This window comes from Felis catus, chromosome B4, assembly GCF_018350175.1.
Source record: "Felis catus isolate Fca126 chromosome B4, F.catus_Fca126_mat1.0, whole genome shotgun sequence".
Taxonomy (NCBI): Eukaryota; Metazoa; Chordata; class Mammalia; order Carnivora; family Felidae; genus Felis; species Felis catus.
Window position 1 is genome coordinate 28,680,800 of NC_058374.1, and position 120,116 is coordinate 28,800,915.

The following is a 120,116-nucleotide window of genomic DNA, read 5'->3' on the forward strand; positions in this document are numbered from 1 at the left end:
TTTCAGAACATTTTATAATGATCTATACATTTTTACAAGTGCCTGTAGATCTCCTTCCACTTCTTTGGGGTGTCAGAACCGCTAAGCCTCAAGCATGGCCCTCCCTAAGGGCCGGAGGCCATTGTGACTGGGGCTGTGTGAGTCTCTGATTCCCGTGTACTTTCGTGCAGACCTCTAACTTGAAGTATGCAAACTAGGTTTTCCCCTTTCGGAACCATCCCATACAATTTAGTTGAGGAGTGTGCACGTTTCACAGCAGGAGGAATAGGGGCCGTCCAAAAGGGATGGAAATCGCTCAGATGAACAACTTGCATTTACTCTCCTCCTGGGGGAAAGTCAATGAAGAAACATCTGTTGTGAAAGTTCGAGCACCATCCAACTTTCTTAGTCCTCCTCCAACTTTCTTAGTCCTTGTTTTGTATAGCAAAGCACTAACTGAAGGCAAGGTGGGGTTGTTGTTTGTTGTTGTTGCTGTTGCTGTTGTGGTTGTTTAATGAACACCCAAGAGAGTCTAATATACAAAAAAAAAAAAAAATGGCCCAGGGCATCGTTGTGGAGACAGAATATGAAAAGCAGGCCATTCAGCTTGTAGAAAGAGTCAGAGGAGGGTCCCTCTGACAGCAGACTTGGTTGGGGCTGGTCCGCAAGCTCTGCCCCCTGAGAGCTTACTCTGTAAGAACAAACAGAAAGCAATGACCAGTTCTTTAAAGAGGCAGGACACTTCCCACACTTACCCACCTCTGTCAGATATCTCTCCTTCCAAAGGTGGGAAGATCATGTGTTTCTCGAAGCTAATCAAGAAGGGGATGGTTTGAGATGCCAAGTGGAGAGTCACCTCTCTAAGGTTCAGTCTTCACCGTCTGTTTGGCAGGGGGAGCCCACATGGATATCAGATGGGAATTTCTCCCTCCCCACTGCACGGCTATTGTGGGAAGATCAGGCAAGGCCAGATCCAGAGCTCTGTATCCAATTAGGGCAGGTAGTTCATCAAATGCCAAACTACAAGTTGGTTTTCTTCTTTCCCTTCAGAGCTGCTTTTTCTAAATTCATTATGTCCCTAAGTTTGACATCAAGACCAATTAGAAGAGAATAAAGATAATTCCCTGGAGTGTGTGGGGCTAAACAGATAAAAACTGTCGCTCATAGATCACAGTAGAACTCTCTGGCCCGGGCAAGTCTCCTGCATCAGAACCACTTGGAGCTTATCTGTAGGATGCTTTGGCCTTCCAGCGCAGCTGAAAGAGTCTGCTGCAGTCTGTTTTGCAAAGGTTTCCAAAGTTTTGCACCTTGACTTGTCTCTTCTTGTCTCTTTAACCAGGTTGCTCCCAGAGTATAGTTTGGTTCCATGGGCCAAAGATGTTAGAAGCCCAGGCTGCTCAGATCTGTCACTCAGTCCTGCCTCCTTGCTTCTCAGGATGGAGGAATTCTGTACAAAGGGCTTATCTCTGCTGATCTTGGCACACTCTGATATCCTGTATGTGTGGGCCCCAGATGAGCCCCAACCGTGGCCAGCTGGATGGATGTCACCAGGGAAACTTCTCATCACAGCAGGTCATTTCCTTTCTCAGGCCACAGTCACAAGAGCTATGTCGATTGAGGCTAGGGCTTTCCTTAGGCTAAACCTGAACTGGCTAGAGAGGGAAATCATGCAGTTTATTGGAGATGTCTGTGATCCACATTGAGATAGATACCTCATATCTGTTGAGGGTGACCTTGGAATTATCTCTGCCTGTGTTCTGAAGGTCATGTACTGTGGTCCAAACCATGTGATTTACCCAAATTAGCACAGTTGAACTGTTCACATACAAATGTCTTTTCTAAAAATCAGCCTAATTCTCTCTCTCTCTCTCTCTCTCTCTCTCTCTCTCTCTCTGTAGGCTTCACACATCCAGTATGGAGCCCAATGCAGGGCATGAACTCACAACCCTGAGATCAAGACCTGGGCTGAGATCGAGAGTCAGAGGCTTAACTGACTGAGCCACCCAGACACTCTAGAATCCGCCTATTTCTATCTTGTGCCTCTAAATATTGCCTGTTATGTGTGCCCAGGGTGTGGATACAGTGAGGCCAAACTTGAGTTTCCATCTGCATGAAGAGATGTTCCTCATATGTCCCCCTATGCCAGTTTGCTGCCTGAAATCCTTGAACAGGAAACTAAATCCTTAATTCTACCATCTGAGCTAAAGACTCTATGCCAATATGACAGCAGAAGATGCTCGCTGAAAATTTCCCACTAAGATTTCAATGACTCATACAGATTCTTACATGAGGGTCAGCTTTTTAGGCCATCAGTAGAGGGGATAGAAGGATGGTTGGGAGCAAACGGTCCTTAGGACCCTGAAAAAGGAAGAGGGCATCTGGAGGTGCATGAGAAGGGACAAAGGAGAAAATGAAGCCAATCTCACTGATTCCACAGCCTGCCTGTCTGTCAGTTGAAGATTCTCCTGTCATCGGCGAGCAGGCCTGTGTGCTAGGCCTTTCCAGAGGAGGAAAGCTGCCTTTCTCTTGGATGCCAAGGCCAATAGCACATGAAGATGGGCTTTGTTCGATTCACCCTGAACTACACTGACACTCCCCAACCACCCCCCCCCACCCCCAGCAGCGTGGGAAGTGGCTGACTTGGTCTGAGGTCCAATTCTTACTCACCTGGTTGCAGCACAGGGACACAGTGCTCTGGTTTCCAAGCCTTGGCTCATGATGTGTCATCAAGGGCAGGCAGGAATCCATAGGCCCATGGCCAATGCGGGTCTCCAAATGGGGAGAACTGATATTAAAACAGACTCAAATATTTGGGCCATTCCAGCAGGTTTTACAAAAGGCTGAACTAACCTTAACACAGTCCATCCAGGAAGAGGAACTTCTCAGGAGAAGGAGCGCCACAAGAAGACCAGTCCAACCCCCTTCCTCATCCCCTTCCCCATGATATTTACTGTCCTTGCCTGACTTAACCAGGCAAGCTCTTTCACCAGTCTGTGCTTTGATGGCACCAGTGGGAAGGACACACGGAGGACCCACGTCTAACTTTTACTTATAATCATTTCTTAACCATTTTTGCCAGAAAGTCCCGGAATCACCAGTCGTATTCAAAATGTCGCATGTATTGCAGCATGGGGAATAAAGTCAATGGCCATTATAGCATGGTGCAGGTGGCAGATGGCAGCTATGTTTGTGGTGAGCGTAGCATGACGCAGAGAGATGTTCAAATCACCGCGTTGTTCCTCTGAAACTCACGCAACCGCGTGTGTCCACTCTGCTTCAATGAAAAATAAGTAATTAATTAGTTAACAAATGATTGTGCATATATACTCATATGATGAGTGCTGTCTGGTTTCACATCAGTGATTGCCTCACCGAATTGAAGCCACTTCCTCCCTTTAAAGAACTGGCAGACTTAAATCCACAATTACGATCCAAGTCCAAGAGTGTCTTCTTTTACTCTTTTATCGTTTAAGAAAAATCATACAACATATGAAAAGTAAATGGAGAGATTCCTCAATTGACTGGAATCACGTTTGAAACCATTCTGAACGTGTTTCTTAACATTTCCTGATTGATTGCCTGGGAAATAAATAACCCCAAGTGGCAGCTTTGTATTTATGCTTTGAAGTCAGCATATTTCCCTCGGTTGCTCTGTTTCTAACATAAATTCCCCAGAAAGTGCATCAAACATCAAAACAGCGTTTCCAGTATCTGCCCAACAACATTTGCATCTCAGCAAGAAAGTGTGTAACTAGTGGGTAAACTGCCTCTTTGTCAAACACAAATGTGGCAAATTCTAAGGTGGCTCCTTTTCAACTAAATTGTCTCAGCATGCAGAGCAGCGGGGAGAATGTTTGCTACAGGACACGGGCAAAAAAAAAAAAAAAAAAATTCTTAATATGATTTTTCCAGGAAGGCATTATATTAAGTTCCAGGGAGAAATGATGAGATGTTGGGGGTGAAATGGCACATTTTCTTTCAGAATCACCCACTCCATTTAAATGTGCGGGACTCTTCAGGACGTGTCCCCGACTTCCACTGAGCCCATGCAGAGTCCGTCCCCCAGCCTCCCGTCCCTGCTCTTCCTGCCGAAGGCGGCAGGATGGTAATGAATTCTGCAACACGACTCGCTGCCCCGGATTTCCACCAGGCCTGACCTCCCCTAGGCTTACCCGGACTCCGCGTACATGCTTTTCAAGAGGCACAATTTTGTCTTGTCTGGAGCGCAATGTAATTAGAAAGCAATTTGGCCCACACACGCAGCTTCCATGGTCACTTGGCACGGCCTCAACCCGCCCCTGGCGGGACTGGTTTTGCTCCGCGTTGGCTGTCCTCCGAGATGTCTAGCAGCGCGGGGATCCTGGGCCTCGTTTGCTGGGAGCCCGGCTGGCCCCAGGGAGGGTGGGGTGCCGCCTGCCCCACGTGGGCTCCGGCGTGTTCCCAGGAGGCCCGGTCGCCTGCCACCAGCTGCCCACCCACTCCTGTCCGTGGACTTGTCTGCGGAGGGCACAGACCACCCGGTGGTGCATTCAAACCCCAAGTCCCCCTCAGTAAGTAAGTGGCTCTAACTCCCAGTTGCGCCCGCTCCAAATCGGGGGCCACTTTTAATTGGGCTCTCTCCGTCTCTCCCGCCCACTGGGTAGCCGTGCCCTCTACGTCTGACCTTCTTTCTGCTCTCAGTACCCTAACTCCGGCCTCTGACCCCAAACGCTGGACCAGCCTCCCCGCGGTTCATGTCCACACTCTATTCCACTTCCTCCAATCCTGGCATCACCCCCCTGGCCAGATTACTTTTCCAAATGCACAGCTTTGGTGGTGTTGTAATGTTATCCTCCTGCTCACAGACCTTCAATGGCTCCTTGAGGCCCACGGCTTCCTTAGCTGGGCGTTCTGGCTCACTGCCTGTTTATGTAAATAAAGTTTTATTGGAACACAGCCATACCCATTTGTTTACATAGTGTTTATGGCTGTAGTTATGCTGCAAGGGCAGAGCTGAAGCACTGTGACAGACACCACATGGCTAGCCCAACCTAAAACACTACTTGGCCCTTTAGAGAAAATGTTTGCTGATCCCCCCCACCCTAAAATATGGGCCCAAATTTCTTTTCCAGTTTCATTTTCCTTGAGGTCCGGGCTTTCCTGCCTTAGTGCCCTGACTTATGCTAGTCTACTATGCTCGCGAAAATTTACCTCATCTCAAGTGGGCCCTACTTACAGACGCTTTCCTGACTTCCGTTTCAATGTGATGTGTCCCTGCTTTGCTCTCCCCATCACATTTTGTCAGGGCACTTTGCACGTCTGACTTTTATTGTAAATATTAATGTGCACATACTCTTGCTTCCCTTCCCACCCCAGCTGAGTCTCCAAGCTCCCAAGAACAGGAACCATGTCTTAGCTATCTGGGGTACTTAGCCTGACTCCCCGCACACATTCAGTACATATTTGGAAAACTTACTTGACTCAAAAACCAGGAGTTTTTCCTTCTAATGGGTTACAGAATAATAATCAACATCTCCCCCATCCCCAACTGGGGAAAGACAAGGTGGGAAAATGAGGCGGGAGCAGGTACAACCTATTCTTCCCCAGGAAGGTAAGATTTGTAGAGGAGGAGGTTTTAAGAGGTTTTTTTGTTCTGTTTGTCGGAAGTGATTGAGGAAGTACCCAGCCCCTGTAGGAAAGACTCCATAGGAAAGGGATAGAGTCAAATCAGGGGAATGCACCAAAGGAAGAGAGGCTTTGCCTCCTCACCCGTTAGGGAACCATTTCAAGGATGTCTTGGCCACTGGGCTGGCCAAAGGGCATGGGTCAGCGGGTGCATGGACTTTCACAGAGGGCCTTCAAGTCCCTGTGAGTGAAAGAATGTGGGGAAGGAGGCAAGACGAATTGGGTGGAGGGTCTTCACGAAAGGGGGTCTTGTGACCAGAATATTGGGACCAGAAGTGATGGGAATGGGGGAAGTTGGTTCTTTTAGAATGGACTTTGGGTTCCGAGGTGTAGTTATTTCCTGCGGCTATTGTAACAACTTGTCATAAACTAGGTGGCTTAACACAACACACATCTCTTCTCTCACAGCTCTGGAGGCCACAAGTCCAAAATCAGTTTCACTGGGCTCAAGCCAAGGCGTCCCTCCAGAGGCTCTATCTAGAAGAGCACTTTTCCCTGCCTCTTTCACCTTCTGGTGGCTGCTGGCATTCCTTGGCTCAAGGTAGCATCGTGCCAATATCTGCCTCTGTGGTCACCTCCCCTCTCCTCTTCTGTGTGTGTCACATCTCTCTCTCCCCTCTCTTGTCAGAACACTTAAGCCCCCCCCCGGGACAATCCAGGTTAACCTCCCATCCCGAGATCTTTAATTTAACCCCGTTGCAAAACCCTGCTTTGCCTCAGAAGGTCACACTCACAGTTCCAGGGATTAGGACCTAGATATCTCTGGGGCCAATTTTTAGCCCAGCATGGAAGGCTGCTAAAGAAAAGTAAGCGGCAGGAACTCACAGGGGGCAGGGGTGAGGGCAGGGATGCGAGTGCAGCAGGGAGGGGAAGGGGCTTCAGAAGCAGGAAGCACTGGGCTGGTTCAATACGGAATGAGGGGAGTAAGAGGAATGGAGGTTACTGAATGTTTATGTGGTGCCCAGCAATGTTCTTAGGACAGGGACCCTGACATGCCTGAGAAGCACAGAAAAGACACTGGCTTTGAATGGAGGTGAGTCACTGGGAGCAAAACATGATGTCTTGTGGGGCAGAGACACGTCCAAGTCTTGTGGGGACTGTAGCTTAGACAATCTTGAAAAGATTATTTTCTAAGAAAAAGGAATCCCAAGTTACAAATACCAAGTTTTTTAGGACAGTGAACTCTTATTCCGAATGAGAAAGCACAAGTCCACCTCGTGAAAAAGCCTGACAAATGCCACGAGCGGTCCAGGATCCGGGCGGTAACGGGTTTTTGTGAGCTCTCCGGTGCCACTCTATGACACTTCCCTCCCCTCCGCCACAAAATTTTGCGGTCTGTATACTTTTCCAACACCTCTTTATAAAACAACAGTTTTGTGACATTTTCTACAGAGAGGAGAGAAAGAGAATTCAGTGGTTTCTCCCAGCATCGTTGATCGCGATGTGGTTTTCATAATTGATAGGTTAGAAAACTTCCTTTCATCTTCTCAACCATTGCTGCTGATACAATCCCCTTTTTTTGGATTGTCATCACGCTTGGAAAAACCTCTTTCAAGTCTCTCCCACATACGAATCATTAGAAACATATTCCCTCCCTGTGTATAGCACCATGATGGTCTCCCTGTAACTACAGGGATTTTGAGCATTTCTATTTGGTGAAATTTTTGTTAAAAAGGAACAAAATGACTTGGGCTCTCATAATTGTATATGCTGCATTATCAAGTACCAATCCTAACAGAAGAGGCCTTCATGTTGGTTCGGCATTGATGAAAAGCAAAATTTCCACTTGCAATTTTACACATTTGATGTTTGAAAGAGTTTACCACAGGGGCGCCTGGGTGGCTCAGTCGGTTAAGCGTCCGGCTTCAGCTCAGGTCATGATCTCACGGTTTTGTGAGTTCGAGCCCCGCGTCGGGCTCTGTGCCGGCAGCTCGGAGCCTGGAGCCTGATTCGGATTCTGTGTCTCCCTCTCTCTCTGCCTCTCCCCGCCCCTTCAAAATTAAATAAACATTTAAAAAAAATTTTAAAAAGAATGTACCACAGACTAGTTTCTGGCTCTGTACATTTCAAACCTTTTCTCTTCTGCTAGGGAGTACAGGACCCTTTCATACGCCCTCTGGGTCATCATGTTGCTGAGTTTCCACCGTGGGGGGTAGGAATATTCCCAGAAAGATTTCCATACTGGGGTGACTAGTAGTAACTTAGCTATGTGCAAAAGAAACCACAATCAACATAAATAGAACCCTCTAAACCAATATTAAACATATCCCCAACTCAACTTCACCCTAGCCAGATCCCCAGAATGTTCATGGGCCCTCCAATGCCACCCAACACAAGGGAAGGGATGTAGAATGGAAGTCGCAGGTTTTAGTTAAAATGTCTTACTTTCACAAATTAGAAAAAATGACCATGAGGTAAGGGCCCTTCCCGGGGCCTTCCAAGGAGTTGGTGCAAGCGAGTGGTTTGGAGGCTTCGTTAGCTTTCTTAGCTTCAGGGCCAATTCACCTGTGGAGCTAAGAGTCATTCGAGGAGGAGTCCTTTAGCGAGACTGCTCAGGAGAAAGGTCTAGGGACTGGGAGACGTACCCTGTGTTAATGAGGTCTCCAGATCTACCCGGTCCTCCAACCACTCAGGCATTCCCATGACATAACACAAGCCTGCTTCTACATTTTTTTCTTTACTCCGGGTTTTAAAAAATCTTTATGGAAAGCAATTTGGCAGTTTCTCGAAAAGCGAAACATAGTTACCATGTGACCCAGACATTCCACCCCTAGGTACATACCCGAAGGAATTGAAAGGAAAAACTCAAACAGATACTTGTGCATCACAGCATTATTCGCAAGATCTCAAAGATGGAAGGAACCCAGGGTCCGTCAGCAGATGAAGGGATAAACAAAATGTGGTGTGTGCATACAGCACATGGTTATGCAGCCACAGAAAGGGGTGACATTCTGGCACTCACTGCAACACGGATAGACTCTGAAAACATTATGCTAAGTGAAATAAGCTGGACGGGAGGACAAATATCGTGCGATTCCACTTACACAATATATCTAGAATGTAGTGAGGCAGAGGACAGATTAGAGTTTACTGGGGGAAGGGGGCATGAGGAATTACTGCTTAATGCTTAATGGGGAATTAATCACTTAAATCATCCATTTGAGATGATGAAAACATTTTGGAAATAGTGATGATGGTTGCACAACATTGTGAATGTTATTAATGTCACCAAATCGCACACTTAAAAGTTATCAAAATGGTAAAGTTGTGCTATCTATAGTTTGCCACAAAATACCAAAAAATCGAAGTAATATGCGAGCATCAGAAAGGAATTCGTTCAGATCAGGTTGTCCATGCATAAAAATGGCAGAATATTTTTACATGAAAATATTTACCTAAACTGGTTGCAATCTGGACCAAGAATTCTATAGCATTCACTTCACATTAAATACATTATATTAAAAAAATCTTGCAGGTTAATGAAAAACTGATATTCACCTGGTATACAGTCACCAACCGTCACTACACTTGTCAACAATCAACTACGGATCAATTCAGGGACAGCGACCATGCAGGCTGCCAGAGGTGGTGGGGGTCCCGTTAGGACTATTGTCTTCTAAAAAAAGAAAAACGTACTTGGGGGTGACTGGCCTGGGCTAATTTCTTTCAGACCCTGAAATCCCCAAGGTCTCTTTAAGCTGCCTCTTCGGCTATCTGTATAGACACTGACAGCCGGCTAGAGGTGAGAGACAACCAGACGACCCCGGATCGTGAAAGCATTGATAAGGGGGGGATCATTAAGCGAACAGATGTATTACTAGCCGGGCGTGGTGTAAGTCACCTCTCCCAAAGCATTTACCATCCCCATCCCAGGCTCTGTTACCCACTCGGTTGTTTTAACCAGGATCTACACAGAGCCTGTATTAGGTTTGGAGTGGTTTGGTCCAGAAAGAGTTATATATTCTATTCAGGCGAAATCTGATGTGACTACTCCTACTTGGCAGGACAGGTGCCCCTCCATCTCTTGGCCCCGCCATCAACTAGCACTTTGGGGCTGTCCGCTAGATCCCGTCCGCTTGACTAGTAAATAGGGGAGGGAAATTGTGGATCAAAGCCGAGGTGGGTTTTTGTGGGCCAAGCCCGGAAGTGAGCACGTCACTTCTGCCCACACTCCATTGGCCAGAACTCAGTCCTATGGCCCCGCCTCACTGCAAAGCGGCCTGAGTTTGAGTACAGGGCACTGTGTGTGTCACAGGGACTTTAAAAGCCACGTGATCAGATGCCTCTTCCCATCACTTCTACTATGTCATCTTCATTCTACCCTAAGACAGGAATAGTCTCACCCAAGGGGAGGGAATGGAAACACAGGAACCTTGAACTGAAGGCTCCAGCCTAGAAAAAGAAGCATTGCCTCTGGTCTGCACCCAGGAGCAGGCCCTTCCACCTTCCTAGCTGGATGCATGGGTACCTTCTCTCTTGACCTGCTCTGAGCTCTGGGGAAGACTAGGACAGCCACTTCTCAGAAGGAGACCCACTTGGAACATCTGGGATCCAGATGCTGCTGGCTTCTTTAATGGCTCTGAGTGCAGCGGAAGGTTTTTGTCTCTGAGACATCTTTTCTCCCCTTTTGCACTCTGAGGGCTGAATTCAATGGAGCCAGCCTTCTTTGACAGCTAACAGGGAATTCTCAGCGGAGGACAGTTGATTTTGGAACAATTCCTGCTGTCAGTCCTGTAAAGCCCAGGTTTCCGGATCTATAGGGCATGATGACAAACCCATCTGTTCTTACTGTTCGTCATTTGAGGGGCTTAATTGTAAAAAGTTTGTCTGAAACTGAGATGGTGCCAGTAAAGGATGCATTTATTTGGCTAATCATCCTATTCCCTGCCCTCTTTCGTGTGACTTTGTGCACGGGCCCAAGCAATGCACATTGCCCTGCAACGTGTGATATCGTGTGATATCAAGACACAGTCAGCGAGGAATACTTTTTGCTGCCACTCTGTGCAGACCTCCAGCCGTTCATCTGACTTGGCGTGTTCTTTCTTATGAAACTGATAATAGAGATGAGGTTTGCCTCTACTATGTGATCTCTTAATCCATAAGGAAGGGCAATATTAAGAGTTGAGTAGATTCATAAGTGGTCAGCTCATGCTGGGTTTTGAGGGAAAATGAAAGTGCATTGGGTGCAACTTGAGCTTTCCAAGGTCAAGCTCAGGAACTACCACACCTTTGAATTTTCTTCCCAACATGTTCTTTAGTCACACAGAGCCCTGAGCTGGATGGAATATGTGCTGAACCTAGCAGGAGGGTTTTTTTTTTCTTTTTACATTTGTACAGAGCTCTATTACTAAATGTTCTTTATAAATAATTGTACATATTTGTACATATTTGTTATATTAACACAGTACATAAGAACAGTGAGGCTCAAAAATACATTTGCTTTAAGATTAGGGAATATAGCTCCCATGTGCTCAGGTGAGAGGGATAAGAAGACCTGTGTTCCATTTTTTTGTTTCACTATTTCTGAACATTTGCCTATTCAGGTTTGCTTTCTCTGTACCACAATGGAGAAGGAAGGGATGTGCTTTGGGGGGATACTTTCAGATGCAAGAATAGTATGGGTGACCAGGGTGCCTGGGTGGCTCAGTCGGTTAAGCGTCCGACTTCAGCTCAGGTCATGATCTCGCGGTCTGTGAGTTGGAGCCCTGAGTCAGGCTCTGCACTGACAGCTCAGAGCCTGGAACCTGCTTCCGATTCTGTGTCTCTGTCTCTCTCTGTCCCTCCTCCACTCATGCTCTGTCTCTCTCTCTCTGTCAAAAATAAACATTAAAAAAATGACTTAAAAGAATAGTATAGGTGACCAAAAGTGGAGTTTACTTACTCACACAGCCAGACATCCTATAGGAAGAGTGGTGCTGAGGTTAGTTAATTTGATGGCACAAGGACATCTTTTTGTTTTGCAGTCCTCAGGTGTGCCCCCTCATAGCTACAAGATGGCTGCTGCAGCTCCAGACATCACATGCTCACACAAGTATGGCCAAATGCTACAATATCTTCTTTGAAGAAAGAAAGACCTTTCTTAGAATCCCCAGCAGACTTTACTTGTATCTCATTGGCCTAAAGGGAGTCAATTCTTATGCTTAATATAATCATTGGCAAAGGAGAATGGAATTACCATAATTTATTTAGTCGAGTGGTACTCAAACTTTAGCACAAATCAGAATCTCCTGGGGGCCTGGTTAAAATACAGAGTGCTGGGGGCACCTGGGTGGCTCATTTGGTTAAGGATCTGACTTCGGCTCAGGTCATGATCTCACGGGTTTGTGAGTTTGAGCCCCACATCGGGGGGCTCTGTGCTGATAGCTCAGAACCTGGAGCCTGCTTCAGATTCTGTGTCTCCCTCTCCCTCTGCCCCTCCCCCACTTGCTCTCTCTCTCTCTCTCTCTCTCTCTCTCTCCCAAAAATAAATAAACATTAAAAAAATACAGATTGCTCTGTTCCACCCCTTGAGTTTCTGATTTAATATATTGGGGATGGAGCCTAATGAACTGCATTTCTAAGTTGTCAGTTGTTCTCCCGTTGCTTGTCTAAGGATCACATTTGAGGACTACTGGTTTAGATGGATATATTTTTTAAATTTTTTTAATGTTTATTTATTTTTGAGAGAAGTGGGGGGGGGGGCAGAGAGAGAGGGAGACACAGAATCTGAAACGGGCTCCAGGCTCTGAGCTGTCAGCACAGAGCCCAACGTGGGGCCCTAACCCACGAACTGGGAGATAATGACCTGAGCTGAAGTCGGACGCTTAACTGATTTTGGATAGATCTTAATTCACTTTCTGGGGCTGGGGAAAAGTCACCTTCTCTGAATGGAGTGGAGGTGGGGGTAAATAGGGCAAAACCTCAGGACAAAGTCCACAGGAGAAAGCGTGTTAGGTAGGCACCCAGCTCTGTCCACCTCATGTTTTCCTGTATTTACCCCTCTGTTTTCGGAGTACATACTTAGACTCTTTGGCTTTGGGGGGTGGGTATTGCAGATTGGATGACTTTATCCAAATATTTTCATTAGTTGAATTCCCATGGCAGAATTCCCCTTTGAGACTAACATAAATTCTAAGTCCATCAGTGTGAGCTGCTTACATTATGTAGAACTGACATTATTTTTTTCAGTATCTATTACCTTTTGCCCTTCCCTGTAAAACGTTATCAGTCTTCATGTTTGTTCGGTCATCCAAGTTATTAGATCCATCGTAGGTTCTTCACAACCCTTCTTAGCTCTTACCAACCTAAACACTCAAAATCATCAGCACATTTTCCACACTGCCATTCACTTCACCCTCTAGGTCATTAACAAGTATATTGAGCTAAATCACTGGAACTATTAACTTGAACTTCAGGCATTCACAGCATCCGAAATGACTACCAAGCCTTAGATCAGTACATCAGTTTGCTATGTTAGAAGAGAGAAAACCAAGGGTGCCTGGGGTGGCTCAGTTGGTTAAGTGTTACAACTTCGGCTCAGGTCACGATCTCACGGTTTGTGAGTTTGAGCCCTGCATCGGGGGGGCTCTGTGCTGACAGCTCAGAACCTGGAGCCTGGTTCAGATTCTGTGTCTCCCTCTTTCTCTGCCCCTTGCCTACTTGTGCTCACTCTCTCTCTCTCTCAGAAATAAATAAAACATTAAAAACATTTTAAAGAAAAGAAAAAACCCACATTTTATTGCATTCTTTCCTTCCTGTACAGAGTTTGCACTAGAATTCGTATATATATATATATATATGCACATATATATATTCACACACACATATATTTTTATATATGTGTATATATGTTTATATATGTAAACTTACATAACACATATAAACATATATACATATATGTGTATATAGTCTAGAGTTTTTATGTATACATGTATAAATATAAAGGATAAGCTTGAAAGTCCTGTTGAAAAGTTGGTGTACATGGCTTACCATGGAAGGATTTGGAGAAACCGAATTGAGATTTGTTTTGAGAGACACCTTTCAATCTCACGCTTAAAGAGCTAGCTATTTTGTATCAGATTCCACCATTAGAGAGCCATCCTTTGGAGTAAATAAGCATTTCTTTTAAAATGAAAATGTCTTTTGAAAAGCTAAGGGAGGGGCTCCTGTGTGGCTCAGTTGGTTAAGTGTCTGACTTTGGCTCAGATCATAATCTCACGGTTCGCGAGTTGGAGCCCCGTGTCAGGCTCTGTGCTGAGAGCTCAGAGCCTGGAACCCGCTTCGAATTCTGTGACTCCCTCTCTCTTTGTCCCTCCCCTGCTCGTGTTCTCTCTCTCTCTCTCTCTCTCTCTCTCTCTCTCTCTCAAATAAATAAATAAATAAATAAATAAGTAAACATTAAAAGAAAGAAAAAAGAAAAGTTAAGGGAGTTAGCCTTAGTCACATATACCCCCCCTGAGTGTGGATCCATTTCCAGATGCAATCTATGCACTAAAGGGATGGAAACATGGAAGAAAGGAATGGGTTAACCTGGGACTTTGGGGAAGTGAACCTCACTGGAGGAAATTTCCAGCAGGCCTTGGTCAGCTAAGGGGCTGGTAGTGGGAACTGGGTGTGGGAGTTGTAAGGGAAAAGGCTTTAGAGGGTAGCACGTCTCTCGCAGTTTGAGCCAAGACAGCCCTGTTCAGTAACACAACGTACATCTTAATAAAGATTAATAACAATTCCTGGGGTGTTCCTATTATTAGGAAGGAAGGAATGTAATACCTGAACCCCTGAACAGCCTTTTACTTTCTCACCTCCTGGTCAAAACATGTTGATGGTGCCATGTCTGTTTGTAAGGCCTCATCATCGTCCTTATCTCTACCACAGGGCAACCCCACAGGGAACGAATCCCAGAGGAAGAAACTAAGGTATGAAGAATTTCAGGTGACTCACCAAAGGTCATATGGTTAATGTAGCTAAGATTCTTTCTGTTTCTGTCATAGCATTCTGTTTCATCTATGGGATCAAGACAGCTGTGGATGGTTATGCAGAATGTGCACTGCACAAAGGCAGCTGGCTGATGGGTGATAGAGCAGCATGAGCCAAGGAGGTCTTTTTTTTAAGTAGCACAAAAGCTCTTAATGTACTAGTACAGGCCTTGCTTATTATTCATTATTATTTATTATTTTCCTACAAATGAGGTATAGACCTTAATAGACCTGAATTCTTAAGTATACATTAGAGTTATTTATATACATATTTTATATATGAAATTGGTGCCTATAGGGCTGGTTCTAGGTATAAGGAGGTTGGGATTTCTCAGCATCTTCCTGAGTGGTCTTGCTGTCTCAAGTCTTGCCTCCTCTAATCCTTGAGCTCATTACTGCGTTGCCTCAGCAAGACCTGCCCTGTTTCTCAACAGCCCTATTGAGATGTAATGAATGAACAATAGGCTCAGTGTATTTAAAGTGTTCAGTTTGATAAATGTTGAAATATGTGCACACCCATGAAGCCATCACCACAAAGTGATCACCCGCAAAGCTTTCTTTCTGTCCCTTTATAATCACTCCTTCACACCTTCTCATCTCAAGGAAACACTGATCTGCTTTCTGTCACTATAGATCAGTTTACATTTTTACATTTTCTAGAGTTTTAGGTAAATCAAATCATACAGCATGTGCAGGTTTTTGTTTGACTTCTTTCACCTGCATACTTATTTTGCACTTTATTCATGCTGTAGCATGTATCAATACATCATTCCTTTTTCATTGCTAGGTAGTATTCCACTGTATGGACATGCCACCTTTGTTTATCCATTAGCTTCATGATGAACACCTGGGTTGTTTTCAGTGTTTTTTTTTTTTTTGTTTCCTCCTTCCTGCCTTCCTGCCTTCTGCTTGCTTGCTTGCTTGCTTGCTTTCTTTCTTTCTTTCTTTCTCTTTCTTTTATTTCTCTCTCTTTCTCTTTCTCTCTTTCCTTCTCTCTCTCTCTTTATTTTTCTTTCTTTTCTTTCTTTCTGCCTTTCCTACCACCTTCCTTCTTCCTTCCTTCTTCCTTCCTTCTTCCTTCCTTCCTTCCTTCTTCCTTCCTTCCTTCCTTCCTTCCTTCCTTCCTTCCTTCCTTCTTCCTTCTTCCTTCCTTCCTTCCTTCCTTCCTTCCTTCCTTCCTTCCTTCCTTCCTTCTTTCCTTCCTTCTTTCCTTTCCCTCTCACTCTCTCTCTCACTAGTACAAATAAGGCTGCTATAAATATTTGTACACAAGTCTTTGTATAGATGTAGACATTTATTTCACCTGAGTAATTATCTAGACATGGAATGGCTGGGAAATACGGTAAGTGCATGTTTAACTATTTAACTATGAAAAGTGCTAAACTGTTTCCCAAGTAATTGTACCATTTCATATTCCCACCAGCAATGTGTCAGAGTTCCATTTCCTTAATGTCCAGACCCACACTTAATATGGTCAATCTTTTTAACTTTAGACATTCTAATAGATGCACAATAATAGCTCATTGTGGTTTTACCTGCATTTCCCTAATTAACAATGATGTTGAATATTTTTTTCATGTGTTTATTTGTTCTCTGTATATCTTCTTTGTTCAAATCTTTGCTCACTTAAAAATGTTTGTTTTCTTATTCCTGAGTTTTGGGAGTTGGTAACATATTGTGGATACCAGTTCTTTATCAGATATGTGATGCATAAACACTTTCTCCTACTCTGTGGCTTAACTTTTCTTTTTCTTACTAGTGCCATTTAAAGAGCATTTCTGAATTTTGATGCAGCCCAATTCATTTTTGTATGGTGTGTATTATTTTGGTGTTGAATGTAAGAAATCTTTGCCTAGCCTAAGGCCGCAAAGATTTTTCTCTTATGCTTTCTTCTAGAAATATCATACTTTTAGTTTTACATTTAGATTTGATTTCTGATCCATTTTGACTTACTTTTTGTCCATAGTACAAAGGTTGGACCAGAATTATTTTTTTGCATAAGGCTAGCCAACACTTCCATCGCCATTAGTTGAAAACATTAGACTTTCTTCCTTGAGTTATCTTTACATCTGTGCAAAAAGTTAATTAACTATATAGGTGTGAGGCTATCCTGGCCTGTCCTTCTTTTTTTTTTCCTATTAATTACTGAAGCTTTGTAGTAAATATCAAAGTAAAGTAATGTAAAATCTCCCTGTTTTCCAAGTTGTTTTGGTTTTCCTAGGTCCTTCAGATTTCCCTATGAATTTTACAATCAACTTGTCGTTTTCTACAAAAAAAAATCTACAAAATGGATTTGGACTGAGAATGCATTTTTTTTTCTGTTGATGAATTGAGGAGAAATTTGATATATTAGCTATATTGAGTCATCTGATTCAGGACATCGGTCATCACTCCATTTATTTTGATCTCTCAAACGTTTCTCTGCAACATTTTGTAGTTTGCTTTCTTTTTTTTTTTTCAGTTTATGTATTTATTCTGAAAGAGAGAGTGCGAGTCGGGAAGGGGCAGGGAGAGACAGAGAAAATCCCAAGCAGGCTCAATGCTGTCAATATGAAGCCTGACTCAGGGCTCAATCTCACAAACCGTGAGATTATGACCTGAGCCAAAATCAAGAGTCAGATGCTCAACCAACCGAGCCACCCAGGAGCTCCACATTTTGTAATTTTAAGTGTACAGATCTTATACATTTTTGCCAGTTGTATCCCTAAATATTTTATATTTTTTATGCTTCTGTAAAAGGATTTTTTAAGAGCTTCGATAGCTAATTGTTCATTGGTAGTGTATAGAAATAACTGATTTTTGTATATTGGTCTTAATATTCTTATTAACGTCTTCATATTTCTGGCATTCTTCCTTCATATAGCTCTCTCCTCTCCTGCTAAATCTAGCCACCTTGGCCTCCGCAGACTCTGTGTCTCTTCAACTCAGGGAGACGGCTGGATCTGCATGGCTTACCCCTCTCCGCCCACTGCTTAGAAACTCTGCTGTGGGCTGGGCGACTGTAGGGCTCACCTGGTTTATTTCTCATCTCAAGGATCTCTCTCCTTTACTGCTTGAGGTCCAGTGTCTTTCAGATGCTTGTTTCATAGAGTGTTGCTCTTTTCAGTTATTTCAGACAGGTGGGTAAATTCAGTCCTTGTTTACTCCATCTCGGCTGCCCTATTTTAAAACCTTTGTCGTGAATGAAAACTTATCAGGTTCTGGCCCGGTGAGAACTTACTAGGTTCTTATCAGAAGACCTTTAGGCACTCTGCTCTGTTTTATTTAGAAATTAGTCTAAGAATGCAGCCAGAGTTTGTGACTAAGAGTGTAAGAATTGAGTTTACACAGGCTGAAGTTTGATATTACTTCATTGTTATAGTGTCACCTTGAGCAAGTTACTTATCCCAGCCAGAGTCTCAGTTTCCTCATTTATAATTGGGAGAAATGACATTGGTGGTTAATTTTAGGTCAGCCTGGTTAGGCTGTGGTGCTCAGTTGTTTGGTCAAAATTAGCCTAGCTGTTGCTTTGAAGATATTTTGTAAATAGGATTAATATTTACAGTCAGTTGACTTTAAAGAGGGATTACCCTTGATCAATGTGGGTGGGCCTCATCCAATCAGTTGAAACAAAAACTGAGGTTTCTAAGAGAAGAAGGAGTTCTGGCTCAAGGCTCTAACATAGAAGTCCTGCCTGGGTTTCTATCCTGCCAGCCTGCCCTGTGGAGTTGGGACTTGCCAGTCTCCACAATCACATGAGCCGGTCCCTTCAATAAATCTCTCCAAGCAGGGCATTGCTATGATCAGTTCTTTTGTTCTCTTTTGGTCTCTTTCTCATACTCCCCCTACCATGCATTTATTTTAAAAATAAATGCTGCGGATAAGTTAGATGTGCGGGATTTCACTTTCTCATTTAAAGAAGGTTAACTTCCATAAAAGCTGGAGTATACCAGGCAATCTTGTGACTGAAATACATCTTCTCTTTAAGTATATTAATTTATATATTAAATAAACACACACATGCAGGCTCAGCATGGAGGCTGAGAGGGCAAGTGACAGACCCTATTTTCCTACAAACGTCAAGTTTTTATACTTACTTGCTCTACAGAGCCACCCTGAAATTCCCCTCCACGACTTCTCCCTTCACAGAAGCAGCCTCTGGGGCAAATGAAGAATCTGGGGGTCACAGCCAGGAAACTGAAGTTGGGAGAACTCCAAGCAGTGGCAGATTGAGGTGGAGGGGTAATGAAGGAGAGATCAAAGCCCAAATTTTTGTACTGAACGATCCAGGGCAATCGATATATAGCTGCCTGACTTATATTCTGCCGAGGAAGACGTAAGAGCTTCAGCTCTCCACTCTGGCACCTAGAGAACCAAGAGAGTAAAGGAGGAATCTTGTAAGCTATGAGAGCATCCTTTTGCTAAAAATATTTTAGTTTTTCTTCCGCTTACAGTATTATTTACACCTTCGGCGTACCATTAAAAACTGGTATTTCTGGCGATGTGTTTCACTAGGAAGCATCTAAGCAGAGATTATGGGGTGGGACTTCAGGCAGAAAGTCTGTGTGAATCTTCACCCTATCAACCCATTTGCTCGAGTAGATGTATGTATTAATTCAGTTATAGAAATAGCAACTTAAATAATGCATGAGCTCTAACCACTTTTTGTAGACAAAGGGATTTAAGCAACAGGAGAGAAGGCAATAGTATTCATTCTAGTAAACATGTATAATTTATAGCAAAGGGAAATAAATGGAGAATAATGATAGGAAAATATTATATTTAATATCTCCAGTGTTCTTTTTCTTTTTGCAGTGGATTTAGAAAATTGAAAAGTGTAAGCCAAAGCGGTCGAAGTTTTAAGTTCTATGGTATTCTGACATGTGGCTATTTTAGTCACATAAAAGTTGAAATTTCTGGCTTTAGAAAAAGACAAGACAATGGGAATAAGAAGAGAGATACTCTTATAAGCCAAGGATGAATTTTAAAATGGTGTTTGATGTATCCCTTTCACTGTCATGATTTGATTCATGCTATGAAACTGGCACAAACAAACACTAAATGAGCCATTTTAGAACACATTTAAGATTGAAAGCTTTGGTAGAGAGGGAACTAGACTGTATATCATTGGTAAATCTCATTTCTCTGAAACTCCTGACTTTCTTTATACTTTTATTGGCTTTTTCTTGCCAGCTTTTAGTCTCCGTAGTTGAGTCATCATGGCTGTTAGAAAGAAAGCCAACACTCATGCAAAACCATATGAGAGAAGACTAGATCAATTTTGAAATTATAAACACTCCAGGAAACAGTAAAGTTAACACACCTGGTATAAAACATACTTGGAACACTTTCATATTTAATGAAAAATATATTCCACTGAGTATTAGCACCAAACAACATTACCTAGAAATCCATTAATAGTTTTGCAGCTTATTGGAAGATTGAGATTTTACTATTCCCACTCTAGTAGAGCATTATATGAAAATGCCTTTAAATCTCAAAAACTAACCCTGAACTCATGCCAAATTACCACTCGCCCCTGATGAATGGAATATACCATTAAATGAAAATATGAAAATTTCAAAAATATGTACAGAGACATTACAAGTTACTTACTTAAATCACCTAGTATAAGATGGATCTGTGACCAGAGCATTCCCTAAAGAGGAGAAAATATTTATTGAAAGGGGTAGCGGATCATGGGACACATAGTGGTTTGTAATAGGTTCAGTAAATTGCTATGTTCTCGCTTTAGGGAGTCTGAATTCTGTTATTTCCTCTAAACTGAATCTTAGTTATTCAACAAAGATACCACACTATGCTAAGAAATAACCTACTAAATAATGATAGAGACTTCGCCCCGCCCCCGTCCTCCCTGTGAAACTTCTCTGGAATTTCCTGCTTCTTTTTGATGCAAGAGATTTCTTGCTTCTGTCCTTCTTCTAAGGCTGATTGGTTTGTATCATTTTTGAACGTGTATTTTTCTTTAAAAATATCAGTTCAAAAAATTCGCAGCCTTACATTGTCTCATAAAGATTATGCTATGATTAAACCCAGACCCAGATTGTAGATCTGCTTTCATTTTTTTCTGAAACGCAAACAAGAGAAATTTCAATGAAAACATTCCTTTTCCCACCAGAAACACTGGGCACTGGTAATCCAGGTATCACCCTATCTGCAAATATGCATCCAACATGCAGGGCCTGCATGGAAGTATTTTAAAAGCTTAACCTAAGATTTTCATATTAAGGATGGAATGTAGTATCTTTTGATTCCTTAAATCCCTGCTTTGAAGAAAGGCACCTTTTAAAAATGTTCTGGGTAATGAGCCAGGGCTGCTAACAGGTATCCTGTTAAATAAATAATGAGCTCACCTGCTTCCCTTTCTCAGTCCTTCTTAAAAGTGGGGAGATAGCACCCAAAGATGCACGAGAAAGGATGTTCACTGCAGCATTGTTTATAATAGCCACGAATTGCACACAACCCAACTGTCCATCGATAGAGGACTGATAGGGACACCTGGGTGGCTCAGTCTGTGAAGCGTCCGAGTTCGGCTCAGGTCATGATCTGGACGTTTGTGAGTTCAAGCCCCTTGTCAGGCTCTTTGCTGACAGCTCAGAGTCTGGTGCCTGCTTCGAATTCTGTGTCCTCTCTCTCTTCCTCCCTCTCCCACTGGCGTCCTGTCTCTCTCTCTCTCTCTCTCTCTCTCTCTCTCTCTCAAAAATAAACATAAAAAAAAGAGGGTGTTGATAAATAAGGTGGAGTATAGGAGGCAACACTAGAACAGAAGCCCTGAGACCAGCTGCCCGGTTATGGATTCCAGTACCACTGCTTACTAGCTCATGTGGCCTTGGCCAAACTACTTAAACATTAGTTTTCTCACCTGTAAAGTTATTCTTAAGGTTGAGTTGAAGTATGAGGTAATAGTTGCTCATATCCTTCACACCTACAACAGTGGCTGGCAAATAATAAATAAATACGTGACCCAGTAAATACGTGTTGAATAAATACAGAGGTTGCATGCAAAAGTGCCCAGCAGATAGCTGGCACTCAGATGGCAGTTATTATTATGGTATATCCATACAATAGGATATTAGGCAGTAATTTTAAAACTTTATGTATCAGTATGTAAACATAAATTTAAAAAATTTAAGTAAGAAATACATTTTTCAAAGTGTAAGTTGCTACAAGTTTTATAAGAAAATGGCTAGAATATGCAGACATGTACATATGTTCTTTCATGGCATTCATGCACATAAGACCATCTCTGGAAGCATCCAGAGATGTTGGTAGGCGTATATTCCTTTGCATACTGCTTTGTACTCTTTGAATTTTGCCCGCTCATAGCTGTGGCAGGTTGGTTTTTCTGGAAGCAGATTCTGAGCGAAGGCTAGTTCACAGGATGTTTACTACAAAGCACTCTTGCAGGCGAGGAGGAGGAAGCAGAATTGGGCAGAGGCAGAAGTTGATCTGTGATTCATCCCAACAAAGACCTCAGTCAACCCTCTGAGGAACCCTGAAGCTGGGATGGCCCCTCAGAGTCTTCCAGATGGCCTTCATACCCTCGATTGATCAGTCACTGGATGCTGGCTAACCCTGGAAGAAAGTGGACCTTCAGTGAAGTGCCTTTTTTTCAACTGAAGCAAACTCCAAAGAGGGTTGACAGGGTTTTCTAGTACATTCTCAGCAGCTGGGGAAAAAAGTCCCTCCTTCTTGAAGAAGGATCAGGTAGCACATGCCTATATCCATGACATTATTTATCCTTTCAATAAATGAATGAATAGCTATCAAGGATTTCATTTCCAGTCTCCATCATTAAACCCCTGAGCTAGCCCAACCATGAAGGGTAGGCAGTCTTGGTAGTGTGACTTGATGGGTGCTATCACACCACCCTGCCAAAAGTATGTGAAGTTTTAACACTTTGCTGAGGGATGGTTAAGCGGTGCTTCCTGGAGAAACTTATTTGTGTATGCTAACTGCCTTAACAGGTTACTCAGTAATTGTTTATTACCTATCAACAAATCAGCAGTACAGGAATTGGCCAGTAGAGAACTAGACATTGAAATTATCCAGTTTCCCTAGTTTAGGCTTTATAAATATTAGTAGGAGTTCAGGGTAAATTCTCTGGACAACCAGAGGAGCATATATATAATATAGAGCAGTGTTCTACAAAATGAGGTATGTGTATTCCAGAGGGGACAAAAGACATTCACTCGCCCTATCTTTATAGCAAGGACATTTACTATGGAAAAGAAATTTGACAGTTTTTATGCATACATGTTTTTGTCTTTATAAAAGGAAAAACAAGGAAGACTACCCAATATTTAATGAACATATGGAGATTGGGCCCTTAATCTGTGAGCCAGACTGCCTCATTTCAAGTACAGTAGAAGAGAGAACCCTAATTCAACAACACAACTGACAAGGACAAGGACACCCTCACTTCTAGCATCTTGTAACATTTTGTAGTTAACTCATTATTGGTGAACTGGAATGGAAAATAATATTATTTTGTTTTAACTAAACAGATGTTCACATAATTAGTATGTGGTACTGACTATTGACAATTTTGGTAACATGGTATCCTGGATTGTATCCTGGAACCAAAAAGGGACAATAATGAAAGAACTGGAGAAATTCTGATAAAGTCTATAGTTAATAATACTTTACTAATGCTCATTTCTTAGTGTTGATACATATGTTGTAGTTAGAAGAGGCTAACTTTAGGGGAAGCTGCATGAGCCTGTATGGGAATTCTTTGATCTATTTTAGCAATCTTTCTGTAAACCTAAAATATACTAAATATAATCTCAAATTAAAAGTATCTTTAAAAACTCTTTTTGATGTATAGCTTTTTAGACTCATTATTGTTAACAGTGAATGTTGACCTAAGTGTATAGTGTTTCTCTGCAATATTAGAAGATGATAGAACAAAATTATCATGACTAGCGAGTTATCGGAAATGAATAATCCAGAATATATACACACACACACACACACACACACACACACATGCCCATGCCTCTGGTTTCGTTTGAAGTATAAAGTTGCGTTATTCTCAATTCAGGATTTTAATTTTATTTTATCATTATTTTTGTTAACGTTCATTTATTTTTGAGAGGGAGACACAATGCGAGCAGGGGAGGGGCAGCCTCTAGGCTCAGAGCTGTCGGCACAGAGCCTGTCACAAGGCTCGAACCCACGGACTGCAAGATCATGACCTGAGCCAAAGTCGGATGCTCAACCGACTAAGCCAGCCAGGTGCCCCTCAATTCAGGATTTTAAGAACAATTTACTAAATTTTTACACATATTTAAAAGCTGCTTTTGAAATTTCTCTTACAGCAAATATACCATTGGAAAAACTGCAGGAGAGAAATAATTTACATGAGGCAATGGTGAAACATTTCAATGCTCTCTCTTGTTAGAAAACCCTTTAGAGGACAGAAAGTGTTAGTAAAAGTGAAAAACCGTGGATGGTCGCTGAATGAATTGTCACTGAAGAATCAAAGTTGAGATGCTTCGGACACGACTCTGTCAATGGGCTGCTTGATTCCATTTCAATATTGGAATACATGCAGAAATGCTTCTACAAGGTCTGCCAAAGAAAAGATGTACGAGAAGAAGACTCTTGCTCAACAATGAATGGTTTCTTTAATTAAGAAGAAATGGGGGGGGTCACCCGGGTGGCTTAGTCAATTAAGCTTCCAACTTCTGCTCAGGTCATGATCTCACAATTTCTGAGTTCAAGCCCCATGTCAGGTTCTGAGCTAATGGCGTGGAACATGCTTGAGATTCTCTCTCTCTCCTCCGCCCCCCCCCCCCCCCCCCCCCGCCTCTCTGTCCCTTCCTGGCACTCTCTCTCTCTCTCTCTTTCTCTCTCTCAAAAATAAATAAATAAACTTAAAAAACTTTTTTTAAATTAAAAGAAGAGAAAACATGGGGCTAGGGTGGTATCCCTATAAGTGTACTCCTTACAGGATGGCAGTTTGGAGAAAATTTAAAAGCAAAGAAATCGAAGAAAATGCACAGACCTGTCCCTCCTATGACATTCATTGACTGCTTCAGTCACAAGGATTCCATTGCAGCAAAAAACAGATGAACCAGAAATCCACAAAATGTTATAGGATGTCATCACTGTGATGAACTGAAAGGAAAATAGAAATGGAACCTTAATGAGATAGGGAAATGACCACAAAAATCTTTTGGGCCCTTAGAGGGTTCTAAGTTATCTCATGACAAAGTACTTAAGAATACTATTAAACTTGAAATGATCATTATTCTTTTACAAATACAAATGTTCCAAATACACTGGCTTTTGAGTGAGTAATAAAAGTAATAATTTTTGAAAGAAATTCATACCATGGAGAGAGTATTTTGAAAACGAATGTTTAGAAAATACTTCCAATTTATGTGGCTTTTATTGGCAGAAACAAATATAAAAACTATTATCTGTACAACACAAAAATCTTAGAAACAGAATTTTCTACATGCCCCCAATTTTTCCAAGTGAAGAATTTTATCCAAATGCAGAATTTTGAATATTTGTTAGAAAATATTAAGAAATGCCACACTTACCAGTTAATTTACAGCAACAACTATTGAACATTCAGAAAATTGGAAATATACTAGCCCATAACAAATCTTGGAATAAGTAGTGGATGGAATTTAAAAGATCAGTATCATAATTTAGTAAATGTAGTTTAAAAAAAGGTACTTTTTCCACTTGAATCTACATATCTTGGTGAAGCATATTTTCATTTATTATAACGAAGTAGGGGCGCCTGGGTGGCGCAGTCGGTTAAGCATCCGACTTCAGCCAGGTCACGATCTCGCGGTCCGGGAGTTCGAGTCCCGCGTCAGGCTCTGGGCTGATGGCTCAGAGCCTGGAGCCTGTTTCCGATTCTGTCTCCCTCTCTCTCTGCCCCTCCCCCGTTCATGCTCTGTCTCTCTCTGTCCCAAAAATAAATAAACGTTGAAAAAAAAATTTTATTATAACGAAGTAACAAAATGTAGTGAACTAAAAAAGCAACATCATGAATTATTTTTGACCTTGCTCTAGCACGTGTTAAACCAAGATTTCACTGATCAGATTTTTAAAAAAATTATTTCAACATTTTTCCTTTTAAAACATTCATGTTAAGTATTTTTAAATGTTTATAATATGTTAACATTAAAATACTATATAGTATATAACTAAATACAGATATGAATATTAAATATTTTTAAAGTATGTAGATATATTGGATGTACACGCTCAAAAGTTTTTTTACTGATAGGGATGCATGATATATAGTCTTGTACAGAGGAGGGCTAATCAGAAACAGCAAAGGAAATGGGTTGCTTTAGCCCTTTATAAAATCTGCCGGAGAAAACACTGTTCCCCTCAACACACGGTGTATATTGAGTGTACGTTGAACCTCTTGTGCGGAGCAAACAAAATTGGAAAGCTATTTACATAAGCGTCTTTACAATTGCTCAGCAATGTCTTCCATTTGCCTTTGGTTAAAAGTAACATGGGAGGAACACAGGTCCAGAGATTCTGATTCAACAGGAGGACAAGCGTAGGCCCATCCACAGGCACTATGGAGTGTTAAGAAGTCAGTCCTCATTTGGAAGATGAGGAAGACCGAGCGCTGGAGCGTTGAAGCGACTCGGCCAAGGGAACACAGGTAGCTCACTAACCGGGACTAGGACCTTCCCAGACTCTTTTCCCTATCCGGTGTTCCTTTGGGTATGTCCTGCTCCCAAAGTGAAAATCTGGTGCCTGCCCGGTTTGATATGAGCAGACGGGAGAAAAGCAACGGATCCAAAGTTTCAGCTCCAATCACTCTCCACTTGCAAAATATCCTTTTGAGTTTTCTGGTGAGACTAATGGCCACGTTGCTTTATAGAGCTAAAGACAAAACGTTATTGTCGGGTTTGTTAGTGTCACTGGGTTGCTAGGAGAACGTCTGCAATGGAATTTAGCACGCAACACTAGCTTTATTTCCGCAGGACAACCCCGCCATGTGCAAAGGACGCTGCCTGTGTGCGAGGGGAGTGAAGCGAGGCGTGCCAAGGCCAAGACCAAAACACCACGTGAAAGAGCCGATTTCCTCCCAGACTTGGCGGGAGAAGACTCCAAGACCAGCACAGCAGTCCCCAAATCAAAATAGGACTCTCCTAATTTTTAAAAGTAAGCATACAAGGGAGCCTGCGTAGTTCAGTAGGTTAAGCACCCAACTTTGGCTCAGGTGATCTCATGGTTCATGAGTTCCAGCCCCCCCGTTGGGCTCTGGGCTGACAGCTCAGAGCCTGGAGCCTGCTTGGGACTCTGTGTCTCCCTCTCTGCCCCTCCCTCGCTTGCACTCTGTCACTCTTTCAAAAATAAGTAAACATTAAAAAAAAAAATTTAATAAAAAAGATCGTGCTTAAAAAATAATTTAAAAAATAGACATACATTACAATTTCAAATGTTATTCTGTTTTTGATTTTATGATACCCAACCTGCTCATTTCTCCTTGACAATAGTTATACCAAACAGCTGTAAAATGGACCCAAAATATACATGGACACCTTTCTTTGGATATAGGTAGCAACCTGGCCTCAGATTTGATTTGCTGGCCTTGGGAACATCCGCAAGCAAGTGTGGGAGCGGGACGGTAGCTCAAGCACCTTGTTGATCAGATGGGTAAGTGCAGACGAGGGTAGCAGAGGTGGGTTACAGATGAACGGAACAGATGCTCGCGTGTGAGGTAGGTGACAATGTGCTAACTGTGTGTTGGAATCAAGAGCACATACCGTCTCTTCTAAGCACCAGAATTCCAAGCGCCACACACTTTCCTTACTTATTTACATCTCAGAAAATATGCCTCCAAGTGTAATGTGTGCATATATATACACATATTTTCAGAGTGAGAGAAAAACCGAAAGAATAAAGGGAGATTTGACTCACCAGCTAACATCTTTCAAATGTTTGAAAACTGCCGCTGGGAAGGCGGGATAGCTCTTGCCTAGAAAATATAACGTATTTTAATGTGAAAGTACTCCTTCACTTTTTTGAGGGGGAAGGAAACCTGTATTATAAAATCCCCCAAAGCAAACCGTGGCTGCTATTTCTGGAGTCTTCCTGCTGAGCGAAAACGTGAGGCCCTTTCCCCTGGGACCCCAGGCTAAAGGGCACAGCCAGGTGCTCCTACACCTGCTGTTGAATTCTGAGCACAGGCCACAGGAGGGGAAGGGCATTGATGTCGGTCAAGCAGACCCTATCCCCGGGTCGAAACAGAGAACAAAAAGCGGCCAGGAAGGATTGCGAGGTAGTCAGAATTAGAGGAAATCTTCCATTTCCAGTGCTGGGCGTGGGAGGTGAATGGTGGCGGCTCTCAGGACTCCGGCCCACCCTGCTCAGCGGTGGAGCACAGCCTACCGCCCTGTGCCCAACAGCCGCCCCTCCTGTGGACCGTGCTGGACTCCAGCTAACAAGCCGAGGAAGTGGGGAATATCTCCAGAACTTGGGTCCCCCCTCTTCAGAACCTACCCACAGAGGGGAGGCCAGCTCGCAGGGGCTGAGGTGATCAATTTATGAATACACCTGTCCACCCAGTTGGAACAGAGCCTGAGAAGCTTTGGTTCACACTGCAGCCCTATCTCTATTTGAGGGATGAGAGCCTTTGCCCCCCATTAAAGGGGTTGGAAGGATGTGAGAAGTTTGTGAGTGGCCCTGAAGTCATGGTGCCAGGTTGTGTGGTGTGGTGTAGGGTGCCATGTTTTTTCCTGTTTTGGAAAGCAGAGGTGGTACGAGGACTAAAGAAGAAGAAGAATATAATCCTCCGGGGGTTTGGAAATCCCTGGCAGGTGCCCCAAGTTGATGAGGGCACCCCAAGTGCCAAAGAGAGGGCTACTGGAAGAACCAATGTGTGGCCTCACCTAGATCCCAGAACTTGGGCTCATGAAGAAATGGGCTAGAAGCTCCCAGGGCAAATCCCGGGCCCCTGGTGCAGACCTGCCCACGTCTCTGCTGTGGTCCTGCAGCGCTCCCCCCTCCCCCGCCACCGCGCTGTCCCCCGCCTCCTTCCAGGGAATCATGCCACAGGGGAGGGGCAGCTGGCAAGGCGCATGAGGGGATTTGTATTCGGCAATGAGAAACCGAAAGAATATTGGTGGCCAATCCCCAGAGGAAAAACACATGGAACGTATGCTATAAGAAAGGTCTCCCGTTTTCTCCAATATTGCTTGGCGAAGAGGAAGTCATTTCCCTTGCTCGCTGTAAGTAATTGCCCCCTTAACAACAACCTATCAAATTAAGAGATTTCGTTCATGTAGCTCAGAGATTCAGGGAGCATGGTTTCCATTTATGATTGTTTTAGTAATTTCAAAGTGAGGTGTCTGCCAGACTAAAAGATACAACTCTACCTCTGTTGCCAGGGTTTTGTCAGTGTGAAGCATGCTTCGTTAGACAACCTTTCTCATCTGTGGTCTTGACGGAGTCTCCAGATAGGTGCAGCTGGTCATGACCAGTGTGTCGTAGCTGGGGACAGACAACTGAACCTGGGGAGTTTTCTGATCTGCTGCCTCAGGGGCACTTTCCTTCCAGCTCAGTTCAGATGATCATCACCATCAGGTGATTTTTCTCACCTCCTACTTTGTCCTCATCTTTTCTAATACAAACTCAATTACGTCAAGATTTCATGACCCATAGGTCCACGCCAGGGTCGGGGTGCCACTGAACAGGGATGGCCAGGAAAGATCCAGGCTCAGAAACTAGGTTAGCAGATCCTATAGCTCCTATGGGTCAGAGAGGCTGGCGGCAGGGGCCAGGGCCAGGGCTCTGGCATGGGAGAAGCAGAGCCCAGGAGAGTCGGCCTCCCGTGGGTAGTACAGGCCAGGAAAAGCAAGTCCCCCAGTCCAGCAAATCCGACAGCAGAGATACAGCTGAGCAGAAAACACAGAGCTCAGAGTCATGAATAAGGAATGCCCTGGGCTGCCCTTGGATGAATGGACGAGGCCCCTGAGCCCGTCACTCTCACACACCTCCCTCGGTGGCTAAATCGAGTCCTAACTCAGAGGCTGGGCCCCTCCAGGAGCGCGGCAGCACCCACAGTCTGGAGCAGGGAGGCAGACACAGCTGAAGCCTGCGGTGGTTCAGAGGGTGCCACGCTGTTCCCCTTTGCTTTACATGCAGAGCAGTTCTGTGGCCGTGCCCACAAGCATCCCCGTTTTCCCTTGACTATGGTGTCGCCTGCACCACAACGGGACACTCTACGTGGCCAGAGTGAAGACGGAGAAGAAGGGCTGTAGAGTGTAACTGGTGTGTGTGAGGAAGAAGTGTTCAGGTGGTAACAGGGAAGCTGGCAGTGGTGGGGAGCCATGAACTTTGGGGGAGACGGGAAACAGACCACGGGATTGAGAGCAAGAAAGTGGAGATGAGGCTTTCGGAAGGCGCTGGGATAAAGGTGGGCTTCATGGAAGGTAACCGGGGTTGGGTGTCAGCCACCACAGAAACTGGCCCGGAGGCCCTCAAGGCTGAGTTGGGGGCTGAGGGTGCCCAACATCCCCTTTCACCTGGAATTCATTCAAGGCACAGAGGTGAGGCCCAAACTGAGAAAACTGGGAAGAAAGAGACAGAAACAAAGCAGGACATGATGGCCTTTGGATCTATCCACGAAACTCCATCATGCCCCATGCTGCGTGCCAAGCATGACACCCAATCTGAGGACACCGACAGGTGTAAGCGTGGTCCCCACCCTCGAGGAGCTTTGAATGGCTGGGGGAAGAACGGAGACGGGTCACACTGGCTAGGACAGACAAGCCAGGCTCCACAGGGCGTCAATGAGAAGGCGAGTGTGCTCTTATCTTCAAGCTCCCTGCTGTGCATTTGGTAGAGATGTCCTTTCTCCGTCCTGGGGAGAACTCAGGGCGCCGGGACTTTCCTGATCACGTTTAGATGTTAAAAGTGCCCCAGTCAGATCTCCAAACACCACTCATTTCAGTAATTAATATGGCTCATCAAGTGTAATAATCAGAAGCTTCACACTTCATTTAATAGTACAATTTCTCCTGACTCCTGTCCCCCTGCCTTGACCTCAGGCCAATGTCTGCAGGAGCAAGGGACCCCTCACCCCACCCACCCCTGCTGTGGATTTGACTCTCTCAGGGTTGGGAGTCGGGGAGAGGAGGAGGACGAGGAAAGTCGGGGAGCCAGGAGGTTCTTATAGGACTAGGACTACACGTGGCTGTGGATTTGCACTCTCTTGCCCCACAAGCGTTCCAGCCACTTCTTTCTTGCGTGGTGACTCCATTGCTTTTCCAAGACCTTCCAAGTCCCCATTCCCAGTTCGGCCACGATTCTATCTCCACTGCAACCCCTTGAGGCTCTGAATGCATCTCGTCTGGCTGCTCATTTTCCACTTTTCTCAGTTCCTGGGAATCTGAAGTCACCTCCCCTCAGGGGCTCCTCCCTCTCTACGTGGCATACAACCCTTTTCACACAACCCTCTGGAAACACTGAGTCCTCGGGGCCCCGACTCTGAGCACCGGCTGATCCCAAGGCAGTCACCTCTCCTTGCTTTGCCATCAGAGCCGCAGACCAGCCAGGCTCTCCCCTCTAGACTCCAGCCTGACTCCAGCCCCCGTGCCCCACCCCCCAAGCTTCAGGGGAGGGTAGCCCTCCAAATATTCCCTCAAAGCCCCTGTACCTTGGTGGGAGGGAGGGCAGTCATCCCACTCTTCTGGGTGAGATGCGCAGCTTAGCTTCCTCTCACAAAATGCTCTGCCGTAAACCTCAATTCTTTTCTCGGCCTCTCTGTCATCTTTTATAGTCTGGAGGTGGGTGGTGGTGGAGAGTAGAAAACTGGTTTCCATAAGCACTTTCGCAACTCCTACAGCTCATTTTGGAATGTTTCATCTATTGCTTCGGGGCCTCGGTTGAAACCGAGACTAAAACAGTTCCCATTTAGCCTCCTGGGTGATTAACAGAGGATATCCCCCCCCCCCCCCCACCCCAGACACAGCGCATACGGAAGATGAGAGTATTTGTGCGGTGTGGTACTCCAGCTCCACGGATGTGCTGTTCACAGCTGGCGGGCACCAGCCAGGAGGAGCTCCAGCTGCCCTAGGCCCAACCGGGACACCCGGAGGCCTAAGCGCACAAATAGGCCCACAACCTATTGGCAACACAACACGTGCTACTAACGGGTCGGGAAGCCGCGCACTGGACGGGGCGCCAGGCCCTGAGTGGTGCAGAAGGAGCAAAATGATTCGTTCGAGCTGTAGCATGAAGCCACCAACGGGTGGTGGTGTCTCAGCTGGGGTTTGAAGAGTGAAGATGAGTTCTGTAGGCGGCCAAGTAGGGCAAGGGCATTCTGGGTGACTCGATCGTTTGGTGCAGCTGGAGAATTCAGGTGTGTGGCAGGTAGAGGTCACGAGGCCCTCCCCGGGCAGCGCTTTCTCTCACAGGTGTTCCCTACAGCAATGTTAATTTTACCTCAGCTTCATCTTGACTCCTCTCTCCTTCTTCCTCTTCCTCCTCCTCTTCCCCCTCTTCCTCCTTCCTCCTCTCCTCCTCCTCCTTTTCCTCTTCCTCTTTCTCCTTCTCTCCCCCTTCTTCCTGTTCCTCCTCTTCCTCTCCTCCTTCCCCCCCTCCTCCCTTCCTCTTCTTGTCCTCCTCTCCTCTTCCTCCTCCTCCCTTCCTCCTCCTCTCCTCCTCCTCTCCTCCTCCTCTCCTCCTCCTCCCCTCCTCCTCTCCTCCTCCTCTCCTCTTCCTCCTCCTTCCTCCTCTTCCTCCTCCTCCCTCCTCTTCCTCCTCCTCCCTTCCTCCTCCTCTCCTCCTCCTCTTCCTTCTCCTCCTTCCCTTCCTCTTCCTCCTCCCCTCCTCTTCCTCCTCCTCCCCTCCTCTCCTCCTTCCCCTCCTCCCCCCTCTCCTCCTCCCCCTCCTCACTTCACTTCTAATTATCAGGTTCTGCTGGTTTCACCTCTTAATTCTTCACATTATCTCCTCCCCCCTTCCCCACACTGCACCACAGTCATGTTCTTCGTCTTCTTTCTCCTAACATTGTAAAGGAGCGCCCCATCTGACCTCCCTTCCCCAGCTTCCCCTCTCCCAGTCCGTCTACTGCAGGCCAACCACAGTGACCTTAAAATATGCAGCCCAGCGTAACCCCCCCAACCATTTTACACCTCACTCAGTAAAACTCTCCTGCCTTGCCACAGCCCACCCTGGAGGCGCAGACTCTAGATGAGAACCCGCTGCCTGTGGGAACTTCCCTCTTCCTCTCCCCTCCGTCTTTCCCACTCTGCTCCAGCCACACAGGCCTCCTGACTTCCTCAAACAGGCCAACACTCTCCTACCCCAGGGCCTTTGCCTTTGCTCTTCCCTCTTCTTGGAAAGCTCAGTCCTCGAACATTCGCAGCTTCCTGAAGTCTCAAATATGACTTTATGAGAGACCATCTATAAGCAACAGCAACCTGCCCCCAACACTCCCTTACCCTGCTGTATCCTTCTCTAGAGCATTTACCCACCTCTTCACACGTGGCACATTTATTTGATAATTGCCCAAGTAGAATGTGCATCGGTCTGCTTTCCTGATGTGTCTCCTATGTCTGGCTGGTAGGAGGCCCTGGATGAGAGTCCTCAAATACATGGACCAATGAAGTGATGTGGGATGAGATGGGGATGTCTGACTCACTTCATACAAGGTTTCTTCACGCTGTGACAAGTCACCTCATTCGAAAACAAGTGTCAATTATTTATTGAAGATTGCACGTGTGGCTCTGTGCTACATTACGTGACATGGATTATCTCTTCTCTGCAAGAATCTGGGAGGTAGGTACTATTTTTGGCCCCTCTTTTCGTATAATGTGGGTTCGTTTTTTAAAATTTGTTTTAATTTTTTACATTTATTTATTTTTGAGAGAGAGCGAGCATGAGAGGGGGAGGGGCAGAGACAGGGAGTCACAGTATTCGAAGCAGGCTCCAGGCTCTGAGCGGTCAGCACACAGCCCGCCGCGGGGCTCGAACTCACAGACCGCGAGATCATGACCTGAGCCGAAGTCGGACGCTCAACGGATGGAGCCACCCCGGCGCCCCAATGTGGGTTCTTATAATGATACCTTAAAATATAACGAATGTATCATAATACATTAAAACATAATAATGTATACTTTAAATTGCACTTATTCCTGCAACTTGTTTCTTTCCTGACCTTTTTCTGTGTACACGTAAAGGCACACATAATGGACTAGGAATTTATGTGTGTTTTTACCTGCTTGTTTCGTTTTATCCTTTACGAAAATGAGATCCTACTATACATATATTGTTACACAGTGTGATGTGCCTCAGAGATTTTCTTTTTCATGAAAGTTAATAAAATATATCTCCTTCTTTTTCTTGGCTTCGCATATACAGGGTACACCGTGGTGTGTTTAATATGTTTCCTCCTGATTAACCGATTAACTGATTGATCTTTTTGTTTGTTTTAGTTCTACTATGTTAGAAAAAATCCTGCAATAACATCTGTGTCTTCCTGTATTGTTGATCAGGGCTTGGGTATGTTAGTGTACTGGGAGGGAGATTCCTAGATGTGAATGTGCTAGGTCAGCGATAGGCACATTTTATTTATCGGCCGTGAGCTGGTGCTCCATCTATGGTCTCCGTGACAGATGTACCTGGTGCCCCCTCTTTCCCTCCCCCTGCCATGGCCAAGCAGACGCTGCCAACTCTGTCTGGGGCTTCCTGCAGCCACCAGAGCCCGCTCTGCCTGTGAATGAGTCGCGCAATGAGGGCCCCAGAGCAGACTTGAGTCATGACCCACAGGAGTTAGCGCACTCACATCTGAGCTCCTTCACCGCTGCTGGGTTAACTCCGAGGTGCGAGTTTGACACTGGATCACACAGTGTCCCGTTGCCTGCAGTGGTGACTTGATTGACAACATGCCCTTGATTGACGTCCTTTCCTTTCCTGTCTCGCTTCCTCGATCCCCTACTCGCGTTTCCAAGGTTCACCTCCCACATGGACCCTCACACTCAAAGCCTTGTCTCTGGGACTGCTTCTAGAGAGCCAAAACTAAGACACTCTTATTTCTTTTAGGAAAAAAAAAAACATTTATTCTCTATAGGTGATACATGAACATGGTACTTTTTTAGAGCATAAGAGATAGAAAATGAAAAGTAAACACCTTCTGACCTCCAGTCTCTCTACCCAAAGGTAATGCCTGCTGACAGTTTCCTGTATTTCCTTCCAGAAAAAGATATGATTATACAAACATATATAAATATACATATCCTTTATCCTGTTAAATCTCCCTGAATGGAATAATTTTAAATACTGTGCTTGGCACCTTTTTTCTACTTAATGATCTATCCTGGAGAGCATTTATATTTGCAAAGACAGCTCTTTTACAGTCGAATGGCCTTATGTTGTGTGGCCCCACGGTAGGTTCCTAACCAGAACTCCTAACAGAGAACATTCATTGTTTCTAGTGTTTGCATTTATACCCATGCTGGGACAAACATTTTTGTACATATATTTTGGCTCGTTTTTCAAAATTTAGGTAAATTCACAACAAAACAAAACAGATGTTACGTGCATTTTAACTTATTTTTCTCTCTTCAAATAGGTTGCGCTGGTTTGTGCTTCTACCGACAGTTACAAATGCCTGTTCTCCCATGTCTTCCCTGACACGGGGGTTATCAAACATTTTAATATTTACTAATCGGCTAAATGACAAAAGTATTTCATCGTTTCATTGTGATTTCTTTGAGCATCTGTTCATATGTCTACCAGCAGTGATGGTTCTTCAATGCCTTACCTGTTCATACCCTTGGCCCATTTTGCAATTGGATTTTATATCCTCTTCCTTTTGTTTTTTGTAAGAGTGTTTAATAGAGTCTGGCTAAGAACCTGTTAGATACGTCTCTTAAGTTTTCTTTCATTCTATGATTTTCCTGGAACTTTTTATAACGAAATATTTTCTGGATGGCTCAGTCGGTTAAGCGTCTGACTTCAGCTCAGGTCATGATCTCACAGTTTCTGAGTTCGAGCCCCGCATCGGGCTCTGTGCTGACAGCTTAGAGCCCGGAGCCTGCTTCGAATTCTGTGTCCCCCTCTCTCTCTGCTCCTCCCCCACTCATGCTCTTTCTTTCTCTCTCCTTCAAGAGTGAATAAAAACATTAAAAAAACAAAAAAATATAATGAAATATTTTCTTTTTCCTTTATTAAAAATATTTATTTATTTTTGAGAGAGAGAGAGAGAGAGAGAGAGAGAGAGAACATGAGTGGGGGAGGGGCAGTGAGAGAGGAGGACAGAGGATCTGAAGTGGCTCTGTGCTGACAGCAGAGACCCCAATATGGGGCTCAAATTCATGAACCACAAGATCATGACCTGTGCTGAAGTCTAATACTTAACTGATTGAGCCACCCAGGTGCCCCATAATGAAATATTTTCTCATGCAGAGGTCTTAAATTATTAAATCAAGTCTGTTTCTTCCCCCCGCCCCCCCTCCCCCCATGGCTTCTGGATTCTATGTCATGCTTAAGAAATCTGTCTCAAGTTTATAAAAATATCCATCCATATACCTCCTAGTTCTTTAATGGTTTTATTTTTACTCTGAGATCAGTAATCCATCTGGAGGTTATTTTTTTCAATTCTCTTTTTATTTTAAATAGGCTCCATGCCCATCTTGGTCCTTGAACTCATGACCCTGAGATTAAAAATTGCATGCTCTACTGGCTGAGCCACCCAGGCGCCCCAGGGGGTTATTTCTGTGAATGATGTTTGTTGTTGGAAGAAACTATAGAGAAATGAGAGTGAAACAAGGAAGACAGGCCGAGTCCAGAATGCTTGGCTGGTGGTATTGGAAAGTGGCTATTGACCAGAACTTTCTGAGGACACTGCAGGGGGAGGGTGGTCCTCGATCCTTTCCTGGGGTTTGTGCTGGTGCTGTGCCGGAGGTAGCTTGTGTGCTGGCTCACAAGAGCCCCTTTATTATGTAAAGCCATTGTTACAAGCTAAATCCTATAACATTATAAACAAATTATATATTTTAACATACAAATGTTCAAAATTCATTGTTTCCTAATTATTTCACTATGTTTTACTATTACCCATGCTCATGAAATTATTTAGTTCTACTGAATCTATATGGTGGAAATACCACATAATGGTGATGTCATGTTGGTAGCTTGAATAAGACATTGGTGGGAGCATTTACACCATGGAAATTGGCAAATGCTACGAGTCAATTCCCTGCGCCCCTCCCCCTTCAGAATCCAGTAAAGCATCTAGCAGCAAGACACTAACTTTGCCCATCTCCAGATATGTTTATTCAGAGAAGAGGCTGACATGTTAGAGAGGAAATTCAAGAATCACTTGGGGAGTCAGACTCGAGGACATCTCAATCTCTTCCAGTCCTGGCGTATGATGATTCTGGAACACTCATAATTATTTTCGATGGCTATATTGCTAAGGGGAATTCTGCTCAGAAAAATCTGTAAGGGATCTCATTTTGGTGTAATTCAGTCCTTCAATGGCTCTTGCACAAGATTTTCCCTGTAATGTCTCAGATTTAGATTCCAATGTGGCAACTCAGGGCAATAGACAGCATTATTTATCATCATTCATCTGTTTCTCATTTGATATTAAGGGTTCCTCAAACACTGACTCTTTCTCTAAATGCTATCAAAGTAGCCGCAATTTACTGACATTTTTGCTTACTATCTTCCATGTGGCAGCTCATATTCTGTAGAAGGCAAGGGAAAGTTGGAGGACAGAGGGTCAGAAGATGAGTTTGGGATCTCACACCAACACTTGAAATCATGGAAGCATTATTTATCCAAGTTTAAAGAAGGACCTTTAGGAGCATCTGGGTGGCTCAGTCAGTTAAGCATCTGACTTCAGCTCAGGTCACGATCTCACAGTGAGTGAGTTCGAGCCCCACGAGCCCTGAGTGGGACTCTGTGCTGACAGCTCAGAGCCTGGAGCCTGCTTCAGATTCTGTGTCTCGCTCTCTCTCTGTGTCTCCCTTTCTCTCTCTTCCTGCCCCACTTGAACTATGTCTCTCTCTCTCTCTCTCTCTCTCTCTCTCTCTCTCCCTCTCTCTCTCTTTCTCTCAAAAATAAATAAAGATTAAAAAAAATTTTTTTTAAATAAATAGAGTACGGCCTTTGTTTTGTCTTCATAAATCAGTTTTTCAGAAGCCAAGAACATTTAAAAGATATATAAAAATCACAAGAAAAATGTAATATTCAGGTAGCTTTTGTACAATCTTATAAGAACTTTCTCATTTAAAGTTACTTTTTCCTGCTACAATATTTTCTTTTGAAAATAGCTTTTATAAGTGTTTGGCACACATGTAGAAACCCCTAATGAATCAATTTTAATAATAGTTTTACGCATTGTTCATCCTGAAACAAATCCATTGACCACATTTATAATGTTTGGCCGGGGTTGGGGGTGGGGGTGCTCTATTCACCACGAGTTTTCATTGTCTTTCACATATATTTCTTAATACTCATTTTGCCCACATTTCACGGATGGTCAGACTGGTCTATGCACTGTCCCCAAGGTAATTGCCAATTTTTCTCCTCTCCCTCTTCCTAACTGGGATTCTATCTTTCCTCTTTTACATGTAATCTTCTCAATTCTTCAAGATTCTCTGTGTCTTTCCACAATTATTCCCAAGATCAGTGATGTAACACTCTTCCGGATTAAAACTACTATTTCCTGTGCCACATCATTTGGCATCCAATTATACCTTCCCCTGTGACTTACGTTGTTAGTCCATTTCTACTGCGTATAGTTTTACTTTAGCATTTAGACAAGAGGTTCTTATCCTAGGATGGATCCCTTGGGACTTTAGGGAAACTGGGGGTGTCATGAAATTATAAGTAAATTTTGTGTATACTTACCCATGTGCCTTTTTAAGGGCAAAAATCCAGAGCTTTTATAAGATTATCAAAGGAATTTTGACCCAAGAGTTTAGTCTCCTGGAGGAAAGAAGCTATGAGATGCTTTATTGTATGTCTCATGATATTTTCAATAACTCTGCTAAGTAATTGAATGGGCACAAGATAAAGCTAATGCTTCACTTATCTGCTGTCAACTAATCCCTTTCTTTCTAAATGATGAAAGAATAATGAAAGATAACCTTCCTGTTTCCATCTCACAGTTGAGCATACATGAAAGTAATAGATGTTTAAAAGTTTTGAAAAGTTTAAAACAAGACTTTACACTTATGATAGCTCACCTTGAGAAATGCAATAAAAGAATTCCACATTTCTGGAATTCTTGGTCATTTGATTACCTTTTATAAACCTTCTTCTGGAGAAGCAGAACTTGGAAATGTCTTCTCCTTTGACTCCAACTTCCACTGCATTTATTTTCTTTTTTAATTTTTTTAACATTTATTTATCTTTGAGAGATGGGGACAGAGTGTGAGTGGGGGAGGTGCAGAGAGAGAAGGAGACACAGAATCCTGAAGCAGGCACCAGGTTCTGAGCTATCAGCATAGAGCTCAACACGAGGCTTGAACCATGAACCATGAGATCATGACCTGAGCTGAAGTCAGACAACTGCCTGAGCCACCCAGGTGCCCTGCATCTATTTTCAATACCACCTCTCACCCAAAAGCTTGTCAATGAAAATTGCTTTATCCTCTAGCCATTACCATCCATTCCTTGATGATTTAAATTTTTTATTATTTTGTTTAATACATTCCTATTATACTTCTTGTTAATTTCAATATTCTTGCAGATATCCTTTCCACTATCCAAACATTTCCCAAACCTTCTCTTGTCCAATGATCTTGTTCTCTACCCCAGTTAAGTCACTCACTCTCACAACCAGAGCTAAACCTTGTCTTTACCAATAACAACACTCCTATGTAGGTAGAATAATAACCCCCCTCAAAGATGTCTACGTTTGAATCCTTAGAATCCGTGGATGTGTTGCATTATGTGGCAAAGAGGAATTGAGATTGCAGATGGAATTAAGGTTACTAATCATCTGACCTTAAATACAGAGAGTGTCCTGGATTATCCAGGTGGGTCCGATATACCAACAGAGGTCCTTAAATGTGAAAGAGGGAAGCAGAAGGGTAAATCAGAATGATACTATGTGACAAGAACTGGACCACTACTGTGGTGAAGGTGAAGGTGAAGGAAGGGGACCTCTGTGGGCTGGAAAGGGCCAAGAAACTGATACTAATACACTTTTCTTCCATTAGCAAAAGAATTCACATTTGCCTCTGAGTAACCCACTCTCCTATCTTTACAGTTTACTCCCTCTAGTACCCCAACTGCAACAAATTTTTTTTTGTAACCAGTAACACCTACAATCCATTGATCCAATTACAATCATACCATTTCTCAACCCACTCATGTTCTCTCTTCCTTCCTTATACAGCTCAGATCTCGTGACCTAGAATTATAATTACTTGCAACTCTCAGCTATGCACTCTGAACTCCCGTGATCCCTCTTTGTCCTGCTTCCCTGAGAACAATCCTAACTCTAGTTGAATCCAACCTTTCACCCATTCATACTTGAACCTACTAGCTAAATGTGATTAGAGACCATGCAACCAATCTGATTGGTTTCACTTCAAATTCAAGGCAGTAATTCAAATAGGATCTTTTTGTGCTTGGAAATCCCTACTAGATTCTGTTGTCCCTTTACTCTCTTGTTCTCTTAGGAGACTATTTCACAATTTCTCTGCTTCCTGGAGATGTCCAAATTCTCTTTCTCTATGTCCATTCTCTGCTGATTTTGTGTGTGTGATCTTACTTCCTATTCCACTGAGATTGTAGATGGTCAGAAAAGGGCTCCTTCAAATCCCGACAAACCCATCTATCCACCCATCCACCTACATTGCCTTCTCATAACTGTGAACCATCCAAGATGATACCTATCCAAACTCTGATCCTCAAACGTAACAGAAAATCCATCCCACTTAAATCTCTACAGTTTCTGTTTCCTTTTGTTTCTATGCAATCACTTTTTCCACTCTCTACTGGATCACTCTCTACAGCATACAAACATCTTGCTATTCCTCCTATCTTAAAAGGACATTCCTAATAAAAGGTTTAAGAAGATGGCATAGGTAGATCTTGAACTTGCCATCTCCCATGGACACAGCTATGTATGGAATAATTTCCTCTGAAAAATACCTGAAAACTGGATGAGTGGAGCCTCTACAACAGAAGATAAGAGGGCAGCATCAAAGTGGATAGGAGAGGCAGAGACATGTTCTCACTAGGAAAAACTCCACCCTGGCACAGCAGTCCACAATTCGGAAGGATCTCAAAAGTGTAGAACTTTAACTTGAGAAGTAAATTGTACTCCACATCAGGCACCCTAACCTCTAGATTCTGCATAGGAGAGACAAGCTCCCCAACTGTCTGGCTTTGAAAACCAATGGGGATTGTGTCCAGAAAAACCATAGAACTGTAGGGAACAGAGAACCTGCTTACATATAGACTAACTCACCCAGGGACCCAGTACAAAAACACCAGTTCAAAAGTGCCTGAACTGTGTATAAAGGAGACTCATTTACTAATCTTGGGGCATCTGCAGGAAGTTCTTGGGACTATCTCTGAGGACCAGAGACACTGGCATGTGCGATTTATGTGATCTTATTCTAATCTGCTAATGCCAGCTCTGATGGATACCCTTTAGGGACTTTCCCTGTTAAGGCCAGAGGATATACCCTGTGGAGGGCGCTGCCTACCCCACTGTCACAGCTATATGTCATAGCCAGGTCAGGAGAGGACTCCATTCACCCTGTGCCACAGCTGCAGCCCCACCACACTAGGTGGGTAAATGCAGCTCACACAAGAGACACTTCTTGAGCACCTGGCTCTGGTGGCCAGAGGCAATAGCACCTCTGAACCCCATGGTACATCTCCTACACAAGGCCACTTCTTCAAGACTGGGAGAAGTAGTTGATTTATCTAATACATAGAGACAACACAGAGAGTCAAGCAAAATGAGGAGACAGAGGAATGTGCTCCAAATGAAAGAACAAGACAAAACCTCAGAAAAAGATTTTAATGAAACAGATAAGCACATCCCTGATAAAAAGTTCAAACTAATGGTCATAGAGATGTTCACTGAACTCAGGAGAAGCATGGATAAACATAGTGATAACTTCAACAAAGAGATGGGAAATACTTAACTGACTGAGCCACCCAGGTGCCCAAAGAGATGGGAAACATAAGAAAGTATCAACGGAGTTTACAAAGCTGAGGAATACAATACCTGGACTTAAAATACATTAGAAAGGTTCAACAGCAGACTAGATGAAACAGAATAATGGATCAAATAAAAGACAATGAAAGACAAAACAATAGAACTCGCTCATACAAAGCATAAGAATTTTTTAAAGTGAAGATAACCTAAGGGACCTTTGGCACAATATCAAGTGAAATAACATTTGCATTATAGGGTTCTAGGAGAAGAGAGAGAAAAAGGGCCAGAAAACTTATTTGAAGAAATAATGGCTGAAAACTTCCATACTGGGGAAGGAAATAGACATCCAGGTCCAGGAAGTCCAGAGGATTCCAAATAAAATGGACCCAAAGAAATCCACGTCAAGATACATTATAATTAAAATGGCAAAACTTAATGAGAGAACCTTAAAAACAGCAAGAGAAAAACACTTGTTATGTATAAGGGAAACTCTATAAGGATAAGAGCAGATTTTTCAGCAGAAACTTTGCAAGTCAGAAGAGAGTGGCATGACATACTCAAAGTGCTGAGAGGAAAAAAAAATCAGCCAAGAATTTTCTACCCTAAAAGAATATTATTCAGAGCTGGGAGGGAGATTAAAGGTTCTACAGATAAGCAAAAGCTAAAGGAGTCCATTACCACCAACCCAGACTTACAATAAAAAGACTTCTTTAAACTGAATAGAAAAATGACTAATGACAAGAAAACATGAAAGAAAAATCTCATTGAAAAAGGTAAATGTATAGATAGTAAAGATAGTGGATCAATCACTTATAAAGCAAGAAGTGTGAAGGTTATAAGACAAAAGTAGAAAAATTAACTAGAACTACAATAATTAGTTAAGTGACGAATAAAATAAAAAGATATAAAATATGACATCAAAAATATAAATGTTGGGGTCAGGGCACCAGGGTGGCTTAGTTGGTTAAGCAGACAACTCTTGATTTTGGCTCAGGTCATGGTCTCATGGTTCATGAGATTGAGCCCCACGTCAGGCTTTTCCCTGACAATGAGGAGCCTATTTGAGATTCTCTCTCCTACTCGATCTCTGTCCCTTCCCCACTCGTACACACACTCTATCTCAAAATAAATAAAATAAACATTTTTTAAAAAATAAGTAAAACCTGGGGGTGGGCAAAAATGCAAAGCTTTGGAATATGTTCAAATTTAAGTTCCTATCAATTTAAAACTGGATGTTTTATACAAAGGATATTACATGTGAACCTCATGGTAACTACAAAGCAAAAATGTATAGTGATTATGTAAAACAAAATGGAAAAGTAATCTAAAGATTACTTTAGATACTAGTACCAAAACCAGATGAGGAGGCCACAAGAAAACATATCTTTGATGAACATAGGTGTACAAATTATTAACAAAACATAGCAAACTGAATTCAACAGTACATTTAAAGGATCAAACAGCATGACCAAGTGGGATTTATTCCAAGGATGCAAGAATGGTTCAACATCCACAAATCAATCAATGTGATAGATCACATTAACAAAATGAAGGATAAATTTCATATAATCATCTCAGTAGATACAGAAAAAGCATTTGACAAAATTTGACCTCCATTTATGATGAAAATTCTCAAAAATTTGGTATAGAGGAAATGTACCTCAACATAATAAAGATCATATATGAGAACCCACAGCTAACATCATACTCAGTGAGGATAAAATGAACATTTTTCTTCTAAGATCAGGAATAAGACAAGAATGTTCACCCTTGCCACTTTTATTTAATATAGTATTGAAGTCCTAGCCATAGCAACAAGGCAAGAAAAAGAAATAAAAGTCATCCAAATCGTAAAGGAAAAAGTAAAATTGTCACTATTTGCAGATGACATGATACTATATATAGAAAACCCTAGAGGCTCCACCAAAAAACTGTTAGAACTAATAAACAAATCCAGTAAAGCTGCAGAATGCAAAATCAATCTACAAAATTTGTGGCATTTCTATAGAGGAAAAACAAACTATCAGAAAGAAAAATTAAGAGAGAAATCCCATTTAAAATTACATTAAATAGAACAAAATACCTAGGAATACATTTAACAAAGAAGTGAGATACCTGTACCCTGAAAACTATAAGATACTGATGAAAGAAACTGAAGACACAAATAAATGGAATGATATTCTGTGTTCATAGGTTGAGAGAATTAATATTGTTAAAATGTGTATCATACCAAAAGCAATCTACAGATACAATGCAAACCCCACAAATATTCTAAAGGTTTTTTTTTCACAGAACTAGAACAAATAATTCTAAAACTTGTACAAAACCATGGAAGATCTCAAATAGCCAAAGCAATCTGGAGAAAGAACAAAGCAGTAGGTATCACACTCCCTGATTTCAAACTATACTACAAAGCCATAGTAATAAAAGATATGGTATTGGCAAAAAAACCAGACACACAAATCAATGGAAAAGAATTGAGAACCCCAAAATAAACACACATATACGAATAACTTGTGACAGAGGCACATGAAAAGATGTTCAACATCACTAATTATTAGGGAAATGGAAATCAAAACCACAATGGAATATCACCTCACACCCATTAGAATGGTTGTTATCAAAAAGATAAGAAATGACAAGTATTGGAGAGGATGTGGAGAAAAGCAAATGTTCTTGCACTGTTTGTAGGAATATAAATTGGGCAGCAACTATGGAAAAGAGTATGGAGATTCCTCAAAAAATTAAGACTAGATCTACCATATGATCTAGCTGTTCCTCTTCTGGATATATATCTAAATAATATGAAAACACTAATTTGAAATGATATATGCATCCCTATGTTCATTGTAGCATTATTTACAATAGCCAAGATACAGAAACAATCTAACTGTTCATCAATGGATGAATGGATAAGGAAGTTGTGGTCTATACATATAATGGAATATTATTCAGCCATAAAGAAGAATAAAATCTTGCCATTTGCAACAACATGGATGGATCTTGAGGGTATTATGCTAAGTGAAATAAGTCAGACAGAGAAAGACAAATATCATATGATTTCATTCATATATGGAACCCAAAAACCAAAATGAAACAAGAAGCAAATGAACAAACAAGACAATACAAAAATAAACTCACAGATGCAGAGAACAGATTGATAATTTCCAGACAGGAAAAGGAGCTGGGGGCTGAGGGAGATGGGTGAAGGTGGTCAATTGTATTGTAATGGATGGTAACTAGACTTTTGGTGGTGATCACTTTGTAGTGTATGCAGATGTCACATTATAATATTGTACAACTAAAATTTATGTAATCTTATATACAAACTTTACTTCACTAACAATTATTTCAAATAAAAGAAAAGAAAAGCACCCTCTTTTGGCCCTGTAACTCCCTTCTGTTACCACTCTATTCCTCTGCCCCCTGAAGGAGTGTCTACACTCCTCTTTTCCCATCTTCTCTTGAACTCACTCCAGTCAGGCTTTTATCCTCACCTCCCTCCTGAAACTGCTCTTGATCATGTCACCAGGGCTTTCCCACAGCTCAATCCAGCAGTCAGGTTTTGGTCGTCATCTTACCTGACCCATCAGCAGCATTTGGCATCATCTCTTGCCTGAATTATTGAAAAACATTCCAAAATGGCCTCCCAGCTTCTACTTTCACTGCTCTTGGATCTGTTTTCTACTCAGCAGTCAAGTGTTTCTGTTTTGTTTTGGTTTTAGTAGATTGGGTCACGTCACTCTTCGGCTAACGCTTCTCAGCCCCAGTGCTTCTCATCTCACTCAGGGCAAAAGCCAGAATCCTTACAAAGGCCCACACTGTGCTATATGGTCTGGCCCCATTACCTCCCTGCTCTCGTCTGCTGGCACTGTCTTTCCTGTGCCCTCTGCACCAGCCTCAGGGCCTCCTTGCTGCTCCTCAGACACACTCAACCTGTTCCTAACCCAGACATTCTGCCCCCGTAAACTCTGACCAGAACAGTCTTCCCTCAGGTCAGAATGACCACTCCTCCCTTCCTTGAGGCCTCTGCTCAAATGCTACCTTGTCACAGTGGCTGTCCCTAACCCAATCCAATATAGTATGCCCCCATCTTCTTTACCCTGCTGTCTATTGTTCCATGGAAGTTACCACTGACAATATGTGTGTGTAATTAAATCATATATAATAACATATACTATTACATACTATATTAATATAATGTATAATAATTATACTGTATGTTGTGTAGTATATAATATATATGCATGTGTGTGTATATATATATATTTTCTTGCCCACTAATATACAAATGCCATCAGGACAGGGACTTTGTTTTGTTCTTTTCTATAACTCCAGCACTTAGATAAGCACCTTATGCGTAGTTGGATAAATTTGTTGAATGAATGAAAAAAATGAATGGCTACATTTAAGTAAAATTGAGCACACTTTTGAACTGGAGGCAGCTTGGCTGTGGGTCTTTGTTGTTATTGTTCGGCAGTAGGGTGAGCAAGAGGAGCTTTTCCTATCTTCACGTGCCCCAGCTTTAGCTCTTATCAAATATTGATGTTTGATCCTGAGAGTTAGTCTACCTAAATAATGTCTTTTGAACCTTGAGAGGCACCTTCTCCAGGGAAGTCTTGGAGTCCAGTGATGTCACCACTAGCTAGATTTCTTTGTTGTCTTCCCTTAAATGCACCCTTCTCAGGGGACGAGAGTGAAGAGTGGACGTTAATTATTGATGTCGGTGAGTGTTTTCTTTGATTCCCGTGAAAATCAGTCTTTTAGGGAGAAACTTACCAAGGTAAAGAAGCATGGTATTTTACACTACAGGAGAGAACACCTCAACTCTAAAACACCATTTCAAAATGACATTTACCCAATAGTCGGTGTATAATGATAGGACTGACACAAAACCATTCTACTTGTTAATTAACATGTGGAAATATACACTCCTAGAAAAACTGAGTCAGGTAAATTTTTCCCTCTTTTCTTTCTCTTTCTCTGTTCTTTAAGCCTCAACAACCCAGGAGTTTATGAGGCATTTATAGCTGGGCTATTATAGCAGACTTCAGTTTTAACTACCCCTGATTTCCATCTTCTTATGAGAAAATGTTGCCATTTCATAAACAGGGCCATGAGCAGAAATAATTTTTTCCCTTTATTTTGAAGGGAAAGAAAATTTCTACAGGAAGTCGAGTGTTGAAAATATTGGACTTAGAGAATATTTTGGGGCGGAAAATGATGGAATTTTGAGCAGACCAAACACTGCGACACTTTAATCATTAACTCCAAATGAAAGAGTAGACACAGCATATGTAACAATAGGGCATGGATACTGAGGTTTGCCAGAGCTTCAGTGAGTTCATGACACATTTGGGGACCTGAAGTGATGGACGAGTTTCTGTAACTCTAAAGTGCATGAATGATGCTACATGATGGTAGACCAACAGTGGTGTGTGTTAAGAATTCCATTCATTGGGTATTAATAGAATCATGATTATAGCTGCCTTACCCTCTTGCTTATTTCACAATCTATTTCTGGACCTGCAGATTTGGAGTTTCACCAGTTTGCAATCCTGTCAGCGCTGACTTGAGTAATAGGAGCAAAGCGAGTTAACCCAAAAGATTTGACTGAGTAACAGATGAGGGGGTAGAAAAGAGTAACTAAGTCTAAGTCCATTGGAAGCCTACATGAAAGCGATTGGTGCACAGCAGAGACAATTATTTGGGAGAGGTGTCAAGAATTGGAGAGTGGAGGTACGGCCTGGAAAGGGGGTTCACAGGGAAGCGTATGGTAAAATGAGTGTTAATAAAAAAAATGATTCATTCATTTATTCATTCCCTCAACAAGCTTTAATTAGACCCCTACCTTGTGCTCGGCGTGGGTAGGGCAGCTCTGTGTGGTAAAATTATCTTCTGGGCTAGAGATTTGAGAAGGCACACAAGGGTGGTAAGGATGTGGTTAAAAAGACTTAGGTTTGAATCCTGGTTTTACTTTTTAGCTGTATGACCTTGGATCAGTGGCTTAACGTCTCTGAGTCTGTATAATAGGAATAATAACTCCGATGTGAAGAATAAGTTGAAAAGATACTTCGAAAGCATCTGACAAGGTCATGGCCCATTAAAGGCATTCACTAATGTAGGTTTCTCCACGCTTCCCCCAGGAAAGGAAATGGCTCCTGGCCATCACGGAGGAAGGGAAGAAGGTATCCTAAGAAGACAGGTTTGGCTCTGAAGAACTGGGGTTTCTGAATTCTGGGTAAGTACGTGTCTATAGTGGGAAAACACTCCATGTTTCCCACGAAATATGTTAAGGCACTGTTCAGGTTCAGGGCCTCTGTCCTTACTGGTCTGTATTGAGACAGGACTCCTTCCCTTTGCTAGAGCTCATAACTGAAGAGAAAAAGGTTCGCATTGTGACCAATAAAAATATCAGTTGGAAACACAGCCCTTTAAAATCACTTAGCATAATACTCTCCAGTTCCATCCACGTTGCTACAAAAGGCCATATTTCATTCTTTTTCATTGCCAGGTAGTATTCCATTGTGTATATAAACCACAATTTCTTTATCCATTCATCAGTTAATGGACATTTAGGCTCTTTCCATAATTTGGCTATTGTTGAGAGTGCTGCTATAAACATTGGGGTACAAGTGCCCCTATGCATCAGTACTCCTGTATCCCTTGGGTAAATTCCTAGCAGTGCTATTGCTGGGTCGCAGGGTAGATCTCTTTTTAATTTTTTGAGGAACCAAAAAAAGTTAGAGGGGGGGAGCCAAACCATAAGAGACTCCTGAAAACTGAGAATAAAAAGGGTTGGTAGGGGGTGGGAGGGAGGGGAAAGTGGATGATGGGCATTGAGGAGGGCACCTGTTGGGATGAACACTGGGTGTTGCATGGAAACCAATCTGACAATAAATTTCATATTAAAAAAAAGAAGTGGTATATATATACAGTGGAGTATTACTCGGCAGTCAAAAAGAATGAAATCTTGCCATTTACAAGTACGTGGATGGAGCTGGAGGGTATTATGCTAGGTGAAACTAGTCAGAGAAAGACAAGTATCATATGACTTCACTCATATGTGGAACATAAGATACCAAACAGATGAACATAAGGGAAGGGAAGCAAAAATAATATAAAAACAGGGAGGGGGGCAAAACATAAGAGACTCTTAAATATAGAGAACAAACAGAGGGTTACTTGGGGGGTTGTGGGAGGGGGGATGGGCTAAGGGGCATTAAGGAATCTACTCCTGAAATCATTGTTGCACTATATGCTAACTAACTTGGATGTAAATTAAACAATAAATAATTTTTTTTTAAAAAAGGGCAGAAAAAAATCAAATCACATGGAAGTGAGATGCTAGAGAAAGATGTGCTTCAGTCTGTTCTGAAAATTCCCCCTCCCCCCCGCCACACACACAGATTCGGCTGGCGTTTTGTGTGGGCACGGGGCGACTCCGTGTCTCAGCAGGAAGTCATTACCGGCGCTGGAGGCTTCCTAGCATCCTATCGCCCAGCACAAGATGTGCTGGTAACAGACACCCCAGGCGGATCCTACTGCCAGGGGCGCGGGCTGCCAGCAGCGCTATTAGCAAAGCATATGTCTACACTGCCCTCTTGCCCAGTTCCAAAAGCAGAATGCTTCTTAGTGGCTTCTGAGGCTGATCAAGCAAATGCTCTTTCATGTTCCTGCCAGAGCAAAGCCTCTGCCTTAAAGAAAAATCCAGACAGTACCTTGTTTGTGATGAGGGTGTCTATTGGACGGGATCTGCCTTCGTCCTTTGATCCTAAGAGTGAAAGGTGGCCTGTTACCTACCATCTCTGAAGCAGAGCAACGAGTACAGTGCTTGGATCATGAACTCTGGAGCCTGGTTTTCCCGTGCACTTGGACAAGTCATTCAGACTGTGTTCTCAGGCTGTCCATCTGTGAAATGGGGGAGAAATGCTTTATATATCATTGAACCGTGGTTAACATGTGAGGGTGAAAAGAAGAGTGCTCAGCACCTAATCGTGTTTTCTAAGTGTCAGCTCTTGTCAGGCAGGACTTCTGGCCCACTGGCTGGGCAGCTTGGAGGTTGCAGCCCGAGGAAAGGTGGCTGCTGTGCAGTGTCACAGGAAAGTCCCAAGCCAAAGGCAAGGTCAAGAGCACCCTGGTGGGTTTGCTTGCATTACCAGGTTGACCGCTATGAGCTTTGGGATCCAGGGCACGGTATTTAACCGAGCTTCGGCTTTTTTATCTGTAAATGGAGATGGTTATATTATTTAAATCATAAGATTGTTTAAAGGACTAATTTGAGAGAAAAAGAAGTGCTTATAAGTCACTTAGCTTTGTGCCTGGGTGTGCACTCAATGAACGGTAGCCGTTATCATCGTCATCATCCTCCTGTCCCACCTGGGAACCACTCCCTGCGTTAGAATCGACCTTGGGAAAGGAAACCTGTAGAGGGATGAGTGAGGGGGAACACCCATCCCTTTTCTATGAATACGTGATAGCAGGTTTGTACTTTAAGATGGTTGTTCCCATGTCAGGCTGAGGGGAAGACTCCGGAGTCGAAAGGGAAGAGCCCTGGGATTGGAGACAAAAGCCCCAACTTTGAATCTCAGCTCTTCACTTGCCAACTGTGCACCCCTAACCAACTCACAGCTTCTCTGTGCCTCCCTGACCTTCCCATAAAACTGGCTGCCGTCTTCTGTGAGGACCAACCGGTGCAATGAAACTTGTCTGAATATGAACGTGAAGGCCCAAGCTGAGGCCGGCAATGTTCTGACATGGGGCAGTAACAAGGCTCAGGAGGCCAGCAGAGGGTGGAGAGAGGCCAGCCCAGGCTCTGTGGCACCAGGGTGTCACCAGCGTGGTTGCCTGGAGGGAGACCCAAGGCCCAAGCTTCGGCCCAGGAAGGGGCGTGGAGAGCCTGCCCTGATGCACACCTCCAAACGTCACTGCACCATTCTCTTCCAGGAATCTTGTTCTTTGTCCAGAGAGGCTGAGGGTGGAGGAGGGGCCTCCTTTCTGGGCAGCTGTGGACACAGAACCCCACAGACGGGAGGGAAATCTCTGGGCAGGGTCCACAGAGGGCCCCTGGAAGAGAGAGACTCTTCCTTACTCCTCCCCGCCTCCTAGATTAAGTCAGTGGTCCTAATGATTGACTCGGTGACTGAATTCCCAAAGAGGACCATAAAGGCTCCCTTTACACCAGTTTCTTGAAAGGTTAGAGGGAGAAAAGAAACCCTATGCTAATTGCCCCAAGACAATTAAAATGTGCTGCCCGCCCCCGAGCAGCTGTTGAAATGCCTCAGCTTCCCACATCCCAGGCCTGGCTGGCTGCCCCCAAAGCCGCATTCCTGGCGGCTCCAGGAGTCAAGAAAAATCCTCCAGAACAAGACGTACCTCGGTGTTCTCCAGTTACCAGCAGGTGGAAGGTGGGGCTGCTTCTGATGGAAATGGTTTTGACAGACCTCCAGAGTTCAAGGGTGTTTTCCACTCCGCAGGCAGGGCTGCGTGTCGGCAGTTCTCCGGGCTCCTCTTTCGGAGACGTGCTTCCCTTTTTCATAAAGTCCTCGCTCTTTGGCCTTCAGAAGCCTTGGTCCACACCGTGTGCCTGGCACGGACAGTAGAGAGCCTCGTGTGTGCACATCCCTCTCCTCTCCTTCAGGCTGAAATGATTTCCAAAGGAAGCCAGCCGTCAGAGGGATTTCCCTTCCGGCAGACAGGCCCTGTGACCTTGTTTGCATCTTCTCAAAAAAAAGTGTACCCTCAGCAGGAGGCACGTGGGTTTTGCTTTACATTTTTCCCTGGCAAGTGCAGCCTTGAACTTGAATACTAAATTTATAAGTTTATAACTTAATTGTAAAGTTTAATTAATTTTAAATTTAAATAATTACACCTATAAGGCTATTTGCCCTGGCAAGTGAACGGGGTGTGACTCCTGTTTTGTTTCTTGGCCCCACCACTGGGGAGAAGGCTTTTAGAGCACTGATGATATTGATAGTGAATTACGGTCATTAGCAGGAAGGGCGGTTTAGTCACTAGACTACAAGGGCAGCGATTAGCAGGTTCCCATCAGCCTGCTTTACTACATGTGCAGCTTTTTCTGCGTCTTTATGAAGTATCAGGGACGGGGGCTCGTAGGAATTCTAAACTGGGCGAACCATTGATGTGGTGCAAACAGAATTCTTACTCTCCTCCATTTAAAAACAAGTCATTCTTATGGTTTCTACAACTTAGCTTTCTATTTACCGTAGAAGCGTAAATTGCAAGCGCACTGGTGCTTCTGGGCGCGCCTTCGGCCTCTGTCCGAAAGCCCACCGCTGCCATGCAAGCCAGCAGTTCTGCCCGGCTGCCTGCGGCTCTCTGTCTCGTGGCCGTCTCTTGGGCCCTGCTCAGGCCAGGCTGGAGGTGCCAGGGAGTTGATGCCCCCCACACCCCAGCAGCACCTGGCAAATGAGGACCGGGAGTTGAAGGGCATCATCGGAGACTTGTTCCCTTTCACTTCCTGCAGGCTCCCAGCTGGATCAGCCCGGCGCCTGCAGGGGTATCCTGCTCTCTTATGCACGCAGACCAGCTTCCTTCCCTTCCCTCTCTCATTTCCTCCTGGGGTGACTCCTGGGAACATGTCACTAGCCTCAAATCCTTGTGTCAGGTGTGCTCCCAGGGGAGGGACTCTAAGCTCGCTAGCCCACTGGGCAGGATAGGTTGGGGTGGGGGTTGGGGTGGAGGGAATATGAAGGACGCTGAGAGCCGTAAATCCCTCCACAGGCTGGCCTGACCCACATTCTGCCACCCTGACCCTGGGTTCCCGCGGCCCCCCTCCTCCTAGCTCTGGAAGAAGCGTCTTGGCAGTGTCCCCTGGTGTGGGGGTGGGGGGATAGTTTTCCTTGCCTTTCCCCTCTGCCCACCCAAACCAGCTCCCCACAGAGTGCCGGCCACCGGGAAGACTCCTCCTGGAACCCGACTCACTTTCTGTGCTAATGTTTGTTCCCTTCCCTCCTCCAACTTGGTTGCCAGGTTCTGGCAAGCTGGGGACCACACGTGTTTTTTGGTTTTGGTTTTGTTTTTTTCGGTTTAGTTAGTTTTTTTTTAAATTTTTGTTTTGTTTGCTTGATTGTTTGGTTGTTTGGGTTTTAGTTAGGGGTTATTTTTTGTGTTTTTCATTTTGTTTTGTTTGCATATCCCATACCATGCCTAGCACAGTGCCGGTGTAGGCACGTCATCAGTGTATTTATTCACTCAACATCTCAGCACATACACATATGTATTGAGTGTCCACTATATTCCAGGTTCTGGGGATATATTTCTCTCTCCCATCTTAAATACTGGTGCAGGAGACAGGAACATGAGGAAGCATTCGCAGTTACGGAGGAAGTAAAGCAGGGAAGGATTGCCACATCTCTGAGCAAAGACTAAAGGTAAAGAGGGGGCAGTCTGGACAGATATCTGGGGGAAAACTACTACTGGCAGCAAATGCGGAGACCCTGAGATAGGAACATGATTGATGCACTGAAGGGACAGCAAAGAGGGTGACGTGGAATAAGCAAGGAGATTAGAGACACAGGGGCCAGACCCTCAGGACCCGTGGCCATCGTAAGGACGTGGGCTTTGGTTCTAAGTGAGATGAAGGCTTGAGAAGGTTTTGCTTAAAGAAGTGACATCATTTGACTCACATTTTAACAGGCTCCTCTGACTGAACAGGTGGGAAGCAGTTTCAGGAGGTAAACTGTCCCCTCTAGGTGGGACAGCTATTAATATCATTATATATTTTGATACTCAGAATGCCCCAGGTTTAGGCAGGTGGGAGCCACTGTAGTCTGACTGTGTCCTTCTAACATACTGCCGTTCCTTGAGCGCTTGTTGACTTTCTGGCACAGTGAGAAGTTCCAGGCTTGTGGCTGTACCTTCCTTGCCCTATTCCTGGAGGCAATCTTTCTCCCAGGAGCCCTGACTCCCTTTTAATTGAGAATGGTATCAAAAGACCAAGATCTGGACATCCACTGTATTTCCAAATGATGGTTTTCCAGTCCTCGTTGCTACTGGTCAAATACGAATTCTCCTAACTTTAACAGTTCAGCTTTACCCAAGTCCAAAGCGAACGGAAAGAAACAGGAAATGCTAGAAGCTGTCAACCTTAAGATGTTCTTCATGAGATACAAAGTGCCGACAATCATAAAATCCTAAATTAAGTGTCTCTCCACACCTGAACACATTTTGTTATGCTTAGCAGGACACAGTGGAATTAACACGCTGTACTCATCCTAGAGAAGTTCAGTATCTAGACACAACAGAGTAAGTTTAAACATTTTTCTATGAGGGGGATCAAAATGTTCTTGGTTTTATTTTCTTCATGAAAATGTTACCTTAACAAACCTTTTCTATTTCAACCAGCCTTGCAAACATGTATTATAATTGGAAGAAATGGGCCCAAACGAGGCTGCTTATGCTCACTGATGCCTTCCTTTTCATGGTGACCATGTGGCCTCCTTTGAACCCTTAGCTCTCTCTTTGTAGGTACTAAGCATAGCAGAGGAGTCATACAAATAGCATTATCCTGTGCATGAGTCACTTCCACTGCTCCCTCAGCAGACCTCACGAACCCTGCTAAACTAGGCAAGGTCACGTTCCTGTGCCCCCTTTTCCCAGAGGAGAAAGCGTCAGAGGGAGATGAAGTGACTTTTCTAGTTGTGTATATGGCAAACAGGGACCTGAGCACCCTTCCTGAGAAACATCTAGCTTGCTTTCCACAGTGGTTTCAACTGTGACTACATATTAGGATAAAAGGACTGGGGCCCAGAGATTCTGTGTCTATACGTGGGGCAGCAGGCCAGCCTTGGTAGGTTTTTATAATATCCCTGCCGTTCCGACGAGCAGCCAGGGATGAGAACCGCTGTGCCGCACCTTGTGGGACACAGTCTCTCCAGCGGGTCAGGGGCCCAGCAAGTTTGCACCTCATACACAGGATCTGCTGAACAAAGGGACTGACTCTGAAAGGGGCCAGGGCTGCGCGAGGCTCGACACCATGCTGGAGGGGTGCAAAAGGGACTCTGGGGATCGTGTCTGAGTGCCTGTGCTGGGCACTTTATCAGAGGCTTCACTCTCTCTCAGACAACGCCCAGGTGTTTGTTTAGAGCATTGGTGGTGGAGAGGTGAGGGGATGAGGTGCAGGGGGCATCACATCCTAGCCCTGGAGTTCCTTGATAAAGGAAAGATGTCTCATATGGAGGACGTGACTAGGGCAGTGACTAGGGCAGCATAGATGTGTCTTGCTCTGCCCTTTCCTATTTTATTTACACTTAAAAAAATGTTTTTTTACATTTATTTATTTTTGAGAAAAAGAGAGAGACAGAGCACTAGTCAGGGAGGGATAGAGAGAGAGGGAGACACAGAATCCAAAGCAGGCTCCAGTCTCTGAGCTGTCAGCACAGAGCCCGACGCGGGGCTCGAACTCACAAACCGTGACATCATGACATCAGACACTAACTGACTGGGCCACCCAAGCGCCCCTATTTATGCTTACTTTTTTAATGTTTATTTATTTTTGAGAGAGAGGGAGAGACAGAGCGTGAGCAGGGGAGGAGCAGAGAGAGAGGGAGACACAGAGTCCGAAGCAGGCTCCAGGCTCTGAGCCGTCAGCACAGAGCCCAGCGCAGGGCTTGAACTCGTGAACTGCAAGATCATGACCTGAGCTGAAGTCGGACGCTTAAATTGACTGAGCCACCCAGGCGCCCCATGTCCTTCCCTATTTAAGGTTTCATTCTGCCTGACAGCGTAGGATTTTATTTCTCTACGCTACGTGTGAACAACATTCTAACTATAAAGAAGGAAGTAAAACAGAAATTGTTGCTTCTATTTCTATCCGCCTTCTCTGTCTTCTGTTACTATTCCTCGGGCCACAAGTGAGGGATCTGTCTTTCCTTTGTTCTTATTGTTCTTACAGCTGTCACTGCCTCTTCTCGCCTTTGGCATCTTCGAGGGCTCAAGTCGGTTTGAACCTTTGCCCTTCTGTTCATACTTGGTCACCTTTCTCCACTTCCATCATCTTCGCATGCCCATTGAAAGCATGAACTCATAGATGAGCTACTTCTAGAATCATGGTTTCTTCTTTAGATGTTGTCTCTCTTTCCTCCCTCTTAGGTTCATTTGCGGTTGTAATGTAAACATTTGGTTTTGACTTCCCCTTTTGGGCCTTCTGGTCTTAGGATCTTGTGTCTTTGTTTTGAATCTTTCGACTTCACTTTCCCAAATCTTGGGCCCACTGGAGACTAGGACCCGTGAAGTGTGGTCCACCGGCCGAGTCTGGCCCAGATTAGACACAAGATTGGATTTGGCCAATGCCAAGTTTTGCTCAATTTGAGCTCCCTGTTTGCTCCCGTGTCTCCCTATCATCTTACACATCTGACTGCTTCCTGCATTTTAGCTCCCGGTGTCTGCGGGCATTTGAGTTTGCAAGCCCTGCCTCAGGCTGTGACTGGGGTTCTTTGCTCTGTGGTGATTTGCCTGATTCCCTGCCCCTGCTGCTGGCAGACTTCAGAGGCTGGAGCTCCCACCCGAAGCGGCTGCAGCCTTGGGCAGGGGAAGTTCAGGCAGCAACACACAAGGCACAAGCCCCCACCCCCAGTCAGGCCTGACTTCTCACTGCCCTGGAAACAAACTGCATCCAGGATCACGGGTGCATCGGCTCCTACCCGGCCCCTTTCTAGGAAGGTACTCGCTTTCTTGGCATCCCACATCAAGTCAGTTTATCCTGGCAGTGCCCGTTCCCTTGCCCAACTTTGCCTCGTGCCTGCATCTCAGTCCTGGAACCCATCTAAGTGTCCCTGCCCGTCTGGGACTGTGGCCAGTCTTCCTCTCTCCGGTCCTCAGGGTCGGGATGGAGCCTGGCTCGTGGATGGGCCCCACTAACATCATTTCATAAGATGCTCCCTGAGGCCCTGACTGCTCTGCTCCTTCTTCCGACAACCTCTTCCTGGGACTTCTTGGTGATCCAACCTGCCTCCAATTGTCAGCTCAGCCTCTCAGCCCCATCCCTTTTCCTGGAATGGCTTGCAAACCGCATCCTGCTCTTGTCTATTACAAAATCGAAGATGACTGACCGCTTTTCTGCAAACTTCCCAAAATGTCTCCCTCATCAAATAATTATTTTTTGATGGTCACCATTCAGCTCTGAGCAATCATCTACCTCACCGCATCGGCCCACTTCCAGAGCTAGACTCATGTGCACAAAGAGCTGCTCTCTACAGCAAGCTCCTCAAATGTTTCCAGGTTTCATCAACGAATGGTTGCATGGCTTTTGGCACAATTTTGCTATGTCTGGAACTCTGATTCTTTGAAAATTGGTTCTAATGGTTATGCCGAACTTATTTTCCGGAACGTTCAATTAACTAACCGATTTCTACCAATCATGCCTTAACAAATCATGATTTCTACCAATCATGCCTGTTGGCAAATTCCTCTGTTATCTTCGGCAAAGAGTTTACAAATGAGAGTATCCCCAAAGGAAACCTCTGGCATTGTTTCCTGGATGGAAGGTAGAGCTAACATCTGGAGCAGTATCACGTGCACACGGAACTCAGTAAACCTCGGATGATGATGCCAGCAAGCCAAGAGGGAAAGTTCTGTAGAAGGCCTGGCCAAACGCACACACTTGCTCAGCCGTGAAAGCACCTTTCTAGGGCCACGACTTCAAGTTTACATTTCGGAGAGGACCAGCGCTCTGTGCCAAGAGCAGTAAAACTGACAGAGTCCAAATGTGACATCTTTTAAGGTAAACCAGCCCTAAGTAGAGACCCTGCCCTCCTGGCCGCCGGCTGCTGCAGGACATCTTATTCACGGTGGAAGACGACAGTGCCTCAAAGACCGATAAAAAAAAGAGCACAAGTGGAGAGTTTTTCAGTGCCTTTAATCAAGGATATTTTCATTTCCTTCTTTGTTATTACTGCCTTGCAGTAAATCTGCTTAGTGCTAAGCCCTCGAAATGACACAGCATGTTTGAGAGCAATGGGGTGACGGTGCTTGAGGAAAATCGAACATCAGGATGCCTCCAGCTCCTGGTCAGGTGCTTACAGGTCATTACTCAGCTTCTGGGCAGGGCGGCCGCGTCCACGGGAACGCCCTGGTCGCTGCGGCACCAGTCAGGGAGGGAGGACGCACGACGAGGCGGTGAGGCCTGAGCTTCTGAGCCAAGCAGCCGTTCGTCAGGCCCATCGGCCTGGTGGTGCACAAGGAAAGGGCCCAGGAAATTAGCGCTACAGAAAATATCACCACCGATTGGGGCTAATGCCAAACTGATTAGTTTTTCCTTGGCCCAGTCTTTGCCTCCTGCCCTGGGGCGAGCTTGCAGAACTCTTTTAGTGCCTGGTTGCAAGGACATAAAAGAAAAAAGCAAAACAAAACAAGTAAATCAAAGAGCTTGGTCAGTGACACCCTACTCGTCTTTTGAGGGTTGGAGGAGGGTGAAGAGGGACTGGCGTCAGGGCCCTTCTCTGTCTTCAGAGTCCACTGAGTGGTCCCCTGGTATATGACAAAATTCCCGGCCTCCTGGCAGCGATGCCTTCACTTGCTTCACCAGGAGACACATGCCAAAGCTCCCTGTCTCTCCTGTTTACGGAGACATATGTGTCGAGAAACATCCATAAGAATGTACTTAGCAGTACTGCTCAAAGTAGCAAAAAAATAATTAGAAACGGCACTAATAACCAACTGAGCCTTCCCGCCATGGACAGAAGGTGGGACAAGGGGATCCTTTCCCCCTTGAGATTCCAAACTGGACAGACTTGACCTTTCCTGCTTCAGTTTCTCCTGAAAGATGAGGAGAACAGCACTTGCGTCTCATGGTTGTGAAGATAAAAACGATGAATACTTATGAACGGAGATACAGGCTCAATAAACGTTTACTAGTAGTAGTAGCTGTGGTAGAGCATAATTCTCACATCTCAGTCATTCCTACCTACCTCTGGGCTGCCGGTGAATTAAATCCAATGTGGAAAATTCACTGACACCCCGGGCTACTCAGGGATCACTACCTTTGATTCTCAAGGGCAGGTATTTAGATGGAAAAAAAGCTAGGAAGGCATTTCCCCGGCAGAATAACATTGTAATCAGTTCCAAAGAAAAGAGAAAATGTAAGATGCCTGGGTGGCAAGCCCCAGAGTGTGTCACAATTTTACCTCATTTGAATGCACACATACACACATATAGCAGAGGAGACACCCAAGCCCAGAGCAAGCAAACATTTCATTTGTGGATGTGCTACAATCAAGATGTTAAATGAGATTTTTCTTTTTCAATCAGAGAATTTTCCGGAGACGAACACTGAAACAATATTCAAAGCATTAGGTTGCATTTATCTAAGAGAATTTGTTTTCTCTGAACATCACCCATGGAGCATTGCAGAGAATAGGAGCTCATTGTAGCCCAGCTCATTTTTTTTTTTTTTTTTTTTTTTGCCTTGGGTGAGCTAGAATGCAGAGCCAATCGGTCCCTTGAAATGAGGACACCACCCAGAGAAAAAGCCTGTGACAGCTCCAAAGGAAAGGAGCGGGGGGGGGGGGGGGGGGGGCTAGTTCTGCGCTTCTCTGTCAAAGCAGGAAGAGCCTCTGGTTTGTCTACTTAGAGTCCATCAGGAAGGCAGGGGTGAGAATCTCAGACTCCACTTTCTTTTTTTTTTAAACTTTTAAAAAAGGTTTATTTTGAGAGAGAGAGAGAGAGAGAGAGAGAGAGCGCGAGCACGAGTGTCAGAGGGGCAGAGAGAGAGAGAGACAGAGAATCCCAAGCAGGTTCTATGCTATCAGCGCAGGACCTGATGCCGATGCCAGGCTTGAACTCATGAACCGTGAGATCATGACCTGAGCCGAAATCAAGAGTCAGATGCTTAACCAACTGAGCCACCCGGGTGCCCCGAGACTCTACTTTCTAGAGAGAAAAACTGAAATAGCTTCAAAAGCTCCCACAAACTATTGAATGGTTGGGGCAAGAATGTGCTTACTAGCAAGTCAGCTCCACAAGAAGAAGGTCTGGATGTACTGTGTTTGTAGGAACATCCCTGGTTACCTGAAGCCGTAGTTAGCACAAAATGAATGTCCACTATTTGTTGAAATGAATGTTTCACATGGGGGTGGGGCTCTTTTTTTGTTTATCGAAGATTATATTTAAAAGAAGAGAGAAGACAAACTATATCCAAGAGACTATATTTGCCACACGTGATAAAGTTTTCTTATAAAGAACACATTAAAAATCTTCTATGAAGCACTATGAAAACAATAATAAAAAACAAACAAATCAATAGAAAACTGAGCAAAACATATGAACAGGCATTTCCCAAAGAAATATACATGGCCAATCAGCACATGAAATAATGCTCAATTTTCAAGAATCAGAGAAATGCAAATCAAGACTACAAAGGACATATTGTTTTTACCCATTCAAGTGGCAACAATCATTAAGTCTAATAATACCAAATGTTGAAGACTGTGCAGTTAAGGGATATCTTATACACTGAACCTTAGGACAGAAATTGGTACAACCACTTTGAACCCCATTTTGGCATTATTTTGTAAAGTTGAATATTTATACATTATACAATTCAGCGATTCCATCCACTCCTAGGTAGGAATTCCCCTGAACTCTTGCACATATATGTTGAGAAACATACCAGAATGTGCTTAGCAGCACTGCTCAAAGTAACAAAAAAATAATTAGAATCAACACTAATAACCATTGACAAGAGAACAGATAAATAAACCGTGGTATTTTCAAACAATAGGATATTACACAGCAGCAACAATAAATGATATACACAACAACATAATTAGTGTTTATAACAATGTTGAGTAAAGAACAAGTCTCAGAGCTACATATCCTTTTTATGAAGTTCACAACAGCTGGAACCTAACAGTATATTGTTCAGATGTACAAAAGTATTTGATAAAACTACAAACTGAATTTCAAGGCAAGGAGGGGAGCCTGAGTGTCTCAGGTGGTTAAGCGTCCTACTTCTGCTGAGGCCATGAGCTCACAGTTTGTAGGTTCAAGCCCCGTGTCTGGCTCTGTGCCAAAAGCTCGGAGCCTGGAGCCTGCTACAGATTCTGTGTCTCTCTCTATCCCTGCCCCTCCCCTTGATCGCACTCTGTTTCTCTCTCTCAAAAATAAGTAAACATTAAAAAAAAAAGAAAACAAATTAAAAAATAAATACAATTCAAGGCAAGGATAAAAAATTCAGAATAGTGAATATAAGGAGTGGAGAAGTAAGATTTGGCAGTGAATTCAGGGGTGTCCAGAAGAATAAAAGTTTAAAAAAAATATTTGAAAAGAATATCATTGACACTGAGCCCTGGATGGCTCAGTCGGTTAAGCCTCTGACTTTGTCTTAGATCATGATCTCACAGTTTGTGAGTTTGAGCCCCACATTGGATTCTCTGCTATTTGCACAGAGCCTGCTTCAGATCCTCTGTCTCCCTCTCTCTCTGTCCCTCCTCTACTCACGATCTCCCTCTCTCTCTAAAAGATAAATAAACATTAAAAAATTAAAAATAAAAGAATGCTATTAACATTAATTATGTTTTGTGCATTTCCATTTTAAAGAGCAGTATTATGAAATATTTATTTTTTCACTTTTCCTAACTGATTTCCTTCCAGACTTATAATCATAGACTAACTGTTTAGAAATAGATTCCTTGCAAAAGAGAATATTCCAATTCTGGAAAATAACTATCTAGGATGTATTGTTTTATCTTGCTTGACTTATGAATGCTGTTATTGATCGCTAAATGGAATTTCCAAACCAGTGACTTTTATAAAAATATGATATACTGTGGAAAGAAGTGGGAAATAAAGAGAAGAGGGAAGGAAAGGAAAGACAATTTACAGAACAAACTTGGACAGTAACTTTTATGGTCTTCATCCAGCCCTATAAATCAGCAAATCATTTTCCCACAGGCCAGACCGTCACAGTAGAATTTGGATTCATTCTGCTCATTTTGGAGATGGTTACAAGTGCTCGGACTGGTGCCATGTTATGCATTTGGAAGAATGATTGCATTAAAAAACCCATTCCAAGCTTCCCACTGTTCCAACAATGGAAAGAGTGAAGAATGTTTGGACTGATTTAAAATGTGAAGATGTAATTCCAATATCATTGAGGCTTTCTCCCACTCAGACATCTCCCCAACTAAGTCTCGGTCACATGCTTAATTAAGTTCTGATGTCAGGTAAGAAAGAATCATATCTTCCAACAGTAATTTGTAACACTGTTCACATAACTAAGCAGTGATCACATTAGAGCACTATTGAAACACTAGGCTTAGCACTTACCGGAAAATAATCAACCTCTGTAGAGTAGATTCTGAGGCTTTTGTTTCCAGAGGTCTGGCTGATAAGTACCCTGAATGACTCTCCTGACTAAAACTAGAATACCGGATTAAATGTTGAAACCTTCCCCAACCCCCACTAATTTAAACACATTACTGAGCAGGCACTAAATTGTTTTCATTTTAATTTCAGTGTAGTTAATATACAGTGTTAGTTTCAGTGATTCAATAATTCTATACATTACTCAATGCTCATCAAGGTAAGTGTACTCTTAATCTCCTTTGTCTGTTTCACCCACCAGCCTCCCCTCTGGTAACCATTTGTTTGTTCTCTATAGTTGAGTCTGTTTTTTGGTTTGTCTCTTTTTTTCCCTTTATTCATTTATTTTGTTTCTTAAATTCCACATATGAGTAAAATCATATGGTATTTGTCTTTCTCTGACTGACTTACTTTGCTTAGCATTATACTCTTTAGCTCTATCCATGTTGTTGCAAATGGCAAGATTTCACTCTTTTCTATGGCTGAAAAGAATATATATATATAGGCCACATCTTCTTTATCCATTAATCTATTTTTTTATTTTTTTAACATTTATTTATTATTGAGAAACAGAGAGAGCATGAGCATGGGAAGAGGAGAGAGAGGGGGAGACACAGAATCTGAAGCAGGCTCCAGGCTCTGAGCTGTCAGCACAGAGCCTGACGTGGGGCTCGAACTCACAGACCACGAGATCATGACCTGAGCCAAAGTTGGATGCCTAATGACTGAGCTACCCAGGCGCCCCTATCCACTAATCTATTGATGGACACTTGGTCTGTTTCCTTAGTTTGGCTATTGTAAATAATGTTTCAGTAAACATAGGGATGCATGTATCCCTTTGAGTGAGTGTTTTTATATTCTTTGGGTAGATATCCAGTAGTATGATTACTGGATTATAGGGTAGTTCTATTTTTAACTTTTTGAGGAACTTCCATACTGTCTTCCAAAGTGGCTGCACCAGTTTGTGTTAAATTAAGAGATGTGCAGAGCCCCAAAGGAAGTGAAGATGGGCATCCTGGGACAGAGGCTAATGCCCATCCGATTTATTCCCTGAGGTATGTGGCCACCCCGGAGATGCTGAGTTTCTGCCTTGATAATTGCATAAGGTTCAGAAGACAGAAGACAAAGCATAAGTCTGCCCAAGGGGAAATTTAATAGGAGAGCCCTAGTCACCTGGAATCCTCTAGTCTGCAGTCTTAAGTAAGCATGAACGGGAAGGAAACCCTGATATTCAGAAGGGGACGGAAAGGAAACCTGTCTCCACTTTGAATTGGATGTGGGGAAAAATAAACCCTCCTCTGCCCTCTGAGAATATGTAACCACTTGGACTTAAATATAAAAACAATCCCAAAGTTATTAAGTCTAGATTTCTCTTCTTTAAGAGTGAAAACTGTTAGATAGCAGAGTTTTGCAACCAAAAGGTGGATCATGCTGGCCAGAGTAGATCAAGGAAAAACATCAGAGTTTAAAAGGCAACTTTATAACTGTTAGTTGCTCCTCAAAACTCAAAATGTAATAAAAGACATGGCATGGGGAATATAGTGAAAGGTCTTATAATAGTGTTGTATGATGACAGATGGTAGCTATGCTTGTGGTGAGCACAGCATAACCTATAGACTTGTGGAATCACTGTGTTGTCCATCTGAAACTAAATACCATTGTGTGTCAGCTAGACTTCAATTTAAAAAAAAAAACCAAAAAATTCAAAATAGGGCTTAATAGTACACGAGTTCAAAGATTATCCGAATGTTGATTTGCAAATATGAACTCCAAGTCTCATATTTCTCTCTAAAATTGCCTATTCGTAGAGGAAAAGATGGAGAGAAGGAGACAGGTAGGGAGGAAGGAAGTAGGAGAGGGAAGGAAAGAGGAAGAGGGAGAAGAAGAGGAGAGAGGGAGAGAGAGCAAGAGAGGGAGATCTACAAGTAGATGTTCTTCAAATGTTCATGACCTTTAACTTTATCATGTGCGTGGTTCCAGGTGATTTCTAAAACAGAGAGAGGCAATGCCTGCTGAAAAATACAGGGCAACTGGCCCATCTCATAATGTGGCATTAAGTTGAGAAACAAGGGAGGTAGGGTTAGGCAATTCAGGTTTTGAGCAGCCTGAAGATGAAAAAGATGGGCAGAAATCGGGTCAGGGGAGGAGGGGCGTGGTCCCTTTTGCATCCTTCTCATGCCTGGAATGCCTTCCCCAACAGGAAGCCAAACTTAGAGACACCCTGTGAATTTGAACCCCGGTTCTGCCCTTTATTAGCTAGGGGAGGCTGCTGTACCTCTCTGTGTCTCAGTTTTGCCATATGTCAACTTCTCATATGTAAATGTGAGATAAGGTAGCACCTATATCATCTGGATTTTTGTGGGTTGAGAGAAAAAATGCATATAAAACACTTAACACACTGCCAGGCACATTGTAAGCTCTCAGTAAAGATTAGCTATTTTAACTCTTTATACCCATTTTAGGAAATGTTTGGCATTCCCTTTGCTATTGTCTGAATGTTTGTGTCCCCTTCAGAATTCATAAGTTGAAATCCTAACCTCCAATGTGATGGTTTTAGGAGGTAGGGCCTTTGGGAAGTAAATAAGTCATGAGGATAGAGCCCTCGTGAATGGGATTAGTGCTCTTATAAGAGACTCCAGAGAGCTCCCTGACTCCTCCTACCATGGAAAGACAGAGTGAGAAGCTGGCAGTCTGTAATCTGGAAGAGGTCCTCACCAGATCCCAACCATGCTGGCCCCCTGATCTTGGACTTCCAGCCACCAGGAGAGAAAAATAAATTTCTGTTGCTTGCAAGCCACCCAGTCTGTGGTATTTTGTTATAGCAGCTCAAACAGACTAAGACGCCCTTTAAAACCAACTCCATCTTTCCATAGCCTTCTGTGCTGGACTAGTACACAACCTGTTTGCAGTGATAATATTTCACGCTCCGTCAGCCTTTCCCTGCCTGTGGACCAAGTCCTTAACTATTGGGTATATGTAATGATTATTCTTTCAGATTCCCTCCCCAGAACCTGTCAGTCCTCAATTACAATTACCAAGGAAGCAGTATGCAATAACAAAAAGGAAAGGAAAGCATATACGAACCAAACACTTCCAGGCTGCAACATAATCCACACCATTAAGCGCTCCCGGTAAGTGAGCATCTCAAGAAGTCCAGAAGGTAAAAGTCCAGAAGAGAGAGATTCTCCTTCTTATGCTGTATATACCAGTGATCTAAAGCTCATAGTTTAAATAATCATCTAAATTTAGAAAAGATACTCCATGTATGGCACCTTTGGGGTAAATACCTGCCAAGCACGCACTTTTATGGCTGCCTGAGAAACTCTTGAAAATCAGAGTCTATGGCACATATCTGGCACAATATTAACTTGTACTATACAAAGAATAGCACCATAAGTAAAAGTAGCCTGGGAAAATGTCAATAATATATTCATGCTATCAATGATCAGCCCATCTCATTGCTTTTGTTTAGGAGGCCAAAACTGGAAATTTTTTGCATTAATAAAAGCAGAAGAGTAACCATAGAAACATAGCAGTTATCAATTTCCATGGTAAAGAAAGCAACTCCTTCCATGGGATGCTTCGAGGTGCTCTAGGAAGCATTTCTGCCTGAAGATCTCTCTCCTAAGGGTTTGAACTATTTAAAGAAATGGGAATTCTCTAAAAATAATAGGCAACCTGTTTAATAACAATGGCAAATTTTGATTAAAAGTAAAAATATACTTCCTATAAAGAAATGCAAAGATGTGATGGCAACAGACCAAACCATCCATAGCAGGAAGGGAGAGCAGCAAAGGACAAAGTCAAGGTTCAGACTGCAAGAAAAACGAAAAGCTGACGTGTATTGAAAGCCCACTCTTTGCCAGGCACTTGTTACGTACTTCATTTCCTTTAATCCTCATGACTATCCTATAAGTATATACACTTACATATAAACACACGCACATGTAGTATCTCATTCTAGTTGCTAAAGTAATATGCATTCAGGATAGAAAAGTTGAAAAATACTGAAGAAGTACCTGCAAGAAAGTAAACATCACTCATCATAGCATCCAAAGAGTTTGGTGTGTTTCTCTCTTTCTCTTTGCTTATTGTTTTACGAAATCAAGATTACAAGAGATTTCTATTTATCTTGCACATCGTCCTCCATCATTGGACATTCTTAGGAGGTAAGCTCTAGGAGGCTACGGAGTTTTGTTTGTTCATTGTTTTGTCACCAGTGCCTGGCATATAGTAAACAATAAATGCTTTTGCATGTGTAAATGTGATGGCTACATCCTATTCAACATTCCTCTCTCATTTTAAAGATTTTGAATTTATCTGTATTTTAAATATATAAATCTCCAGTTCAAATTCCTGATTTTTCTCCTGAAGGCCAACAGACACGACATGAAATTGCTAGGCTGAACGTTACAGACCTTTCTGAGTTCATTATCCTTATTGACTAATTTATTTCTAAAATATGTCAAGACACATCTGAAAGTCCCTATTTTGTTCCACCTTCATGGGCACTAAACGGCTTCTCTTTTTTAAAAAAAATTTTTAATGTTTATTTATTTTTGAGGAAGAGAGAGAGAGAGAGAGGGACAGTATGAGCAGGGGAGGTGCCCAGAGAGAGGGAGACACAGAATCTGAAGCAGGCTCCAGGCTCGGAGCTGTCAGCACAGAACCTGATGTAGGGCTCCAACTCACAGACTGTAAGATCATGACCTGAGCTGAAGTCTGATGCCCAACCGACTGAGCCACCCAGTGCCCCTAAATAGCTTCTGTTTAAACATTTCTTTAAATTTTACAGACAAAACAACTTCTTAATGTATATTTTCATTATTAATAAGCACTAACATTAACATGTTATCAATATAGTAGACTGTTTTCCTTATTATTAAAAATATTTCCCCATTAGTTATCTTCCTTTAATACAAGTTAGGTTGGTTTTTTTTCAGTACTAAGACTTTCAACTTCATGTCGTTAAATATATCAATTATCATCCTTGAGTTTTTGTTTTTGTTTTTGTTTTTGTTTTCATTGCTTCCAATGAAAGAGTTCACTTTCATTTTTTTCTAGTTTTTCATGATTTCATTGTTACCTTTTATTTCATTCATACACGTGGAATTTATTTGGACTATGGCAAGAGACAAGTATATCTCAGCAAATAAAAATTTTCCTAGCATTATTTATTTAAAAAATCTTTCTCTTCTGCTTTGATTTGTGGTGTCCATTTTCTTCAGATGCCATCAGCTAGGGTTATTTTAGTTTCTCTATTTATCCTCATGCCCTGTCTAATGTTTTTTTTTAATTAAAAACATTTTATTATAATATAGGCACATATTTTTAAAACTCAGATCATACAGAATTGTGTTGATAATGAAAAGGAACAGCCTTCCAGGGGCACCTGGGTGGCTCAATCGGTTAAGCCTCCAACTGTTGGTTTCAGCTTAGGTCATGATCTCATAGTTCATGAGTTTGATACCCACGTGGGGCTCTGTGCTGCCAGCGCCGAGTCTGCTTGGGCTTCTCTCTCTCCTTTTCTCTCTCTGCCCTTGCCCTGCTTGCTTACTTTCTCTCTCTGTCTCTCAAAATAAATAAATTAAAAAAAAAAAAGGAACAGCCTTCCAATTTTCCCATTCCTGTGACAGTCTTACTTATCAGAGACAAACACTTTTCACCATTTCTGTTTTAATTTTCTCTGGTATTAACTCCATGTTGCTAAATAATAAAGTATAGCCTTGGTTATTATCTATTGAATTTCTGCTAGGAATGATGAGGATTTAGCACATTTATACTATTTTATCTCCTTTCCCTCCCCTCTCAAATTTCATAGTTTTGTCATTGTTTTTATTTATTTTTTTCTTTTTTTCCACCTCCTCTCTTTTGGTTAGCTTTGTCAATTCAAACACTGCATCTAAACTACTTCCTGTTTCAACAAGTGTGTATTCTGATTTCTTGCTTTACAATAGGAGAATATTATTGCTTCTACCCTTTCATACAATTTCTAACACCTACCTTTGACAGATCTTACTTTTACATTGTCAAAGCCAATGTTTGTGTAGTTTGCCTCAAATGATAGTTAACATATTTCAAGGTTTGCCTATACGTTGATTCTAATATTGGAAATCAACAAACAGTATTTATGTATCATGGTTATATAATTATTCTTCATTCTAGGGCCAAATTCCCTCTCCCTTCTCCCAATATCACAGTGTCATTGCCTTAAGAGAGAAAATACATTCACCATGTATGATCAAATAGATTTTTTATTTCATTCTATATCAATTGCTCAAAATAATAATATATGTTTGGTAGAATTCATTTGTGATACCATATAGAAACAGGGGTTTGTTTGGGGGAAAGTTTTTAATTACAGATTCAATGTCTTTAGTAATTGCAGGACAACTCTAATTTTTCTGTTTCTTCTATAAACTCAAGAAGTTGTGTTTTTATAGAAATTTGTCTATTTTATCTCGGTTTTCATTTTTTTGGTTTAATTTTTTTCCACAACATCCTGAAATACTAATCTCACTTTTTGATATATCTTCAGTGATGTATCCTTTTTTTCATTATAATAATGGCTAGTGTCTATTTTCCTAATCAATCTTGCTAGATACTTAACAATTTAATTAACTTTTTACAAAGTGAAGTTGCTGGATCCCAAGGTATAAAACCATTCTACTTTTACTGATATGCCAAACAGTTTCTCAAAGTGGTTTCTACCAATGTACACACCTGCCAGCAGTATATGAGATTTCCACTTGGTCTACATCTTGCCCAAACCTGGTATTGTCAGACCCTTTTATTTTAGTCATGCAGGTGGATGCGTAGTGGCATCTTCTGAATTTGAATTTGCATTTATCTGATAGCTAATAATTTTTAACACCTTGTCATATGTTTATTCGCTATTTAGATATCTTCTTTCGTGAAGTACCTGTCTGTATATGTTATCCATTTCTCTATTGGTTATCTCTCTTTCTTTCTAAGAATACTTTACATAATTTCAAGTGTTTTTACACATTTACTTATGTGTCCTTTTTAAGCTATACGTAGTGCAAAAATCATCTCCCAAAGTTTGGCTTGCTTTTCCCTCTCTCAATATTGTTATTAGATCAAGAGTTTCTTCATTTTGTGTCGTTCTGTTTGTCAATTGTGATATTTATTATGTCCCATTTACTTATCACGTTTGGTGTTTTTTAAAAGTCCTTCCCTACCCCCCAAAGCATGAAGGTATTTCCCTGTGATTTATTTCAGAAGTTTGTTGGTTTGCCTTTCATATTTAGGTATAAAATCTACCTAGAATTGATTTTGAGTGTGGTTTCTTTTTTTTTCAATATGGATATTCAATGGGTCCAGCTGGTACCACTAATTGTAAAGGCCATCTTTTTCACACTGCATTTCAGTGTCATCTTTCAAATGGCTATATATTTGGGTCTGTTTCTGTACTTTCCATTATGTTTCATTTCTCAGTTTGTCCCTCCTTGTGCAAACGGCACAGTGACTTTTTCACTATATTCTCATAATTTGTTTTGACATATCAGAGTATAAATTCCTCAAATCAGCTTTTCTTCACGATTATCTTGGTTATTTCCATATAAAACTTTTAGAATAAGCTTGTTGATTTCCACACACACACACAAATGCCTACTGAAATTTTGATTGAGACTGTATTTATACTCTATACCCCAGCTGCTAGAGACTTGATATCTTAATAATTTTAGTCTTCAATCTATGGCCATGGTATCATAGATTTAGGTATTCTCCATAGATTTAGGTCTTAATTTACTTCCATGATGTTTTTAACATTTTTGAACACTTTTCAGTAGACCCATTCCTAGATATTTGATAATTTTGATGTTATCCTAAATGTTATATATATTTTTTCATTTTTATGGTTCTTTGTTGCTAGTACACAGAGATTAAAAAAAACATTTTTGTATTGATCTTTTATCTACTGTTCTCACTATGTTAACTTATAAATGATAATAGTAGCTAATTTTGAATTTTATACATATAATGACTGCTTTTTTCTTCCTTTTTAATCATTCTACTTTTTTCTTCCCTTATTGCACCAGTTAGGACCTCTGTTACTATGGTAAATAAAAATGATGATGTTAGTCATCTTTATCTCATTCCTGAACTAAGGAGGAAAAGTTTTGATACACCGAACTTAAGTATAATGCTTGGTCTCAGGTTTTTTGTATGTATTTATTCATCTAATTAAGAAACTTTCCTTCTACATCCACTTTGCCAAATTCTTTCTTTTTAAATCATTGTTGGGGGTTGAATTTTATAAAATGCTTTTTCTGCATCTCTTGATGTGATAATAAAATTTTCTTCTTGGGGTGCCTGGGTGGCTCAGTCAGTTAAGCGGCCGACTTCAGCTCAGGTCATGATCTCGCAGTTTGTGAGTTCGAGCCCCGCCTCAGGCTTTGTGCCAACAGCTCAGAGCCTGGAGCCTGCTTTGGATTCAGTGTTTCCGTCTCTCTCTGCCCCTCCCCCACCTGTGCTCTGTTTCTATCAAAAATAAATAAAATGTAAAAAAATAAAATAAAAACAAATTTCTTTTTTAACATGGTGAGTAGCATTTTGTTGATTTTTATAATGATAAGTCACCTTGCATTCCTGGAATAAATCCAACCTTTTGTGTTTTTGTTTTTATAGATTGCCGAAGTAAATTTGCTAACATTTTACTTAGGATTATGTATCTATGTTCATGAGAAAAATGTAACCTACACCTCCCTTTGTGTTCTGTTCTTGCCATACTTTGATACCAAGATGATTCTGGCCTCATAAAAATGAATTGGAAAGTACTATCTTTTTCTATTCTTGGTGATAATTTTTCTAAGACTAGTGTCATATCTGCCTTCAGGTTTGGAAACGTTCACAAATGAAGTCATTTGTACCTGGAGATTTGTAAGTGGAAAGATATTTAATTACAGATTTAAGTTTTAAATAGGTATTCAGATTTTCCATTTTTCTTTTTGTATCAGCAATGGTAAATTGTATTTTCTTAGGATCTAGTCCACTTCATCAAAATTTGTACATTTCTTACCTCAATGTATTTTCAATATTTCCTATTATCTTTTAGATGTCTGTGTGATTTGATGACTTCCTTTTTCTTTTTCTTTTTTTTTAACTGCTGATACTGATTATGTGGGCCCTTTTTATCCTTTTTCAGTCTTCAAAGAACTTAGGCTTTCAGAGAACCAAATTTCAGCCTTGTTGATTTTTCTCTATTGTATTTACATTTCCTATTTTATTAATGTCTGCTCTTATTTTAATTATTTATTTTCACCTATATGCTCAAGTTTAATTTGCTACGAGTTTTTTTTCCCCTAGTTTTTTGAGGTGAATAGTGAGGTCACTATTTTTAAAAACTTCTTTTTCACATATAGATTTGATAGTTGTACATTTTTGTCCGGGCACAGCATTAGTGGCATTCATATTTTGACATGCCAGACTTTTTTTTCCATTCAGTGAAAAATGTCATTTTGTTCCATTGGGATTTCTTTTTTGACCCAAAGTTTATTTTTTAATGAATTGTTTAAATTCCAACTATTTGAGGATTTTCTAATGATTATTTTTTGTTTTAGTTTTAATGTAATTCTACTGCATAGAATAACATCATTTCAATCATTTGGAATTTGTTAAATATTATATGTTGTCAATATATACTTCAATTTTAAAAAATACATGAAAACCTAAGAATACAAATTATTTTTATTTTTTTTTATTTTTTTTTCAACGTTTATTTATTTTTGGGACAGAGAGAGACAGAGCATGAACGGGGGAGGGGCAGAGAGAGGGAGACACAGAATCGGAAACAGGCTCCAGGCTCTGAGCCATCAGCCCAGAGCCTGACGCGGGGCTCGAACTCACAGACCGCGAGATTGTGACCTGGCTGAAGTCGGACGCTTAACCGACTGCGCCACCCAGGCGCCCCCGAATTATTTTTAAAAAAGAAAGAAATGTTTTGTGAATTGTTTTATGGTGTAGCAAATAGTTAATTTTGATAAAATTTAGCAAATATAACCTGAAAAAAAAGTATGTTCTATTATTATTAGGTGCATTGCTAATTAGGTTAATTTTGTTATTCGTATTGCTTACATTTCCTAATGGTTTCTTCAGTTGTTTATAATTAATTATAAATTTAATTAAATATAAAATCTATTTACACATTAATCTACATTATTATATTTTGGTTTTTGAATTCCCACCTGATCTTTGTTTTAGATTTAGTACTCTTGTAAAATTTTCTCTTTATTTTAATATTTTTTAACATAGTAATCTCCATTATTTAAAAAAAAATTAATGTTTGTTTATTTTTGAGAGAGAGAGAGACAGAGTGCAAGTGGAGAAGGGGCAGAGAGAGAGGGAGATACAGACTCTGAAGCAGGGTCCAGGCTCTAAGCTGTCAGCACAGAGCCTGATGTGGGGCTTGAACCCATGATGTGTGAAATCATGACCTGAGCTGAAGTCAGACACTTAACTAACCGAGCCACCCAGGAACCCCAAGTAATCTCCATTATTTTTAAGTAAGTATCTGATAACTACAATGTCTGAGTCACATATGGGTCCTATTTCTTTGTATGCCTTATATTTTATTTAGTGATAGACATCTTGATTTTTAAAAAAATGTATGGGTTTGGATACTATTATTTTTTCCCAAAGAGGCTTTTCTCTATCCTCTGTGAGGTATCTAGAATGTGATCAGATAAGTTCAATCCAGCCAGAAATTGAGTTGCCTGGAAATGGAGTTGCAATCTTTATAAGGCTCGGTTTACCTACAGGCTTGGTGCAGACTCCCGTGATCCCAAGTGAAAGCCTGGCTGTTCACGGAGGCTTCTTCCCCTTTTAAAGGCAGACTCTGAAATCCAACTTTTGTTTCCCAAGCGCCATGAGAGTGTCAAAAATTCCGCTCTGTGTTTCAGTTGTTTCCGCTTAGTTACCTATACTTTGCCCTGAACAGCTTAAGATCCGTTACATGCTTTACAGAGACCAGTGATGCCAAATGTTGAGGAAATGTTGAGCTGTCTTCGATATCTGCTTTCTCTGGGATATTAGTCCTTCAAGTCCTGGCTGCTTCAGTGGGAAGAGTGGTCAGTTCCAGAAGCCAAAACTTACTCTATGGTTTAGAAAGAAAACCCAAAACTTTTAAGATGATTTTCCATTTATTAATGCTTTTCTTGTTCTGTCTTTACAGGTTTCAGCAAACTCAAAGTCCTTTTTATTTAACATCATAATTTCTGTAACTTGGTTGCTTTAGTGTTTCTTTTAGAAAGCTTAGTACAGATTTATATCTTAGCCACAGTGAATTTTACCGGACTATCAAACTAGTTAGCTATGCTAACTTGAATTTAAAATTATTTTACTAAATTAAAAAACACTGATTATTTATGGCCAGTTCATTCCCTATTAATGCCCACTCAGTTAAATGGCTTTACAGGTGCTTGATCATAAGATTAGAAACAAAAGCCTTGGAGTAGCTTTAGATTCACTCAAAGTCAATTGTTTTATGAGTTTTATACCATCTAAATTTATTTTGGAACACATGATTTATTTATTCTAAATTTATTAATTTTTATTTGGGGTGGGGGGAGTAGAGGGAGGGGGAGAGAGAGAATCCCAAGCAGGATCTGAGCTCTCAGTACAGAGCCCAACAGAGACTCAATACCATGAACCAAGAGATCATGACCTAAGCTGAAATCAAGAGTCAGTCATTTAACCAGCTGAGCCACCCTGGTGCCCTTGGAACAATTTTTTTCTTTAAACTTTAAAATAACCGCTGGGGAAAAATAATTAATTTTATAGCAATCCCGTTTTGCAGATTAAAAACTCAAATCAGGGCGCCTGGGTGGCGCAGTCGGTTAAGCGTCGGACTTCAGCCAGGTCACGATCTCGCGGTCCGTGAGTTCGAGCCCCGCATCGGGCTCTGGGCTGATGGCTCGGAGCCTGGAGCCTGTTTCCGATTCTGTGTCTCCCTCTCTCTCTGCCCCTCCCCCGTTCATGCTCTGTCTCTCTCTGTCCCAAAAATAAATAAATGTTGAAAAAAAAATTTTTAAAAACTCAAATCAAACCTTAGAAGTCAATCAGCGGCTTTGACCTTCCACATGAAAAGCTGATAATGTTTGTTACAAATTGGACTATATAGAAGATTCAGGATTTTAAAAAATTAACACGTTCTGAAATGTAGCCCAGCAAGGAGGAAGCACACAAAAATATGAGCTAAGATTTTTTAGACCTCCCAGACATGAATATTAAAGCTTATTATATATAGCAAGACTCCCTTTTCTTTTTTAAATGTAAAGATGTAATCAACACTCTCAGTAAATTTCCATGTGTTATTTACCAACTGATAAGTCATAGACTGTTTGGTTCTTCTGTGTCCTATCATATAAAATGTTTGTTTTGGTTTTTTTTTTTTTTTGAGAGAAATTTGATAAAAATCAAATGTGGCTGGATAACAAGTGAATTCATTATATTGAAGGTGAATACATGCCTATATTTTAGAATAGATAATTTAAACCAAACATGACGCCATGAAAATTCACATTTGTTTTTCCTCAATACTGGGACACAGAGTAGTGTTCTCAGCTCTTATTTCCCAGTTACAATAACATGAATAGATATTGATGTAACCTATTATCTCCGCAATAACACATATTACAACCAGTGGTTATTTATTAGCAGTAAAATGTTTCTCCAGGGCTTAATTTAGAATGCCTGAAACGAGATAACAAAATCTCAGTCTTGGAAGTGATCTTCTATATAGTGATTGTTTAGGGAAATTTTCATTGCTTCACAGCAGTTAAAGATCCTTAATTGGCTAGTTTGTTGAAATGAAGGCATATGGTGCAATATCAAGGTCTTGGAAGGCTGATGTGAGTGAATGCATGCAGAACTAGAAGCCAGACTTCTACATGCAGATAGAAATGTTGGGCATGGATGAATTAATCTACCCAATTCTACTTTTCCGTGATCAGGGCACGGTCAAACATCACGTCTGGATAGGTGGAGCTTTGGTGGGCTTATGGTGCAAAATTTGGCTGATCCAGTGGGTTAGAGCAGGCTGTCAGAGAGCGTTTCAGCACTGAGCAAGCTGATTCTCCTTTAGGTTTGACAAGCAACAGAGGAGTCTTATTCCTGCAAGTTTTTGTGATAGCAAGGCAAGCTTCAAAAAGGCACCGTCAGGGGGGAGTCCAGGTGTGTGGGAGTAAGATAAGGATGCGGATCTGGAAGTTTTGAGTCACAGGTGTGAACTGACCACAAAGCAAAGGTAAGAATCCCTTTACCAGATTCAGGAGTGCCAGGTCAGAGGGTGCTAGAGCAAGGCTGACTTGATGCTGAGCCCCGAAACCCATATACCTAAAGGCTTCCTATATCCTTCCTGACTAGGAATGGAATTGGTCTTAGAGACGGGCAGAGTCGAGTCTCCAGGTAGTCCACTCAGTGGTCTCAGCCATGGACAGGAGAGCTTTAAAAGCAGGGAATTGCTCCATGACTGCATCCTTCTTTACTCCAGGGGACTTGTTTCTGTGGACTTCTTTCTCCCTTTCCAAGATTCTTAATTTTGGAGATCAATCAAGATCTAAAGGCAATTCTTGCCTTGAGTACCAGGTTATTCCTGTGACCCCTAACAATGGTGCAACAGAGTTGGAGCGGGGGCTAGGCGTTCTCTTCCTGGCATGGCTGCAGCCGTGCCAGGGTTTTACAGATGGCCCAGGGCCCTGGGCTTTTCCCTCCTAGCTTCCTTTGAATCTGCTGACTGAGGACAGAGTAATGGCTGGAAGTGTCTATGACTCTACTAAAATCTTCATGCTTCCAAAAAACTAAGATAAATTTCCTTAATGGAACTGCTGGCTAGCAGAAAAAGATTCTATAGAATTCTTGCTTGTACTTCTATCCAAAGCTTTTTTCTCCGATTCCAGATTCCAAGCTTTCAGTAGATTGCTTAATTATTTGGAAAGGTGCTGAGCCAGCAGGTGGCCATGCACAGCCTGGATCTAACCACGCTACAGCTGAGTGCTGTCTGTGTCCTACGCAGGTCTACATCTTAGTAGACTGGCCCCTTCAGGACCACTCACACGGCTAAACACATTCCCTCTTGTTCAGCCTCCTTAGTCCAAAATACCAGGATGGTGACTTGAAAAGAAAAGGCATAGACAAGCTAGGAGAGCCTGGGACCTGGTAAGTAGGCACACGTAACACAGATAAGCATGTTCTTGGGGACAGGTGAGTATGAACTGAGGAGGATCAGCTGCAAGTGAAGAGAAATACAGTGAAAGAGCAGATCTAATATTCAGATTATGGACCCAAATAGTAGGCAGTCAAAAGGTGGACAGTGTAGGGGGAGAAGGATGGTCTTCAGGTTTCACAAACCCTAAGTGGAATTTAAATACGTCTATTGACTATCCATTCATTCATCCATCCAATACCTACCACAACCTACTATGTGTTCTGATGCTATACTGGAGGTGTGCCAAGCCCAAATTCTGTCAGCAGAGCCAGGATTTCTAAATACAAGTCAGAATAGGATGAAATAAGGAAACTGCTATTTGTTAAACATAACATTAGGCACTTTCAAACTGAGTATTTAATTTAATTCTTGAAACATTCCTGCAGATATTATTACCCTTGATTCTGAAGAAGGGCAAAAAGAGCACATTTCATGGAAGGAGGATAGAGTAAAACCAGAGTGAAGTTGATCATCTGTGAAACCTACACGTAATATAACCTCTGAGTCTCTGCTTCCTTATCTGTAAAATAGATCAGATACCTGTCTTTGAGGATAGTTGTAAGGAGGAAATTGCATTAAATGGCAAATACTAAAGTCCCCAGCATTTAACACCTGGCAACCGTGTAAGTGTGTGTCTTCTACATTCCCATCGGAAGTCTTACAGGAGGAGGTGCCCAAGAGACTGGCAGAACAAGGACTGAAGCCTGGCCAGGATCACACACAATTATCCCACCCTGGGAAAAGCAAGCATGGGTCATTCTTGCTGCAGGTAACATGCCTTAGAAATCCAGAGCTCAGCCACCAATCCAGGGGGCCTGGAAAACCAAGGCAGGAGAGAATTGAAAGCAGATTAGTCATTAGCAAAAAGCAGGATCCCAGTCACTGGAACCAAGTTGCAATGATAGGGAAGAACTGGTCAGATGACTGGTCAGATGGCCCAGCATTTCAGCAGAACCTGGAGTATCAGCCCCTGAGAAGAAGGAAGTCAGAATTCATTGCTCCCATATGCCCATCTCCAGCAGTTAGGGCACTCGGTTCTTCCTTCTATGACTCAGCAACTACTCAGCTGTTTGATCTGCCTCCAGCCTTGTTTCTCAGACCCCAGGGACTGACTGTCTATGTTTGTGATGCTGTCTTCTCCCCGCTGATGTCAGCTAGGTTCACAGTAAGCTCACTCAATACTGAGTCATCCAAACTCAAAGGCCCCTAGGACTGCCTGATGAATCACCAGACCTCTGGAAGGCTGAGCCTACCAGTGGAAGAAGTGGTCCTAGATGGGGAAAGAAGTAACTGGAGATACAGAGTACCAGGCACTTCCTTCAGGGATCCCCTAACCACTGCAGAACATGGTGGGTCTATCTCAGTCTCCATCTCTGTTCTCAGTCTTTCTGTGTGTGTGTCTCTGTCACACACACATGCACACACACGATCTTGTCGTGGATATGGTGTGATGGGATGGTATCTAGGCCACACTACTGCATAGGAGAAACTCTTCTTGTCCTTGACTTCTGCCCATTATGGTTGTTTCCTTCTCATGTATGCTTGAGGGGGACCCCAGCCTAAAGCTCAAAAATAGGACTCTCTCTAACTCTTGTTCACTAATTATGTCATAATTAAATAACGGGGGAGAAGGTTTGCATTGTTTATGTAATGTTCGTGTTGGCCTAATTTATGAAATAGACCTGGACTACATTACAGAACTGTCACATTTCTCTAGGTTTGGACTCCTACCTGGAATCCAGCCTGAGAAATTTCTCTTTCTTGAACATCCACCAAGTTTGTGCTAATCTGTTATTTGAGCCCATGTCCACAAAACACCAGCAGAAAAGGTTTTTAGATATGGAATCAGAAAGAGTGTGAAGGTCATGAAAGGGGTGTGCCAATGACAAACAAGTATTTGAGTAAGTAGATCCAGGGAGAGAAACTGTTAAAAAGTTATGAAAATGAGCACAGGACAATGTATGGAAGTGTTGATACACCTGAAACTAATAAAATACTGTATGTTAACTGGAATTAAAATGAAAATGAACATGAAAAATTTTAAAAATAATAAATAAATACATAAATAAAAAGATATGTGTTTGTAAACATATGTGAAGAAGCCTATGGGAACAACTGTATGGTTAACTCATTGAAATTACGCTGTGAAAAAAATCATCTTTCTAGAAAGATCTTCTTTCACTAAAATGTATTTGTAATTGTATGTATAGAAGGCTACTGGGATAGCCATATGCTTAACTCATTAAAACTACACTGTGTATAAACTTAAAAAAAGTTATGAAGAATTCCCTGTTTCATTTAGAACACCGTTTGCCATATCTCTGAATTCAAGTTCTTCTGCTTTATCATAGCTCAGATAAAACCCTTCTTTGATCACCTCTGTCATGGATATTTTTTCCTTTTACGAACTCCTACAGATCCCCTTAAATTTCTCTCTCATGGGGTGCCTGGGTGGCTCAGTCGGTTAAGTGTCCGACTTCAGCTTAGGTCATGAAGTGGGTTCGAGCCCCGCGTCGGGCTCTGTGCTGACAGCTCAGAGCCTGGAGCCTGCTTCAGATTGTGTCTCCCCCTCTCTCTGCCCCTCCCCCACTCGTGCGCGCGCTCTCTCTCAAAAATAAATTTTAAAAAACATAAAAAAAATTAAAAAAACTCCCCTTTATGATGCTCACTGCTTTGTACTGGGGCAGATCTAGTAAAAACTTCTGCAGGTCCTGAAGTTTAAGTAATTTCGGGGGAACCTCTTTAGGAAAAATAGTTGAAAGTGATTAATCAAAATTAGATATGAAAATGCATATTTATTTAGAATAAAGAAATCACAGCCAAATCAAATTTTAACAAGTTAACAGATGTAATAATTATTATAAAATCTGGAAAAATAACATTTTCATTCAGTAACTGCCTATTGGAGTTACTTGATTATAGTATTTTCTGTAGAGAAAATGGAAATATAATTCAGTCTTTCTTCTGTAATGGCTGGTCACATTTTTTATTGCTGATAATTGGAATGAATAGAATGTACAACTTCACCTATAGATGGACTCACTCTTTATAGTGCTGCCACCAGGTTGTGCCTCATTTTGTGCAATTACCAACAAAAAGAAAAATTGGTGCACGTATAAGTGTATGACTGATTATGCTGTGTCGTTAAGAGTATTCCTGACCAGGCACTTTTGAGAACGACACCCTCCATTCACAGCTTTACATGTCTGATTAGAAGAATTCTCCACAGACTATTTTCTTGCCTCATGTACACTTCAAACCCTGGTGTCTCCTCCAGTACCCACCTACTTCCTGGGCTGAGTGCCACCTGGCATGTTCCTGTCACGGTAAAACCTCTGTTCTATACCATCAAGCCATGAACCCAACAAATCAGCACAGGGGTAGTAAGATGTTTCTAGAAATCACTCCTCCACGAGTGCAGCTGGCAATCAGGTCATTCTGAAATGAAGTATTTATGATCCCATACGTATATTTCAATAAATTCAGCTAAACGTGTCCTTTGTACAATTCGTTTGCTGGGACTCAAAAATGTCCTTGGACATTTCAACAGTAGGGGAAGTAAGACAGGAAAAAGACAGTTTAACTGAAGTTTTTTTTTTTCTTAATTCTCACTTTTGCAAAGTTTACCAAAATGTATGAGCACATAAGTATGTTCATAGGGTTTCTCCTAGAGCATCAGAAGGGGCCCATGTAAGTGAGGGGCACTGACACTGGAGTTTCATTCACTTCATGCTATATCTGCCTCTGATTTAAATTTGCATTGTAGTAACTTATGTCCTCATCCAATTATACCTTCTACATTGGACAGCATTTTTACATTTCCAGGGTCTGATACAGCTCTTTTCAAACAGAAGCAACTCAGTGAATATTGTGGCATTAACTAAGTAATTCATATACATTAATGGGCAAGTTAGAAGAACCTGATCTCTCTCCCAACATGACTCAAGGGTACAGAGGAATATTCCAGGCTGTGCCCCCTCCGTGAGGAAGTCAGTCAGTAGCTTTGGTCTTGAGTTTCTATAGAACCACAGGGCTTCTTCCACCGTCTCCAGGAAGTCACAGGCTTCTTGGTGAGGATTTCTGGAAGGATCATAAGCACTTTAAATAATAAACTTTTTACTATAATTTAAAACTGATTACAGTAAGAGATTGGTTAATTAAATTGTGATACATCTGAAAAATGGAATTGTATATTAAAACAGGTGACACAGAACTATGACTTTTGAAATGGTAAAAACATCCAGGGTATACAATTAAGTGAGGAAAAAAAGCTCCACTACAAAATCACCAGTGGAAAGCTCTCCAAACAGCACCTTGTCCTTTACCTTGCCGGCTCAGGTAACCCCCACTATCACTCTTCTGCAACCTCAGAGAAATATCTATCCCCTCAGCTCTCACTTTCTCCCTTTCTCTACTGCCTTCCTATCCAGCTTGGATTCCAAGACCTATTACTTCAACTATCCTCTTCATATACTCTACACTCCCTTAGCCCTGTAACTATGCTTCCCCCCCACGACCACAATATTTTTTCCTCTTCTATAAACTGCCATCTCATATAACTTTGCCTACTTTTAAAAATTAAGACTTCAGTCTTTTAGAGCAGTTCAATGTTCACAACAAAATTGAGGGGAAGCTACAGAGACTTCCCATATGCACATGCACCCGCACATTCATTATCAGCATTCCTTCAAAAGTGGTACATTTGTTATGATTGAGAAACCTACACTGATAACCTACATTATCACCGAAGGTCCATGGTTCTCGCTTGGTGGTGTACATCCCATAGGTCTGGACAAATGTATAACGGCATGTACCTATGATTATGGTGCCATACAGAGTATTTTCACTGCCCTAAAAATCCTCAGTACTTGGCTTATTCATTCCTCACTGTCCCCCACCAAATACTTTGCCTATATTATTGAAGTATTTCTTTTTTCTTTCTTTCTTTCTTTCTTTCTTTCTTTCTTTCTTTCTTTCTTTCTTCTTTCTTTCATTTGTAGGAATCATTATATATTCTGGCAACTGATCTTTTGTCAACTATGTGCATTGTCAACATCTTCTTTCAGTCTGTGTTTTATCTTAACTTTATGGTATCTTTTTTATAAAGGAGTTTAATATTTTAAAGGAGTCAAATTTATCAATTCTGTCCTTGACTTCTTTTGTATGTTGTTTAAGAACTCTCTTTCCATCTGCAAATTTTAATGACATTTTTAATACTATGTTCTGAATTTTTAGAATGCTGCTCCACACATTTAGTATTTAATTCAGCCTAGGGAATGAGCAAAGAATTAAGGTTTATCTTTCTCCATATTGATAACTAATTTCCCACTACCATTTTATTATGCCACTCATCAGTAATACAGCTCCTGACAAATATTAAGTGTCACTGTATGCATGAGACTGAGCTCTGTATCCTATTCCATTGGGCATCTTGTCTATCCCTGTGCCAAAATTGTATTAATCAGTATAATTAAAAAATGTTTAATGTTTATTTATTTTTGAGAGAGAGAGAGAGAGAGTGCGCATGAGCGGAGGAGGGACAGAGAGAGGGAGATACAGAATCTGTCTGAGCTGTCAGCACAGAGACCGACACGGGGCTTGAACTCAGACCATGAGATCATGACCTGAGCCGAAGCATTGAACCGACTGAACCACCCAGGTGCAGTATACTTAATCAGTATAATTTTGTCAAAAGCATTGATCTCTTTCCCAGCTTGTTCTTTAAATGTATTTTGGCTATTCTTGTTCTTTTCTCTACCATATGAACATTAAGGCCATTTATCAAGTTCTATATAAAACTGGGATGATATATTAAATGGAATTGGATTCTACATTGAATTTATAAATTAATTTGTAAACAATTGCCTTCTTTATTATAATAAATCTCCCAATCCAAAAACATGTATTCCTCCAATTATTTGAGACTCTTCCATTTATTTGAGATTCCCATTACTTCAATGATGCTTTATTTTCTTTTTAATTGTCTTGTACATCTCTGTTGGATTTGTTCTTAGGTAAATTATAGTTTTTGTTGTCATTAGAAAAAATATGTTTTATGTGATGATTCTCTAATGGATTATTTGGAATGTTATTAATTATGCTAAGCTTATCCAAAAATTTGGACCAAGTTTCAAATTACTTTTAGAATTTTTATTGATTTACTATTAGAAATAATATTACATTTAGGTTTTATATGTGTATAAATACATTTCAGGTCTTTACAATTCTTGTACCTCTTATGTTTTTGTTCGTCTATTGGATTGTCTAGAACAGCTAGTACACTCTTGAATAGAAGTGGTGACATGAAATATATTTATTTGGCCCCTGACATTAATGAAACCACATTTAAAGTTTCATCAATATGCATGATTATTGTACATTTTGAATATTAAGTTTTCTGCTCCTAGTTTGCTAAGATTTTTAAAAATCATCATGAATTGATTTTTTTAACATGTGCTTTTTCTGGAATTACTGAGATAATCATAGAGATTTTCTTAATCTCTTAATGTAGTTACATCAAAAAATTTTAGAATTCCTTCTGAAGTCACCCATCCATTTCTGAGATGAACCCAACTTAAACATAAATACTGCTGAAGTTGATTTGCTACTATTTTGTTTAGGATGTTTTCCTGCTGTGCTCATAAATGAAATGGATCTATAGTTTTCTTTCATTACATTTTCCCTGATCTCCACAGCACACTAGGTTTTAAAATGAGCTAAGTAGCTTTTCCTCTTCTCCAATTCCCTGAAATAATGTATGTAAGTTGGAGATTATCTGCACCTTAAAGATATAGCACTCTGCCATAAAATCATCAGTACCCGATGTCTCTTTGGTAGGGGAAGACAGTTTTGTTTACCAATTTAATCTTTTTTAATGACTATTAGACTATTCATGTTGTCCAATTTTTCATCTGGTTAATTTTTGTGATTCTTTTTAAAGAAAATTTTAATCTAAATATTTAAATTCAGAGCATAAATTTGTTCAGAGCAATCATTTATGTTTTTTTTTTATTTAAAAAAAATTTTTTTTCAACGTTTATTTATTTTTGGGACAGAGAGAGACAGAGCATGAACGGGGGAGGGGCAGAGAGAGAGGGAGACACAGAATCGGAAACAGGCTCCAGGCTCTGAGCCATCAGCCCAGAGCCTGACGTGGGGCTCGAACCCACGGGCCGCAAGATCGTGACCTGGCTGAAGTCGGACGCTTAACCGACTGTGCCACCCAGGCGCCCCAGCAATCATTTATGTTTTTAAAAAATCTTGATCTGTCAGTAGTTTTTTCAAAACATCAGTTTCTGGTTCTGTTTATCTTCTCTACTGTTCCTTTGTGTTTTACTTAATTTTTATAAAATTATTTCTTTTCTTTTATATTTCCTGGCTTCATTTTACAGCTTTCTTCTAGTGTCTTAACCCAATCACTGGCTTATTTTAAATTTATACTTTTTTATAAATTTATTTTTGTGCTATACCTTCACTGCTAAGTGTCATAGCTTTAGCAATTTATTATGTAGTACGTTCTTTCCTGTTTAGCACTAACTGTAATTTCTAGTGTGATTTCCTCTTCAGCTTATGTTATTTAAGTTTCCAAGCATATTTTCCCCATCTTTATATTGTTGACTTCTAATTTCATTCAGGTTAGAGAATTTCTCTATATCTTAACAATTCTTTAAAATTTTGGGGCGCCTGGGTGGCTCAGTCGGTTGAGCGTCCGACTTTGGCTCAGGTCATGATCTCAAGGTCTGTGAGTACGAGCCCCATGTCGGGCTCTGTGCTGACAGCTCAGAGCCTGGAGCCTGCTTCAGATTCGGTGTCTCTCTCTCTTTCTCTGTCCCTCCCCCACTCATTCTCTCTCCCTCTCTCTCTCTCTGTCAAAAATAAACATTTAAAAAATTAAAAAAAATAAAATTACTGTTTCCTTTGTTATTTAGTACATAATTAATAAGGAGAAATATTCTAAAGTTTGTGAAAAGAAAGTGTACTTTCTATGGAAGGATGTATATAGCACTGTATATAAAACTGTCGGCTCAACCATATTAATTTTGTGTTTTATGATAGAAAAATGACTTGTCCACACTGTTTGTAAGCAAAGATACATTCTCTAGTATTATAGGTGAGAGCAAATCCTGCAGTGAATATGGAGGAAGTGAGGAAATAAAGGTGCCAGAGCAGCTCTTACATGCAACTTTTAGGGTTTGTTATTTTATACTGTGGTTGGTTACACTTAACAATTCACCTAAACCTTATGTGGCGACTTCTAGTATAGCACTAAAAGAGAATTCCAAAACCCATCTGAAGAAAGAATGTGGTTTGAAGTTTCTCAATCTAAATCAGCCTTGGAAATGTATCTCTGTCTCTAATGCACAGGGTGCAAAACTTTATACAGCTTGTGTGGTGGGTGGAATGATGACCCCCTCAGAGATTCCACGTGCTAGTCCTGGAATCTCTGATTATGTTACCTTACATGGCAAAAGGGACTTTGCAGACTTGACTAAGTTAAGGATTTTGATATGGAGAGAAGATCCTGATTATTTGCACAGAACTAATGTAATCACAAGAGTTCTTAGAAGTGAAAAAGAAAGGCAAGATATGGGGCGCCTGGGTGGCTCAGTCGGTTAAGCGTCCGACTTCGGCTCAGGTCATGATCTCGCGGTTTGTGAGTTCGAGCCCCACGTGGGGCTGTGTGCTGACAGCTCAGAGCCTGGAGCCTGCCTCGGATTCTGTGTCTCCCCCTCTCTCTGACCCTCCCCTGCTCATGCTTTGTCTCTCTCTGTCTCAAAAATAAATAAAAACATTAATAATAATAATAAAAAAGAAAGGCAAGATAGAGAGAGTTTTACAGATGTCAGGCAACTGGTTTCGAAGATGGAGGAAGGTGCCACGAACCAAGGCATGCATGTGTCTCTAGAAGCTGCAAAGTGCAAAGAAATGGGTTCTTTCCTAGAGCCGCCAGAGGGAACACAGCCCTGCTGACACCTTGATTTTAGCCCAGTGGGAGCCATTTCAGTCAGAATTTTTCCCCCCTTTTCATTCGTTTTGTAGGTTATTGCAATTTCATATTTTCCACCATATCTCCTATTTTCCTTACTAGTTTTTGTCAGCTGGATCTATTCATTTCTTATAAAGGTTTATTAAAATCTTCAACTAGGATTATAAATTTGTCAATTGATCCCTGTAATTATGTCAATTTTTGCTTTGCATATTTTGATGCTAGGTCTCGAGATAATTCGTGATTGGTTTGGTTTTTTGGTGGATTGTTCCTCTATTATTATGTAATCTCCCATTTTCCCCTTTCAGTGCCTTTTGCCCTTAATTCAGTTTGACTTCTATTAATGTAGGACTAGTGTAGCAGAATATGCACACCTTGCCCAACGCATGTCACTTCAGCACTCACCTCTATGTGTAAAGACTGCTTGCTGTAAGAACCTGTGACTTTGTGCTCGAGGGCTTTTTTTTTTTCTTAGCCTTGGTAGAACACTCTTCTTATCCAAAAGGCAAGCCAGGAGAGCCAGAGAGTTAATGTCCCCAGGGTCACCACTCAACAATGATGGTCCAAGAGTTGGTCAATAAATACTCAAGCTTCCTTGCTCCTCAGGTGAATGTCTCTGAGGCACATTCTGCTCTGTCTTCCAAAGTTCCTCAGGGGACTGTTCTCCAGTTGCCCATAGTGGTAAGTGGCTGATAACACATCTTTGATCAATTGGCTTCTTCTCTTCCCTTTCTCATGTCACCACTTCCCTGCAGGTGTTTCCTGAGACACAGCACCCTCCCCTCCAAAATGAACTACCTGCACTTGAATCCTTGTGTCCAGGGGTGCCAGCTAGCTTCCCTTCGGTTAATATACTTGTAAGTATATATTTCCCCACCCTTTATCATAAGTCCTTTATGCGCTTTAAGGCTCTTCTCTTACGAGAAGTATATAGCTGGCTTAAAAAAAAAAAAAAGTCCAATCTGGAAATTTTTGACTGTTAAAACTTTGATCCAGAGGTCAACCAACTCCTTCCATTGGCCAAATCCAGCTGGTAATCTGTGTATGGCTTGCTAAGAATGTTTTTTTTTTTTAGGTCTTTAAAGGACTGAAGAAAGTATATGTGACCCACAACACCTAAAACATTTATTATTTGGTCCTTTGCAGAAAAAGGTTGCCAACTCCTGGTTAAATCCACTCTTAGCTATTGTGATTGTTGATATATAGCATATATTTCTAACATTCATAATTTTAATTTACTCTCATTTCCTTTGCAGGTTCCCTTTTCTCTGTCTTCTGTTGGATTGATAACGTTTTTGATCTTCCTGTTTCTCCCTTCTGCTTGTTCAGAAGCTATAGATTCTGGGGCACCTGAGTGGCTCAGTTGGTTAAGTGTCCGACTTCGGCTCAGGTCATGATCTCACGGTTCGTTAGTTCGAGCCCTGTGTCAGGATCTGTGCTGACAGCTTGGAGCCTGGAGCTGCTTCGGATTCTGTGTCTCCTCTCTCTCTGCCGCTCCCCTGCTCACACTCTGTCTCTCTCTCTCTCAAAAATAAATAATAAACATTAAAAATTTTTTAAAAAAGAAGCTATAGATTCTATTCTTTTGGTGATTACCACTAAACTTTAAAAAATATATTCCTACCTGTAATGTCTTTTTAAAGTTCAGCATTTTAACCTTCTCCCACTGAACACTTCATATTGTTGTTGAAAGCTTCAGTTTTTTATCTTTTATAACCCTAAAAACTTTTCTAGCAGTCAGTTGTTAATATACTATCTTTTATTTCTACCAACATCTGTGTTCATCATTATCCTATGTTCTAAACCTTCCCTCTGGGTTCATTTCTTTTTTCTTTTTAAGCACATACTACGTTGAGAGTCTATTGGTTGGTTAATTGTCTAAATCTTTGTAATTAGAAAAGTGCCTATTTATCCATTTTAAATAGTTTTGCTGAAGATAAAATGCTAGATTGACAGTTAATTTCTCTCAGGGTCATGCAGACATTACTGTCTTCTCACAGCTATTGTAGTAATGACAGTCTTCTGTCAGTCTATCGAGTGCTCCTCTGCATGGAATCTTTTATCCCTGAAAGCTTTTAAGGCTTTTCTCTTTAGTCTTGATGTTCTTCAACTTCACTATGTTGTATACTCATTTTCATTTATCTCACCTGCTACTAGTGCACTCTGTATCTGGACGTTTGTGCTGTCGTCCAATCCTGGAAAATCTCGGCTCCTCTTTCTTCAAATGTTGCTTCTCTCTTCCCCTTTTCTTCACTCCTATTAGGCAGATAGCGGAGGACTGTGTCACTCCTTATCAAAATCCCTACTATTGATCACGAGGTTGTACAAGGAATGCTTGCCCATCATTCCAAATGGAAAATTAAGATAAAATATAAATAGCGAAGTGCTGAGCTCTTATTTTTGTAAAGCAAAATCCTAGTTCAGAAATGCATCGAGTCACGTTCTTTAAGCCACAGGCATTTAGACTACAGGATTATTGCAAAATCCTGTTTATTATACTGCAAGGCTAAAATTAAAATCACACACTGAATAAACTAAAAATCAGAAAGATTCATGAAAACTGAAATTTATAAGCGACAATGACATGACTGTCAAAGTCTATGATTTCAAAGCCGTTATGTGAATTCTCTAATAAGGTCGTTAACAAACCTGTTGGTACATGTGTATGGTATGATAGCACGTATCTATTCCACTGTGTGTATGCATATTATAATTCTCCAGTAAAATAACATCCTGCAGCAGCCCTTGCCTAAGTTTTCTACATGATGATCATGTTTTCATAACCATTTTCTACACAATAATTATCACCATCTGATAGCTGTCTTCTTCTAAAATATCAACTCCTTGAAGTGGAGGCTTAGTTCTTTTCTGCCCATTACTGTATTACCTGGAACACATACTCCCTTGCGCACGGTTAACTTCATAGTTGTTGAATGAACAGTAAGTTCATATATTTTTAAATGATCCAGATTTCGAGTCAAAATGAAGCAAGAGAATTTTGATAAACATGTAAACTAGAGCCCTGTCGGTGTGCTGTAGGCCCAGCGGATCACAGAGATGAAGGAGGCAGGAAGAACTTTGGGCAATGCCAGCACTCGGACCATGCCAACAGTGCGCTGGTTCTGGTCACAGCTGAGGTGAACCGTGGGAGGTCAGGAGAGTCAGAAAGCTTGGCCAAATGGTCGAGAGCTTATTAAGTCGCTCAGCACCAAGCCTAGATGCCTAGATAGGAGTGTGTCAGCATCCAGTAAATGGCTGTTCTCACGGAAACACAGTGTACAGGATGCACCCTTCGACAGATCCCACTCAGGTTCGAACACCTTAACGTGGCAGGAAAGGGCCGTCACAGTCATCACTCCACCTTCGTCTTACTCCCTGCTCCGCCCACTGAGAACTAATCACACTTCTCTGTGAATTGGATCTTCCTGTTTCTCACAGGCTTTGACCTCCCCCCCCCCCTCCATGTCTCCTGCCTATCTCCTACTTTTCCTTTAGGTCTTTGCCTAAACATGGGAACTCACAGCAAGTGTTTTCTGCTCTCCAAGATCAGGTATACACGCTTGCCCCCTCCCCAAGTAGCATTTATCATACAGCTTTGAAATTGTTGCTCTTTATGGTTATCTCCCCAGTAGGGACTGGGTGACGCTCACAGATGTACCCCAGCACCTAGCACAACAACTGACCCATAGAGTGTAGTCAGTAAGTGGTTGCTGAATAAATGACAAGGAAGTGATCACAGAATGAATGAATGTGGACAGTTCCAAGAAGCCAGATGAGCCATAGGCAGCCGAAGCAGGCATGGTTGTATGGTTGGTTAAGTCTCAAACCCACCAAAGAAGAGTATATGTTTGGCTCAGGAGTCAAGGACTTTTGGAGGAGACTGGGAGGCCTCACAGTCTTAATCACAGCTGAGCTGTATTAAGCAAGGTTAGGTCAAAGGCAGGGTAAAACCATCAAGCAGCTGGAGCTTGGTCTATGGAAATTTCAGCCTTTCCTTTCTGATGCCTTTGCCAATTCCTGCCATAGCAGTTTCTTATTTAAGCTGACTCCAGACACCGAATTCCCTCCTACTCTTTCTCCTTTCCACACTACTAGCTCTCTAGACATCTTATTTGTGAAATCTTAGGCACTGACTGATAAAGAATCAGTCATGAATATTTTAACTGCAGGATGTTCTCAGAAACCGTGGCATCATGGCCCACAGGAAGCTACCCACTCTGCTGCTAGTCAGATGGGCACGGGCCTCATCACTCCCTAAATGGAGGATCAGAGAACCCCTTAGAAACACACAAAATCAGACTGACAGAGGCACTGAGGTGTTGAAAAGAGGAAGCTCCTCCTCTGATTTCAGGGGGTTGGACCTGATCTTTAATGATGCACAAATCATATGTATACATTTTCTACCAATTGGAATCTATTCTTACTCTTGAGACAGCTGTTCTCTGGGCATTGGTCCCTATAATGGAAGGGAAACCTTGAGATATATCTTTTCAAACCTACATCCTCAGAAATCTATACTGACACTTTAATAAATGGACACGTTTCTCCTCCAAGAACCCCTCTGTGACAAAAGTATGTTTGGGTATAGCCTAATGCACTCATAATAAATATATACAGCCATGAAACAGGGCAAGAGTCCTGGTAGCCTGTTATTTACAGTAATTGTAGATTGTGAGTGGACATTTTAAAGAGAAGCTTACAAGTTAGTTGTACTTTCTGGTAGTAATTACCTCCCACAAACATGACTCACTTCGGCAGTTTAAATGCAAGAGTTGGGTGTCCCAAAATCAACAGTCTTATAAATAAATCTCTGAATCATGAACTGAATGCATAAATGTTTAAATATTTCTCCCTGATCTCAAAGACAGATTTAGATTTAAGATTTTATGCATTAAAATACTGTAAGGGGAAAAAAAAGCACAAAGATTATGGAAGTCTTTGTGGACTGGGGTAAATCTTTTTGCACTTTGGAAGTCATCATCCTCTCAGGAAGACCAAAACTCCAGCAACCACAATGTTGGGTGTATGTTTTCTTCAATCCAGGAGGGAAGGCTGCTTTTTTGTGTGTGCTAATGTAGCCCATTTGTTTCACTCACAGGGTAGACTTTTATGGTAATACAGCAACCTTAATGCTGTTGGGTGGGACGGCCCAGGAGTCTCGGGGGTAATAGGACATGTAACTGAAGAAATGTGGCTGTGTTGACTAGGAATGGCGAAGAAAGAACAATCCATGCCAGAATGAGATATTCATTTTCTTGGAATGCTCACTCGAAGGCATTGTGTATCTCAATAAGCATTGGCTTTCCAATTCATGAAACGTATTTTTTTACATTAAAAAAAGCACACTTTGAAAGTATTAATGGAAATTTAGGCACTGACATCATCCACCTACTTGATTCATTTTTTTGGTTAAGTCCTAAAGTTTTATTTGAAAATGTAACTATCTTAGAATTCTCTGTTCTTTTCTCATTATATGCATGTATTTAGCATGTAGTATTAATCACCCACGTGGGCCTAAGAGTAAAATCTGTAGTCTGAACTCTGTCATCTGACAGATGAGCTTGAGGTATGAACTCACATGTCAATATATATATACAGTTCTTTCTTCCTTGTTCAAGACTGCTATGTGGCAGCCACTGAATCCTACAGAATGTGCAGCATCAGAAGAGAACTACTTCTACTGAAATTCTTTTCTTTCAATATGAAATTTATTGTCAAATTGGTTTCCATACTGGCAATGAGAAAGAATGAAATATGGCCTTTTGTAGCAACGTGGATGGAACTGGACAGCGTTATGCTAAGTGAAATTCTTTCTCAGTGTTTGCCTGAACTTGATGTCTATTTTGTTCCTAGTTATTTTCATATCTCCAGCTGCTTCTGTTGCATTCCCATCTCTTAGGTTCAGAGAAATACAGGGTTCCTCTGTGGCCAAGGGGAAAGATCCCTGCCAGAATGCTGAGCTTCTCATGAAGGTTACTGAATACGACAAAATGGACCAAGTATGCCAAATAATAATGTTGGTGCACACAAATGAATAGCCAGTGGCAACGGCATTTTGTGGAGAAATTTGATATCACATAATAACACTACTACATCTAGACATGGAAGAGGAGAGTAAAATACCTCCAAGGGGCATGCAGCAATTCTGTGGTTAGACAAGGAACAACCCAAAGCTCACAGCATCCCAGGATAATCCTCATGACAAAGAACTGGTATGGTTGCATGTATTCGGACTCCTGTGTACAGCTCAGCATCACAGGCCAGAAACTTACCACCTGGCTCTCATTAAAAGTCCTTTAAACAAGAGGGGGAAACCAGGCCCACACAGTTTATTCTCTTGGATGCACAATGATCACCTTTAATTGACTCTTGGATTCATAGCATGTCAAAAAATGGGGCAAATTCCCTTTATATATCCAAAGAGACGTTTACAGTACCTTGGAAATCTTTTCTGGCATAAGGAGAGTTTAAGTTTGAATGGAAAAAAGGGTAGTATTTTGGAGGACATTCATCACATGCCCATTCTCAAATCATTTTTTTAGCAAGAGTAGTTTACTGCTAAGGACAGAGCTCTATGGGACCTTAACAGGCATCTGGGGAGAAGAGAGGTCGCCTTGAGGCAGATCATAAATTACTGGGGTGAGGGCAGAGGAAGCACACTGACCCTCCAATCCTAAGCTCCTTGGCCACAGAACAAGTGAGTTCTCATCCTCAAAGGCAGTAGCAAATCCTTTATGAATTTAAAAATAGTACCAAACTGTCTGCATTTTCTCTGTAGCTAAGGGAAGCTACCTCACAAGGACTTGTGATTACATCATTAATACACAAAAAAAATTGATAAATTTGTTAATTTGATCCTGATGGAGACAAATCAAAGAGAATGTAAGAACATGACTTTAGGAATAAGTGGGGTAACTCTCTTTTGCAAATGTTACTGCTACGTTCCAAAACAGGAAAATTGGGTAATACAAAGATGTTAACTTACCCCCGATTTTCTTTCTCTCAGGATCTCCTCAGATGCTCCCAGCTTCACCTACTTGGGTCTAGCTTCACTGACTGTCCTGTGTTGGCTTTGCTTGGGCTCTCTCCAGGGCTTCTGTCTGATACCTGGGCATGACCACTGAGCGCTGCTGGGTTATGTTCAAGCCTGAAGCATGTGGAATAGACTCCCAGTTCAGTGTAGTGATATCTTAACCAATGAGATATGAGGGCTGGGAAGCGAAATCTCTTCCCTTCTTCCCCCTGGATTGACTGGTTTGAGATACAACTTCCCAGAAGGTAGTACCACATGTGAGGTTGAACAGTTAGTTGCACAGAGCAGCAGCAGACTGGGTGACACCTTCTTGCATGGGCTCCCTCTCCTTCCTTGCACCATTCCCTTGTCCCTCACAATGTCCCTCAGAGTTGCACTCCCTAATATGCTTAAGTCCTTTGTCTTGGCTTCTACTTTCTGGAGAAGCCAGGCTTAGCCACACTTTTCCAGGGAAAATATTATTCTGCAGTTAATTTGGAAGAATAAGCCATCACAAATAGTGTTTAATTCCTTTATTAAATATAAACAGGATAAAGGAGCAGCCCAATCAAATATTAAAACATATTATAAATCTGCAATGATTAAATCAGTATGCTCCTCGTAGAAGGAGAGCTAGGCAGAAAACTCAATTATGTAGAGTAACTCAGAAATAGATGCCTACTGTGTGTCTGGCCCTACTCTATGCATCCTCAGTGAATGATCTCACTTAATCCTCACTACAGACCTGTGTAGTAGGTATCATTTATGTCATCAATTTCTAAATTAAAACCAACTCAAGGCCTAGAAACTGTCCCCCAGTCACCCAACGAGTATGTTGCAGAGACAGGGTTTGAACTTTTTAATAATAGAAAAATATATTTGGTAATATTTGGTGAAAAATAAGTATATACAATTATGTATATAATCCAAAGATGATAAAACATTAAAATGCATAGATTAAAAAGCTTAGAAAACTCAGAGTCCTAATTTTTGGGTTTTTTTTTTCTAGATTGGGGTTGAAGACAACATTTTTCTTTATAATTTTTTGTACTGTGGTCGACACAATGCTGTATGTTCACTAAGCATTTCACCCTTGCTCTGGCACTCAGGAGAACGAAGGTTCCTGGCATCCAGTAGGTCATGTGACCCGTTCTGGCCAATGGGATACCGGCAGTAGGTGCGAGCTACTGCCAGGCCTGGCCCTGGCAGGCTGCACAGGCTAGCAGGCAGTTCCAAGATCCCAAAGGACTCCAGAGCCCCAGAAGGCAGTGGGGCCACTAGAGCAAAGAGGCTAGCTAGGTCCCTAGTTACTGCTAGAAGAAGAGCAACCCAACCATTAGGAACATGACATGAATGAGAAATAAATCTTTTATTGTGTTTATTTCTCAGAGTGGTTACTAAGCTTTAGCATTGTTTGTGTAGCAGTCATTTTAATTATCTTCACAAATATATGTACTAGGCATTTTTTAAAAAGTAAAAAGGAATTCAAACAAAATATAGCAGTTAGTTTTTTGCCTCAAGAATTCCAAACCTGGCCAGTGGTTTTTTTCTTTTCTTAACTCACTTAATCCTCAACTATATTCTGGGAACTCCATTCAAGGCACTTATAGTGACTACAGCAGTAGCAACAACAATAATAAACTCACTTTAGGTGTAGAGCTTCATGAATTTTGGTCATTGAATATAGTCATGTAACTACAATCAAGATCTAGAATTCCATTACCCCAAAAAGCTCCCTTGTAGTGATCACCTCCCCTGGACTCACTCTGTCCCCAGGCAACCATGGACCTACTACTCCACACTATATTTTGCCTTGCTCAGAGTTTCACACAGATGGAATCACCCAGTACCTACATTTTTGTGATTAACTTCTTTCACTTAACCAAATGGTAAGTTTCAACCATGTTTCCTATATTAATATTTTGACCCTTTTAAACTGAGTTATCCATTCTTCTTATCAGGAATGGAGTGCTCTAAGACTTAGTTGGGTACCTATTGCCCAGTTAGAGACTACGTTCCTCAGGTGTGGCTGCAAAACTAAATTCAGTCCAATGAAAGGTGGGCAGAAATAATGTATGCAACTGCCAGGTCACCTCCCTAATGGCAAGTTGCTCATCCTGAATTTTTCCTTTCTGCAGCTGGAAAATTTAATAACCAGAGCAACCTTGGAAGTCATGTGGTCATGGTGGCAGAACACCCCTATTGCCCTGAATCACTCACCTATGAATTGCTACAGGGGAAATAAATATATTTCCATCTTATGTAAGCCACTGTATTTTGGATCTCTTTGTTACAGCAGCCAAGTAATTAGCCTAACAAATGTGCTCCCCACGAATCAGGGGCTATATTTTATCTCTCTTCGTAACCTCATCATGATTTAGCTCAGTGGTTTATATTGAATAAGTGTTCAGTAGCTGTTTATTGGAATGAATATCAAATAAATGAGCAAATGAATTCCATGTATGTGTAATGTTAGCACTGAGAAATATTTTAAAATTTAAAATCCCGCATAGCCTTTATTTTTTAAATGACATCAAATGAAATTATGTTCTGAAAGGTTTGGCCTTGACACATTACAATATGCCTAAAACTGAAGTTGGTAATGTAAAAAGTGCAGAAAATTAAATGACTCTCAAAAACGGTACCTACACAATAAGGCTTTGATTTTTTCAGTTTTTAAAGTATCATAGAATTATAAAATAATACAGACAAGGAGAAATTATTATGGATTAACCATCTCAAGAAACTTTATATCCAAATTTATACATTTTCTTTCCAAGAAGTTATCAATCTCCATCAGTTGAAACATTGCTATAACAATTAAGTGGAAATATGTTTCATAAGAGGTAATTAAAATGAATCTAAGGGCTTGATCCCCCCCCACTGAAACAAACTTGATACCTTGCTGACAAAATCTGGTCAAAACGATTCATAAATCTATCCTGCATTCTTTGCAGAAATTAGCTGTGTGGGAAAATTATAATTGCTTTAAAAATGTTATTTAATTCATCTCTAGGTACTATGATTAACTTAAATAGGTAGGTCAATTTTTTTTTACAGCATAAAAATCAACAGAATTTCATGTTGTTTCATAAATATGGTTTTTAAAAGGCTGTTTTGCTCTTTATGGCCAAACTATTTCTACTTCGATGTCATTCCTTCTGTTATTAAAGCTTCAGTGAAAAGCCCCCCTTTTATAGTATAGTATATACTATACTCTATTAGTATAGAGTCTAGATGTCAATATAGAAAACCTGAGTTTCAGGGCTTACTATTGCCAAGTGTCAGTGTCTCGTTTATATCAGAGGAGCTAAGCCAGTCCAGCTACTAGAAAATCCTGCAAAGCGTTCCCACTTGCTCTCATTCCACTTGTCTCTAAGGGTACAATTTTTTCTTAAGGTCAAACCAATTCTTAGCAACTGTAATTGTGTGTTCTCACCAGCAATTTACTTATTAAAATTAAGTACTTGTTAGAGTAAATTCTAACTCTAAAAAAATAGCAAATCAATCTCCTTCCCCAGTGAATGTTGTTTTAAATATAATGATTGATTAGCATCCTTTTAGTTTAATAAACTATAAATGGTATGTCTGCACTGCACTCACATTGATATCTCAAACTACTTACCATTCTTTCATTTAGGATAATGAAAAATCACTTAAGGCCATTTACATAGCTGGCATGTAAATTTAAAGTAGCTATTCATCACTAAAACATTACATGCAATTATTAAAATGCATTTCATTGTACAGGCATACATCACTTTATTCTGCTTCACAGATATTGTTTTGTTGTTGTTTTGTTTTATTTTTTTTACAAATTGAAGGTCTGGGGCAACCCTGAGTAGAGCAAGTCTATTGGTGCCATTTTTCCAATAACATTTGCTCACTTCATGTCTGTGTATCACATTTTGGTAGTTCCTGCAATATTTCAAGCTTTTTCATTATTATTAATTTGTTATGGTGATCTAGGATCAGATCAGTGATGTTAGTATTTTAGTTACTTTGGGGCATCACAAACGATACCCATATAAAATGGCAAACTTAATGGATAACTATTGTGTGTTCTGACCACTCCACCCACCAGCCATTCCCCCCCTCTTTCCCTCTCCTCAGGCCTCCCGATTCCTTGAGACACAATAATATTTAAATTAGACCAGTTAATAACCCTACAATGGCTTCTAAGTGTTCAAGTGATAGGAAGAGTCACATGTCTCTCAGTTTAAATCAAAAGCTAGAAATGATGAAGTTTAGTGAAAAAGGCATGTCAAAAACTGAGGTAGGCCAAAAGCTAGACCTCTTGCACCAGTTAGCCAAATTATGCATACAAAGGAAAAGTTCTTCAAGGAAATTAGAAGTGTTACTCCATTGAACACACGAATGAATGATAAGAAAGTGAACTAGCTTGACTGGCTGATGGGGGAAAGTTTAAGTGGTCTGGATAAAGATCAAACCAGCTACGACATTCAGTTGAGCCAGAGCCTAATCCAGAGTAAGGCCCTAACTCTCTTCAATTCTATGAAGGGTGAGAGAGGGGAGGAAGCTACAGAAGATAAGTTTGAAGCTCGCAGAGGTTGGTTCATGATGTTTAAGGAAAGAAGCCATGTCCATAACATAGAAGTGCAAGGTAAAGCAGCAAGTGCTGATGCAGAAGCTGCATCAAGTTATCCAGAAGATCTAGCTAAGATAACTGATGAGGGTGGCTCCACTAAACATATTCTCAGTGTAGATTAAGCAGCCTTCCTTTGGAAGAAGATGCCATGTAAGACTTTAACAGCTAGAGAGAAGTCAATGCCTGGCTTCAAAGCTTCAAAGGACAGGCTGACTCTCCTGTTTAGGAGCTAATGCAGATGATTGAAGCCAATGTTCATTGACTATTGTGAAAATCCTAAAGCCCTTAAAGATTATGCTAAATCTACTCTGCCTGTGCTCTATATATGGAACAACAAATCCTGGATGACAGCACATCTGTTTACAACATGGTTTACTGAATATTTTAAGCCCGCTGTTGAGGCCTGCTGCTCAGAAAAAAAAGATTCCTTTCAAAATATTATTGCTCATTGACAATGCACCGGTCATCTAAGAGCTGTGATGGAGATACACAACAAGACTAATGTTGTTTTCATGCTTAGTACCACAACATCCATTCTGAAGTCCACGGATTAAGGAGTAATTCTGACTTTCAAATCTTATTAAGAAATACATTTCATAAAGCTACAGCTGCCACGGTGATTCCTCTGATGGATCTGGGCAAAGTAAATTGAAAACTGAGTTATGGAAAGAAGACTTTCCTTCTGGAAAGGATTCATCATTCTAGATGTTATTAAGAACATTCATGGTCCGTGCGAAAAGGTCAAATATCAACATAAACGGGAGTCTGGAAGAAGTTGATTCCAACCCTCATGGATGACATTGAGGGGTTCAAGACTTCAGTTGGAGGAAGTCACTGCAGATGGGGTGGAAATGCCAAGAGAACTAGAATTAGAAGTGGAGTCTGAAGATGGGACTTAATGGCTGCCATCCCGTGATAAAATGGGATGAGCAAAGAAAGTGGTTTCTTGAGATGGCATCTACTCCTGGTAAAGACTGCCGAAATGACAACAAAGGTTTTAGACTATGATATAAATTTAGTTGATAAAGCAGCAGCAGGGTCTGAGACAGTTGACTCCAATTTTGAAAGAAGTTTTACTGCGAGTAAAACACTATCAAGCAGTATCGCATGCTACCGAGGAATAGTTCGTGAAAGAAAGAGTCAATAACGTGGCAAACTTCTTTGTTGTCTTATTTTAGGAACTTGTCATAGCCATCCTCACCTTCAGCAGCCAGCATCCTGATAGCAGCCACCAACCCTGAGGCAAGACCCTCCCCCAGCAAAAAGATGATGACTCCCTGAAAGCTCAGATGAAGGTAGCATTTTTAGCAATAAATTATTTTATTTATTTATTTATTTTTAAACTTTTTTTTTTCAACGTTTTTTTAATTTATTTTTGGGACAGAGAGAGACAGAGCATGAACGGGGGAGGGGCAGAGAGAGAGGGAGACACAGAATCGGAAACAGGCTCCAGGCTCTGAGCCATCAGCCCAGAGCCTGATGCGGGGCTCGAACCCACGGACCGCGAGATCGTGACCTGGCTGAAGTCGGACGCTTAACCGACTGCGCCACCCAGGCGCCCCAGCAATAAATTATTTTAAAATTTAGGTACATACATCGCCTTTTTAGACATACTTTTTAAACTTTTTAGACATACTATTGTACACTTAATAGACCATAGTATATTGTACACATAACTTTTATATGCACTGGGAAGTCAAAACATTCATTTGACACACATTATTGGATATTCACTTTATTACAGAGGTCTGGAACAAAACCCGCCATATCTCTGAGGTATGCCTGTACTCAAAAATAGTTGTTCTAATGTGAATTTTAAGTAGGAAGTGAGCTAAATGTATTCCCCATGTAATTTCTCCTCAAAAGCCTTAACAAACTGTTATTTGCAGAAGAATTTCAACAAATAATGACTATTTGCCCTACAATTAAAAGTAGAATGGCTGTTTGACATTTAGAATTCAAAAACGGAAAGTTCTTTTATCCACCCTGCCTACCTTCGGGATTGCATTTTTCTTACTATTTGCCTGTGGGGGACTCAGCTGCTTTTCCAACTTTGGGTCACAGTGCCTTAAAAAACGATCATATAATTTGATAAATTACACGAAAAGGGGTTTGCCTAAGGACCTCCCTATATTTGCTTTTGATTCTATTTGCCTCTTGGGTGGGAAAGAGGAAGAGGAGTAATTGTTGGAAGGGATGGGAATAGCAAACATATGCTGGCAAGGGAGATATATAAGGTCAAGGTGAAAGCATCCATCTCCTGCATCTTCTAAGGCAGTGCTACTCTTGAGCTGGCTGAGAGGGACACATTGTCCCAGGGGTAGTACACACCACCTGGAACTGACAAAAGGGATTAAGAATGATGATGGGTGGCCGTTGGCTCTCAGACTGTCATCTGTGTATCTTTATACAGCCAGATGCTTTCTTGGATTGATCAGATTGATTCCAGGCCCACAGAGCAAAAGAATCATAGAACAGAGTCATAGGATGTGAAAAGTGGAAGAACTGTGGATATGACCGCCCTGATATCCAGAAGCCCAGATATTTCCCATGACTTGCCTGAATAGCACACAGGGCAAACGGCTGAACTGGGAATCCCAGTGCAAAGACCCCCAGTCCATATCCCCATATGCTACACAATGTTCATAAGGTGGGTCCAATATTTAGAGTCTGTCTTTCTTCTGCATTCATGCCTAAAGCAACAGGGCCAGTGGGGAAGTGAGAAGGAGATGCCTCCTGGCTCAGGCCTTCTGAGAAAGGTTATTCTGGACTTTAAAATTCCAAGAGTGCCTGGGTGGCTCAGTCAGTTAAGTGTCCAACTGATCTCATGGTTCCTGAGATCCAGGCCCACGTCGGGCTCTGTGCTAACAATGTGGAACCTAGTTGGGACTCCCTCTCTCCCTCTGTCTCTGCCTCACTCTCCCTCAAAATAAATAACTAAAACACTTAAAAAAGTCCACTCACTTCCCCTTCCCCAAATCTCCTACTCTCTTTTCTCTTTACTGCCTTTCATTTAGACAATCAAGTGTACACAGCAGAGAAACCTTGGGGTCCATGAAAAGACAATGTAGAGATTATTGCCACTAAGGGGCTTCAGAATCATTCACTGAAGTATGCTACAATAACTCTGATAATAACATAAATTCATAAATCTAGGGGCACTTCATCCCCAAATCCCTCCTCTTAGGAAGGTAATTTATCACACCATCACTATGATAGATCTTCATAAATGGGGCACTTCAGGAGCTCCCTCCATTTTTTCCCATAATTCCCACAGCAGAGTGTTTTCTTGTTGAGACCTGCACTGGCCTTACTATCAATAGGCCTGCCCACATTTATCAGTTTGCAAGTCATATGAAATGTATGTCTTTTCTTAATAAACATACATGGTAATCAGTCATATTAAACATGAGAGTGTCCTCTGCCCCTCCCCCATTCATGCTCTGTCTCTCTCTGTCCCAAAAATAAATAAACGTTGAAAAAAAAATTTTTAAACATGAGAGTGTCTTAAAAATGAAATTCTTTAATACCAGTGTTTCAATGACCACTCTATCTGGGTCATCTATAGTACTCCTCTCCCCTTACAAGATTTTTAGAAATAATTTTTGTCAGGGCACCTGGATGGCTCATAGGTTAAGCATCCAATTTTTGATTTCAACTCAGGTCATGATCTCATGATTCATGAGTTCAAGTCCACATCAGCCTCTATACTGACAGTGGAGGCTGCTTAGGATTCTCTGTCTCCCTCTCTTTCTGCCCTCCCCACACATGCTCTCTCTTTAAATAAATACATAAGTAAACTTTATTTAAAAAAAGAAATAATTTTGGTCGATTGAATGTTTTCTCTGTGTAAGCATTATTTAAAATATCTTGCATGTTAGACTCATTTATATCTTGTAATAACTTCATGTAGGTTCTGATATTATCTCATGTTATAGATAAGGAGACTGAGTTACAGAGGTTAAGTACAATGATTTGTCAAGTGCCATACCTAGCAACTAACAGAGCCAGGATCTGAACAGGGGCAGCCTGGCTTCACGTTTGTTTCCTATTAACCATGTTATACTACCTCTCTTGAGGTCAGCTAGTATGCAATAGTTGTGTGTGTGCACGTGCGTGTGTGTGTGTGTGTGTGTGTGTGTGTGTAATATGATATAGTTGAAAAGAGCACAGATTTTAAAGTCAACACAATGCTGAGCTTAAACCCAGCTCTGCCTCTATATGCTATTTTCTTTAAACAACTTTTAAACGACTTAGTTTTCTCACCTATAAAATGAGAACAGAAATGATTACACTGCTGAGTTAAAGAATTAAATCTGAAATCTACAGAAATGGTCTAGGTGTGTGTGACTCCTAGCAGATGCCCAGTGTAAGTTAGCACCTTCTCTTCCCTCTGTTTTGGACCTGATTATCTAATCTGGCTGATCTGGTCAGTCCATTCTCATTAATGTAAAGCTTAAGAAAAGAAGGGTTGGAGCACATTATGGAAATTATATACAGTACTTCCTTTCAGCTGATTCTTTGGCTTCCAGACTCTTAGGTGTTTCATTACTGTCAAAGCATGAAAACAATCCTTAGGAACTATATTTTCAATGAGAAAAAAATGAGGTAGGAGGAAACAGATTGACCAGTGTGTAAAATTTTGGTACACATTTTTGTTTCTTGTATTTATATAGTCTCAACATCTTATGTTGTTTGCCTAGGGCATTTTCCTTCCTAGGACATATGCTCAGGATCATAAGAATAATACAGCTCATCACCTCCTTCAGTGTATGTTCTTTTTTGCATTTGTTAAAAATGTTAAGAGGTTTTGACTGGTAAGAAAGGCAATGGTCCTTTTCAAACCAATCTACTTTACATTATTTTTAGTTCAAATGTCTAATGCAAAGGGCTTGTGCAAAGTGTGTCCAGGTTTATCAAGACAGAACATTTTTCAGTTCCAAAATTAGGAGTGAAACCTATTGTGGCCAGCACCAAGGTGCTCAACCTTGGCTGAGCACTCCACACTCCTGGGCACAGGACAGGACAGGCTCTGTCAAAGTGAAGTTTGAGGATCTGGAAGGTGTTCAGCTCTCACAGCCCTTGGCCACAATGTGGGGATATTTCAGGAGAGCTTCAAGGGATTAAACCTTGTGTGACTGACTGGGAAAATGTACATATTGCCTGTACGATCACAAATAGAAACTTTTCTTAGGGAAAGTGTCATAAAGAACATGGATGGTCAATCTGTTTGCTTCTTCTAGAGAGGACACTCTGTCTCGCTTGTTTTAACATGTGGTGCATGTATCTGCTAGCAATCCTCTTAGTGCACTACCAACTGAAAATCATCAAGGCCTTGAGACCAAACCTAACCTTTCCATAATGTCATGGAATTGCATATGTGGAAAATGCATCATCCCAGTCCCTGCCTCCCTCCACACACTGAGTATTTAACATATTCGGGGCAGAGTATTGTCTATGTGCTTCTGCAGTGTCTTCAAGGAAATACTCTCTAATGTTTGGTGACCCAACATTGATCTTGCACATATTGTGTTTTAGGATGGGTGAGTGAATTGGATTCATAAGTAGAAAAAAAGGACATGGAAGGAAAGACAAGAACACCTTTGCTGAAGTTGCACAATACAGAGAGCATGGATTTTAAAGACAGAGAAGGTGGTTTCAGCTCTGTTACTTGCTAGCTCTGTCACCTTTTACAAGTAATTTAACCTCTGAGCCTCCATTTCTTCATCTGTAAAATGGGGATAGTACTAGTCTTACATGAATTGGATTACACATAGTGATAAAGATCTATTATTACTGAGTACTGATCATATACAGCATTTGGTCCCAGCACTTTATGTGTTATAACTCATTTAGCAATCAAAACAATTCTAAGGAACAGATTTTATTGCAATCTTGACTTTTCAATGAGGAACTGAAGCGCCATCATTGACAGAGTAGGCCATTACTATTAATAATCATGATGTCAATATTGTTGGGATTTAAAAGCATAACATCTAACAATAAAAGTAAGTAAAATCAACAGAAATTTCTTCACTTAAAAATATTATAGGGGCGCCTGGGTGGCGCAGTCGGTTAAGCGTCCGACTTCAGCCAGGTCACGATCTCGCGGTCCGTGAGTTCGAGCCCCGCGTCAGGCTCTGGGCTGATGGCTCGGAGCCTGGAGCCTGTTTCCGATTCTGTGTCTCCCTCTCTCTATGCCCCTCTGCCGTTCATGCTCTGTCTCTCTCTGTCCCAAAAATAAATAAACGTTGAAAAAAAATTAAAAAAAAAATAAAATAAAAAATATTATAGAAACAAAATTTATATAGGAAAAAACTGAATAGGGGTAAGATAAATCACTCTTTAGATTTACATTTGACTTCTTCCCCTTTTATCTCTTTTCCCAAAATGATAGGTCATCATGAAAATCATTTGCCATACATGAGCTTTATGGTCTAAACAGCTCTGTAAAGATGTGATTAGAAAGTGAAATTATTTCCAAGTCCTAGTGAGAAGAGAGAAAATGGATGGCGGAAAGTATAAACAAATAATTCTTCAAAATGCCCCCCAAATAAAAGATAAGCATTTCCAAATTGAAAGGGGTAAGCACAATGAACAAGAAAACACCCACACCACATCACATCATCATGGAAATTTATGAATATCAGAAAGAAGAGGAGACCCTAAAATCTTCCCCAAAGGACAAATGAGCAAACAAACTTGCAAAGCGTCTGGTGTCAAACAGCATCAAACTCCCCAACGACACAGGAAACTAGACAACAATGGAGACACTTCTCCAAAAGTTTGAGGCAAAAATTATTTCTAACCTAAAAAATTATACTCAAATTATCAATTATTTCAGGTATTTTATGAAATTGAAAGGCTCAAAAAGTTTACCTCATATGTGTATTCTTTCTCAGGAAACTACTAGGGAATCTGCTCCACAAAAAAGAGGAAGTAAATGAAAACAAAGGAAAACTTGAGATACAGGAAATAGAGGATGTAGGAGACTAAGGAAATTCCCAAGAATTAGCGAAAGAATCTTCCAGAGTGAAGCTGTGCAACAGCCCTGGACAACAAGGCCATATTTCAGCAAGATCATTAGCCATTGGAGAGAAATCTCCAGAGAGGGGAAAATGGAATTGATTGATTTGCTGTAAGTTATTTTTTAGTTGTCTGCCAGCTATATTACAACATTAGAGAAAAATATATAGTGATAGATACACAGAAACTAAGCAAATAGGAATACAAGCAAGGTAATTGTAATTCTAGGAAGAATAAAAAGTGCTATAAAAAAAGGAAACACAGGGGCGCCTGGGTGGCGCAGTCGGTTAAGCGTCCGACTTCAGCCAGGTCACGATCTCGCGGTCCGTGAGTTCGAGCCCCGCCTCGGGCTCTGGGCTGATGGCTCAGAGCCTGGAGCCTGTTTCCGATTCTGTGTCTCCCTCTCTCTCTGCCCCTCCCCCGTTCATGCTCTGTCTCTCTCTGTCCCAAAAATAAAATAAAAAACATTGAAAAAAAAATTTAAAAAAAGGAAACACAGTATACTACCTGAATAAGTTATATTAAAGATTTATGGAGTCCTATTAATGTAAATAATAACTGCTGACTTAGCCAAAAATTGAAATTTCACTATATAGGGAGGATGGGGAGAGGTAAATATAACTATATTTAGGTAGCCCCACGTACCAAAATATCAAGTTGACATTGTCTAGAAGTCATAACTAAGAAACTTGTATTCAAGTAAATTACTTACAATGTGGAGAAGCAGATAAAAGAATTGAATCTGGTTGCCCTTGTGTCATCATCAGTTTGAGAACTGAAGACGGACAGTGAGGGGAGTATTGTTTTCAACACAACTTTTAGTTTACTTTTGTGCTTAATAAAACTAAATGTGTAGTTGATACACATTCTATTAGTTCCAGGTGTATGGACTTTAAGGTTTTTTAATTTCAAAATATGTAAATATGCTCATGCACTACCTTACAGATGAAAAAATCAAAATAATACATTTAGAAAGGACTAATCTTGACTAGGTAGACTTCGTCAGTGATGCTGTTAGCTTTAAGAAGCTGCTTTAAAATTTTTTAATTAAATTTTTATTTAAGTTTATTTATTTAAGGGGAGGGGCAGAGAGAGGGGGAGAGAGAGAGAATCCCAAGCAGTTTCCCATGCTGTTAGCAGGAGCCCGACTTGGGGCTTGAACCCACAAACCACCCAAGAATCATAAGAACATGATGTGCGCTGAACTCTGACACTCAACCGACTGAGCCACCCAGGCGCCCCACTGGTTCTATTCTCTTTTTAAGGCATATAATTTCATGAGTCTCCTTTCTTAGGCTCAAAAGGAAAAAAAAAATTAAACCTCTCTAGGAATTAGTCCCAAATCAATTACCAATACATTTAAAATATGCTTTATTTGCATTAAAAAAAAAGAATAGAACACATTTTGACAGGGGAAAAGAACACTTCCAAAGAGGCTGAAAGCTCTTCCTCATGTGTGTAACATGGAATTCCCATGCTGGGGAGATGTCTTTTGTGGAAGAGAAGAGCTGAATCCTCTCCCAAATGAATATCTGGGAAAAAGATCTCAGAAGTGTAGGGGTTTTTTTTTCCTTCCCTAATTGAAAACACGTTTGACTCTGAATTAACACTCCTCTCCTTCTTCTATCTATTTGTGCTACATAAATTTCCAAATGTTCTGAGTTTCTGGGTAAAGTGATATTAAAGCCTCATTTCCATGCATCCAATGCATTGTGACATTTGAAAGCCTGTCCAACACTATAGAAACCATAGGTCACAGGTAGGTTGTTCTAAAGCCAAAGTTGTCATTTTCATGCCACCACTGTTTACAGTACTAGAATTCTAAAGCCCCATAAACTGTGTGAAAAAAAGGAAGAAAAATGCTTTATATTTTCTATAAGGGTAATGTGAATATGGCCTGTGTATTTGACAATTTATACAGTAATTTAATTTTTAATTATTTATAATTATATTCACAAGAATTTTAGGAATAAAGGTAGCCTGATCTGGAGTTGCTTTTCCCCTTGAAGATCTGGGCCTGTCTTCTGAAGAGGAGTAGAAAGATAAATCTTTCCTAGAGCTCCTACTAGCTTCCTACACCCAACTTTTGTCTCATCATTGCTCTTTGTCTGCTGGCCAGCTGGCTCATAAGTTGTCTCTCTCAACACCCTTCTTAAGACTAATTACTGTGAAAGGTACCACATAAATTAATTGATTTTAGTTGAATATGACTGGAAATAAACATGAATATAGAAAGTACATAAAATGTTTTTCCTTTAGACAAAAACCATATGATCATTTCAATAGATAGAGAAAAAGCATTTGACAAATTACAACATCCATTCATGATAGAAACCCTCAACAAAGTAGGTTTGGAGGGATATTACCTCAACATAAAAAAGGCCATATATGAAAACCCACAACTAATATCCGCAATGGGGAAAAACTGAGAGCTTTTCCCATAAGGTCAGGAACAAGACAAGGATGTCTACTCTTAACCACTTTTATTCAACACAATACTGGAAGTCTTAGCCTCATATCAGAGAACAACAACAACAAAAGAAATGAAAGGCATCCAAATTGGTAAGGAAGAATTAAAACTTTCACTATTTGCAGATGACATGATACTATACATAGAAAATTCAAAATATTCCACTAAAAGCTGCTAGAATTGGTAAATGAAATCAGTAAAGTCACAGGATACAAAATAATGTACAGATATCTGTTGCATTTCTATACACCAATAATGAAGCAGCAGAAATAGAAATTAAGAAGACAATCCCATTTACAATTACACGAAAAATAATAAGACACTTAAGAATAAACCTAACCAAAGAGGTGAAAGGACCTGTACTTTGAAAACTATAAAACACTGATGAAGGAAACTGAAGATGACACAAAGAAATGGAAAGATATTCCATGCTCATCGACTAGAAGAACAAATATTGTTAAAATGTATATATTACCCAAAGCAATTTACACATTTAATGCAGCCTCTATCAAAATACCACCAGAATTTTTCACAAACTAGAACAAACAATTCTAGAATGTGTATAGAACCACAAAAGGCCCTGAATAGCCAAAGTAATCTTAAAAAAAGGAAAGCAAAGCTGGAGACATCACAATTCCGGACTTCAAGTTATAGTACAAAGTTGTAGTAATCAAGACAGTATGGTACTGGGACAAAAACAGACAGGTAGATCAATGGAACAGAATAGAGAACCCAGAAATAAACCCACAGCTATATGGTCAATTAATCTTTGACAAAGCAGAAAAGAACATCCAATGAGTAAAAGGCAGTCTCTTCAACAAATGATGTGGAGAAAACTGACAGCAACATGTACAAGAAAGAAACTGGACCACTTTATCACACCATACACAAATTCAAAATGGATTCTAGACCTAAATGTGAGACATGACACCGTTAAAATCCTAGAAGAGAGCATAGGCAGTAACTTCTTTGATATTGACCATAGCAATTTTTTTCCAGATAGGTCTCCTGAGGCAAGGGAAACAAAAGCAAAACAAAAACAAACACAAAACAAACAAAAAGCCCAAAAAACCTTCTGCACTACATCAAAAATAAAAAGCTCTTGCACAGAGAAGGAAACAATCAACAAAACTAAAAGGCAATCTATGAATAGATATTTGTAACTGACATAGATATGGAAAAGATATTTGCAACTGACATATCTGATAAAGGGTTGGTATTCAAAATATGCAAAGAACTTTTAAAACTCAACACCCAAAAAACAAATAATACAATTTAAAAATGGGCAGAAGATATGTCTAGACATTTCTCTAAAGAAATCATACAGATGACCAACAGACATATGAAAAGATGTTTACCATCACTTTCTATCAGGGAAATGCAAATCAAAATTACAATGAGATATCACCTCACACTTGTCAGAATGCCTAAAATCAACAACAGAAGAAACAACAGGTGTTGGTGAGTCTGCAAAGAAAAAGGAACCCTCTTGTACTGTTGCTGGAAATACAAATCAGTGCAGTCACTCTGGAAGACAGTATGGAGGTTCCTCAAAAAGTTAAGCCACCCAGGCTCAGTCTGTTAAGCGTCCAACTTTGGCTCAGGTCATGATCTCATTGTTCCCAAATTTGAGCCCCATGTCGGGCTCTATGCTGACAGCTCAGAGCCTGGAGCCTACTTCAGATTGTGTCTCCATCTCTCTCTGCCCCTCCCCCACTCATGCTCCGTCTCTCTCTCTCCCAAAAATAAATAAACATTTTTTAAAAAGTTAAGAATAGAACATTCCTACAATCCAGCAATTGCACTACTTGGATTTACCCAAAGAATACAAAAACATGAATTCAAAGGGATACATGCACCCCTATGCTTATAGCAGCATTATTTACAATGGCCAAATTATGGAAGCACCCCAAATGTCCATCAACTGATGCATGGATAAAGAAGTTGTGGTACACATATATATGTCATATGTATATGACATATATATATACATACATCATACATGAGTAATTATTCCTGTGTGTGTATACACACACACACACACACACACACACACACAAAGGAATATTACTCAGTCTTAAAAAAATAATGAAATATTTCCAGTTGCAAAGACATGGATGAAGCTGGAATGTATTATGCTAAGTGAAATAAGTCAGTCAGAGAAAGACAAATACCTTATGATTTCACTCATATGTGGAATTTAAGGAACAAAGCAGATGAACATAAGGGGGGAAAAGAGAGGGAGGCAAACCATCAAACAGACTCTTAACTATAAGAACAAACTGAGGATTGCTGGAGGGGAGGTGGTTGGGAGGTGAGCTGGATGGGCGATCGGCATTAAGGAGGGCACTTGGGATGAACCCTGGGTGTTATATGTAAGTGATGAATCACTAAATCTACTCCTGAAACTAATATTACACTATATGTTGACTGACTGGAATTTAAATAAAAGCGTGAAACTACAAAAAAAGTGGTATACACACACACACACACACACACATACACACACAATGGAATATTATTCAGCCATAAAAAGAATTGAAATCTTGCCATTTGGAACAACATGGTTGGATCTAGAGGGTATAACTCTAAGTGAAATAAGTCTGTCAGAGAAAAACAAATACCATGTGGTTTCACTCATATGTGGAATTTAAGAAATAAAACAAATGAGGACAGGATAAAAAGAGAGACAGACAAATCAAGAAACAGACTCTTAATTATAAAGAACAAACTGATGGTTCCCAGAGGGAAATAGTTGGGTGATGGGTGATTAAGGAGTGCACTTGTGGTGATGAGCACCAGGTGATGTATGGAAGTGTTGAATCCCTATATTGTATATCTGAAACTAATAAAACAGTGTATGTTAAAAGAAAAAAAAAAGGTTTTCCTTTAGATGGAAACCTATATACACTTACTTCATGGAATACATTTCCACGTTAGAATCAAAGTCAAAAAGCTTGGATTAAATTTTGTAAACTTAGTTTAGCATGTAATCTATAGTGTTATGAATAAAACCCATGCCATATTCTTGCTGGGAGTTGGTTCTTACTAAAATAGCTAGTGGTCCTCATGTTCCTAGAGGATGTTCAGGCAATTTAGTCAATTTTATTTTTCCATGATGGAAAACTTCTCTAATAAAATGATAGAAAAAGCAAATTTATCCCCCAAATATTTGTTGAACACCATCTTCTGGGTGCTGAGGATTCAGCAGTAGGCCAAAGCATACAGAAAGCCCTGCATTAATAAAACCTACTTTGGGAAGGAGGAAGCCAGGGAAGGAAAGTCAATGTAAAAGTAGACTTCTTTTTACAGGAATGTGCTGGTCAGCTATATACAGATATTTGCTGTGCAAAATATTCTTGGATTTGGAAAACTTCAGGTTGAAGATTGGTTAATTTAAAATTCACTAATGTATAATGAAGAAATTATTCAGTAATTCAATTGTACTATAGATTTAGTTATGGAGGAAACATGTAGGGCTTACATTTCACTTCCTGTTCCATGGAGAGCCTACACTCTTTTCTTATACCCTAATTCCTACATCACAACGTGGCTGTACTTCAGTGTGGCAAAATCTCTATTTCTGTAACATGTTTTTTATATACTTTCAGTGCTAATGTCTAACATTAATGTCTAACATTAATCAATGACTCTCAGCCTTAGGAAGTGTCATATTTTACATAAGAATTCTCCACTTATTTCCACATAGCAGCAGCAGCAACGACAATAACAAAAAGGACAAAAGAGACCCAGAGTCATGATAATTACCAGATTTTAAAAGGAGAGTAGTGGGGCGCCTGGGTGGCGCAGTCGGTTAAGCGTCCGACTTCAGCCAGGTGACGATCTCGCGGTCCGTGAGTTCGAGCCCCGCGTCGGGCTCTGGGCTGATGGCTCAGAGCCTGGAGCCTGTTTCTGATTCTGTGTCTCCCTCTCTCTCTGCCCCTCCCCCGTTCATACTCTGTCTCTCTCTGTCCCAAAAATAAATAAAAACGTTGAAAAAAAAATTAAAAGGAGGGTAGAGAGGTGGAAAGGAGTGAGCAAAGAATAACCTGATTAATACAGCTGGTTTCTATACAGAGGTCTTTCTCTATCTCCCTCTGCTAGGCAGATGACAACAAGGACAGGAGAGTCAAAGGGTGGACAGTCAGGGAGTCATGGTCAGCATGGAAGAAATCCTGGCACCATGATTTGGGAATCAATGTTCCTTCTAAATTCTTCATTAAATGAGGAATGACAGCTAATGGAATAAGGTTAGGGTACTCTTAATCCAGGCAGAGAACAAAGGGAATTACTTACGGCACAGCACTAAAATAAAAGGCCAGTGGGTGAAGCATTGGTTCTTAACTTGAGTGTGAATCAACATCTCCATGAGGGCTTGTTAAACACAGATTGTTCCTGATACAGTAGGTCTGGGATGGGACCTGAGGATTTATATTTTCAAGGGATAGTGATGCTGAGAGTCCAGGGATCACACTTTGACAACCATTTGGGCGATATATACCAAAAAAGATGCAGAAAGGGGAGGCATATGATAAGCAGAGCTCTAAAATGGCCCCCATTATCTTCGTGCCCCTCCTGTTGAGTATAGGTGGAAGCTACACATGTGACAGAGCATCACTGTGATTAAGTTAGTAATAACTTAATTATGAGTGATCAATAGAGAGATTATCTTGGGTGGGTTTTACCTAATCAGGTAAGACTTTAAAGAACAATGAAGAGTCCGTGAAACACGTTCCAACTGGTCTGGAAGAAAACAACATCTGTATTCTGAACTGCCTATTGGGGCTACATGTCACCTATATTTAATTGACAAATATTTATTAACTGACTAGTATTTGTAAGACTCCAGTGGGGCCTGCTGTGAATTTTTTTTGAAAATCACAGTTCTGTTCCTCAAACGGCTGACCATCTAATAAGAGGGAAAATACAAGAACACAAACAATTTTTCTTCAAGGCAGATTATAATAGAGACATAAGCAACATAAGCAAAGTGTTAAATCAGTTTAAAGGAAGAATAGGTCACATCTGGTTGGGAACAGAAATATTTACTAGAGAAAGAAGCATGGAAGAGAATACTAAAAAATAAGTAAGAGTACCATAAGCAGAGATATTGGAAAAAGAAGAGCAAAGGGGTTGAATAAAATGGGAGGATTATTCCAAGGAGATAGACCAAATAAATAAAAGCTTCAAAAGCTTAGAGGTATAAAAAATACAGGGCACATTTGCAGAATTGCAGGTGGTCTGCTACGGGTACAATGTATGTACTAGCAAGGGAGGAGAGAAAAATGAGGCCAGAAAAGCAAGTTATAAAGGCTCCTAGATGTTAAAAAGGATCAGTAATTGGAAGAAGCAAAATGGGAGTCAGTGATCAGTGTCTATAGAAGTCAGTGGGACAGAACTGACTGATGACACAGTAAGTTGATGATTTACCAGCCTCAGATTCCATCTTTTCTGCTAACAGTTTCAAAATTGTTCCAGAACATTATATTACCCTGAGTTTAAATATAATATGTGTTTGGGAATAATAAGAGTAGAAGTGATATAAGGCACAGAATTCCATTATACTTAGAAAGATAACCTTCATGACAAATTGGAAATCTCTCATATATTTCTCTAGTGGTTTGTATATACTATAAACAGCTTATCCTAACTTTTATTACTCTTAACGCTAGCTAGGTATCTATATCCTAGTAGCTTATCCTTTGCCAACTTGGTCTTCATTTAGGGGAATTTTATCCCCTTGGCTTTTGCTTTCTAAGGACAGAAAATTCTCATTCTGCTTTTCTGAACTAGTCATTAGAAATGTAGCTATCCCTATGAGTCAGCAGAATTCCTTATCTTTCTGATACTGATCAGAAGTGTCCCTATTCCTAATCATAGGAGGTATCACATAGAAGAAAAGATAACAAAATTTCGTATGTTGAGTAACACTTCGTTCCTGGACCATACAGAGATTTTTCTCACATTATTTGTAATTTTAGCATTTATTTATTTTTGAGACAGAGCATGAGTGGGGGAGGGACAGAGAGAGAGAGGGAGACACAGAATCCAAAGCAGCTTCCAGGCTCTGAGCTGTCAGCACAGAGCCTGATGTGGGGCTCAAACCCACAAACCATGAGATAATGACCTAAGCTGAAGTGAGATGCTTAACCAACTGAGCCACCCATTATTTGTAATTTTAAAAAAGAGTATTTAAAAGCTCTTGTTTGCATTACAAACATTAAAAATATTTTTTCTTTCAGAATTACTTCCAAATTACTTCTAAGTTATATATAACGTCTCTGATATAAAGTGCTTAGTATTTAAATAATAGTGTTAGGGGTGCCTGGATGGCTCAGTTGGTTGAGCATCTGACTCTTGATTTTGGCTCAGGTCATGATCCCAAGGTTGTGGGATCAAGCCCCGTGTTGGGACCTGTGCTGAGCATGGAGTCTGCTTAAGATTATTTCTCTCTCAAGACAGATACCATATGGTTTCACTCTTATGTGGATCCTGAGAAACTTAACAGAAACCCATGGGGGAGGGGAAGGAAAAAAAAAAAGAGGTTAGAGTGGAAGAGAGCCAAAGCATAAGAGACTCTTAAAAACTGAGAACAAACTGAGGGTTGATGGGGGAGGGGAGGGAGGGGAGGGTGGGTGATGGGTATTGAGGAGGGCACCTTTTGGGATGAGCACTGGGTGTTGTATGGAAACCAATCTGACAATAAACTTCATATATTGAAAAAAAAAGATTATTTCTCTCTCTCTCTATCCCTCTGCCCCTCTTCCCCACTCACTCACTATCTCTCTCTAAAATAAAAAAATAGGGGGGGCTGGATGGCTCAGTCAGTTAAGCATCCAATTCTTGATTTCAGTTCAGGTCATGATCTCATGGTTTGTGAGTTTGAGCCCCGCATCCAGCTCTGCGCTAACAGCACAAAGGATGCTTGGGGTTCTTGCACCCTCTCACTCTGACTCTCTCTAAATAAATAAACATTTAAAGAAAATAAATACTAAATAAAAATATAAAAACATTAAAATAATAGTGATAGTTGACCTCACTCAGCAACTCAGAAAATTTGGAGCTTTTAAAACATGGTTTAATTTGAAGGTTTGATGTGAAAAACAATCAACTTCCATTTTAGGGGATGTGCTTTGGAGTACACCAATGCTCCCACTGAGAAAAAAAAAATAGAAAAGTAGAAAATGAGATGCACAAAGCATCTATTTAAATGCATCAATGACCAACCGAAGCAATGAGAAAGAAAGGAAGCCAAGACTCTGAAGATTCTGGAGAAGAGACAACCATGGAAAGAAAAGCTGAGAATCTGTAGCTGCTCTGTCCCTAGGGAAATATGCCAATGCTGGATCCTACAATGTGATGACTGGCTGCTAGGGAGAGATGCCAGCAGAGTTTTGGGTGGTCTTGCAGTAGCAGAGATACAAAATTAGGGACTGGTAGGGCTGGTACTCAATTGAACAGGATTGCTTTGAGTTTAGCTGAGCTACTCTATAGTATTGCTGCCTCAGCATACAATTTGTTTGGCCAAGTGGCCTGCAGGGGCCTTGAACTGACACGAGCCCCTCATGTAAATGCATACCTTAGATAACAGCTCCTAGAATCACAAGCAAAGGTAAGGGCATGCTATGACTCCCCCATCAATCCTTGTGACCAGTAGTCTCACCCCCACCCCACAACTCCCCAGGGTCATCTTCTTTGTGTACTCCATAGAGCTTACCAAAACCTCGTTCTGTTTGGCTTTAACTGACCAATATGACCTTAGCTTGGGAACCCCAAAGCACTCTGCCACAGACCCTAATAAAGACATGTGCCCAGGTCCTGACTCTTTCTTTGCCTGCACCTTGTCTTGACCTCTCTGTGTTGCCTTTTGTTGTGCCATGTACTTTCTCCAGGACTTGTGAATAATAAACTTATCTATTTCTTTTCTTTTTTTTTTTTTTTTGAGAGAGTGCATGGGTGCATGTGTGCATGTGTGCCTGTGTGCATAGGCACTGGGGAGGGGCAGGGTGAGAGGGAGAGAAAGAATCTCAAGCAGACTTCATGCCCAGCATGGAGCCTGACATAGGGCTTGATCTCACAACTGTGACAGCACCACCTGAAATGAAATTGGGAGTTGGAGGCTTAACCGACTGAGCCACCCAGATGCCCCTCAACTTCTTGATTTCTATTTCAACTTCTCTTATGGTCTTTTGTTGAACAATGGACTACAACCTGGCATCCTGTGTTCCATTTAACAAAGTCATAAGAGGGACAGATGAAGCACTAGAATTAGCACATGTATTTTCCCCCAAGATATCTGTTAAATTCTGAAGGTAAATGAGGTGGGAAACTAAGAACCTAAAACAAAGACCACAAAAATTGTATCTGGGTTTCTGACTGAGAAGGAAAAAAAAGTAATAAAATTAGGGACTAGATAGAAGGAGAGGCTCCAGCAAACACATCAGGCCTCCATCTGAAAACTCAAGAGAGCTATACCCTGGAGAGGTAAATGGAGCCTTACCTCCTGTGAACAATGCTTAGTCCTTAATTGGATTTAGGTGATCAGTCTTCACTCCTGCCTAGCAGAGGAAAAGATAAAACTGGAGAAAGATTACATGATCTGGTATCTTGATTTTTTAATACACAATGTCCAAAATTAATTTAAAAATTACTTAACATGCCAAGAAAAGGATCATATAAACAAAACTGAAGAGATTAGAAAGATCTCTATATGACTTGGTGATTGGACTTAGGAAACAACAACTTTGATATGACTATGATTAACATGTTCAATGAAATAGAAGAAAAAGAATACATTAAAACACTGAAAAAGGTGAAATTAAGAACTCAACACATGGATTTAACAAAAAATTATATACAAGGGATTAAAAGGATAAGTAAATCCAAACACAGGTATTGTGAAATATCAATACTAAAAACCAGAGGAAAAAACGAGTGGGAGATACAAAAAAGAATATGAAATACATAGTGAAGCATAGTGAAAAGGTCTAACAAAATGTAATTAGAGTCTTGTGATAAGAGAGAATGAAACTGAAGACATTTTTGAAGAAATAGAGATGACTATTCCAAAAGATGAAAGACATCAAAATACAAATCAGTTAGCTCTGTAAACCTCAAGAAGAAAAATATATAAAGAAATATGAGTATGCCAAGCACATCAGAATAAAACTTCTAAAAAAAAAAAAGGACAAAAAGAAAATCTTCAAAGCAGCAAGAGAAAACTTTTCCTTTAAAGGATCCACAGACTTGTTGGTAACTTGTCAACAATAATGGAAAACCATAAAACAATAGTTTTATGACATAACTAAGAGTACTCAAAGATCATAACTGCTAATCTAGAATTGTACTCCTCAAAGTCTTTCAAAAAAAGACAGTGATACACTTTTAAGAAAAACTGACACTGAGATAATTTGTTGCCAGTAGACCAAAAAAAAAAAAAAAAAAAAAAAAAAAAGGAAAATGATCACAGATAAACACACCAAACATCATAATGTCATTAAGAGTTAGAGAAAAAGTAAACATTTAATTGAATACCTACTATACAGAATGATGATAATAATGTAATAATGATGATGTCATCTTATATAGTTCAAACTATAGAAGAACTAAAATGCATATGAGAATACTAAAGAAGGCAGGTGGGGAGTAAATTGAATTAAAAACTTATTATATCTTAGCATTATCTGGGAAGTGTTAAAAGTAATTATTTATAATAGCTTGTTATAAATCAAGAACATAAATTATAATCTCAGTCACTAAAGAAAAGCTAAAGAATGACTAACAAGTAACATATAAAGATAAAATAATAGAAAGCATTAATACAACAGTAGGCAAGAAGAGAGAAAAAAACCCATAAAACACATGAGTCAAATAGAAAACAACAGAAGATAGATTTTAAACCCAACAGTGTCAGCAATTACAATAAATGTAAGTGGGCTAAATATTCTAAGTAAAAGACTAAGACTGTTAGACCAGGTAAAAAGAAAAACAATTCAACTATACTCCAATTATAAGAGATATTTTAAATATAAGAGCACATTAAAGTAAACATATGAGAAAAGTTGCTTTAGTTATATTAACATCAAATGAGTAGATCTGGAAACAAGAAGCATTATCAAAGATAAAGAGGGACTTTTCATAACAAAAAAAGGATCAATCCCCAGAAAATATAAAAGTTCTAAATGTTTATTCATCAAAAGACAGACATTCAAAATATGTAATGCAGAAATTAGCAGTACTAAAAAAATGGTCCAAATTATAATCATAGCAGGAAGATTTTAATATACTTATCTAAGTAGCCGACAGAGCAAGCAAGCCAAATCTTAGAAAGACTATAGAAAATCTGAACAGCACAATTAACAAATTGGTCTAATGTACCAAGAAGAAAAGAATTCACATTCTTCTCCAATGTATATGAAATATTTAACAAACTCTACTATATTCTGGGTCACAAAAATGTCGCAACAAATTTTAAAACACAACATCATTTACATTAAGTATGTTTTGACCACAATGGAATTCAGCTAGAAACTGATGCTAATCTCAACTCTCTGCAAATAAAAACAACAACAACAACAAACATACACTATATACTCCATTAAACAGATGTGAAAAGTAGCATTTTAAGAGGTGCAATTTCTTTAAAAAAAGTATCAAACTCTTGAATTCAATATACTTGATATGTTTATAAATAAACATGGCATAAAATATAAGCTATAAAAGAATTCCTGGGAAAAAATTAAAAGAAATATCAGATATTTTGACCTGAATTATAATGAAGAAATAATATATCAGAATTTATAGGATGTAGCTAAAACCTTAGTGAAAAACTATGTCCTTAAAAGCACTAATGAGAAAACAAAAAAAATTCTGAAAAGTAATTTTGTAAGCCTTTATCTCAAAAGTTAGAAAAAGGGAAGTATATAGACCCTATGAAAAAAATAACACCATGGTAGAAATCAACTAAATAAAACTAATGAAAATCTATCAAGACCAATCATTGAAAAAAAAAAAGGCATACACAAACTACAACATCAGGAACCAAAAAATGGACATCACTACATTTTATAGTAAAGACTGTATTAAAGGACTAATTGGAATAATTTTACACCACAAAATTTGGCAGTTTGAACAAAATGAACAAATTCTTTAAAAACAGAATTTAACAAAGCTGACAAAAGAATAAATACAAAATCTGAATATTCATCCATGTGATTGCACATGCACACACATGTTAAATAATTAAATATATTATTGAACATCTTCACCTGATGTAAACTCCAAGCCCAGGTTGTTTCATTGGTGGTCTTCCACAAATTGTAGGAAAGAAATATCACTAATAAATTCTTCTAAAGAACAGAAAAAGTCAGAATGAATCAACAACTCTTTTAATGAGACCACAATAATCTTTTTTTTTTTTTTTTTTGGTATACATTACAATTCAGGTAGCTGCTCTTTTAGATACTTTTTTCTTTTTTTTTTGGTAATCACATGATAACATTTAATTGCAAATAAGACATGATATGATATAATGACCAATATGTTCCAAAACAATTTCTGCTATTGTTGAGAGAATGGAAATAAGGCCAGAATAATCTTGATACCAAAATCTGACAAGGACACTACAAAAAAATTACAAATCAATGTCTTTCTTAAAGATAGATGCAAAATTGCTAGACCATATAATGGCAAGTCAAATCCAGCTATGTATAAAAATAATAATAGTTTATTACAGGAACACAAGAGAAATATAGCATTTGAAAATCAGTTAATGTAATTTGCCTCACTAACAGAGAAAAAAATGGGGAAAAATGATATGGTCATATCAATAGATCCAGAAAAAATATCTGATAATGTTGAGCAATACAAGGAAGTTCACTGTGTACCCAGAACAGGGGAAAGGTTTCTCTAATAATGAAGAAGAAAATGGGAACAAATGACAGTATGGAATCCAGCTTCCAGAAGGGAATGTTCCAGACCCTGAGCACTGATTGGGCAATCCAGGAGAGGGACAGCAGGCACAGTAATGGTTGATTCCCCAACAGAAAAACACTTACTTGTAAAATTCAACACTCGGGGCACCAGGGTGGCTTAGTCAGTTGAGTGTCCGACTTGAGCTCAGGTCATGATCTCAAGGTCCATGGTTTTGAGCCCCACACTGACAGCTCAGAGCCTGAAGCCTGCTTCAGATTCTGTCTCCCTCTCTCTCTGCCCCTCCCCTGGTCATGCCTGTCTCTGTCTCAAAAATGATAAACATTTTTAAAAAATTAAAAAAAATTCAACACTCATTTGTGATATAAACTTTTAGGAACAAGGAATAAAATAGAATTTTCATTAATCTGTGAATAAGTACAGTAAAACCTTGGGTTGTGAGTAACTTGCTCTGCAAGTGTTCTGCAAGATGAGAAAACATTTCCAACAAATTTTAACTTGATAAACAAGTGATGTCTTGCAATACAAGTAGTACATGACACCAAATGTCGCATGATCACAACCAAACCAATGGTTCTTGAAATTTGCTTTGACATATGAGTGCTTTGGATTATAAGCAGGTTTCTGGAATGAATGATGATTACAAACCAAGGTTTTACTGTATTTACAAAAATAAAACTTAGAGCAAGTATAATACTTAATGGTGAATTATTGAAAGCTCTCTCCCTGACACTGAGACAAGCATTTCCAATACTATCTTTTTTATTAAACACTGTATCAGAGATACTAGTTAGTATAATAAGGCAAGAAAAACTTAAAGATATTTGCAATACTACATCTGACTAATAACCAGAATAAAACAAGAACTCCTATGAATTAAAAATAACAAGGCAACTGGTAGAAACTTACTTAAACAATAAGATTTAGAATAATATACATAAAGGAAAAGAGAAATCCAGACTTCAGGCTGGGTTTGATCCAGTGGCTCAAGAATGTCACCAAGGACCCAGTTTCTTTCAGTTTCACCACTCTACCTTCTGCAGTGTCAATTTCATCCAAAGGCTGGCTTTCACTGGAGTCAAAAGATAGTTGTCAACAGCTCTGGTAGCTACATGCTTTCTCAGTCAGAGACAGAGAGAGGATATTAAGATTGAGATTGTTCAAACATTTTAAGCAAGAGACCTGAGATTTACTCTGATTGGGCTGATTTGGAACACATGCTCACCTCTTATCAAAACCCAGAGAATGTACTGCATTGATGGATTTAGCTCAATCATATATTCCATCCCTTGAATGTTTATTTATTTTTTGAGGGAGAGAGAGATAGAGCATGAGCAGTGGAAGGGCAGAGAGAGAGGGAGACACAGAATCGGAAGTAGGCCCCAGACTCTGAACTGTCAGCACAGAGCCCGACACAGGGCTCAAATTCACGGACCCACGAGATCACAACCTGAGCCGAAGTCGGATGCTTAGCCAACTGAGCCACCCAGGCACCCCTCCATCCCTTGAATTCGGGGGTAAATTCAATGTCTCAGATCTATATGAATCCTCAGTGAGAAATAATTTTGGGGAATGGGGTAATGCAAAGTTGCCCAAATTTCCTCTGTTCACAGTGCCCTTAGTGCCCCAGTAATTTTTTAATGGTGTCTCTAAGTCAAAAGAAATATCGAACGGGTCCCTTTTATTCCTTTAATTAAATAGTCAGACCCAAAAACTTAATAATAGTAGTCCATGTGACATCCAACTGCTACAGTGTTTCTCTCGAAAATATAAAATATCTCACAGTGCTTCTGTGAGTTC

The 120,116-nt window shown here is 40.8% G+C and overlaps 2 long non-coding RNA genes across 3 annotated transcripts; both read left to right on the forward strand.

Annotated features, from left to right (window-relative positions):
* The first annotated feature begins 26,532 nt into the window (after positions 1 to 26,532).
* LOC123386493 lies at positions 26,533 to 66,668 on the forward strand. 2 transcript variants are annotated; one of them, XR_006600414.1, is made up of 5 exons: positions 26,533 to 26,750; positions 27,147 to 27,245; positions 33,163 to 33,374; positions 47,880 to 47,974; positions 65,051 to 66,668. It is a non-coding gene; the product is annotated as an uncharacterized LOC123386493 (long non-coding RNA). The 2 variants fall into 2 exon arrangements; XR_006600413.1 differs by lacking the exon at positions 65,051 to 66,668 and having other exon boundaries at positions 47,880 to 48,278.
* Positions 66,669 to 74,559: 7,891 nt separating this feature from the next.
* LOC123386492 lies at positions 74,560 to 86,716 on the forward strand. The gene is made up of 3 exons (XR_006600412.1): positions 74,560 to 77,631; positions 86,024 to 86,125; positions 86,525 to 86,716. It is a non-coding gene; the product is annotated as an uncharacterized LOC123386492 (long non-coding RNA).
* Positions 86,717 to 120,116: the final 33,400 nt, after the last annotated feature.